The sequence below is a fragment of the Octopus sinensis genome, linkage group LG5 (assembly GCF_006345805.1).
Source record: "Octopus sinensis linkage group LG5, ASM634580v1, whole genome shotgun sequence".
NCBI lineage: Eukaryota > Metazoa > Mollusca > Cephalopoda > Octopoda > Octopodidae > Octopus > Octopus sinensis.
In genome coordinates, this window is record NC_043001.1 from 20,541,462 (window position 1) to 20,685,640 (window position 144,179).

The 144,179-nt window shown below is 38.6% G+C and overlaps 2 protein-coding genes, 3 long non-coding RNA genes and 1 other non-coding gene across 9 annotated transcripts in view; 3 read left to right on the top strand and 3 right to left on the bottom strand.

Moving 5' to 3' along the window:
- Nucleotides 1-1,935: 1,935 nt before the first annotated feature.
- On the bottom strand, nucleotides 1,936-14,655 carry LOC118763589. The gene is made up of 3 exons (XR_004999340.1): nucleotides 14,646-14,655; nucleotides 3,705-3,708; nucleotides 1,936-2,182 (listed from the first exon to the last, which is right to left on the bottom strand). It is a non-coding gene; the product is annotated as an uncharacterized LOC118763589 (long non-coding RNA).
- LOC115211871 (inhibitor of nuclear factor kappa-B kinase subunit alpha) lies at nucleotides 4,968-76,063 on the top strand. 3 transcript variants are annotated; one of them, XM_036503199.1, is made up of 21 exons: nucleotides 4,968-5,221; nucleotides 6,618-6,729; nucleotides 24,690-24,781; nucleotides 25,809-26,018; nucleotides 29,156-29,308; nucleotides 31,596-31,685; nucleotides 32,347-32,471; nucleotides 35,951-36,058; nucleotides 38,069-38,204; nucleotides 42,635-42,826; nucleotides 44,563-44,691; nucleotides 46,565-46,656; nucleotides 49,924-50,025; nucleotides 50,165-50,214; nucleotides 52,286-52,353; nucleotides 54,994-55,091; nucleotides 58,613-58,668; nucleotides 66,200-66,287; nucleotides 68,253-68,376; nucleotides 71,629-71,744; nucleotides 75,584-76,063. In XM_036503199.1, exons 2-21 carry the CDS (start codon nucleotides 6,708-6,710, stop codon nucleotides 75,636-75,638), a joined length of 2,106 nt encoding a protein of 701 aa, XP_036359092.1. In that variant the 5' UTR covers nucleotides 4,968-5,221; nucleotides 6,618-6,707; the 3' UTR covers nucleotides 75,639-76,063. The 3 variants fall into 3 exon arrangements, with proteins under 3 accessions (XP_036359092.1, XP_036359091.1, XP_036359093.1); XM_036503198.1 differs by lacking the exon at nucleotides 4,968-5,221 and adding an exon at nucleotides 6,077-6,182; XM_036503200.1 differs by lacking the exon at nucleotides 4,968-5,221 and adding an exon at nucleotides 6,497-6,519.
- Nucleotides 76,064-80,098: 4,035 nt separating this feature from the next.
- On the top strand, nucleotides 80,099-80,215 carry LOC115212477. The gene has a single exon (XR_003881750.1). It is a non-coding gene; the product is annotated as a U6atac minor spliceosomal RNA (small nuclear RNA).
- A 920-nt stretch (nucleotides 80,216-81,135) lies between these two features.
- LOC118763587 lies at nucleotides 81,136-84,000 on the top strand. Its single transcript, XR_004999337.1, has 2 exons — nucleotides 81,136-81,304; nucleotides 81,350-84,000. It is a non-coding gene; the product is annotated as an uncharacterized LOC118763587 (long non-coding RNA).
- Nucleotides 84,001-91,591: 7,591 nt separating this feature from the next.
- On the bottom strand, nucleotides 91,592-108,059 carry LOC118763588. 2 transcript variants are annotated; one of them, XR_004999339.1, is made up of 3 exons: nucleotides 107,648-108,059; nucleotides 103,996-103,998; nucleotides 91,592-91,606 (listed from the first exon to the last, which is right to left on the bottom strand). It is a non-coding gene; the product is annotated as an uncharacterized LOC118763588 (long non-coding RNA). The 2 variants fall into 2 exon arrangements; XR_004999338.1 differs by lacking the exon at nucleotides 91,592-91,606 and adding an exon at nucleotides 91,607-91,620.
- Nucleotides 108,060-110,846: 2,787 nt separating this feature from the next.
- LOC115211669 (E3 ubiquitin-protein ligase MARCHF8) overlaps nucleotides 110,847-144,179 on the bottom strand; it is an 83,409-nt gene continuing 50,076 nt past the window's right edge. Inside the window, exons 2-3 of the mRNA XM_029780308.2 lie at nucleotides 128,343-128,618; nucleotides 110,847-114,515 (exon numbers count right to left, since the gene is read on the bottom strand). Of these exons, the coding sequence (XP_029636168.1) occupies nucleotides 114,141-114,515; nucleotides 128,343-128,618 (651 nt within the window). The 3' untranslated portion in view covers nucleotides 110,847-114,140. The remainder of the gene's footprint in view (nucleotides 114,516-128,342; nucleotides 128,619-144,179) is intronic.

A 144,179-nucleotide genomic window follows, 5' to 3' on the forward strand; every position in this document is an offset into this window, starting at 1 on the left:
TCAAACCATCCAACCCATGCTAGCATGGAAAGCAGACATTAAACGATGATGATGATGATGTGTGTGTGTGTGTATACACATTAATTACAAGAAATACTTCAGAGATGGAGATTTTATATTTTTATTAATACATTGCGCAGGAGTGGCTGTGTGGTAAGTAGCTTGCTAACCAACCACATGGTTCCGGGTTCAGTCCCACTGCGTGGCATCTTGGGCAAGTGTCTTCTGCTATAGCCCTGGGCCGACCAATGCCTTGTGAGTAGATTTGGTAGACGGAAACTGAAAGAAGCCTATCGTATATATGTATATATATGTGTATGTGTGTGTGTTTGTCCCCCTAGCATTGCTTGACAACCAATGCTGGTGTGTTTACGTCCCCGTCACTTAGTGTTTCGGCAAAAGAGACCGATAGAATAAGTACTGGGCTTACAATGAATAAGTCCCAGGGTCGATTTGCTTGACTAAAGGCAGTGCTCTAGCATGGCCACAGTCAAATGACTGAAACAAGTAAAAGAGTAAAAGAGTAAGAGTATTGCTACATATGTTTCAGCATGACGTATTTTTACGAGACACCTCAGCATATCCATAAGATATTATTAAATATTATTTATAATATCCATAACCCCTATGGGAGCCCATTAATTCAACATGCATACATCTTCAGGTAATTTTTGCATTGGTTTATGTCAGATTTCCTTGGTTAAACTTCATGATATGAGTCATTCTACATCAATCAAAACGTTCTGCTTGATTAATGAAGCGTGCCTGTAAATTCTTGCAAACTACAAGATAGAACTGGTGTATGGTGGTTGCTGTATTAGGTGTGGCAGCACACCCAGTGCCACCAAATTTCAAGCAGTGATATGACAAAATATTTCCATTAAGATTTGTGATTAAGTTAATGAGTAAGGTCAATATTTATAATGAATTGGCCATTTTCAGTGGGTGTGCAGTGCATACCTAGCACACCCACTGTGCTTTATAGACCTGCTCAAGGGAGTGTCCTCTTTATAAAGTTAATTGATATTCCTACTGTGAAGAGAGTAAAATATGAAGAAAGCATATTAAAACAAGAGCACTCAAAGAAACATAACCTATCCTCTCAATGATTAGCCAGAGATGATTTTAAAATGAGAATATCTGAAATAAACTTGACTGCTCTCACAAACAAGAATACTAGAAATGAACCTGACCACTCTCAACAATTAAGAAAAGAAAAACCGGAAAAATAATACAGAATCCTTGTCTGGTCCCAGATCAATCCCAAAATCTAATCAGTTCATGCCACTCATGTGGTCAAACATTCCTGAAAGTTTCATCTAAATCCATTCAACGGTTCTTGAGATATCTTGCCTATGGACAAGCAAATATGACTGAAAACAATACCTCAGTCTTTGCTAAGGTGTAGGTAATAACCCAGCATAACACACCACTTCTTCTAAACCAACAGAATCATCAGTCAATTGCAATCATATTTCAGTTTCCCAACTCTTCATACTTTTGTCTGATTGTTACATATATAGTTTGTTAAATACATTCAGAGGCACTGAAGTTTGAAAAGTTGTTTCGTGTATTTATAGTATTCCCTTTTTTTCAAGTGTTGTAGACCCTATTTCATCATCATCATCATCAACATCGTTTAGCGTCCGCTTTCCATGCTGGCATGGGTTGGACGGTGCAACTGGGGTCTGGGAAGCCAGTAGGCTGCACCAGGCCCAGTCTGATCTGGCAATGTTTCTACGGCTGGATGCCCTTCCTAACGCCAACCACTCCATGAGTGTAGTGGGTGCTTTTTACGTGCCACCTGCACAGGTGCCAGACAAGTCTGGCAAACGGCCATGGTCGGATGGTGCTTTTTACGTGCCACTGGCACGAAAGCCAGTCAGGGCGGCACTGCCAACGGCCACGTTCGGATGGTTCTCTTAATATAAAAATATTAAATCTACTCAAACGATCTGTATTTGAAAGGCTGGCTTTTCTCAGCCACAACAGACTTGGAAACTAAATTCTTATTTATCTTATCCCAACCTCTTTTGCGTGTGGTCCCCTTTTGTTTGTTGCATACATTAATGACATAGATGCCAACTTAAAGAATGCCACAGTGATGAAATATGCAGATGACATCAAGCTGTACCTTGAGATAAAAAGGACAGTTCCTGAACACTATAGATCTTTCCTGCAACTGAACCTGGATACAATGCAACAATGGATCACAGACTGGCAACTTAAGCTAGTTGTGGACAAGTGTACCACCACGCGTTTTGGAAGGAAAAACCCAGCATGCACATATTCTCTCCACAACAATAATATCAAGAAGTCTTCCTGTGAACATGACCTGGGCATTATTGTCAGCAGCGGTTTACACTGGACAAAGCACATCTCTAAAGTTGTCAAGAAGGCTGAGGGTGTCTTGACATCACTCAGCAAAACCTTTGTCAGCCACTCTCCAGTTATCTATTTTAGGCTGTGTATATGGCTATGGTGCAGCCACACTTGGAATTTGCATCACCAGTCAGGAATCCCTATCTTGCTCAGGACATTGACCTCCTGGAAACTGTTTAGAGATGTGCAACCAAGCAAATACCCTCCATCAAGCATCTACCATACTCTGAACACCTTGCTTCCCTGGGCATAGATACATTGAAGCTCTGACATCTGGTAACTGACTAGGTAAACACCCACAAAATTATTAACCCTCATGTCAACAACCACATTGAACACCTTTTTGAGCTTCATGTGTCTAACACACATGGGCATGCCTATAAAGTCAGAAAACAGCACAACTCCCATGACTTTTGGAAACATTTGTTCACATTCAGAGTTGCTGAAACATGGAACAAACTATTTGCATCAGTTGTTAGTTGCTGAGACATTGCATCCTTTAAAACCGCCATGCTTCCTGAAATTCGCCAACACTACACCTGATATCTTCCCCTCCATACGCATGCACATATGTATATCATGACTCATACACTGTTCACTTCCCTGACTTTTGAACATAATTCTATGTACTGTACATACACCTTTGATGAGTTGTAGTCCACTTGAGCATAATACATAATAATTTTCTTTTTATTATTAAAATTATTATTATGATAATGCTGAATTGTGATGTAGACATAAAGCCAAATATGTTGGGAGCTGCAGAATGCATCAGGACCAGAAGGATTTAGCATAACTGTCATACTTCCATTGGAAAAGTGTATAATTTTATAATAAGTAATATGAGTTCTTTCATTAACTTTTAATGAAAATTGTATTCATCATCATCATCCTCATCGCTTAACAACCACCTTCCATGCTGGCATAGGTGGGATGGTTTGACAGGAGCCGGCCAGGCAGAAGCCTGCACCATACTTCAGTGACTGTTTTGGCAGGATTTTTACAGCTGGATGCCCTGGATGCACTAACCACTCAGCAGAGTGGACTTAGTGCTTTTTACATGGCACAAGCACAGGCAAGGTCAGTTTTGGCAAGGTTTTTACAGCTGGATGCCCTTCCAAAGACCAACCACTTTACAGTGTGGGCTGGGTGCTTTTAAGTGGTACCTGCACTGACAGGGTCACCAAACACTTGCAAGACAAAAAAAATCTATGAGAGGGGAGGGGCATTGGAGGAAGTGATCTTGTGTCAGATGATGAAAGGTTATAGTGAAACAGAGAGACAGAAACAATTATCTTGCTGTAGAGGAGATACAAGGTTACTCAGCTGGTGGAGAGAGAGAGAGAGAGTAAGAATGAAGACAGAAACAGGTGCACTGCTACAAAGAAAATACATAGTTACCCAAGCTGAGGGAAGTGCAAGGGAAGGAGCGAGAGAGAAAGAGACAGCAGGATAGAGATGGTGACAAAGTGCCGGGCATGCTTAAAAGGGACAGGGATCAGAATATAAATGGGATGGTTCAGTAAAGGAAGAGAGAGATATAAATGGGGCAAGTGCCAGGGCATACCCTTGAGGTTCGAACGTCATAATATAAGCGGCAGGATATTGTGAGGAACCGTGATTAGAGAATGGGGGTCGCAAAAACCTGGGTATATATAGAGTTGGGGAGCTACCAGATAGCAATGATCCAGAGGAACTGGGCCGTGAGAACAGGATTGGGGAGTGAGGGGTAGGCATAGTGTATGAAGGAGGAAATGTGATGAAGAGAAGAGATGTAGCTATGTAAATTGGTTTGTTGGGGGTAAGGTGTGTGGAAAGTTTTCTTGTTACGTGTGGGTGGAATACACATGACGTGGTGGTGGTGGGGGGACTAGCGGAGAGCAATGATACAGTGGGACAGGGCCAAGGGGGCAGGATTGGGGAGTGCGAGGTAAGCATAGGGCATGAAGTGGAAATGCGAGGAAGTGAAGAGATGTAGTTTGGTTTGTTGTGGCAGAGTGTGTGAGAAGTTTTCTTGCTAAGTGTGGGTGGGACACACAGGCTTCAAGAACTCAGTTCGTGGGAGGGTCTTCTCAAGAACCTCACATCGCCAGATATCTCGGTCCATTGTCATTTCCTCCGTGAGGCCCAACATCCTGAGATCGGTCCTTACCACTTCATCCCACGTCTCCCTGGGTCTCCCTCTCCCGCAGGTGATCGACACTTCTTTATGCCGCTGTCCTCATTCCTACGCATCACATGTCCAAACCAACGTAGTCTTCTCTTTTGCCTGTCACATTTAATTCCGCTTATGCCCAACTTTTCTCTCAATACAATTGCACTTTGGAGTACATGCGCACTGAGCACTTCGTTTCTGTCCAGTCTGTGCACGTCTTCCGTATTCAGCAGAGCCTGTGTCTCCAAAAATCGATTTCATATTAAAAAAATATAAATACAATATGTTTATACATATTTACCAATTATTATTTAATTATGAAAGAATATTATTTTTACTTTCTGCCCACGGGTGACGGTGGTGAGTCACACTTTAAATTATTTAGTAAAATGAAACCAATAGCTGAAAAAAAATATTTACTGGTAACTTAAGCTCTAATAAGATATATACTTTGAAGTTTCACTAAAAGCCAGATTATGATATGAAGAAGAAAACGGATGTTTCGTTTAATGATCTAAAATAGAGAACACCATAATTTTTGTGGGTTTTTTTGGATTTCTTATTTTTTATTTTTATCTAATTTGCTTCTCTCGGTGAAGCAAAAAGAATAAACACTACGTTAGAGTTACGTACCTTGCTTACACTCTGCAAATAGTAACATTGTTAATTTCGTCTTAGCTTAAGGTAAGGTGCTTTCACTCTTGTTTTGTTTTTTTTTAAATAAGTTTTTACTTGTTTTATTTTTCGTAACACCCCTTAAAAAAATTATAACTTCTCCTTCTCAACATACTTTTGAGTCTTTTTCGATTTATTCCTTTATTTCTCAGAAATGTGTTAACTTTGAAATTTTGTCAACTCCTCTTATTAATTATTCCAAGAAAACGAGAGATCTTTTGTAAATAATTGTTTTGCTCTTCTATATATGTATGTGTGTATATATATATATATATATATATATATATATATATATATATTATATTAAATTAGAGATAAAACCACTATTAGGCAAATCATACAATGAAAAACTTAAGCCAATACATAAGATTAATTAATTTATATTATTTAAATATATATCAAAATTATTAAAAAAGATAATTAATATATATATATATATATATATATATAACGTATATGTATATTTTTCTCCGTTAAAACAAATATATGGACATACAATGTTTATATATATGGAAGATGAGAGCAAGAAGTTTTATATAAACTTCACTAAAGTGAAATAAAAAAATAGCGGCGAAGTTTCGTATATGCCAAAATAGCTAAACCAGATTTTGACATAACGTCAGTTTTATGGTTATAAAGCATTTTATAAGTGTTTTCCTTTATTTTATAAATCGGCAAGTCATCTGAAATTAGTGAATGCTCACATTATCGTCAAGCATATGAAACATTTCACAACGAACCTATGTAGAATCTTCTACGTACTTGGTTGACTTGCTAAAAATAGTAGCCAAATTTCCCTGAAATCCTGTCTTCTCGTCTTGAAACTTTAACTAATCACCTATAAAAAAACATCTAAGGCTATGTTGGCTAGTTTAGTAATAGATACATAATGCATGAACGTCTTTTTATCATGGGTCTATTCAGTTGGTGCCAACATGGATCTAAATATTTAGCAGTGAACCTCCACGCTGTAAGTTGATCTGTCAGAAATAGCAGTCAAGTCTCCCTAAAATAATATCCATCCTAGTCTTTAAAAATAGTAATACAGCTAAAATGATATAAAAATGACGGAATAGTCACGGCTAGAAAGCTTTTGATCATATATCTGGTCGATCAGGCCTACGAGAAGCTAAACAACTGAATTAGCAATCAGATTAAGCGAACTGAGACCTCAAATGTGGGAAACAAGTATAACCGATTGATCGACTCCAGTATTCGAATATTGACTTTATACCGATCCAGGAAGCGAGGAAACGCAAAGTTGGCCTCATTAAGTTTGGTTATTTACAAACAAATACCATCCCATTGTATCGGAAATTTATTTACGTTTTCCAGAGATATTGCTTTTTGTTTTATATTCGCTTTACGTAAATGTTTCAACGATCTCTTTCACCATCTCTTTCAGTATTCCGATATTCTTTTATTCCCGGATACAAAACCTCTTACTTATATAGATGTCGTAATTGTTCAGGACATCAAAGGTGGATTCAAATTAATGCCGGCTGTTGAAATGGAAGGTTAGTGTTTGACAATCCCTTATTTTCTTTAGGTATCCATCGTTAAGTAATCACCAATGTAATATACGTACATACATATATGTATATATATATAGGTATATATACGTACATACATACATACATGCATATATATGTATATATGTATATATATATATATAATATATATATATATATACACACATACACATATATATATATATATATATACACACACATACACACACATATATATATATATATATATATATATATATATATATATATATATATATATATATATATATATATATATACATATATACACACACATACATACATATACATATATATAGTAAGCACTTCAAAGCCAACGAGGAAGCCTCTGCGCGCAGTTGCTCGACATTCTAGAAATAGCAACCCGAATCTCGGTCAAACGGGAACCCACCGTATTAACTAAAGAAGTATAGGTTAGGACAATAAAATCTCTCTTGACACACACACACACGAGGGTTAACACGACTGGAACACTTTTGGTTATTGGTCGTCTCGATTAGATTAATATGGAGCCAAACAAATACTACAATTTATAAACCTCTACGTAATCGTTCCGTCCATCTGCTAAGAATAGCAGCCGAATTTCCCCGAATTCCCACCCTAGGTCAGATAAAAGACTTCGTGGTTACGGACGGAACAACTTTGTTAATAGGTCTATTCAGTGAGGCCTGACGTCGGGCTAAACTAATGGAGCAGTAATATTTTTACATTTCCTTCTTAATTTTTTTATAAAGTTATCCACTTCCATGATTTATTTATATCGACATACGCGTAATATGGCAAAAGATTTCTTTTTAAAATTCAACATCGATAATGAGACCGGAGTAATAAACCTTTCCGATAGTAATTAATATAAAAGTGAGGGGAAAAATTATAAACATATTGCTTAAGTTTACAAACATACTGTTCGAAAAAATACATCAAACAGTTCGTAAAAGACAAGTTATAAGGTTTTTGATACTAACATATATGCACCTATTTATTTACAATAGTTGTTTGTTCCACACACACACACACACATACATATATTAGTGTGTGTGAGTGTGTGCGTGTATATATATATATATATATACAAGGTATCCCCAAAAAATGTATACACATAGTGGTTCGGCAAAAGAGAACGATAGAATAAGTACTAGGCTTACAAAGAATAACATTTACAATTATTTAAGGTGTGTATACATTTTTTTGGGACACCCTGTATATATCATCATCATCATCATCATTTAACGTCCGCTTTCCATGCTAGCATGGGTTGGACGGTTCAACTGGGTTCTGGGGAGCCCGAAGGCTGCACCAGGCCAGTCAGATCTGGCAGTGTTTCTACAACTGGATGCCCTTCCTAATATATATATATATATATATATGTGTGTGTGTGTGTATGTATATATATACATGTGTGTGTGTGTATATATATTCATATATATCATCATCATCATCTTACGTCCGTCGTCCATGCTGGCATGGGTTGGATGGTTTGACCACAGCTGGCAAGCTGCTGTGCTGCACCAGGCTCCAATCTGATTTGGCCTGGTTTCTACGGCTGGATGCCCTTCCTCACACCAACCACTTTACAGAGAATGTTAAGTGCTTTTATATGGCACTACACGAGCGCTTTTTACTTGACACCAGCACGGCACTCTTATAAGCCAATCCTCTTCACCGGGGAGAGGGCCTTAACACTTCTGCTGTGAAGTACAAGTCTTCTTGAGTACAGCAAGGTGCCAGATATCTTGGTCCTTTATCGTCTCGTCTGAAAGGTTCAGATCCTGAGGTCGTCCTTCAGTACCTCATCTCAGTTCTTCCTTTGAGAGATCAACACTTCTTGATGGAGCTGTCTGCACCCATCCACATCACATGACTAAACCAGCAGTCTTCTCTCTTGCACACTGCAACTAATTCCTCTTATGCCTAACTTCTCTCTCAAAACACTAGCACTCTTTCAAACATTTACACTCATATTACACATCCAGCGGTGCATACTAACCTCATTTCTTTCTAACATTCACATGTCCTCTGCATTCAAGGCCCACGTCTCACTACCATGTAGAATTGTTGTCTGTATACATGCATCATACAATCTTCCTTTCACTCGAAGAGAGAAACCTTTCATAGCTAACAAAGGTAAAAATTCTCTGAATTTACTCCATCCTATTCTTATCCTAGCTATTTTCACTCTCCATACATCTTCCCCCATGACTAATTTTGACCACTAGGTAGCAGAAATTATCCACTTCCTCTAATGAGTCACCAGGGCATTTGAGAGAATCAATGTCCATGAGTTGCTAAAGTTTTTATGGATCTTCCACATATGAAAACTATCTTCTCAGATAACATCATCATCATCATCGTTTAATGTCCGCTTTCCATGTTAGCATGGGTTGGACGATTTGATTGAGGTCTGGCCAACCAGATGGCTGCACCAGACTCCAATCTGATCTGGCAGAGTTTCTACTGCTGGATGCCCTTCCTAATGCCAACCACTCCGAGAGTGTAGTGGGTGCTTTTTACATGCCACCGGCACGAGGGCCAGTCAGGCGGTACTGGCAACGGCCATGCTCAAATGGTGTTTTTTATGTGCCACTTGCACAGGAGCCAGTCCAGCAGCACTGGCAACGACCTTGCTCGAATGTTTTTTCACGTACCACCAGCACACAAGTGCTAGTAAGGTAATGCAGGTAACGATCACGTTCGAATAGTGTTTTTAACATGCCATCAGCACAAAGGCCAGCTTGTTGCTCTGGCAATGATCTCACTCATATGGTACTCTTAGCACTCCACTAGCAACGGATGCCAGTCACGGAGTTTGATTTCGACTTCGATTTCACTTGCCTCAACAAGTCTTTGCAAGCAAACCTTCTTATTTATCTACTGTTTACACTAGGTACACTGCTTAGTCCATAGCTTACACTGAGTACACCATATGGAGTTCCTGCTTACACATCATCATCATCATCACAAATCAAACAGGGCCACCTACCTGAGGTGTGGGGTGGGTAGGGTCATTTCAGGGGTGGGTAGGGTCATGTCAGTTTTCTTGCTTACTAGCACCTTAGTCTTTGCTGAGTTAACCTTAGGGCCCTTAGATTCCAGGTTTTGCTTCCACTTTTGGAATTTCTCTTCTAGCTCTGATATGGAATCTGCTATGAGAGCAAGAGCATCAGCATATAGTAGTTCCCAGGGGCTGCTAGTCTTAGATTCCTCTGTTATGGCCTGGGGGACAGTGATGAAAAGGAGGGGACTAAAGTCTGAGCATTGATGAACTATCTGTAACCCAGATCTTCAGTGTATTCATGGTTAACTTTCAATTTACTGACAGTGTCTTTGTACATGGTCTGTACAGCTTTCACCAGTCACTCATGTATCCTTAACTTTCTCAGAGCCCACCATATCACACAGTGGGGTATGAGTAATATGTATATATGTGCATATATGTGTGTGTGTGCGTATATATATATATATATATCATCATCATCATCGTTTAACGTCCGCTTTCCATGCTAGCATGGGTTGGACGATTTGACTGAGGACTGGCAAACCAGATGGCTGCACCAGGCTCCAATCTTGATCTGGCAGAGTTTCTACAGCTGGATGCCCTTCCTAACGCCAACCACTCCAAGAGTGTAGTGGGTGCTTTTATGTGCCACCGGGTCGAGGGCCAGTCAGGCGGTACCGGCAATGGTGTTTTTTGCCTGCCACCGGCACAAGAGCCAGTCCTGTGGCACTCGCAATGAACTCGCTTAAATGTTTTTTCACGTGCCAGTTAGTTGCTCTGGCAACGATCACGCTCGGATGGTGCTCTAGACCCCCTTCAGTCATGACTGACCATGGGATCGCACTTAGAAAGTTACTCTCCCAGGTACAAGTCCAGGCAAGATTGTTTATGGAAGACCAGCAGTTGCCCATGCATACTGGCCTCCTCTCTCCACGCCGCCAAGGGAAAGGTAAAGGCCAATACAGCTTGGCACCTCTGACGTCGCAACACATTTCTACAGCTGAGTGAACTGAAGCAATGTGAAATAAAGTGTCTTGCTCAAGAACACAACCTACATCCCGGTCCAGGATTCGAACTCACAACCTCATGGTCATAAGCTTGACACTTTAACCACTGAGTCATACACCTTCACCATATATATATATATGACACCAGCATTAGCCACGACTACAGCCATGGCTGATACTGGTGTACTGTAACTGGCACCTATGTCGATGGTATGTAAAAAGCACCCACTACACTCTTGGAGTGGTTGGCATTAAGAAGAGCATCGAAATATAGAAACCATGGCAAATCAGATTGGAACATGGTGCAGCACCCCCACTTACCAGTTCTCGGTTAAACCATCCAACCCATGCCAGCATGTAAAATGGACATTTAAGATATATATATATATATGTGGTAAGGCAATTCGTTGCTAAACCCTTTATTGCTTAGTATATATATATATATATATATATATATGATGATGATGGACTCTCCCATTGAAGCTACTGCTGACCAATCTGCACAAATGATTTGTTTATAGTGATCAAAGATCACATTACCTCAGACTCTCCATCAAATCAATGTTGCCTAACCAGGTGCATCATGTACTACACATCAGGTGTTGAGGTGATCGCAGAGCAGCGTGAGATGAAGTGTTTTGCTCAAGAACACAACATACCACCTAACCTAGGGATTGAAACCACGACCTTGTGATCGGGAGTGCAACACTCTAACCACTTGGCAGCAGAGGCAAGACCTGGAGCAGTAGGCACAAGTACGGGTGCCTCGATTGTCTCCTCTGCCGGCCACTGAAAGGTTGCAGCGAAGCTTGAAGAAGGCACTAAATCACCACGGAGATGAGGAGGAACATGATGATGAAGTATGATCACATCCATATGAATGAGGACAAGTGAGAGAAAAGAGAAGGAGCATGAGCACATCCCCATGGATGGGGACAGGGATGAGCAGCAGTGTAAGTACGAGCATAACACTTGGACTCATGCATTTGGGATCTATCTCACTCTCTCTCCCTCCCACCCTTTGTCTCCCTCAGTGATGAAATAGTCATAGATGCAGTGGAGCAATACACAGCAACATTTGCTTGCCTACATACACCCTGAAGAGTGTATATATATATAAATAATTGAAAGAATGGACGACTCCATTCTTTCATTTATTCATATAAAAAACACACAAATTTCCACACAAGAACCCGGAGTTTCTACCCTTGACAGGTCGCTTCAACCGTGTTTTCCGACGTGAATTTGCTACCCAAGTATCGGTTAAACGAATTTTCCATGCTAGGATACTTCATTCACCTACTTAAATATATATATATATATATATCATCATCATCATCGTTTAACGTCCGCTTTCCATGCTAGCATGGGTTGGACGGTTCAACTGGGGTCTGGGAAGCCAGAAGGCTGCGCCAGGCCAGTCAGATCTGGCAGTGTTTCTACAGCTGGATGCCCTTCCTAACGCCAACCACTCCGTGAGTGTAGTAGGTGCTTTTTATGTGCCACCGACACAGGTGCCAGACGAGGCTGGCGAACGGCCACGCTCAGATGTTGCTTTTTATGTGCCACTGGCACGGAGGCCAGGCGAGGCTGGCAACGGCCACGATCGGATGGTGTTTGTTACGTTCGTGGCCGTTGCCAGCCTCGCCTGGCCTCCATGCCAGTGGCACATAAAAAGCACCAGCCTCGTCTGGCATATATAAGGAGCACTCTGTCAGTTGCGACAATGAGGGTCCCAGCTGATACAATCAATGGAACAGCTTGCTCGTGAAATTAACGTGCAAGTGGCTGAGCACTCCACAAACACGTGTACCCTTAACATAGTTCTCAGGGAGATTCAGCGTAGCGTGACACAGAGTGTGGCAAAGCTGGCCCTTTGAAATACAGGTACTACTCATTTTTGCCAGCTAAGTGGACTGGAGCAACGTGAAATAAAGTGTCTTGCTCAAAAACACAACGCGCCACCGGGAATTGAACTCATGACCTTACGATCATGAGCCAAATGCCCCTAACCACTAAGCCACGCTCCTATATGTATATATGTTTGTGATATTATACTTATACATATCTATTGAGTGTGTATAACTTGTGCATATGTGGTGCTCCCGTATGAGTACAGTTCAAGGACAGAAGCAAGTAAGAGAAAAAACAAACGTGTGTGTATGTGTGTGTGTTGGAAAAAAAATTAGAGGAATAATGAAAATGTTTCAGTAAAGAAATGAAGAAATAATTAAAAATTGAAAAAAAAAATGTTGAAAAGAAGGCATTACTATTTAAATTTGGTATTTATTCTATCTTTTTACTATCTTTATACACTGTTCACTTCCCAGACATTTGTACATTACTGTATATGCTTTATATGCACTTTTGACAAGTTGTGGTGCACCTGAGCACTGTATACAATAATTTCATTATTATTTTTATTACTGGAACTTTGGTCTTTACTAAGTTAACTTTGAGACTCTGATTCCAAGTTTTGCTTCCATACCTGGAATTTCCTTTTCTAATTCTACTACAGATTCAGCCATAGAAAGTCATCAGTATATAGTAATTTCCAGAGTAACCAGTCTTAAATTCTTCTGTTATGGTCTGGAGGGCTGTGATGAATAGGAGGGGACTGACAATTGAGCCCTGGTGAACTTTTACCCTGACGCAACATTCATTGTTCTACTCATTGCTAACTCTCACCTTATTGACAGCACCCCTGTACATGGTTTGTTTAGCTCTCACCAGCCACTTAGCTACTCCTAGCTTCTTCAAAGGCTTTCTCCATGTCAACAAATGCCAAGTACATCAGTTTACTTTGGGCTAAATATTTCTCTTTCTCTTGTCTTATTAGGAAGGTAGTAGTACTTCTCCCTGACACAAAACCAAACTGCATCACATCTAGACTAATTCTCTTCCAAATTAACTGATTTAACAGTTCCTGAATTAATGCACATGTGGCTGAGCATTACTCAATCACATGTATCCTTAACAGAATTCTCATGCAGAATCAGTGTGGCACAAGGTATGACAAAGCTGTCCTTTTTGAGTTACAGGTACAATCCACCCAAGAAACTTGTGTACAGTTTTTGTCAACCCAGTCTCACTCACAAGGCATGAGCTGATTCAAGGCTATTGAATATATTTCCCAAGATACCATGCAGTAGGATTGAACCCAGGTCCTTCTGGTTACAGAGCAAACTTCTTAACCATTCAACAATACTGCACCTACTTCATCATCATTATCATTGTGAATTTGGTCAGCATTTGTGATGAAAGATCTTGTTCAATCATTACATAGTTGAGGTTCATGGCGGTGTATGTTGTTGAAGTGGACGCAATGACAATACTACTGATGATGTTGGTGGTTGTGGTGGTGGTGATAGTGGTAGGATAGTTGTGGTGGTGGTCGTCGTTGTAGTGCTGCTCCTGCTGGGCGGTTAGCATGCGTGTATATTTTTATTTTGTTTTGTGAATTTGGTCAGCATTTGTGATGAAAGATCTTATTCAATCATTACATAGTTGAAGTTCATTTTAAGCAATGAAGCTGGGCAGTTAGCATTGTACAAAGCTCACGTTGAACCTTATTTAAAGATTGCTTTACTTGAAACCGGTTAGTCTGAGGCATGTCATGTTTATGCAATGCATCTCTGCTTACTGCCAAAATTTGCCTTCAATAGCAATGATTGTATTTGAATGTGTATATATGTTTGTGCATGTATATACATATATACATGTATATATATATATATATATATATATATATATATGTTAATAAAATAGAACATATGCATATATATAAACATATATGTACGTACCTACCTCTACATGTACATATACACGCATATATGTGTACAGGACACCAAAAAGACGTCGAACACATAGAGAGACGAAACACATAGACACAAACCAAGGAACAAGACAAGCAAAAAAAAGAGAGATACAGGACAATAAGCACAACGAAAAATCCCCTTCTTCAGTTGCTAAGGTTTCATCTACTAAATATATATATATATATATATAATGTTTAAGATTCAAATCAAAGAAGTACAATAATAATGTTTAGCAGTTCAAACCCAAGTAGTGAAATGCAGAATTAGGTCAGCTGATTCTGAGAATCAAATATTGATTGCTTCACTAAAAACTGCAGGTGGTATGGGTTATTTCCCTTGTTTAAATAAAATATTAGTTATATGTAGTAGATAGAAGGATGCATTGGAGGGGCCCTTTTATCAATTTTTTTCAACAATCTAAGTATGTCATGAGGTTTTCAGACACGAGTTTTACTCACGTGTCAAATAAAGTATAAAAGTGATATTGTTTGCAAAAATTAGAAATTGGATACACAAAAAATCAATATTCAAAGTAATCGAACATAAACAATGAAACCTGTAAAATATTTCTAAATTCGATGGCTCAATTAGTTTCATGAAAATGTTGTATGAACTGTAAATAAGCAATAAATATTATGATTTGTAAAATAAGTATAAGTGATACAGGGTGTCCCAACTCAATGTGGTGTGGAGGTTTGGTTTCATTTTTTAAGAATTTTAAGCATTCAAAGTATGAGTTCATAGTATTGGGACACACTTATTAAATACATTCTGGAATCAAAAATTTATGTAGTGTCATCAAAAAATTTTAACTGGAAAATGCAGAATTATCGGAGTTATGGGCATTGAAAGTGTACATGAATCAAGGAAGTGCAATAATAAAGTTTATCAATTCAAAACTGTGAGTAGTGAAATGCAGAATTAGGTCCGCTGATCGTGAGAATCAAATATTGATCGCTTCGCTAAAAACTAACAACTGCAAGTGCTATGGGTTATTTTCCTTGAGTGTTTAAAAAATGGCTGTGTGGTAAGTAGCTTGCTTACCAACGACATGGTTCCGGGTTCAGTCCCACTGCGTAGCACCTTGAGTAAGTATCTTCTACTATAGCCTTGGGCCAACCAAAGCCTTGTGAGTGGATTTAGTAGACAGAAACTGAAAAAAGCCCGTCGTATATATGTGTGTGTGTGTATATTTGTGTGTCTGTGTTTGTCCTCCCACCATCACGATGCTGGTGTGTTTACATCCCCGTAAATTAGCAATTTCGTAAAGAGACCGATAGAATAAGTATGAGGCTTACAAAGAATAAGTTCGGGGGTCCATTTGTTCGACTAAAGGCAGTGCTGCAGCATGGCCACAGTCAAATGACTGAAACAAATAAAAAAAAATATGATGTAGATATAAAGATCTCTTCCAGGGGCCATATTATCGATTTTTTCCAGGAGTGGCTGTGTGGTAAGTAGCTTGCTAACCAACCACATGGTTCCGGGTTCAGTCCCACTGCGTGGCATCTTGGGCAAGTCTCTTCTGCTATAGCCCCGGGCCGACCAATGCCTTGTGAGTGGATTTGGTAGACGGAAACTGAAAGAAGCCTGTCGTATATATGAATATATATATATAGGTGTGTGTGTGTATATGTTTGTGTGTCTGTGTTTGTCCCCCTAGCATTGCTTGACAACCGATGCTGGTGTGTTTACGTCCCCGTTACTTAGCGGTTTGGCAAAAGAGACCGATAGAATAAGTACTGGGCTTACAAAGAATAAGTCCGGGGGTCGAGTTGCTCGACTAAAGGCGGTGCTCCAGCATGGCAGCAGTCAAATGACTGAAACAAGTAAAAGAGTAAAGAGTAATCTAAGTATGTCATGAGGTTTCCAGACATGAATTCTACTCACATATTTAGTTTCACGAAAATCAATATAACACTGTAGGATGAGTTAGCTAACACCGCCACAAACAAAAATGTGACCGCGTGTGTACCGTTGGCGATTTGTTTTCCTTTGTCTTCCCTTTAGATCTTTCCTTTTCCTATGTTTCTGATGAAGAGCTCCGCTCGAAACGTTAAACCCTCCTTCTTTCCTGAGCATCCAATAATACTATACTTGTTCCACGTCCTCGCGTTGTTGTGTTTTCATGTTTAGATTAACTATTTATATATATATATATATATATATATATATATATATATATATGTGTGTGTGTGTATCTATTAATGTTTGTTTTTATGCTATATATTGTATATATAATAAACTGAAGGATTACTCAATACATTTGATAGAATACAGCTTATTATTCTTTTACAAGAATAGTATGGACAGTAACTTCGAAGTTTCAACCTGCTAAGCTATAATCAGACTTATATCTCTGCGTACATGTAAGAATGTACAGAAAAACACTACACAGACTCACATACACACACACACACACTGCTGTATGAATATATTTTTGTGTGTATGACTTTAAAAACAAAAAATGTATGCATGTAAGCATCTACACACACACACACACACACTCCATCACTACACACATACATGAATATGCACCCACACACTCTTCATTAGCATTAGTCCACTCATTGTGTGTTTGTAGACTAAATGACATATTTCACTCTAAAAGCAGTCATCCCTGCTGGTCAGTACAATTTGTAAATTTTCTCCCACTATCTTTCTTCCTCTTATCTTCTCTTCCTGTGATTGTCTTTCTATTTTAACCTCACTCTGACGTCAACAATAATTCAACCAATCAAGAATCAGATGCATGCTCACTCATATATACACAAATAACACTAACAGACACACACACGCCTTTTATCTTTTTCTTCTTTCAGTCATTTGACTGTGGCCATGCTTGAAGAATTTTTAACCCCAGTTCTTATTTTTGTCAAGCCTGGTTCTTATTCTATTAGTCTCTTTTGCCAAACTGTTAAGTTATGAGTGTGTAAAAACACTAACACCTGTTGTCAAGTGATGGTGGGTGGCAAACACACACACACATGCATATGATGGGCTTTCAGTTTCTGTCTACCAAATCCACTCGCATGGCTTTGGTCAGCCCAGGGCTGATCAGTAAAAGACACTTACCTCAGGCTGACCAGTCAAAGACACTTGCCCAAGGTATCATGCTGTTGGACTGAACCCAGAACCATGTGGTTGGAAGCAAACTTCTTACCTATTTTTTACTACCCACAAGGGGCTAAACACAGAGAGGACAAACAAGGACAGACAAACGGATTAAGTCGATTATATCGACCCCAGTGCGTAACTGGTACTTATTTAATCAACCTCAAAAGGATGAAAGGCTAAGTCAATCTCGGCGGAATTTGAACTCAGAACGTAACGGCAGACGAAATACGGCTATGCATTTCGCCCGGCGTGCTAACGTTTATGCCAGCTCGCCACCTGGCTTTGTTGTCCCATTTTATTTAGCACACACATAGCCACACGCATGCATCTATACACATACATACACACACACACATGCACATGCGCACACACACAAATGCAAAGCAAGGTGGAAAAAAAATATAGTATTCAAATACCAATGGTAGAATAAAATTCTGTTTTATTGAAGCTGGAAAGACTGCTACTCAGAGTTCCAAGTAACTGATCATCAGACAGTTCTGAGTATTTAGAACAATGCAGTTGTTATAAGTAATTTTTATATATATTTCTGTGTACTTTTAAACTGTTGCATTGTTCTAAATACTTCCAGTTCTAACAATCAGTTACTTGAGACTCTGAGTGTAACTTTGTGAAGTTTTTACAGCTTCAATAGAATAATGTATTTTATATATGTGTGTGTATGTATATATGTATGTATGTATATATATGTATGTGTATATATATATATATATATATATATATATATATATATATATATATATAATATAGGGAGAGTTTACGAAAAAAACAAAAGACGAAGACAGGTTGTGTACAAAACAAACAGTTGTATTAGTATAACGCTCAGGAATAGAAAAAGTCTTTTACATTTTGAGCCTACGCTCTTCTACAGAAAGGGACACAGAAAAAAACAAGGAGAGAAAAAAATGTGTGTAGTGGCTAATGATCTATCATGGCGACCATATATATATATGTATGGTGGAGGCGCAATGGTTCAGTGGTTAGGGCAACGGACTCATGGTCATAGGATCACAGTTTCGATTCCCAGACCGAGCCTTGTGAGTGCTTATTGAGTGAAAACACCTAAATTTCCACGAGGCTCTTGCAGGGGGGTAGGGGTGTGTGTGGCAAATCCTACTGTATTCATGCACCACTACTTTCTCTCACTCTTTCTTCCTGTTTCTGTAGTACCTGTATTTCAAAGGGGCCTACCTTGTCACACTCTGTGTTACGCTGAATCTTACGGAGAACTACATTAAGAGTACACATATCTATGGAGTGCTCAGCCACTTGCACGTTAATTTCACGAGCAGGCTGTTCCGTTGATCGGAACAACTGGAACCTTTGTCATCATAACCGATGGAGTGCCACAACATATATATATATATATATATATATATATATATATATATATATATTATATATATATATATACCGGAGTAAACACATAAATGTGAAACAAGGTGGAAAAAAGAGTACTCAAATACCTGTGGTAGAGTAATATGCTTTATTTAAAGCAGCAGAAAATTCAACAAAACCTGTTACTCTGAGTTTCCCATTGCCGTTCAGCAAAAACTGTCCGATGAACGGCAACGGGAAACTCAGAGTAACAGGTTTTGTTGAATTTTCTGCTGCTTTAAATAAAGTATATATATATACATATACATACATGCTCATGCATGGCTCTGTGGGAAGAAGCTTGCCTCCCAACTACATTGTTCCTGGTTCAGTCCCACTGCATGGCACCTTGGGCTAGTATCTTCTATAGTCTTGGGCCAACCAAAGCCTTGTGAGTGGATTTGGTAGATTGACACTACATGTCCACATGTGTATCTTTGCATCAGTGTTTGTCCCCCTCCACTACTTTACAACTGGTGGTGTATTTATGCCCCTGTAACTTAGTGGTTCGGCAAAAGAGTCTGATAGAATAAGTACTAATAATATGAGTGAGGAGTCTAATGCAGGGCAGGTCATAAAATAAAATGAGACAACAAAGCCAAGGCAGTGTGAAATTTCTAGGACATTCATAAGGAGAAAGGTAGTCTTACAGCTGTTTCAGGGATATAAAGGATATCCAATCATCAGAGACGATATGAGAGAGTTAAATAGAAAGAAATAGTAGAGTGTAATATAAGAAGTTATTTTGGAAAGGGAGAGATATAAGAAGTATAAAGAAATATGAAGGGAAATAAAGAAGTATAAAGAGAAATATGAGAATTAAAAAATATATGTTGGATGTTAAAGTTGGTGTTCCATTATCCAAGGAATGTTCTGTGTAGAATGGGTGAAGAGGTTTCTTGTCCATGATATCATCATCATCATCATCATTGTTTAGCGTCCGCTTTCCATGCTAGCATGGGTTGGACGGTGCAACTGGGGTCTAGGAAGCCAGAAGGCTGCACCAGACCCAGTCTGATCTGGCAATGTTTCTACGGCTGGATGCCCTTCCTAACGCCAACCACTCCGTGAGTGTAGTGGGTGCTTTTTACGTGCCACTAGCACAGGTGCCAGACGAGGCTGGCATATGGCCACGATCAGATGGTGCTTTTTATGTGCCACCGGCACGGAAGCCAGTCAGGGCGGCACTGGCAACGACCACGTTCGGATGGTTCTCTTATGTGCCACCAGCACTGGTATCACAGCTACAATTTCCATTCATGTTGATGGATTTTGATTTTTGATTTTTTGATTTTCACTTGCCTCAACAGGTCTTCACAAGTAGGATTTTGTGTCCCAAGAAGGAAAGGTATGCATAAGTGGACTGAGGCCATGGGTGATGGTCTCACTTGTCCTGCCGGGTCTTCTCACGCACAGCATACTTCCAAAGGTCTCGGTCTCTAGTCATTTCCTCGGTGAGGCCTAAAGTTCGAAGGTTGTGCTTCACCACCTCATCCCAGGTTTTCCTGATTCTGCCTCTTCCACAGGTTCCCTCAACAGCTAGGGTGTGGCACTTTTTTACACAACTATCTTCATCCATTCTCGCCAAATGGCCATACCAGCGCAAACGTCTCTCTTGCACACCGCAACTGATGCTTCTTAGGTCCAACTTCTCTCTCAAGGTACTTACACTCTGTCGAGTATGAACACTGACATTACACATCCATCGGAGCATACTGGCTTCATTTCTTGCGAGCTTACGCATATCCTCAGCAGTCACAGCCCATGTTTCACTGCCATGTAGCATGGCTGTTCGTACACAAGCATCATACAGTCTATCTTTTACTCTGAGCGAGAGGCCTTTTGTCCCTAGCAGAGGTAAGAGCTCTCTGAACTTTGCCCAAGCTATTCTTACTCTAGCAGTTACACTTTCAATACACCCGCCCCCGCTACTGACTTGGTCACCTAGGTAACGGAAGCTATCAACTATTTCTAGTTTTTCTCCCTGGAAGGTGGCGGAAGTTGCTCTCTGCGCATTTTCAGTGTTTACTGCTCCTGAGCATCTGCCACATACAAAAACTATCTTCCTAGTTAGCCTTCTCTTGACGTTGCTGCACCTCTTGTGTGTCCATAGCTTACACTTGGTGCATCTTATAGAGTTTCTACTTACGCTTTTCCTACAGATCGAGCAAGGCCATCTACCTGAAGGCGTTTGTGACTTGTCTACCTTCCTACTTATTAGGACTTTGGTTTTAGCTAGGTTGACTCAAAGGCCCTTCGATTCTAATTCTTGCTTCCACACCTGAAACTTCTCCTCCAGTTCTGATAGTGACTCAGCAATTAGAGCAAGGTCATCAGCATAGAGGAGCTCCCAGGGGCATCCTGTCTTAAATCCCTCCGTTATTGCCTGGAGGACTACGATAAATAGGAGGGGGCTGAGGGCTGAACCTTGGTGGACCCCTACCTCTACACAGAATTCTTCACTGTACTCGTAGCCAACCCTCACCTTACTAGCAGCGTCCCTGTACATGGCTTGCACAGCTCTCACTAACCATTCATCTATCCCTAGTTTCCTCATTGACCACCAGATAAGTGATCGAGGGACCCTGTCGAAGGCTTTCTCCATGTCAACGAAAGCCAGGTACAGGGGCTTATCTTTAGCTAGATATTTCTCCTGCAGCTGTCTTACCAGGAATATAGCATCAGTGGTGCTTTTACCTGTCACGAATCCAAACTGCATCTCATCTAAACTAACTCTCTCTCCAATTAGTTGGGCTATGACCCTCTCCGTAACCTTCATTACCTGATCCAACAGCTTGATACCTCTGTAATTATTTGTATCTAGGGCATCACCTTTACCTTTGTAGCAGTTGACTATTATGCTGCTACACCAGTCATTGGGTATGACTCCTTCCTGTATTACCTGGTTAACTATACGGGTGACTAGGCTATAGCCGACACTACCAGATATTTTGAGCATCTCTGCAGTAATTCCTGATGGACCTGGGGCTTTCCCTGTCTTCATGCTTCTAATTGCCTTAATTACCAAGGAACTGTCAACTCGGATAGCTGGTCTCTCTGTTGGGTTGACATTCGGCAGACTCTCTTTATCCCATTCATTTTCTTCATTCAGCAACCTTTCATAGAGGCGTCTCCACACCTCTCTCTTTGCATCCTCATTTAGCGCAAGTGAACCATCATCCATGCAAACACATTTCTCTCCTACCACATCATGATTCTCTCTCACACACTGTCTTGCAACGTGAAATACCTCAAGTCTTTGGTCCTCACGGTGCAGAACATTGGCAAATTTTTTCTTATCTGCTTCACTCTGGCTAAATAAACCTGTCTCCTAGCTTCTCTTTTGGCAGTCTGATACAATTCCCTGCTACCCCCATTTTTCCAGTCCTTCCAAGCCTGTCTCTTTTCTCTAATAGCCCTGTCTACAACATTGTTATTCTAGGTCGAGAGGGGACTTTGCACCAGCCACAGATCTGGTCAGTGGCTCTCAGCAGGTTGTCCCTTAGAAACGTCCAGTTGTCTTCTACCCCCTGTGATGCTCTATCCCTTCTACTTCGTCAAAGGCTTCAAGTAATATGTCCCTAAATCTCTGTCCATTTGCAGGATCTTTAAGCTTCCAGATCCTTCTTCTCCATGTTGGTCATCTTCTGGTCGTCCTCTTAGTCCTGATCCTAAAGTCACTAACTACCAGTCTATGTTGTGGGGTACATTCTTCGCCTGGGAAGGTTTTGGCATTTATATGCAGCCATTTTTCCCTTTTCCTGGCAAGGATGTAGTCAATTTGGCTGGTATGTCGACCCGATCGGTAGGTGACTAGGTGGCTGGTAGGTTTCCTGAAGTTAGTGTTGCAAACCATGAGATCATTTGCGTCGCAGAACTCCAGGAGCCCGGTTCCCTCCTCGTTTCGGGAACCATAGCCATAGCCTCCATGTACACCATGGAAGCCCCTAGCATGTTTTCCAACATGCCCATTGAAATCATCAGCCACAAAGAGAAGGTCTCTGTCGTTCGTCATCGAGGTAGTCTGCAGTAAGGCGTCATAGAATTGGTCTTTTTGTCCATTGGGTAGCCCTGGCTGAGGGGCATAAGCCGATATAATGGTTGCTAATCCATGATGAAGCACTATTCTAATCTTAAGTATTCTGTCACTTACTCTGATTACCTCAAGTACCTTATCTACATGTACCTTATCTATATGTAAATTCCAATAGGAGTTCATATTTTGTTTTTGCAAATGGATTGTGTGAAGATATTAATTCCATGTGCTGTTCATTCAATGTAAATTGTGAATGAAATTTTGAGAATATACTGGTAGGGGAAGTAGATAGAGAGAAATCCCCGAAACAGCTGTAAGGCTACCTTTCTCCTTATAAATGCCATAGAAATCTCACACTGCCCTGGCTTTGTTGTCCCATTTTATTTAGCACACACATGTACACACACACATACATATATATTGTATTTCGGGATGGTCATTTTATTTTATTTTATTATTATTTTTTGTCAAATAAACACATGCACTATATATATATATGTATGTATGCATGTATGTATATATATGTGTATATATATATATATATATTTCCTTCACTTGTTTATTACTGTTATTTTATTATTTTAATGCCTATCCGTTGTCCGGAAATCTTTCATCACACATCTGTGACCTCTTCAGTGACACTTTTTGTTTTCGTGACTTTGTTTATCTTAATATTGAAAAATAAAAAGAATTTTAAAAATCCACATTATTTATGGGATGACCCAATACACACATACACACACACACACACATACACAGCAATCTCCTTATGTTGCATGCGCAATGTATTTCTGAAAGACTTGCAGTAATATGAAAGCCAAGACGTGTAATTCATTTCTCTATTGATTTTCATGTTATAAATTGATAATGCATTCCAACAGATATTCTTTTTAAAGAAAAACAATAACAGATTTTTTGCAACTGATTGCTAATCCTCACTTTTTTCCAAGCAAGATTATATTTCCTACTGTAAACAATGGCCTTTATATATATGTATATACTCTTTTACTTGTTTCAATCATTTGACTGTGGCCATGCTGGAGCACTGCATTTAGTCAAACAAATCAACTCCAGGACTTATTCTTTGTAAGCCTAGTACTTATTTTAGCAGACTCTTTTGCCAAACCGCTAGGTTGCGGGATTGTAAACACACCAGCATCAGTTGTCAAGTGATGATGAGGGAACAAACAGACACACACACACACACACACACACACACACACACACACACACACACACACACACACATATATACGATGGGCTTCTTTCAGTTTCTGTCTACCAAATCCACTCACAAGGCTTTGATCAGCCCAAGGCTATCGTAGAAGACACTTGCCCAAGGTGCCATGCAGTGGGACTGAACCCAGAACCATGTGGTGGGTAAGCAAGCTACTTACCACACAGCCACTCCTGCACCTATATGTGTATATAGTTAAACGATGATGATGATTTACTTAATTACTGAAGCAGTTGATTATTCATTAACCAAAGCAAGTGATTGCTATTTTTGTGTGTATATGCAGTTCATTAATTGTTAATTTATTTTCTGTTCACTTCAGGCAATCAGGAGACAGGAGATAACTGGAAGAATGTGAAAACCATAGGAAAGGGCACTTTTGGATTTGTTGAATTATGGATAAATGAAGAAACTGTATGTATAACCTTGAAAATATTCTTTAATATATTTACTTTTACATTATGTGTTATTTTGTAAGTTGATTTTCTTTCTTAGGAATCACACTTCCCACATTGAAAGACAGAGTGTCTGTGGAAGACCTATGCTTTTATTAAAATTGAAAAGGCTTAACCCTTTAGCATTCGGATTATTCCTGTAACTAAGTCGTAAAAAGCACCATCCGACCGTGGCCGTTGCCAGCTGCGTCTGGTCTCTGTGCCGATGGTACGTATAAAGCACCATCCGATCGTGGCCGTTTGCCAGCCTCGTCTGGCACGTAAAAAGCACCCACTACACTCACAGAGTGGTTGGTGTTAGGAAGGGCATCCAGCTGTAGAAACACGGCCAGATCAGACTGGGCCTGGTGCAGCCTTCTGGCTTCCCAGATCCCAGTTGAACTGTCCAACCCATGCTAGCATGGAAAGCGGATGTTAAACGATGATGATGATGATGCTGATAGTCATGGTCGAAGCCAGTGTCACATAACTGGAACCTGTGCCAGTGGAATGTAAAAAGCACTGTTCAAACGTTGGGCCTTACAGAGGCAGTGACAAGTGACCGAGACCTTTGACAATATACTGTGCTGAGATCATAGTCATGGCCGATGCCAGTGTTGCATAACTGGCACCTGTGCCAGTGGAATGTAAGTGCACCCACTACACTCTTGGAGTGGTTGGTGTTAAGAAGGGCATCCAGCCATAGAAACCATGGCAAATCAGATTGGAACCTGGTGCATCTCCCCAGCTTAACCAGTCTTCAGTCAAACCATCCAACCCTACATGTCCTTCATGTCCTGTCCTGGAGGTAATTTACAGATGTCTACAAATTTAAAGATTCCAAATTTAAAATTCCATCATTACAACTGAGAAAGTGAAATTATATAATTTTGGTAATTAAACTGTTTAAAAACTATCCTTCTCAGCCAATCCTTACCCTTTTATGCACCAGTTTCACATATTCTGATTTATTTGTATATCTTTCTATATTTTTTTTTCCTATTCAGCTTGAAGAACTTGCTCTGAAACAGATCCAAGTTGCTCAAGAATGTAAGCCGAATGTGGTGTCCATGTGGAAGAAGGAAATTGAAATCATGAAAAAGCTAGATCACAGAAATATTATTCGTGTTAGAGATACTCCTGCTGAACTGAAGTATCTAGAAAGAATGTATCCCATTTTGGCCATGGAATATTGCTCCCTAGGCAATCTTAGAAAGGTAATTAAGGAATTTTTGTTTAGGTATTTGCTTCACAAATTCTATTCATCATCATCATCATCATCATCATCTTCATTGTAATGTCCACTCTTCCATGTTTGCATTGGTCAAATGGAATTTTGTTGATGCAGATTTTCTTTGGCCAGATGCCCTTTTTTGTTGACAACCCTCATTTTTAAATAAGGTAATATTTCTCCAATACCAGACATGTTTTCACAGAAGATTGGAAATGACGGACTCTACTTGTTTGACATTAACAAACACACACACACACATATATGATAGGCTTTTTTCAGTCAACATCTAGGAAATCCACTCATAAGGCTTTGGTTGGGCGAGGGCTGTCATAGTAGACATTTACCCAAGCTACCACCACACAGTGGGACTGAACCCAAAATCATGTAGATGGGAAGTAAACTTCTTACCAAACACACACTGAAAAAAAGGCTGTTTTCAATCGCTACTTGGGTGTCTGCCTGTCAAAACCAATCCAAAAGTGAATCTCACCAGTGAGATGTGGTCCATCTTGGAAAGCAGAAATGATTCATCAAACCCATATTGACACGGAAAGCAGATATAAAATGACGGCAATGATGAATATGTATATTTTTAGTACGTTCTAATTATCTATTTTCTTACTAATCATTATTTTTGTTGATCTCTATAGTCATATCTCTCTCTCTTTCATTTTTAGATCTCCACTTTCACTTTCTTAAATTCATTTTAGCTGACTTACAAACAAGCAATACAAAGATAATGTTTAATATTTCTCCCTGTTCTCATGACTCTGCTGGAACAATACAATAAGGAGGAAGCTGAGGGTAAAGTTAGAGGAATAGAAGATGTATTTCTTAAAAACGAAATGGAAATCGTAGTTGTGATACCTGTGCCAGTGGCACGTAAAAAGCACCATCCAAACGTGGCTGATATCAGCGCCGCCTTGACTGGCTCCCATGCCGGTGGCATGTAAAAAGCACCAACCGATCGTGGCCGTTGCCAGTCTCCCCTGGCCCCTGTGCCGGTGGCATGTAAAAAGCACCCACTTCTATGTGAACAGGTACCAAAGAAAAAAAGTTTCCAGATTTGTAAAAAAAAAAAGTAATTGTTTATAGGACCTTCATAATAGATGGAGAAGGGGCAAAGGGGCTCATGGGTTACTACAGTCAGAAGCAGTGCCTTAACACATCCTCACACCTGGTTTGAATGCTTACAACAAAATAAGCTCCATTAAAGACACCCACGGACGAAGTGGTTGTGGTACACTGAATAACAGTTTAGGTCTACCACTCAAGAATGCATACTGCCCATATAATAGGCTTCTGCACAGTTTCTACCTAACCAGTTTCACTCACAAGGATTTGGTGTGCTCAAGGTTATGGTAAAAGACAATTGCCCAAAGTGTTGAGTGGTAGGATTGAATCACAAGATCGTGATGTTAACTTGTTAACAATATGGCCACAAAACATAGCTTATTTATTTTGGAAAAGAATGGAACCAGTTACAAAGCACTGTCTTTGACAATGAGTGCAGAATGTCTTCCTAACTGTAGAAGTGGATTCACGTCAAAGAGTAAAGACCTACTAGATTGTTATCCAAGATATATCGCCCGTAGACGAAGGGATACCATGATGGGCATCACGCATCAATGTCCAAGTTCTGCTCTACCACGTGGAACCTTACAGCACTGACCCTTCACACGTATTCCAATAGGCCATCATTTATATCTTCCCCCGTTCCGTTTCTGTCATGTGCTGTTAACAATGTATGGCAAGGGAGATAACTCCATATCTATAAAACTCAAAACATCTCAGAATATCAGACTCAATGGAGAAGCTTAGTTTGTTGTGTTTGAACTGAAAGTAGAAGATTTCTTGCACTTGTGTTTCTTAACAGTTAATTTTAAAACAAGCAATAAATGTTGATAAATTTTTACAAATAATTAAAACAATTTCCATATTTAATTATTTATTTTTTGGCGTTAGGAAGGGCATCCAGCTGTAGAAACATTGCCAGATAAGACTGGAGCCTGGTGCAGCCTTCTGGCTTCCCAGATCCCTGATCGAACCGTCCAACCCATGCTAGCATGGAGAACGGATGTTAAGCAATGATGATGATGATTCATTGTTGCTAAATTTCCAATAATTTGCAGAGATGAAATGAAATTTTATCACCAGCTGTGTTTCATTAAAATTTCAGAAATTCAATTGATAAAACATTAAAACTAAAGATTTTGGTAAAGGCGTGTTGCCTAACTGTTAGGGTGTTGCTCTAATGACCACAAGATTGTGGCTTTGATTCCACTCAGCTATGAGCAACCCTGTCACAAACTAACGTCCCGTTCAGGGGAAAGGTTGTGAGCTCTGTCACTTATTCACCAGAGAAACCCAGTAACTGCTTCTATGAATCCTAGAACATGAGACAGTGCTTACTTTTATTTTTTATAAACACATGAAAACTCCACAATATCACTGCTGCCTAATGTCCAATATATAATTTTAAAATTACATCCCTGGGCATGGATACATTGAAACTCCAACGTCTGGCAGCTAACTTGGCAGACACCCATAAAATTATTAACCATCTTACAAACAATAACTCTGAGCACCTTTTCAAACTCCACCTGTCTAACACCTGTGGACATGTTTACAAAGTCAGAACACAGCACAGCTCCCATGACTTTCGGAAACATTTTTTTCACACTAAGAGTTGCTGAAGCATGGAACAAACAGCCAGCATCAGTTATTAGTTGTCGGAGCACTGCATCCTTCAAAACTTCCATGCTTCCTGAGATTCGCCAACACTACACCTGATTTTCTCCCCTCCATACACATGCAAGCATGTATCTGACTCATACACTGTTCACTTCCCAGACATTTGTACATTACTGCATATGCTTTATATGCACTTTTGACAAGTTGTGGTGCACCTGAGCACTGTATACAATTATTTCATTATTATTATTATTAAATCCTGGATTCTGTGTTCGTGTACTGACAACAGTCATCTTGCTTTCAATTCACAGATTCATTTCTTTCACTTTTTGAGATAATATAGAAATTGCCTTTGCTGGTAAATTATCTTTATTGCAATTTATGTTTAATGAACACTAATTAAAATTTTATCTTTTGTGATGTAAGGATCTGAGCCGGTCATACTGCGGATTTAGTGAGGCAAATGTGTTGCATTTCACCAAAGACATCTCTGCTGCTGTTGCTTATCTTCATACAAAGCAAATTGTTCACCGTGACATAAAACCAGAAAACATTGTACTTAAGGAAATAGACAATAAGGTGAGAGTTCTATGTTATTAATGTTTTTTAAGTTTTGCAAGTGACAACATTTTTGTAGCTTGCTTAACAACCACATGGTTCTGGGTTCAGTCCCACTGCATGGCACCTTGGGCAAGTGTCTTCTGATGTAACCTTGTGCTGACCAAAGCTTTGTGAGTGGATTTGGTAGATGGAAATTGAAAGAAGCCCGTTGTGTGTGTGTGTTTGTATGTGTGTGTGTGTGTATATATATATATATATATACATATGTGTGTGTGTATGTACATATACATACACACATGTATGTGTGTCTAACTTTTTTTGAGATATTTTTGGGGGGAATAAGTGTTAAGTATCTCATATGCCATAAAATATGGTATATTTTTTTCTTTTATTTATTTCAGTCATTTGACTGGCCATGCTGAAGCACTGCCTTCAGTCGAGCAAATCGACCCCCAGGTCTAATTCTTTGTAAGCCTAATACTTATTCTATTGGTTACTTTTGCCGAACTGCTAAGTTACGGGGATGTAAACACACCAGCATCGGTTGTCAAGCGATGTTGGGGGGGACAAATACAGGCAGACAAACATACACACACACACACACACACACACATATATATATACGACAAGCTTCTTTCAGTTTCCATCTACCAAATCCACTCACAAGGCTTTGGTCAGCCTGAGGCTATAGTAGAAGACACTTTCCCAAGATGTCATGCAGTGGGATGGAACCCGGAACCATGTGGTTGGTAAGCAAGCTACTTACCACACAGCCTCTCCTGCGCCTAAAATTAAGATGCTTCCCCGGCGGGGAATTGAACCCCGGTCTCCTGCATGACAGGTGGGGATACTTACCACTATACTACCGTATATATAACTAGTAGTGATATATTGCAATAACACTACTGGTGTTATTGCAATATTTTAAGTAAAAATTTTCTTGTTCTGCACTTTGTTGTTGTTTGTTCATCCTTGAGCCATGCCTGGCTCATCGGGGCTGGTTTCATTGGCATAATAGGTTCCCCACCTGGACAGGACACCAGTCCGGTCCGTCACAGGTGAGCTGCTAGATGCAGGAGGAAAGTGTGAGAGAAAGTTGTGTGTGAAAGAATGAGCAGAAGTTCGCCATTACCTTCTGCTGGAGCCACGTAGAGCTTAGGTGTTTCACTCATAAACACACATATCACCTGGTCTGAGATTCGAACCCGCAATCCCTCGACCGCAAGTCTGCTGCTGTAACCACTAGGCCATATACCTCCACTCTGTACTTTACCAGATGTGAATGGAAGCACTCCGTCGGTTACGACGACGAGGGTTCCAGTTGATCCGATCAACGGAACAGCCTGCTCGTGAAATTAACATGTAAGTGGCTGAGCACTCCACAGACACATGTACCCTTAATGTAGTTCTTGGGGATATTCAGCGTGACACAGAGAGTGACAAGGCCGGCCCTTTGAAATACAGGTACAACAGAAACAGGAAATAAGAGTGAGAGAAAGTTGTGGTGAAAGAGTACAGCAGGGATCACCACCATCCCCTGCCGGAGCCTCGTGGAGTTTTAGGTGTTTTCACTCAATAAACACTCACAACGCCCGGTCTGGCAATCGAAACCGCGATCCTACGACCGCGAGTCCGCTGCCCTAACCACTGGGCCATTGCGCCTCCACATTTACCAGATGTAGTAAGTTCTCCTGGACTTTTCCAAGTGTAATAACTTGTCCTGTAATTTTTCAGGTTTATAATCTTCAGAATATTATTTTTCTTGCTTGCATTTTTCCATGTAATAATATTTGTAACTCTTACCAAATATGTTGAGTGCCACTTTCTTGTGTTTGCCCAATCACTTGTGTCTGTATATATATCATTGATGTAAATTTATTAGAATGTTTGTATTTTTGGAGCACTAAGAGCACCATCCGAGCGTGATCATTGCCAGAGCGGCTAACTGGCGTTCGTGCTTGTGGCATGTAAGAAGCACCATTCGAGCGTGATCGTTACCAGCATTGCCTTACTGGCACTTGTGCAGGTGACATGTAAAAAAACACGATTTTTTCATGGCCGTTGGCAGTACCGCCTGACTGGCCCTCATGCCGGTGGCACGGAAAAGCACCCACTACACTCTCAGAGTGGTTGGTGTGAGGAAGGGCATCCAGTTGTAGAAGCTCTGCCAGATCAAGATTGGGGCCTGGTGCAACCATCTGGTTTGCCAGTCCTCAGTCAAATTGTCCAACCCGTGCTAGCATGGAAAACGGACATTAAATGACGATGATGATGATGATGATGATATTTTTTACTTATTTTACAGGTTGTTTACAAATTAATCGACCTTGGATATGCTAAAGATCTTAATCACGGAAGTGTATGCAAATCATTTGTCGGGACACTTATATATGTTGTAAGTATTACTCTTTTCTTGTTATTTTTTTTTTTGTGGGGTGGGATTGTAGGAAAGCTATTGAAAAATAGAATCTATAGTATCAAAATTAAAAAGCTCTACATCTATAGTTTTGGTAAAGGTAGGTTATTACTCTAATTTGCCTTGTTTCAGAATATTAGTATCTGTTAATATTAAGAGAGCTAAGACAGTGTTCAAAGAAAACTATTTTTACTGTCCTCTTACAGTTTGGATGATGACATACAAAGTCAGAAAAGAGCACAGCTCTCATGACTTTTGGAAACATTTTTTCATACTAAGAGTTGCTGAAGTATGGAACAAACTGCCGGCATCAGTTATTAGTTGTCGGAGCACTGCATCCTTCAAAACTTCCATGCTTCCTGAGATTCGCCAACACTACACCTGATTCTCTCCCCTCCATACACACACGAGCATGTATCTGACTCATAGACTGTTCACTTCCCAGACATTTGTACATTACCGCATATGCTTTATATGCACTTTTGACAAGTTGTGATGCACCTGAGCACTGTATACAATAGTTTCATTATTATTATTATTATAAGCAATGACTTGCTGTAAGTTACAAATTTCAGTCTTTGAAAACTTTGGTTATTGCTTACATAAATTATTTCAGAGTACCAATGTGTTTATATTTCAGGCTCCAGAACTTTATCGGAAAGAACACTATACTCATACAGCTGACTACTGGTCATTAGGGACTGTTATATTTGAGATTATTACTGGTTACCAACCCTTCCTTCCGACTTACTCACCTGTTAAATGGTCAGTATTATTATGACAATACAGTAATATGTATATTTGTTTTTCTTTTTTTATGTTTTTTTTTTGTTAAGAGGGAAGGGCAGTGCCCATGGCCTTTGAAGATTTGTGGGAGACAGGTAGAAGGAAACCTAGGACTGACCCACATTCTTGCAACAGAATGGACTGTACTAAAGCATCCAAGGGCCAGGTGGTGGTGTTAACCCCACACTCCTCATTGTTTTAGCATTCATATACACGTGTGTGTTTGTGTATCTTTGTTTTGACATTGTGTGACAGTTGTGAGTGTCATTGTTACACAAATGGTGTCATTGATTTCCAATATTCTCCAAAAACATTCCTAGTCGTTGGAAAATTTAACTTCCATTGGAAACAGATGAGAGTTGATGACAGGAATAGCATCTAGTCATAGAAAATCTGCCTCAGTAAACCCTGTTCAAACATGGAAAAGTTGGCACTAAAATGATGAAGATATATATATATATATATATTTAAAGGGCTAAAAAACCACTATGTGGTTAACCATATGCTAGAAGTAGATCACTTGCGATCAAACTACTTCTAGCATATGGCTAAACACATAGTGGTTTTTTTGCCCTTTAAATATACACATGTATTAGAATTTTCTCTGATACTTCAGATTTTTGTATGCTAGGCTACTGGTTTTAAATTGATATTAATTAAATTAATATTCAATATATATATATAATCATACTTACACAATGGACTTCCTTTCGTTTAATTTCTGTCTACCAAATTCATTCACAAGGCTTTGGTTGTCCCATGAAGATAATTACCCGAACTGCTTTGCAATGGAACTGAACCCAAAACCTTATAGTTAGGAAGCAAGTTTCTTAACTACACAATTACACCTGCATTAGGAAAGCTGGGAATGCCTTTCTTGCAGCTATTTTAATGCTGAACAACACCTACAACAACCTCTACATGTTTGGTTTATGGTTATAAGATCATAGATTCAATTCATAGACTAGGCAGCACATTGTGTCCTTGAAGAAAGCACTTCATTTCATATCACTTCAATCTGTTTAGCTGTAATTTGTATCAGTCCAATGCCGGTGTAGCCCTCTCTCTCTCACCAATTATCACATCTCGGATGTTCCACTGGGTCCTGAGTGAGGGGGAGAGCAAAAAGGCATCTAGCTCTGCACACAACTACATAGACACCTAAAACAGTTAATAAAAATTTGATACATTCTACACCACAAAGTCCAGTCTTTGTTGTGGCATGATGGCTTGTATACCTCAATGACTCAGAGAGCTATGCCAGTGAAGTGCGAGCTCCTGCAGAGCCTCCCATGCTGGACAAGTCAAAGAAGAGAAGCCAGATTAATATGGACCACTTCTTCCAAGATAGGTTTGCATAGGACAAACTTCACTATGAAAAATAATGGCAAAATTACAGAAACATCAATGACAATTCCAAATCAAGACTTAAGAGAGAAAAGCTATTTCTACAGGGAAAAACGATATGTTGGGCCTAAAGCTGGAATCCTCAAAGGAGGCAGAAGAGAGGACGCCCTAAAAATTGCTGGAGGCAGGACACTAAGACAGAGCTGAAAAAGCAGGGATCCAACTGGAGAGAGGCAGAAAAGATAGCCTGGAGTTGAAAACAGTAGAGAAAAGGTGTTGATGTTCTGTAGGGAGTGAAGAGTTTAAGTAAGTGTGGCTCATGCTATAAAGCCATACATTCACTCACAAGTGATGTCTGGTTGTATTGCATTCCTAAAACCTTTAGCTTTATGCCTTTGGGAAAAAAAACAAATAGATATCAGTCTAATGTATTTTACTTATGATACTATGACAGTCATATATCAAGCTTTTACTTGCTTCAGTCATTAGACTGTGGCTATGCTGGGGCACTGCCTTGAAGAATTTCAGTTGAATGAATCAACCTCAGTGCTTTTTTTTAAGCATGGTACTTATTCTATCAGTCTCTTTTGCCAAACCACTAAGTTACAGGGATATAAACACTTCAACACCAGTTGGTAAGTGGTAGTGGGGTATGGGGACAAACACATACATACCGTAAATCTTCGGGTATAGTCCGCCCTTGAGTATAATACACAGGGGATTTTTAGGGGGCTGTTCTTCTGAAAAACCTAAACCTTGTGTATAATACGCACCCCTTCTCTAACTTGAGTCAAGGAGGTCTATATAACGTCCTTGGTTTGTAAAAATGTATATTGTAACGTCCTTTATTATTATTGTATATATAACAATGCAAACGTGTAGCTTTTTTGTGCATTTTGTTTGCAGAAAATAAAGAAATAACAGTAATAACATTTAATAAATGTTGCTTACTGCAAGTTATGGATGACTCTTTTATGACTTCATTGCTTTCAGGCTTAGCTTAAGGTATTTTCGTGCCCAACATCACAAAATGTGTCTGAATAAACATTGCCGAAGAGCAAATAGAGACTCGGACATTACTTAGAAAATATTTTTCATTTTTAACCTCGTGTATAGTACACACTAGGGATTTTGGGGAAAAACTGCGGATTATACTCGAGGATTTACAGTATATATATATATATATATATATATATATATATATATATATATGAGACTTCTTTCAGATCTATCTACCAAATCCACTTGCAAGGCCTTTGTTGGCTTGAGGTTATAGTAGAAGATACTTGCCCAAGGTTCCATGCAGTGGGACTGAACCCAGAACCATGTGCTTGGAAAGCAAATCTATCACACAGCCACACACTATTTTCCAATACATACTGTCACTTGTTTCTTTGAGTCTTACTCATCATCATTGTTGTTTAATATCAGCTTTCCATGCTGGCATGGGTTGGATGGTTTGACTGAGGCCTGGTAAACCAGAAGTCTGCACCAGGCTCCAATCTGATGAGGCAAAGTTTCTGCAGTGGGATGCCCTTCCTAACACCAACCACTCCGAGAGTGTAGTGGGTGTTTTTGACATGCCACTGGCACAAGGGCCAGTCAGGCGGTACTGGCATGACCACACTTGAAGGTGCTTTTTACATCCCACTGGCATGGGACCAATCAGCCAGCACTGGCATCGACCAAGCTTGAATGGTGTTTTTGACACACTACTGGCACGAGAGCCAGTCAGGTGGCACTGGAAATGACCACACTCAAATGGTGCTTTTTATGTGCCACCTGCATGGGTGCCATATAACTGAATATGGTTGTACAAAGGTGGCGAGCTGGCAGAAACATTAACATGCCAGGCGAAATACGTAGCCGTATTTTGTCTGTCGTTACGTTCCGAGTTCAAATTCCACCGAGGTCGACTTTGCCTTTCATCCTTTCAGGGTCGATAAATTAAGTACCAGTTATGCACTGGGGTCGATATAATCGACTTAATCCCATTGTCTGTCCTTGTTTGTCTCCTCTGTGTTTAGCCCCTTGTGGGTAGTAAAGAAATATATAACTGAATATGGTTGTGCTTTTAAAGAAACAATTTAATTTATTTCAATATTTTACAGGTATGAAGAAGTTCATAAGAAAAAAGATGATCACATATCTGTACAGTATATGCCTGATGAAAGCATTCATTTCTCATCAGAACTTCCGAAATGTATTAAACTTTGCAGGTAAGTTTGAAAATAATCTGTTACTTGGTATTATTTGTTACGCATAGCTCACTGGTTAGAGCGTCGAGCTTATGATCGTGAGGTTGTGAGCTCGAATCCCGGACCGGGCTGCATGTTGTGTTCTTGAGCAAGACACTTTATTTCATGTTGCTCCAGTTCACTCAGCTGTAGAAATGAGTTGCGACATCACAGGTGCCAAGCTGTATCGGCCTTTGCCTTTCCCTTGGATAACACTGGTGGCGTGGAGAGAAGGAGGCTGGTATGTGTGGGCGACTGCTGGTCTTCCATAAACAACCTTGCCCGGACTTGTCCCTGGGAGGGTAACTTTCTAGGTGCAATCCCATGGTCTGTGTCGTGACCAAAAGGGATCTCAGATTTGTTACTTTGATAATCTATTCAGGTAATGAATCAGCAAAATCCTTAGTACTTTGGACAAAATGTTTCTAGTATGTAGTTACAGCAGTTAATGTTCTGAGTTCCAATTACATCATAATCAGTTTTACCTTTTATCCTTCGGGGGTTAGTAAAATATTATAGTTTCAAGTGGGGAAGCCTTTTGATATTTCTTTCTGTCGGGCATCTGTGATAAAGACTAGAATTATGAAAGAAGATCAGAACCAATTGACAAATAAAAAATAAAGAGAATACCCTCCATCAGGCATTTGCCATATTCTGAATGCCTTACTTCCCTGGGTATGGACACATTGAAACTCCAACGTCTGGCATCTGACTTGGCAGACACCCATAAAATTATTAACCATCTTACAAACAATAACTCTGAGCACCTTTTCAAATTCCATTTGTCTAACACCCGTGGACATGTTTACAAAGTCAGAAAACAGCACAGCTCCATTGACTTTCGGAAACACTTTTTCACGCTAAGAATTGCTGAAGCATGGAACAGACTGCTGGCATCAGTTGTTAGTTGTCGGAGCACTGCATCCTTCAAAACTTCCATGCTTCCTGAGATTCGCCAACACTACACCTGATTCTCTCCCCTCCATACACAAGCAAGCATGTATCTGACTCATACACTGTTTGCTTTCCAGACATTTGTACATTACTGCATATGCTTTATACACAAAGTTGTGGTGCACCTGAGCACTGTATACAATAATTTCATTATTATTATTATTTTTTTTTTTTTTGTTGTTGTTGTTGTTGTTGTTGTTGTTGTTGTTGTTGTTGTTGTTGTTGTTGTTGTTGTTGTGTTGTTGTTGTTGTTGTGTTGTTGTTGTTGTTGTTGTTGTGCTGCTGCTGCTGCTGCTGCTGCTGCTGCTGCTGCAGCAGCAGCAGCAGCTTGTCTCTCAATCTCTTCCTTTCTATTTAACCCTTTAGCATTTAAACCAACCATATCTATCTAAAATATTCTACATGTTTTATGATCAAATAAGGCAGATATGGTTTGTTTTTCATACTTACTCTGCAAATATCATTCTGAAAATATCAAAATCACTTGATTGAAATCTCGATGCTATGCGATAATGCATAATTAATTCAAAACAATGTGAATAAATAAGGGTTACGTTTGAGAGAGTAATCTGAATACTAAAGGGATAAATTGTATCCATTTCAAATATCTCCATTTTCATTATTAGAAGTATTTTATGTCTTCTTGTGAATAGTTTTATACTATTAACTAGTACTATGACCCGGCAATGCACATACATGCGAGTACTGTCCAAATCTCCGATCAATCACATACAGCTAGCTGGCATTCAATTGGCGTATCAAGTTTCGAGCATTTTGATTGGGTTTTGGATGGAAAATTCACCAAAAAGTCACTTCTGTTGATTTTTTAATGACTTTGCAGGGTGACTGGGGAAATGTAAAGATGTGCACACCACTCTTGGACAGTTTTGAATGACCACAGAAAGTGTGAGCCCTCTAACTGAAAAATTGTGGATTTCTATAAAGGACACACACACACAGACATTTTGCCGTTTATATATATAGAGATTCTTTTTATATGAAATTGATGAGATCAAACTTATTTCTATTATTTTACAGTCCCCTAAAACAAAGCTTTGAAAAATGGTTGAAGACGATGCTTTTGTGGGATGCTGATGCTCGTGGCAACGACAGTAAAGAGAAATCTAGCAAACAATGGTGTTTCCAGCAATTAGAGAAAATACTAGAAGCTCAGGTATTCAGCTATGTGTGCTGTACTTCGTTAAGCACTTTATTCTCTGTAATTTTTTTGCTAATTGATCTATAACCAGTACAGAACTAAAGAACTAAATTATTCGTCTTTTATTTGTTTTTGTCATTGGACTGTTACCATGCTAGGGCACTGCTTTGATGGATCAAGCAAATCAACCTTAATACCTTTTTTTTTTAAATCTTGTAATTTTTCTAGTTGTCTCCTTTACCAAACCTCTTAGTAATGGGAACATAAACAAACCAATACTTGTTGTCAAGCAGTAAGGAGTGACAAAGACACACACACACACACACACACACATATATATATACAGGTTGTGATGGGTAAATTGTCGCCATTTTATATTTTCAATTTCATGCATGCGCATTGTTTGTTTTTGATTTTGTCAACTATACAGTATAGTAGGGTCAGTTGGGCACCGTTTGTGAGGGAAACACTCTGCCAGAAATTTGGAAACGCCATGCTGTAGTGCTTGGCATTTGCTCTGGAAGCTCCAATATGAACATTTCAGAGTGTTTGGGTGTCAGTCTGAGGACATGTACCGAGAGTAATGAAAATCAAACATCCAGTCAACATCATGGTGTTTGGAGTGATCACTAGCGATGGCGAGGTTATACCTTCATTCATCTTCCCACACAGCCTCAAACTCAATATATTGGCCTACATCAAGTACCTGGAGGAGGTAGTGCTGCCCTGGGTCAAGAGAGTGGCTGCTGGAAGACCCTATGTCTGGCAACAAGACTCTGCACCATGTCACACGAGCAGGAGAACACAGTCATGGCTGTCAGACAATTTCTGCAACCACGTCACCCCTAAAATCTGGCCACCTAACTCCCCAGACTGCAACTCCCTTGATTATTATGTGTAGGGCGTAGTTGCGTGAGCGACCAACAAAACTCCTTGTAACACCAAAGATGAACTGAAGGCAAGGATTATGGCAGCATTCACAAACTTAAATAAGGAAGCCGTCCAGAAGAGTTGCAGGAGATTCTGAAGTAGTCGGCAGGCTACTTTAGTATTTCAAGATACTTTTATGTAATTTTGCTAAATATACCTGTTAAAATGAGATGTTATTTTGATTTTTGTGTAATTTAAATGACAGTTTAATTGCCACACTCTGCACACACACGCATGCACGCACTTGATGGCTTTCCACAGTTTCCAAGTACCAAGTTCACTCACAAGACATTGGTCAGCCTAAAGCTACAGTGGAAGATGCTGATCCTAGGTGCCATGCAGTGGGACTGAACCTGTTATCTTACCGTTTTTACCAATATATATATATATATACTAGCAGTATCGCCCGGCATTGCTCGGGTTTGTAAGGGAAATAATTATATAAGCATTTTTAGAGATGTAAAGTATAATAGCCATCTCAATATGGCTAACCACAAAGGGGGAGGGGTGTTACTGTAGCTTTTTACGTTCTGAGATTTAATAATAAATTTTAGAGAGTTACTTCCATTATATATGTCACAAATGGATTAAAAATGGGAAAAATTGATGGTAAATTTTTTTTTAAATCGTAGACTCATCGTAGACGCGCGCTAATACCCAGACGGTCTCGATATGAATCACGACTATAAGATACCCGGTTTTGGTTAAACTGCACCGCAAAATGTGGGAGTAGTTAGGAATCTAAATCGTAGGAGACAGACACACAACCTCACTTTTATATATAAAGATTTCCTCTATTTACATAATATTGAGGTCTCTTTCTTTCTTTTGTTATCTTATGTTTTTACCAATATACATATATATATATATATATATATATATATATATATATATATATATATATATATAAATATATATATATAGTTACAGAGGTGTACTTGCATAGCAAGTGACTTGATCTGAGATCGTGTGCTGGAACGAAAACAGTTGCAGCGTTGAAGGTGTTTATAAGCCATTTAAGAAACACACAAAAACCGTTAGATTCACTTCAACATTTAAATTTAATTTGTCAAAATATTTTCGTCGCTTTGTGACCGCGACCTGTTAGCACGATATTTTTGTCAGTGAACAGGTCGCAGTCTCAAAGCGACGAAAATATTTTGGCAAATTAAATTTAAATGTTGAAGTGAATGTAACAGTTTTTGTGTGTTTCTTAAATGGCTTACAAACACCTTCCACGCTGCAATATATATATACACACATATATATATATGTATGTATGTATGTGTGTATATGTGTATGCATGTATGTGTGTGTGTGTGCGTGTCTGTGCTTGTGATTGTCCTCCACCACTGCTTGACAACGAATGTTGGTTTGTTTACATCCCTGTCACCTAGTGGTTTGACAAAGGAAACAGATAGAATAAGTACAATGCTTACAAAAATAAAACTGGAGTTGATTCATTAAACTACAATTCTTCAAGGCATTGCCCCAGCATGGCCACAGACCAATGGCTGGAAAAAGCAGAAGAATAAAAGAATACATTCTCTACTTTGGTCTTATGTTCAAGGCATGAGAAAGCTTGAGTTTACATGAGAAGGCCTGGTAGAAACAGCAGCCAAATCTCCCTCAAATCACACCTTACTGTCTTATGTATGTATATATATATGAGCCAATGAGGGGGACCTCTACATGGTAGCTAGACCTGGTAGAAATAGCAGCCAAATTTCCCCCAAATCACACCTTACTGTCTTATCTATGTATATATGTATGTATGAGCCTATGAGGGAGACCCCTACATGGCAGCTAGACATGGTAGAAATAGCAGCCAAATCTCCCTCAAATCACACCTTACTGTCTTATCTTTCTGCTACTTGGATATAGGTTACTTTCATTTTATTCGTTGCCCACTGTGTGTGTGCGTTTGCGTGTGGTGTAAACCAGACTAAGAAAAGCATTTGACACACACACCAGAATGTGAGTTTTCTGTAAATTTTGCTTAATTGGAGTTTAAATTTTAAAAACTGCACCTGGCATGACGCGATGCATTGTACTCTTAAAAATGCTAGGTAAATTGTAATTGAAGAAATCCTATATTGTAGATTTGTATAACTCCCAAAGGGAGGCAGATAAAATCTGCCTTTTATAATAAGAGATATACACACACACACACACACACACATATATATATATATATATATATATATATATATATATATATGATGACTGGCGTCCGTGCTAGCAGGGTGCAAAGAGCATCATATGAATGTGATCATTGACAGAGCGCCTAACCGGCTTCCGTGCCAGTGGCACTTAAAAGGCACCATTCGAGTGTGATCATTACCAGTGTCGCCTTACTGGCACTCGAGCCCCGTGCTAGTAGGGTATTAAGAGCACCATCCGAGCGTGATCATTGCCAGAGCGGCTATCTGGCCTCTGTGCTGGTGGCACATAAAAGACACCATTCGAGCGTGATCGTTACCAGCATCGCCTTACTGGCACCTGTGCTGGTGACATGTGTAAAAGATTCAAGCGAGGTCATTGCCAGTACCGCCTTACTGGCCCTGTGCCGGTGGCACATAAAAGCACCCTCTACACTCTCAGAGTGGTTGGCGTTAGGAAGGGCATCAAGCTGTAGAAACTCTGCCAAATCAAGATTGAAGCCTGGCGCAGCCATCTGGTTCGCCAGCCCTCAGTCAAATCATCCAACCCATGCTAGCATGGAAAGCGGATGTTAAACGATGATGATGATGATGATATAATTACTGGTATCTTTATATATTAATATATTTTATATGTAAAGCATAATATGTTATACATGTATGTATATTCTTGTAATTGTCATTTTAGTAAATAAATAAATAAGTTGACATAATATAATGTCTAAAAGTTGATGAATCCCCTATTGATCCCTCCCATTTTCTTATTGCTCTCTCTCTCTCTCTCTATATATATATATATATATGATATACACACACACACACCACTTTGTCAAGAAGTTTGCTTCACAGCCATATAATTCCAATTTGATCCCAGTATTTTCTGCTATAGCCTTGGGAGTAAAATTTGGTTGCTGGAAACTGCACAGGTCATTGTGTGCCTGCTTCTCTCTCTCTCTCTCTCTCTCTCATATGTGTGTGTTTGAGTATACGAGTATAAACACCATAAATATATCTATACCTGTAAAAAGTCAGCCATTCATTAAACAGAGTCCAATAAAAAATGTGCCAAACCAAACTCTGGGACTGATATAAATAATTGACTAAAATACATGAAGGTGGTCCCAGCATGGGTATGATATCCACTCACTGAAATTAGTAAAACGGTAAAAGAAAATCTTAGCCATTGATTGATTTTTTTTTTTTCTTAATTATAACAAAAATTCATTCATTCATAATTGCTTCCCAAATGTAATTTTAAGGAGAAACATAAAATATTTTGTGATAACAATGTTAACATTAAATGTGCTTCATTATCTTCAGACAGTCTTCATTTAAATATTCTATATTTTCCAGATACTGCGCATCTATCATGTCACAAAAAACAATTTGCTGTGTTATATGTTGGAACCAGATCAAAGAATTGATGCCATACAGAATATAATATCTATGGAAGCTGATGTCCCTTCGAATGAACAAATCATTATCAAAGGAGATGGTCATCTTATTGATCGGCAGCAATTTGCTAAAGATTTCCTCTCAAATAATGTAATTCATTAATGTCATTTATTTTTATTTCATTTTTTATTGTAGTAGAGTGGCTAATTGGCTTCTGTGCCGGTGGCACGTAAAAGGCACCATTCGAGCGTGATCGTTACTAGTGTCGCCTTACTGTCACCTGTGCCGGTGGCATGTGTAAAAAGATTCAAGCGAGGTCGTTGCCAGTACTGCCTGACTGGCCCCCATGCCGGTGGCATGTAAAAACCACCCACTACACTCTCGGAGTGGTTGGCGTTAGGAAAGGCATCCAGCTGTAGAAACTCTGCCGAATCAAGATTGGAGCCTGGTGCAGCCATCTGGTTTGCCAGCCCTCAGTCAAAATCGTCCAACCCATGCTAGCATGGAAAGCAGATGTTAAACGATGATGATGATGATGATGATGATGATGAATGTGTGGCAGGATGATAAAGAAGCTTGCTTCCTAGCCCAGTGGTCTTTGGGTTCGGTCCTACCAATGCATCCAAGAGAAAGGCAAAGGCTGATACAGCTTGGCACCAATAACATTGCAACTCACATCTACACCTGTTTACCAGTAGAGGCTGCTCAGTGACCATGGTGAAGGTGGACAAGGAGAACTAAGAGTACAACAGTTGCTGTTCCTCTGCACTTATTGTTTGTCATGTTCTTAGTTGAAGAAGTTTGAGAAAGTGAAAGTAAGTCCAGAGTTATCTAACCAGAAAGGTTAGTGAACTGGAGCAACATGAAATAAAGTGTCTTGCACAGGAACACATCACATTGCCCAATCCAGAAACCAAACTCACTACTTCATGATTGTGAGCTCAATGCTCTTACCACTGAGCCATGTGCCTTCACCCCTGCATGGTAGCATTCCACATGTTGAAACCAGTAAAGAAATACATCTAGTTGCTAACACCATCATCATCAACATCGTTTAACGTCCGCTTTCCATGCTAGCATGGGTTGGATGATTTGACTGAGGTCTGGCGAACCAGGCTCCAATCTGATCTGGCAGAGTTTCTACAGCTGGATGCCCTTCCTAACGCCAACCACTCAGAGAGTGTAGTGGGTGCTTTTTACATGCCACTGGCACGGGAGCCAATCAAGGTGGGGGGATGGCATCACTCGCATTCGGATGGTGCTTTTTACGTGACACTGGCATGAGAAGCCAGTTAGGTGGCTCTGGCAACAACCCACATACAAATGGTGCTGGAATGCCCTTCCTAACACCAACCACTCCGAGAGTGTAGTGGGTGCTTTTACGTGCCACCGGCACGAGAGCCTGTTAGGTGGTACTGGCAATGGCCACAATCAAATGGTGCTTTTTATGTGCCACCTGCACAGGAGCCAGTCCAGTGGCACTGGCAACGACCTCGCGAAATCAAATGAGTTACAATTAAATGAGAAAATAATATATTAAATAAATTCAATTCCATCAATAGTAGCAGATGATTGAATCAGTAGAGCATTAAACAAAATTTTTTCTTCCTGTGAAATTAGCATGATATTCTAAACTCTATGAACATTAATTATAAAATAATAATTAGAATAAACCATTGTATTCACTGATGTAATCTGCGATCCAAGCCACTCTTAACTTTATTTCTTACAATTTTGAAGATTAATGTTTGGAATCATTTTCAATTTTGAAAACTAATGTTTGGAATCATTTTCTGTTAAGGTTTATTTTTTTACTTAAAGTTAAAGTGGTTTTGCTGTTTTTAAAAATTAATTAAATGGGTTTTTTTTTTCTTTATTTCATTTAGGATGAAGTATCACTTTTTCTTCTTGATAAGAGAAATCTAAATGGAAAACCAGATTACAGTACCCATTTGAAATATCCAGAACAAGTGCAGGTCATTCTAGGAAATGCCAATAATAAATTGAACAATTATGTAAGTTTTTTTTCAGTTGGTTTGATGATGCGACGATCCATTGTTGAGATTTAAGTAACAACAACAACAAAAATATTTTAATTTTTAATCCCCCACTCCACATCAAGTGAGTCTGTGTGTATGTGTAAAAGAAAAAAACATGTTTAGTAACAAGTACAAAAAAATGTTGTTTAAAAAATGTTATTATAGGTGTAGGAGTGGCTGTGTGGTAAGTAGCTTGCTTACGAACCACATGGTTCTGGGTTCAGTCCCACTGCGTGGCCCCTTGGGCAAGTGTCTTCTACTATAGCCTTGGGCCGACCAAAGCCTTGTGAATGGATTTGGTAGACGGAAACTGAAAGAAACCCGTCGTGTATATGTGTGTGTGTGTGTCTGTATTTGTCCCCCCAACATCGCTTGACAACCGATGCTGGTGTTTTACATCCCCGTAACTTAGCAGTTCGGCAAAAGAGATCCATAGAATAAGTACTAAGCTTACAAAGAATAAGTCCTGGGGTCGATTTGCTCGCCTAAAGGCGGTGCTCCAGCATGGCCACAGTCAAATGACTGAAACAAGTAAAAGAGTAAATCTAAACCCTACTCTGCATCAAGCAAATCCGGAGGCCAGTCGAGGCGGCGCTGGCAACGGCCATGTTCGGATGGTTGTCTTACGTGCCCCCGGCACTGGTATCACAGCTACAATTTCCATTGATGTTGATCGATTTTGATTTTGATTTATTCTGATATATATGAGGTTAAAAATGAAAAATATTTTCTAAACAATGTCCAAGTCTCTATTTGCTGTCCAGCAATGTTTATTCAGATGCATTTTGTGATGTTGGGCACGAAAATACCTTAAGCTAAGCCTGAAAGCAATGAAGTCATAAAAGAATCATCCATAACTTGCAATAAGCAACATTTATTAAATGTCATTACTGTTATTACTGTTATTTCTTTATTTTCTGCAAACAAAATACACAAAAAAGCTACACGTTTGCATTATGTTATATATACAATAATAATAAAGGACATTACCATATACATTTTTACAAACCAAGGATGTTATATAGACCTCTTAGACTCAAGTTAAAGAAAAGGTGCATATTATACATAAGGTTTAGGTTTTTCAGAAGTACAGCCCCCTAAAAATCCCCTATGTATTATACTCAAGGATGGACTATACTCGAGGATTTATGGTATGGTAAATAGAGAGATGGATTGATGGTGTTAGATAGAGAGTGGGAGGTTTGTCGATCTAAAAGTCACTCCTTGTAGTAAATTATATTCTTTTATTATTACATGCAGGCAACATTGTCTTTGGGATGCAGATTTTGAAAATCAAATTCGTTTATCTGGAGGATGCACCATTTAAGAGCCTTTTGGGGTTAAACACACATACATTCACATTTATCATCATCATTCAAGATACATGTTCCATGCTAGCATGGGTGGGATGGCACCACAAGAACTGGCCAGGCTGAAGCCTGCACCAGACTTCTGCGACTGTTTCGACAGGATTTTTACAGCTGGATGCCCTTCTTAATACCAACCACTCATATATATAAATGTGTGTATGTGTGTATATATATATATATATATACACACACACACACACACACACATATGTATAAATGTGTGTGTGTGTATATATATATATAGGGAGAGTTTACGACAAAAAAAAAGACGAAGACAGGTGGTGTACAAAACAAACAGATGTATTAGTATAACACTCAGGAATAGAAAAAATCTTTTACGTTTCGAGCCTACGCTCTTCTACAGAAAGGGACATAGTAAAAACAAGGAGAGAAAAAAATGTGTGTAGTGGCTAACGATCTATCATGGCGATATATATTCACACACACTTCATTCTTGAATTTGTTGTTCTATGTTGCAGGAACCAAAGAGACTATTTGCTGAAACATTATATTTCTGTAAGAATTTAGAAGAAAAATCTCGGCGCCTTATACAGAGTATAGCAGCTTGCAGGTTTGTATTGTTATGAAAAACATATTCATCATCATCTTCATCATTTTTATAGTATTTTCGTATTTACATATGAAAACATACTATTTTATGTTTGTGCAATGGAAATAGTTCATCATCATCTTCATCATTTGACGTCCACATTTCTATGGTTACATGAGTCTGATGGAATTTGTTGTGACAGATTTTCTATGGCCAGATGCCCTTCCTGTTACCAACCCTCACCTGTTTTCAAGCAAAGTAATGTTTTCCCATGGCCAGACATATTCTCCATGGAAAAATGGAAATGAACATCATCATCATCTTCGTTTAGTGTCCGCTTTCCATGCTAGCATGGGTTGGACAGTTCAACTGGGGTCTGGGAAGCCAGGAGGCTGCACCAGGCCCAGTCTGATCTGGCAATGTTTCTACGGCTGAATGCCCTTCCTAACGCCAACCACTCCATGAGTGTAGTGGGTGCTTTTTATGTGCCACTGGCACAGGTGCCAGACAAGGCTGGCAAACGACCACGATCGGATGTTGCTTTTTATGTGTCACCGGCACGGGGGCCAGGCGAGGCTGGCAGCGGCCACAGTCGGATGGTGCTTTTTACGTGCCACCGGCACGAGGCCAAGCGGGGCGGCACTGGCAACGGCCACGTTCAGATGGTTCTCTTATGTACCACCAGCACTGGTATCACAGCTGAAATTTCCATTGATGTTGATCGATTTCGATTTTCACTTGCCTCAACAGGTCTTCACAAGTAGAGTTTTGTGTCCCAAGAAGGAAAGGTATGCATAAGTGGACTGGCTACATCCCATGTAGAACAACCTTGTTTATTCGATGATGATGCTCCCTTACAATCATCATATGATGTTTAGACAAAGGTACATGCACATACACTCTGACACACAGATACTTATATATGATGAGCTTCTTTCAGTTTCCATCTACCAAATCCACTTACTAGGCTTTAATTGAACTGGGGCTACAGTAGAAGACACTTGCCCAAGATACCATGTGAGTTTCTCAGCCACGTAGCCACACCTGTACCTATTTTATAAAATTATATATTGTGGACACATAATCATTGAGGTCTTCTTTTTCTCACCTGTGGTACCTGACTGGTCCTGTGCCGGTGGCACATAAAATGCACCATTTGAGCATGGTCATTGACAGCCCTGCCTGACTGGCTCCCATTCTGGTTGTACATAAAAAGTACCATTGAAGCATGGTCGATGCCAGTAGTCTCACCTGCCTTCATACCAGTGGCACATGAAAAGCACTCTCTACATTCTCAAAGTGGTTGGCATTAGGAAGGGCATCCAGCTGTAGAAACCTTGCCAGATCAGATTGGAGCCTTGTACAGCCTTCAACCTTGCCAGTCCTCCATCAACCTTGCCAGTCAAACCATCCAACCCATGCCAGCATAGAAAGCAGATGTTAAACGACAATAATGATGATTTCATAGTTGTATTCAGTTTGTGTCATTTGAGAGAACCTGAAAAAAACATTAAAAACCTATTACTTTAGATGAACCATTGAGAAAGAGAATATAATATATGACCTTTGTGAAGTTTGTGGCCTTAATTCATTTTTTTATCACTAGCAAACCCTTAGTATTGACTGAACAGATCAGTTAAATATGTATGAAACCAGTGCAGGAATTTCTACATATTTGCATAACCTGCTAGACATAGTAATTAAATCTACCTCAAATCAAACTCTCTTTTACTTGTTTCAGTCATTTGACTGTGGCCATGCTGGAGCACCGCCTTTTAATCGACAACTCGACCCCGGGACTTATTCTTTTGTAAGCCCGGGGACATAAACACACCAGCATCGGTTGTCAAGCGATGGTGGGGGGACAAATACAGACACACAAACACACACATATACATATACACGACGGGTTTCTTTCAGTTTCCGTCTACCAAATCCACTCACAAGGCTTTGGTCGGCCCGAGGCTATAGTAGAAGACACTTGCCCAGGGTGCCACGCAGTGGGACTGAACCCGGAACCATGTGGTTGGTAGATAAGCTACTTACCACACAGCCACTCCTGCGCCTATTTTAAAAAAAAAAAAAGGATGCATTGTATAATGTAGCCCCATATGCATTCTGCAGGTGAAGTGCTGAACACATCTCTCCTCATTTCTCTCCGATTCATTCATAACTTATTTGGGATATCACAGTTCCCTTAACCCTTTCTTTACTCTATGGTTGTATGGTTAAGAAGTTTGCTTCCCAGCGGCATGGTTTCTAGATCAGTCCTGCTGCATAGCACCTTGAGCAAGTGCCTTCTGCTATCACCATAGTCTAATCATTCTGAGTGGATTGGCTTGAGGGAAACTGGAAGAAGCCCACTGTGTTTGAGTTTGTCTTGGCATCATATGATTGTTGTGTATGGATGTCATTCATTTCCAATATACTCCAAAAAAAATTACCGTGCTTAGAAGCAGATGGAGGTTGGTACCAGGAAGGCCTTCCAGTCGTCATCATCGTCGTCATTCTTCTTCTTCGTCTTCTTCTTCTTCTTCTTATTATTATTATTACTACTACTACTACTACTTAGTGAGAAAGTATTGCATGCAATGAAAGTGACACTGGGGTAAAATATACGAAGCCGAGTATACCCATCACGACTACCCATTTGATGAGGGTAGTCCAACCCACTCAAAAGGTCCCTGAATAAGGGTTGTTTAAGGATGATGGACAAAACACCCATGTTTCCAAAGGTGTATTATTCAAACCCCAAGGAATTCCTTTCAACACATGACTATGATGCTCCCCGACTACTTCTGCTCATGATCAGAGATGCACATATCGTCAGACACCAAGGGACATGCTCAACTGGTTGAGGTCAAACAACTGTCAAGCAAATCTGTGGTATTGAGCAGAATATTTGCTGTAGCCCATCTTTTATACCAAGTCAAAACAATGTACATGATAACACTTCCAATCAGTTAAGATCAGGAGCCACAAGAGTCACTGCCTGGTACTGCATCAGGGCATTTATTATTATTACTACTACTTCTACAACTACTGGCTGAAGGCACACTGGCCAAAATGCTTTGTAGTATTTTGTCTGTCACTACAGTTCAAATTCTGCCGAGGTCAACTTTGCCTTCCAACCTTCTGGGGATCATTAAACAGTGCAGCTGATATAATCAACTAGTCCCCTCCCTGAAAATTTCAGGCCTTTTGCCTTTAGAAGAAAGGATTACTACTACTACTACTATTATATTTTTATGTTGCTGTATTAAATTTAATTTTGTTCTTTCTTTTCAGAAGATCCTTAGCAAATGATCATGAACAAATTTTAAGTGAAAAAGGACATCCCTGTGATATCAAGCCTCAAATTTACTTAAAAGCTGACATTCTTTCAAAAAGGTAAAACAATAGATCGCATTCTCTGTTTTCTATTGAAATAATATTTATGGAATTGATACCAGGTTGTTTGGTGCTTTTCAGTATTAAAATATGTTTGTGAGTGAATACGTTTTTTAATAAATCAAATTTTTTTTTCCAGATTGCAAATGAATGAAAAGAAATTTCAAAGTTTAAATCTAAAACCACCAGGTGTGTATGTAGTATTACCTTTTGTTGTTGTTGTTGTTCTTAACATTGTTGTGTGGTAAGTAGTTTGCTTCCCAACCACGTGGTTCTAGGTTCATTAGCACTGCATGGACCTTTTGCATATCATCATCATCATTTAGCATCTGCTTTCCATGCTGGCATAGGTTGGACAGTTTTACTGAGGACTGGCAAGCCAGAAGGCTGCACCAGGCTCCAATCTGATCTGGCAAGGTTTCTACAACTGGATACCCCTCCTAATGCGAACCACCCCAAGAGTGTAGTGGGTGCTTTTTATGTGCCATTGGCATGAGGGCCAGTGAGGCAGTACTGAGATTGACAACGCTCGAAAGGTGGTTTTTACATGCCACTGGCATGGGAGCCAGTCAGGTGGCACTGGCAACAGGTGGCGAGCTGGCAGAAACGTTAGCACGCCAGACAAAATGCGTAGCCATATTTCGTCTGCCATTATGTTCTGAGTTCAAATTCCGCTGAGGTCGACTTTGCCTTTCATCCTTTCAGGGTCGATAAATTAAGTACCAGTTACGCACTGGGGTTCGATGTAATCGACTTAATCCCTTTGTCTGTCCTTGTTTGTCCCCTCTATGTTTAGCCCCTTGTGGGTAGTAAAGAAATAGGCGTGACTTCTATTATAACCCTAGGCTAAACAAAGCTTTCTGCATCACCTTGGTGTGTGTTACTATCTCCTTGCCTTGATATCACAATCATAGTTGTATATGAGTGTCCCCATCATGCAGGCAGTGTTCTTTGTTTCTGGTTTTCCATGAAAACATGTCTGGTCATGAGGAAAACATTACCTTTCTTAGAAACAGTGAGGGTCGGTGACATGCATCTTATCTAAACCTGTAAATTCTTGTAATTACAATGCAATGGTTCTCTCTTCCATTTTCATGACTTGGTCCATCAGCTTATAATTATCCTTCTTGTGTTCCTTCCTCTCTCACCTGTAGCTAACAGTGGTATTGCTAGATCAATCATAGTGATAACACCTTTCTATACAATCTGACTCTGTATCTAAGGGAGTGAGTGTCTTCTACTATAGCCTCGGGCCGACCAAAGCCTTGTGAGTGGATTTGGTAGATGGAAACTGAAAGAAGCCCGTCGTAAATATATATGTGGAGGTGCAATGGCTCAGTGGTTAGGGCAGCGGACTCGCGGTCATAGGATCGCGGTTTCGATTCCCAGACCGGGCGTTGTGAGTGTTTATTAAGCGAAAACACCTAAAAGCTCCACGACGCTCTGGCAGGGGGTGGTGATCCCTGCTGTACTCTTTCACCACTCTTTCTCCCACTCTTTCTTCTGTTGGCCTGCTCGCTTAGCCAGTGGGGTGGCGTCATTCGAAGGCTAAAACAATGCGAGCGCATTGTGACCAGCGATGTGTAACAACATCTGATGATCTGGTCGGTCACGTGATGATGATACATATATATACATATATACATATATATATATATATATATATATATATATATATATATGTATGTGTGTGTATATGTTTGTGTGTTTGTGCTTGTCCGCCCAACATCGCTTGTCAACCGATGGTGGTGTGTTTACGTCCCCATAACATAGCGGTTCGGCAAAAAGAGACCGATAGAATAAGTACTAGGCTTCCATAGAATAAGTCCTGGGGTTAATTTGCTCGACTAAAGGTGGTGCTCCAGCATGGCCACAGTCAAATGACTGAAACAAGTAAAAGAGTAAAAGGGTATAGTATTTAATTACTGGATTACTAATACAGCATCAGTTATAAATAATAATGCATACAAAATCATATTCATATGTATTTAGCTCCATTGTGAAATTATAGCAGTGTCATTAAACCACAAGGATTTTCTGCAGCTTGGAATAGTCTCATCTAACTTATGCAAACACCATTCAGACAAGATGTTACTTTAATTTTTTATGATGATGATGAGTAGTTGCATAAATTTTAATTAATTACCAAAATACATGACTTATTCCTTTTTTTTTTTTTTAATCTAATTTCTTTCGTTGTTGTGATTCTTCTTTAAGTAATCAATATATTATAAGTTCTTCTCTTTTTTTATTCTTATAGAAACATATAATGATGTTATAAATGACTGGAACAAAATGATTTCAGAACTGGAAAAAATTAAAAGTTTTGTGAGTAAAATTTATTCCTGTTTCAAATCCTTTTGGTAAAATTTACTGTTAAACGCAATATATATTGCTCCCATGATGTCAAAATAACTTCTTTGTTGCTTTATCTTTTCTTAGATATTTATAATAATGAAATTATTGTATACAGTGCTCAGGTGCACCACAACTTGTCAGAGTATATGCAGTAATGTACAAATGTCTGGAAAGCGAACAATGCATGAGTCAGATACATGCTTGTGTGTGTATAATAATAATAATAATAAACATTGTGTACAGTGCTCAGGTGCACTACAACTCATCGAAAGTGTATATATAATCAGGTGTAGTTTCGACGGATTTCGGAAAGCATGAGGGCCTTAAAGGATGCAGTATGGAGGGGAGAAAATCAGGTGTAGTGTTGGTGAATCTCAGAAAGCATGGAAGTTTTGAAGGATGCAGTGCTCCGACAACTAACAACTGATGCCGGCAGTTTGTTCCATGCTTCAGCAACTCTCAGCGTGATAAAATGTTTCCTGAAGTCATGGGAGCTGTGCTGTTTTCTGACTTTGTAAACATGTCCACGGGTGTTAGATGGGTGGAGTTTGAAAAGGTGCTCAGAGTTATTGTTTGTACGATGGTTGATAATTTTATGTGTGTCTGCCAAGTCAGCTGCCAGACGTCGGAGTTTCAATGTGTCCATGCCCAGGGAAGTAAGGCGTTCAGGATATGGCAAATGCCTGATGGAGGGTATTCTTTTGGTTGCACGTCGCTGATATCTAAGGCTTCCATCAGTAGAGTTGGCCATATATCTACACCTGGACAGTCCCTTCTTATTCCTTTATTGCCCACATAGAGGGGACAAACAAGGACAGACAAAGGGATTAAGTCAGTTACATCGACCCTAGTATGCAACTGGTACTTAATTTATTGACCCTGAAAGGATGAAAGGCAAAGTTGACCTCGGAATTTGAACTCAGAACGTAACGGCAGACGAAATACCGCTAAGCATTTCGCCTGATGTGCTAACGTTTCTGCCAGCTTGCCGCTGGACAGTCCCTTCTTAATGCATGAACACACTTGGTCGTTGCCTAGAGACCCCCTCAGATGTAGAGACCCTATCTTAATCTGTGTATGCTGCAGTATTTTGTCATTAAAGAAGATGTTGGGGATCTCCAGTGCATTGTTTTACTCAGGGGCTTAAAGGGTAAAGGTTAAAGACCCCCTTTGGGGAAGGTTGTTTATGGAAGACCAGCAGTAACCCATGCATACCAGCCTCTACGCTCCATGCCACCAATGTTATCCAAGGAAAAGCAAAGGCCGATAAGGGGCTTATAATGCTGTTAAGACAGCCCTGCCCCTAGAAATTTCCTCTCCAGGATGCAAGCCTGGACAAGGATTCTTTTATGGTGGAACCAGCAGTTTCCCATGCTACAAGTTTCTCCTCTCTACACCACTGATGTATCCCAGTGGTAGGCTAGGGTTAGAATAGTTTAGCACAAATATCATCACTGATGAATTCAGACAGGAAAGACCTGACGAAAATATTACAGAACAAGTTACCCAATGCTGTAACAATTCTGCCTAATCCACCGTCATGGACAAGTAGTTTATTTTATTGACCCCGGGAGAATGAAAATAAAGTTGACCTTGGCAGGATTTGAACTGGAGACATAAAGAGTTGGAAAAAATGCTAAAGGCATTTTACTGAAAGCTCTAAACAGTTCTGCCAATCCACTGCCTTATCTGTGAAGCCTATGTGTGTTACATCTCAGGATCTATCTTTGTCCATCTTACTATCAGTAAGAAGAACCAAGTGCAAGAGTTTGTCAATCAAACAGACTAATTTCCTTGAATCGGTTGTGGTGCACAATTTAGTTGCCCCATCTCAGAAGTGGCTGTTGTCATAAGTGTTATAATTTGACTTAGAAAGTCACTAGCTATTTTGTACTAAGATATGTTTTTGCTCTGACATATATTTTCTTATTAACTCTTGTTAGTGTTATGGATAATATTCTAGAATAGATAACTAGAGATGGCCATTCATTGATAAGAGATGCAATTTTAAGTCATAAAATATTTTCTATAAGGGAAGAGAATGCCCATGGGATATGGGCATTTTCCATGCTGACATGGGTTGGATGGTTCTAGCAAATGAGAAGTCTGCACCAAGTTCTGCTCTCTGCTTTGGCATGGTATCTATGACTGGATATCATTCCTAACGCCAACCACTTTACAGAATGTATTGGGTGCTTTTTACATGGCAACAGCAGCAGTGACGTCCCCAAGTAACTCATAAGACAAGACCCCTCAACTGAGGGCAGGAGTAGTATTGAGAGACAGAAAAGGGTGTCTTGCAGTAGAGAAGAAAAAAAGCTGCCTCAGGTGGAGAAAGAGAAAGAGATGGTGAAGATGAGATAGTGAGAGGGCATGCCCCCAAGTTACAGGGAGGTGTCCACAGTCTAGTCAAAAATGCATTTTAATTAAGTTTATGAATCTGTGTTGCAAGATTCCTGGTGTGAAGTCATGTGTCGAAACAACAATACATATTAATTAATTATTGTTACAACTGCTTTACACGTCTCTTCATATATTTTTCACTCATTTCTATTGTATAGTCATAATCATTTGTTTTATATAATTTGAGAACAAAATATATTTATACAGGTCCAACCGTCTGAAGCGAAAGAGGAAATAGATGAATTTGTCTCCAGTAATATAAGCACAACTTCTTTTAACGAGAGATATGAAACTTTAAAAAATATGTAAGTTTTAAAAAAAATTTTATAATAATAATAATGTGGCTAAGTAGCTTGTTTACAAACCACATGGTTCCGGGTTCAGTCCAACTGCGTGGCACCTTGGGCAAGTGTCTTCTACTATAACCTTGGGCCAACCAAAACCTTGTGAGTGGATTTGGTAGACAGAAACTGAAAGAAGCCCATCGTATATATGTATATATATATATATATATGCGTGTGTGTGTTTGTGTGTCTGTATTTGTCCCCCTAGCATTGCTTGACAACCGATGCTGGTGTGTTTATGTCCCCGTTACTTAGCAGTTCAGCAAAAGAGACCGATAGAATAAGTACTGGGCTTACAAAAGAATAAGTCCCGGGGTCGAGTTGCTCGATTAAAGGTGGTGCTCCAGCATGGCCGCAGTCAAATGACTGAAACAAGTAAAAGAGTAATAATAATAATAATAATTGTGTTGATGAACTTACTGTATTCAGTTCTCAAGTGCAGCACAGCTATTCAGAAAAGGTAACCAAAAGTGCATGTGCAGTACATAGAATAATGCACACAAAGTAAACAGTGAATGAGTCAGTTAGAAAAAAGTGGGGAGTACATCAGGTGTACTATTTGCAAATATCGGGAAGCATGGAAGATGTAGTGTCCTGAAAGCTAACAACTGATGCAAGTAGTTTATTCCATGCTTCAGTAATTCTGAGTGCAAAAATGTTTCCAAAAGTCACGGGTGCTGTGTTGGTTTTTGATTTTGTAAGCATGTCCACAGGTGTTTGACATATGGAATTCAAAAAGGTGCCCAAGGTTGTTGTTGGAAGGATAGTGGATAACCTTGTGGGTGTCTATCAAGTCAGTTTCTAGACATCAGAGCTTTAATGAATGTGTCCATACCCAAGGAAGCAAGACATTAAGAGTATAGTAGATTCCTGATGTAGGTACTCATCTTGTTGCATGTATCTGAACAGTTTTCAGATATTCTAAGCAAGATAGGGTTTCAGACTGGTGATGCAAAGTGTGGACATACCATAGCCATATACAGCTTTAGATAATTAATTGGAGAGCAGCTGCCAAAGGTATTGCTGAGTGATGCTAAGACACCCTTGGCCTTCTTGACAATTTTAGAAATGTGATTTGTCATGAATCACAAATTGCTGTAGGCAATAATGCCCAGTTCACATTCATTAGTAGACTACTTAAGATTGGTATTGCAAAAGGATTATGTAAAAGCTGGGTTGATAAATCTTGCTTTTTGTTTGGTAGATTTAAGATTCCGATATACCGAATATATTGTTTCAGTGGTTGTATACTGTCAACATAATGTGACAGTCCCGTATGGGAATTACACCACCGTTGTTTAGCCCTAGGAAGCATTGACGCTTCCTGTTGGCTTTGACACATTTCCTGTGTCCTTACAGGAAGCGTCGATGCTTCCTAGGGCTAAACAGTGGTGGTGTAATTTCCATACGGGACAGTCACGTTATGATGACAGTATACAACCACTCTATCACTCCACTACCGCTCATGTCTCTTTGAGACATTTATAATAATAATAATGAAATTATTGTATACAGTGCTCAGGTGCACCACAACTTGTCAGAAAGTGCATATAAAGTAAATGCAGTAATGTAGAAATGTCTGGGAAGTGAACAGTGTATGAGTCAGATACATGCTTGTGTGTGTATGGAGGGGAGAAAATCAAGTGTAGTGTTGGCGAATCTCAGGAAGCATGGAAGTTTTGAAGGATGCAGTGCTCCGACAACTAACAACTGATGCCGGCAGTTTGTTCCATGCTTCAGCAACTCTCAGCGTGAAAAAATGTTTCCTGAAGTCATGGGAGCTGTGCTGTTTTCTTACTTTGTAAATATTTAGAAATTTAATATTTCTAATTGTTTCAGTGATTTCACATAAAACTATGGCACATATTTAAAGAACATTGCTAAAATCTTTTGAACTTCATGTTTGTTTTTATTGTTAACTTTTCTGCAAGTCTCCTAATACTATTGACGTTTCCTATTCGCAATATACAGAGTCCAATTTCTTTTTTTCTCTAAACACTTCCTGTCCATCTAAGTGCTGACATAGTCATTAGTATATGTTTCTAGTTAGTCTAAGCTCATCTAATTAGGCAACTTTCTAGTTTAATTTCCATAAAATCTTGTTTGTAACCCTAGAGAATACATCATACTTACAGAAAATATGCTGAAATTCTTTCTAGTTTTCCTTGTTGAATTCTAACCATATACATTCTCTCTTTTACTCTTTTACTTGTTTCAGTCATTTGACTGCGGCCATGCTGGAGCACCACCTTTAGTCGAGCAAATCGACTCCGGGACTTATTATTTGTAAGCCCAGTACTTATTCTATCGGTCTCTTTTGCCGAACCGCTAAGTGACGGGGACGTAAACATACCAGCATCGGTTGTCAAGCAATGCTAGGGGGACAAACACAGACACACAAACATATACACACACACATACATATATATATATATACATATATACGATGGGCTTCTTTCAGTTTCTGTCTACCAAATCCACTCACAGGGCATTGGTCGGCCCGGGGCTATAGCAGAAGACACTTGCCCAAGATGCCACGCAGTGGGACTGAACCCGGAACCATGTGGTTGGTTAGCAAGCTACTTACCACACAGCCACTCCTATTTCACTTCACTTTTCATTCCTATGAAGTTTGTAAAATTAATATGGTTGAGTGTAATCAACTACACTCTACATGGTAGTGCTCCAACATGGCCACAGTCTGATTGTCTCTCTCATCTTCAACAATGTTATGAACTATTGTTTGTCTTGTTGGATTCTTATAACCAATGAAGCTATTGACCACAAAATATTCTTCATCAATATCATCGTCATCAATTTATGTCCATTTTGTCGTGTTAACATGGATGTATGAAACTTGTATTAATTGCAGTCTGCAACAGAAAAAACTGACTGTCTTTTCCTATAGTGTGAATTGAATGCACTTTATCATAGCTCTGACTCTAGAGAAGTTGTTCTCTGGAGGAAACTAAAGTGTCCCCTCTAACCAGTATTAGCTTTTATTCAGAGTTTCTACTCTCCTTAATAAGTAGCTTGAAATGTTGTTCATATATGTCCTAAGCTCTCTCTCTCACACACACACACACAAGCAGTGGTGGGGGACAAACACAAACAGGCACATATATAATGTACATGACAGGCTTCTTTCAGTTTCCATCTACCAAATCCACTCATAAGACTTTAGCTGGCCCGAGACTATAGTAGAAAATATTTGCCCGAGGTGCTACCCAGTGGGACTGAATCAGGACCAACATGGCTGGGAGGCAGGCTTCTTACCACACAGCCATGCATGCACCTATCCATGCAGCGATGCCTGTGTCTATGAATGTTAAAAAAAAAAATTAGAGCACTGCTTATATTTTATTGACATGTAAAAAATAGTATAAATTCTAAAATAATCTCTGATGTACAAAGTTCATATTAACCCAGAGACATTGTATATTTTTCTCATTAAATTTTATAATTTCTCTTTCTGCCTTTAGACTTGAAGAGTTAAATGACTTGTATACGTCAATGAACTTTGCAGAAGCAACTGTAGGTAAGTATGGAAGCATCCAATGTTATAAATAAATTTCAGAATTATTTTTTATAACTAGCAGTATAGCCCGGGATTAAGTTAGGATTATTAAGCTGCTAATCAAGTGCTTTGTTTCAAACCAAACTAAGTAACACCGATGTCAGATTTGGGCAAAATCCATTGAAATTGGTAAACGTTTGGCTGAAAATGGGTTGCAGGCAATTTGATGGGGAAATGCCATAAGGAATCAGTTTATTGATTTTTCCACTCATCGATTATTTTTTTTTTTTTTGAGAACTTAAAGCATTCAAAGATCCCATGAGTCCTAAGTAACGGTGGCATAAAGTTTGAACAAAATACATCAAAATTGGTGAAAGTTATGGTTGAAAATGGGGTGTAGCCAATTTTAGTGAGAAATCCTATAAGGAATCAGTTTATCAATTTTTTCATCCTGATTGAATGGAAAACCCCATAAGGAATCAGTTTATTGATTTTTCACCCCAAATAGGACTTAACCGAACACAACATTGCTGATTCAAAACATCTATATTTATACTTTAAAGTTGATTTTCACACCCAACCCAGTTCTGCAGAATCAGTGTTGTGACGGGAATGCATGGGCTTGGTGTTTGACCAGCAGAGGTGATCTGGTTGCACATGCTGGCCCTTTGAAACTGCCACCCCATCATCTAACCCCCCTTGGCCCATGGGTTGGGAGCCCTTCCAGCAAGGAAAATAGAATGCCTAAAAGGGCTCCTGATCCTCTGTCTCAGAAGAGGTTATGTTCAGATCACAACTAAGCCTTAACCTAAGCTAACCTAGCGAAAAGGGGTGCTATCAGTCAAAGCTGCATCAAAGATATGCATTGGAGAAAGTTGCATCAAAGGTTTGCATGCTATTATATATATATATATATAAATGGAATTTGTATCTTTGTGGTACCAGTGCCGGTGGCACACAAGAAAATCATCCGAACGTGGCCGTAGCCAGTACCGCATAGGCTGGCCTCCGTGCTTTGGGGACGTAACAAACACCATCCGATCGTGGCCGTCCGCCAGCCTCATCTGGCACCTGTGTCGGTGGCACATAAAAACACCATCCGAGCGTGGCCGTCTGCCAGCCTCGTCTGGCACCTGTGTCGGTGGCACATAAAAACACCATCCGAGCGTGGCCGTTCGCCAGCCTCGTCTGGCACCTGTGTCGGTGGCACATAAAATCACCCACTACACTCTCGGAGTGGTTGGCGTTAGGAAGGGCATCCAGCTGTAGAAACACTGCCAGATCTGACTGGCCTGGTGCAGCCTTCGGGCTCCCCAGACCCCAGTTGAACCGTCCAACCCATGCTAGCATGGAAAGCGGACGCTAAATGATGATGATGATGATGATGAAACACACACACACGCACACACAATATGTCACATTCTATATATATATATTTAATAAAGAACCATGTAATTCACACTCTAGAAAATTTATTTCTGTAAAATGTTGGGAGTGGGTAAAATTTCTGAGGCTTCCACCTCACCCTTACTCTCTCTCCCTCACACACACTTTCTCTTCACATTGTTTTTTTTTTTTGTTAGACCCTGTCAAACTCTTTTTCTCCCTCACATACACTTTCTCTTTACTTTTTTTTTGTTTTGTTAGATGCTGTCAAACTCCTTGTCTCTCCCTCTCACACACACACACATACATTCACTTCCTTATGGCAAGAAGGGGATTTAACTCATGTTAGCAAACTTCAAAATTGGTAAAAGTTATGGTTGAAAATCGATTTTTACCACTGTCTGTGGGTGCCTCGGAAAAAATAAATTGACAAAAACCCAGCTAGGTTCATGACGAATGTCCTCCAAAAATTGGAGTGACGTGCATGCTAATTTGTGGACGTGCATAAATTACATTCATGTACACTCACACACACACACACACACACACACACACATCCTGCCTTTTATAGATTCTTGCTGAGACTAAGTCTGTTCTTTTGCAAAATGGTGCTAATGTATGTACTGAAATAATTGCTGTTGCATATTATTTGCTAGCTCCATTATCCTTATCACTGTAGTAATGAGCCAGTGAAGGGACTTCTATGTAATTTTTCAACCTGCTAGAAACAGTAACCAAACACCCTCAAACGATACTCTACGATCTTAAGGAGAAAAGAAACGGAATCCTTGGTGGTTGATAATCAGGATTATAGTGTCTGAAAAAAGGCTTGATGGTCATAACAGGAATGTCTTTGATCATAAGTCTACTCTATCAGGGCACCAAGCTCATCATAATTACCCTCATCACAAAGCAGAAAACCAATTCATTTGGTTTTAAGCAGCATAAAAAACAGTACAAGATTTTATTGCAAACTTGCACTATAAACCCGGCGTTGCCGGGTCATAGTGCTAGTGCATGCATATACAGCTGCGTGCATGCGCACATACACGCAAGTACTGTCCAAATCTCCGACCAATCACATACAGCTAGCTGGCATTCAATTGGCGTATCAAGTTTCGGGCATTTTGATTGGATTTTGGATAGAAAATTCACAAAAAAGTCACTTCTATTGATTTTTAATGGCTTTGCAGGGTGACTGGGGAAATGTAAAGATGTGCATGACCACCCTTGGACGGTTTTGAATGACCATAGAAAGTGCAAGCCCTCTAACTGAAAAATTGTGGATTTGTATAAAGGACACACACACAGACATTTTGCCATTTATATATATAGAGAGATAAACAACCATTTCCTCCACAAAAGCAAAATTTCACCAGCTCTTTAACACAAACTATGATTAAATCAACTATGGTTGAGCCTTGAAGAAAACAGCTGTTTTTTTTTTTTTTGTTACTCATTACTATCTTCAGATCAACTAAATAAACTAACATCTCATCATCTTATCTGTAAAACAACAAATAACAAAAACATTGGTATTTTGAACCAAAATTCTGTTGAAACAGACACTACCAGAACTATATGGAAATATATTGGGATCACAAAAATGATACTGAGTCAAGAAATGGAACTTTTAAATTGGGAAGCATACAGCACATGAACTTCTTCCATAACAAATTACTCTTTTACTCTTCTACTTGTTTCAGTCATTTGACTATGGCCATGCTGGAGCACCAGCTTTAGTTGAGAAAATCGACCCCAGGACTTATTCTTTGTAAGCCTAGTACTTATTCTATCGGTCTCTTTTGCCGAACTGCTAAGTTACGGGGGACGTAAACTCACCAGCGTTGGTTGTCCAGCGATGTTGGGGGGACAAACACAGACACACAAACATATACACACACATACATATATATACATATATAAAAATATATACGACGGGCTTCTTTCAGTTTCTGTCTACCTAATCCACTCACAAGGCTTTGGTCGGCCCGAGGCTATAGAAGAAGACACTTGCCCTATGTGCCATGCAGTGGCACTGAATCTGGAACCATGTGGTTGGTAAGCAAGCTACTTACTACACAGCCACTCCTACGCCTATGATTATCAAAATTATCAAAAATTATCAAAAATTTAAAGAACAACATCCATGAAATAATAAGGTAGTCTTTAACAGAAACTGAGCCTCTTGATACCACTTTGTGTGAATATTTATTATATATGACAGAGAAGAAGAATATAATTTAGCGTTCATTTGACAAATAGAACAAAATGCAATGGGGAAAGCATTACCTTGTTTGGTAACGATCAATCGACTAGAATCCTTTGATCACCTCTGTCTACGCCGCATCCTTCATGTCTGATGGCATCACTTTGTCTCCAACAATTCGGTGCGACACCAGTGCAGAATCACCTCCTTCCGACAAGTCATCCTAATGAGATGTCTGCATTGGCTAGGTCATGCCCTCCACCATCAACCAAGAGAATTCATCTACAAAGCAATTGCCCCAGCTCCCCTTCAGGGTTGGCAAAAGCGATGTGGTGGACAACAAAAAACCTGGCTGATGACAGTCAAGGCTGATTTGGAACCCAACCTAGCCCCCCCCCCCATATCTGTGGCGTTTGCTGCTGGAATAGGGAGTGGTTGGAGATCACGCGGTCGTTAGCCTCAAATTGCCAGGCCTGGTCGGCATTTGTGAGAGATGCAGCATTGAGGATGAATGAAGCCAGCTCTACCCACCCCGGGTGAATGTTGTCTCAAGACAAGAAGATAAGTTTGGTAATGGTTGACAACAAGAATAGAATCCAGGCAGAGAAAATCTGCCACACAAAAAGTGCTATGGTTATGTTGTTAAGAAATTTACTTTTTACCCACATGCTTATGGGATCAGTTCCACTCTGCAGCACCTTGAACAAGTGGATTTCAAAAAAAATAATAATAATAATGAAATTAATTGTATACAGTGCTCAGGTGCACCACAACTTGTCAGAAAGTGCATATAAAGTACATGCAGTAATGTAGAAATGTCTGGAAAGCGAACAATGTATGAGTCAGATACATGCTTGTGTGTGTATGGAGGGGAGAAAATCAAGTGTAGTGTTGGCGAATCTCAGGAAGTATGGAAGTTTTGAAGGATGCAGTGCTCCGACAACTAACAACTGATGCCGGCAGTTTGTTCCATACTTCAGCAACTCTTAGCGTGAAAAAATGTTTCTGAAAGTCATGGGAGCTGTGCTGTTTTCTGACTTTGTAAACATGTCCATGGGTGTTAGACAGGTGGAGTTTGAAAAGGTGCTCAGAGTTATTGTTTGTAAGATGGTTAATAATTTTATGGGTGTTTGCTAAGTCAGCTGCGAGACGTCGGAGTTTCAATGTGTCCATGCCCAGGGAAGTAAGGCATTCAGGATATGGCAAATGCCTGATGGAGGGTTAAAAAGTTCCTCCTGTGTATATGTGTGTGTGAAAATGTTTGTCTCTCCCAGTCAGTGTTTGAACAAAGATGAAACGAAAAGAATTTATTCCAGCTACAAACAGGATATCATATGTTGATTATAGGTTTAACTGTAGCAGCTTAATGTCAGTTACTAACTGCAACTATAATGGAATCAACAGTAGATTAAGTTGTGCTTCCGTCACTAATCTTGAAATCTATATATATAAAGCTGAAGTTGTCTGTCTGTGTGTGGCAGGTTTGATAGCCTTCAACTAACACTATCTCCCCCGAGACCCTGTGGCACAAGTCAACCAAAATTGAGAGTATGATAGAAGAAGGCTTGCTCTTCATTCCGTAGAAGATAAAATTCAAATCGGACCATGTTAAGACCAAAAATTATTTACATCAAAAAGGTGCTTTTTTTCTATGAAAATCCCTATTTTTTACAATTTTTTTACTGCTGTGTTGCCATTTTTCAGTGTATTTCAACCAGAAAAATGTTCACTTAAAGAGAATAACAAGCTACATAATGCAAAATTTTTACTCTTTAAAAATTCCAATTCTAAAGGGTCGAAACAAACCGGAGCAATGCCGGGCAATACTGCTAGTTGAGAAATAAAAGAGATTAGAAAGCATAGCTAAACACTTGTTCTTGTTCCTCTATCAAACTTTAGTCTCTAATCACTTTGCATCAAGTCACTTCTGCTCTCCCTAATATACCCCTACCTCCCCTCATCCTGCCGACTTAGTCATGGGGTCTTTTTCCCTTTTCCATTCTTTTTCTGTCCTGCTACTCACTGATGCTGGTGACACAAAAAATGCACCCTGTACATATTAGGTAGGGCATCCAGCCATAAAAATTATGCCAAAGCTGGCACTGAAGCTAACTGGCTAACTGGATCTGGTCAAACCATCCAACCCTGCCAGTATGGAAAATGGATGCTAGATAACGTGGTAGCAGCCACCTTCCACCGTCACCCAAATAAAGTTGTTAAAATTTGGGTTTCCTATTAGTTACCTGAAGAACTGTAAAGCAAGGAACTTAGAATAGCAGCCGAGTGAGTGTCCTTTAAATGTTTTGGTTTTTTTTTTTGTTGTTTTGCATCCAATCTTTAGATAATCTGGTTAATTTTATTGGAATAATTGTTTTTAGAATTGTGTGTACCCTTTATTGCTAAACAAACATTCACCATGAATCAGAAGAAATGGGTAATGGTTTGTGTGGACAACAGTCAATAGGAGAATTCAATGAGTTCAATTGTTATACTCTCTTTTACTCGTTTCTGTCATTTGACTGTGGCCATGCTGGAGCACCGCACTGCCTTTAGTCGAGCAAATCAACCCCAGGACTTATTCTTTTGTAAGCCCAGTACTTATTCTATCGGACTCTTTTGCCAAACCGCTAAGTTACGGTGACGCAAACACACTAGCATCGGTTGTCAAGCGATGCCGGGGGGACAAACATAGATGCACAAACATATACACACATATATATATACATATATATACATATATACGATGGGCTTCTTTCAGTTTCCATCTACCAAATCCACTCACAAGACTTTGGTCGGCCCGAGGTTATAGTAAAAGACACTTGCCCAAGGTGCCATGCAGTGGGACTGAACCCGGAACCATGTGGTTGGTAAACAAGCTACTTACCACACAGCCACTCCTACGCCTATGAGGAATATAAAATCTAACAGTTCAGGATTTATGGTGCTTTGTCCCAGAGTGAAAAAGAAAGGGAAATGAAATAGCAAGTTGAACAGGTTTTTTTTTTATTTCAAACAACAGCCAGCAAAATTATCTGCCTTCTTTGGGAATTAACTACAATATCAGTAGTAAGATTTGATTTCTTCTTGCAGGAGTGGCTATGTGGTAAGTAGCTTGCTAACCAACCACATGGTTCTGGGTTCACTCCCACTGCGTGGCACCTTGGGAAAGTGTCTTCTACTATAACCTCGGGCCGACCAAAGCCTTGTGAGTGGATTTGGTAGGTGTAAACTGAAAGAAGCCCGTCGTATATATTTATATATGTGTTTGTGTGTCTGTGTTTGTCCCCCTAGCATTGCTTGACAACCGATGCTGGTGTGTTTATGTCCCCATTACTTAGCGATTCGGCAAAAGAGACCGATAGAATAAGTACTAGGCTTACAAAAGAATAAGTCCTGGGGTTGATTTGCTCGATTAAAGGCGTTGCTCCAGCAATACCACAGTCAAATGACTGAAACAAGTAAAAGAGTAAAAGAGAGCGTAACTCTCGTCTGTTTCCAAATAAATCAATATTCCCCCTTGATCTGATATGTTTTCCCAGGAAACTGGATAGAACTGATACTGCTTGTATGACGGTGACACTTGCTTACAACCGTCACATGCTGTCAAGACAAGGAGACACAAACACACACACACGTATAGATGACAGGCTTCTTTTGGTTTCTGTCCACCAAACCCACTCACAAGGGTTTGGTTGGTCTGGAGTTATAGTAGAAAACACTTGTCCAAGGTGCCACACAGTGGGACTGAACCTGAAACCTTATGGTTGGGAAGTTAACTACTTAACCACACAGTCACACCTGCCTTTCATCCTTTCAAAATTGATATAATTGTCTGTTCCCACCCACTAATTTGTAGCCTTGTGATTTTACTTGGAATCTTTATTTTCGTTATTTTTCGGAAACCTTCCAAATTATCGTAATTTTTTCTAACACACCTTTATTTTCTTTATTTCTTAGATACCGTACAAGAAGATGTAAAAGATTTAGTAGAAAATTGTATTACAGAATGGGAAGCTTTATTTGAAGAATGCCATTCTTATCGCATGTAAGTAGATTAAAGTAACATCTCAGTTGCAGAATTCCACTTGATTGATGTGTATATAATTATTTGATTCCACTTTGACTCAGTAAAACTGAAACGACGTGTCTATAAGTGACAAAAAAATTTTTGAAAAAAAAACTCAACAACTGTAGCCATGGATACTAAATTATCTTTTTCTCTCAGCTCACAAAAATGGATAAACTTTTATGGCCTGGAGAGATGAGACGCTTGATGTTTCAACATGAAAGAACATTAAAAATACAAGGGGAAGTCAAACATTATCTGCACTTTTCCCATAATGTATCTTTATTATTGTCACACTGACTTCTGCACGTGCACACTTATAGTTGGTACTATTGTGGTGACGTGATCAAAATTTGAGCATGATCACGCCATTTTTCTTTCTGGGCTTTACAGTGAAAGCATGGTTGCTCCATTAGCAATGTGCACCAAAGCAAAACAAAGAGCAGTGATCTGATTTCTCTGGTGGGAAGGTGCTGAAATTCATTGGAGATGAAACATGGGTCCATCATTATGAGACAGAATCCAAAAGACAGTATGGAGAGGAAATATCCGGGCTCACCAGCGACGAAGAAATTCAAGCCATAGTCTTCTGCATGAAAGGTGATGCTAACCCTTTTTTGGGGCTTACACTGGAAGACTACCTGGAAAAGGGGTGTACGATTAACAGTGCAAGATACAGTGCTTTGCTGGCCAACAAACTAAAGCCAACAATTCATACCAAACGCTGAAACCTGTTGTTGAAGAAAGTTTTGTTGTTGCATGATAATGCATGCCCACACATGGCCACCCAGACCATTGAAACCATTAACCAATTGGGTTTTGAGGTGCTGGAATACCCTACCTGTAGCCCAGATCTCATCCCTTCTAACTATCATATATTTGGACTGTCTAAAGATGGTTTACAAGGTCATCGATTTCCTACAGATGAAGAGAACCATCCAAACGAAGAGAACCATCCGAACGTGAACGTTGCCAGCGCCGCCCCGACTGGCTTCCATGCTGGTGGCACGTAAAAAGCACCATCCGATCATGGCCGTTGCCAGCCTTGCCTGACCTCCGTGCCGGTGGCATGTAAAAAGCACCATCCAATCGTGGCCGTTTGCCAGCCTCGTCTGGCACGTAAAAAGCACCCACTACACTCATGGAGTGGTTGGCGTTAGGAAGGGCATCCAGCCATAGAAACATTGCCAGATCAGTCTGGGCCTGGTGCAGCCTTCTGGCTTCCCAGACCCCAGTTGCACTGTCCAACCCATGCCAGCATGGAAAGCGGACGCTAAACGATGATGATGATGAAGATTTGAAGGAAGCTGTGCATAAATGGTTGCACGACCAACTGGAAACCTTCTTCTTGGAGGGAATATGCAAGCTTGTCAACCGCTGGACCAAGTGCATCGAAAAGGAAGGAGACTATATAGAAAAATGACATACTCTTACTCTTTACTCTTTTACTTGTTTCAGTCATTTGACTGCGGCCATGCTGGAGCACCGCCTTTAATCGAGCAACTCGACCCCGGCACTTATTCTTTTGTAAGCCCAGTACTTATTCTATCGGTCTCTTTTGCCGAACTGCTAAGTGACTGGGACATAAACACACCAGCATCAGTTGTCAAGCAATGCTAGGAGGACAAACACAGACACACAAACACACACACATATATATATATATATACATATATACGACGGGCTTCTTTCAGTTTCCGTCTACCAAATCCACTCACAAGGCTTTGGTCGGCCCGAGGCTATAGTAGAAGACACTTACCCAAGGTGCCACGCAGTGGGACTGAACCCGGAACCATGCGGTTGGTAGACAAGCTACTTACCACACACTTGTTTATTCCTTGCTTTTGTGTAAATACATTGAAAAAACAAGAGTGCGTATAATTTTTGATTCTCACTTGTATTTTCCACATTTAAATTAACTTTTATTTTTATTTTTTTTTTTAGTTCTTTGAATTCCTCTTGGGTATCATTTTTGAAAACAACAAGGCAACTTCAGGAAAAAAATAAGCGCATTGAATCTTTGCGTGAGGAGGAGATATCTTATTTCTGGAAATTAATAGAAGCTGTTGTAAGTATTACATCCTATGTAGACTTAAGTCATGTACAGAGAACAAAAACGAAATACTTGATCACCTTATACCACCCATTATCCACCTCAATACTATCCAACCTCCGCAGTTGTCACCTGCTGCTAGTTTGTAGGAACAACTAAAAAAAATACTCAATCTGGTGAGGAATGAGTATCCTTTAAAGAATAACAGAGTTATATGTGAGCTACTTCAAGTTTCATGCTCTGATAGTGCTGTAATTGGATGGACTTGTATAGCATATTGTGCATGACTCAGCAATCATTCACACTCAAATGGCATGGCTTCTCTGCGAAGAAATGTGAGAAAGTTTGTTCGAACCTTTTTTTCTAGCATTTCCTGATAGAGTAACCATGCATTTGAGCCTGAACAATTGATGGATCTTGTGTAATATACTATATAAGCCCATATGATTACTACACTATCTGAGCATGAAACTTGAAGTGGCTCAGTTATAACTCCTCCTCCTCATCATCATCATCGTTTAACGTCCGCTTTCCATGCTAGCATGGGTTGGACGATTTTGACTGAGGGCTGGCGAACCAGATGGCTGCACCAGGCTCCAATCTTGATTTGGCAGAGTTTCTACAGCAGGATGCCCTTCCTAATGCCAACCACTCCAAGAGTGTAGTGGGTGCTTTTTACGTGCCACTGGCACAAGTACCCGATCCTCTGAGCTATTTTCACAGTTATTCTCCTGCGTCTGAGATTTCCTTCATTCCTAAAGTACCAACTCACTCAGCTCTTCAATGTTAGTATATAAAAATGTTTCCATATTCCAAAAGTTATTATTTAACATTATAAAAGATAAAATCTGTTGTCAGGGGTCATTTAGCTCAGTGGTTTAAAGCATTTAGCCAGAAGTACAAAGTTTGATTCTCTGTAGTGGCTTGCAGGCTACTTTTTTCCATCTCTAAGGGTATTTTACATCCTATGAGCTGTTTTCACAGCTATTCTTCTGCATATGAGATTTCCTTCATTTCTAAAATGTGTGTGTGTATTGGAGACCCCCTTCGGTCATGAATGAACATGGGATTACACCTAGAAAGTTACCCTCCCAGGCACAAGTCTGCATACCAGCCTCTCCTCTCCACATCACCAGTGTTATCCAAGGGAAAGGCAAAGGCTGATACTGATTGGCACCTGTGATGTCGCAACTCATTTCTACAGCTGAGTGAACTGGAGCAATGTGAAATAAAGTGTCTTGCTCAAGAACACAACACGCAGCCCAGTGCAGGATTCAAACTCACAACCTCGTGGACGTAAGTTCAATGCTCTAACCACTGAGCCATGCACCTTCACACATGTGTATGTGTGTGTGTGTGTGTGTGTATATATATATGTATATGTATATCATCATCATCGTTTAACGTCCGCCTTCCATGCTAGCATGGGTTGGACAGTATGTATATATATATATATATATATATATATATATATAAATAAATTTTTAAAAATTGAAGAGGCAAACTCAGAAACAAAGTTTAAGTCAATCAGCAAATTTCTAGACATGAAGTTTTTAAAATATTTTTTTAAATACTTATACTTTAAGGCATATTAATACACATCAATACAAAACTATATATAAAAGCATAACATATAAATATATAGATAAGAATATAAATTAAAAGAATGTAAAAATATGCAAGATATAAATATGGTGAGTGCAAACGAAAGAGAACAGAAATAGAAAAGAGATTGAAAATAAAATGATAAACTACCGATTATTACATTATTTACATTTGATGGATATTTGTCCTCATTTTGTTTGTTGTTAACACAATGTTTCGACTGATATACCCTCCAGCCTTCATAGCTGGAGGGTATGCCAGCCGAAATGTTTTGTTAACAACAAACAAGATTAGGAGAAATATCCGTCAAATGTAAACAATGTACATAACTCCTCATCTCTCAAATATAGAACTACCTATTATTAATTATCATTTTATTTTCAATCTCTTTTCTGTTTCTCTTCCATTTGCACTCACCATATTTATATCTTGCATATCTTTATGTTCTTTTAATTTATATTTTTATTTACGTTATGCTTTTATATATATAGATTTGTATTAGAACAGAATTTTGTCAGTGAACAGGTCGTGGTCTCAAAGCGACGAAAATATTTTGGCAAATTAAATTTAAATGTTGAAGTGAATCTAACGGTTTTTGTGTGTTTCTTAACCCTTTAGTGTTTAAACCGGCTATATCCGGCCCAAATATTCTGCTCATTTTATGCTCAAACTGGCCAGAACCAGTATCTCAAACTTACCCTGCAATGTAATTCTAAAAATAAACAATTACATCTTTCAAATCTTGAAGCTACAAGATGATACCAGATTTATTTTTTTTTTAATGTAAATGAATAAGGATTACTTATGACATATTAATTTGAACGCTAAAGGGTTAAATGGCTTATAAACACCTTCCATGCTGCATTTGTATTAATATGTATTAATGTATAAGTATTTTTTTAAATATTTAAAAAATATTACATCTATGTCTTTCCCATTTGGAAAATTTGCTGGTTGACCTGAATTTTGTTCATGAGTCTATCTCTTCAGTTAGCGTTCGTCTTGGACTCATTCTCGGCACTTCTCAGTTACAGCCCATATATCTTGAAAGAAAGGTTTGATAGTCTATATATTTCGTTTTTGGATTTGGTTTGCAAGATTCTTTATGTGAGTTCATGTGTTGAAGCATATTCTGTTGTGTTTGGGGAGAGTCATTTTCATTTTGTGCCTTATAATTTAACACACTCACCAGTAAAATTTTACCGGTGAGTGTGTTAAATTATAAGGCACAAAAAGAAAATGACTCTCCCCAGACACAACAGTATATATATATATGCCAGTGCTTTTCAAACTTTTTGCTGGAGCGGAACCCCAAGGAAACATACCACTGGTTCGAGGAACCCCTGTGCAGTAATTTAATAGTTTTATGTTCACATTCTGCACAGGAGAATTAAAAATTACTGCCGATTTTAGCAGTTTTGTAACTTCTTGCGGAACCCCTGGACTGTACTGGCGGAACCCCGGTTGAAAACCACTGATATACACACACACACGTGTATATATATATCTGTGTGTATGTGTGTGTGTATGTATATATGTATGTGTGTGTATGTATATATATATGTGTATATGTATGTATATATAAAACACTCTTTCAAAAATTATAACATGCTTCAAGCAATTTTTTTAAGTGTTTTTAATATTGTTTTTATATTTTTTTAGGCACCCAAAGATGAACAACAGAGTATGCGTTCACCAGTACAAGAATGTACTCCTTCATTTTCATCAACCACAAATTCACTGGAACTCATCAATGATAATAAATTACTTCATAATGAGTAAGTTGTTCTTTTTTAATCTATTTTTAATTTCATGTTGTACTTGTTACTAGAGATGTCTTATAGTCTTATAATTATTTCTGAGTAAATAGCAAAGTAACAGAATTGGTAATGCACCAAAATGGGTTTTAGCATTTAGTTTCTTTACATGATGGTGATGACATTCATCATCACCATCATTTAGAATCTGCTTTACCAATCTTAAATGGGTGGCATACAATTTGTTGAGGCAGGTTTTTTACAGCTGGATGTCCTTCCTGTCATCAATCCTCACTTGTTTCCATGGTAATGTTTCCCCATGGCCAGACATGTTTTTCACTGAAGACTGGAAACGAACAACCTCAGTTGAATGGCAACAATCCTTGTTTACAACCATCATCATCATCATCATCATCGTCATTTAGTGTCTCTTTTCCATGCTGGCATGGGTTGGACAGTTTGACAAGAGCTGGCTGAGCAGAAGACTGCACCAAGCTTCTGTGTCTGTTTTGGCATAGTTTTTATGGCTGGATGCCCTTCCTAACACTGACCACTCTGCAGAATGGACTGAGTGCTTTTTAAGCGGCACCAGCACAGACGAGGTCAGTTTTGGCAGGATTTTTACAGCTGGATGCCCTTCAATGTGGACCATCATCTGGTATTCAGACAGGGGCACACTCACACATCTATGGAAGATTTTTTTCAGTTTTCGTATGTTGAATCTGGTTAGAAGGCTTTGATCAGCCCAGGTCTCTAGCTAAAGACATTTGCCCAAGGTGTCACACAGTAAGACTTAAACTGAGACTACATGGTTGTAAAGCAATCTTCTTAACCATACAGCCACACCTAAGCTCATTTGACCACATTCTGTGGTAAAATCCTTATGGGGTTGATATAAATATCAATCAAGTATTAATTTAATCAATTAACCCTCAGTCTAAATTTATGACCTCGTGCTTACTTCAGAAATCATTTTGCCTATTGTGGATTCAAATCCAAGATGTTGAAAACTTTTACTGATATTATTTACCCCTACAACTATTACCGTCCTTTACACATTTCTTTTTGTTTATACTTTTCTTCACTCTTGATCCACAGTTTGCATTTCCCTTGTGCTCACCTTGAGAGTATGCCCTAGGATCCTGTCACCATCATCTTTATCTCTCTTCTGGCTACTCTCACCCACCTTCATATAATGCTGTGTAGCCATGTATCTTCTCTATGAGAAGGCACCTGTGCTCATCCTTCTCTCATACTTTAGCTTTCAACACCTGGCATTAAGCCACCTCTCCTTCTCTCAAATACATTGATTCAATTGAAGAGGTGTTTTTCCTCTTCCTTTTCTTTCTTTGTCTTGCAAGTTGACTTTTCTAGTACCAGTGTTACACAAAAAAAGCAACCAGTACACACTGTAAAATGGTTGGTACTAAGAAGGGCATCAAGCAGTAGAAACCATACCAAAGCTAACACTGGAGCCTGCCCTGTCTAACTGTCCAATCCATGCCAGTATGGAAAAGGCATGTATGATGATGACAATGATGGCGATAATGATGAAAAAGAAGAATCAATGCCCTTAACATCTATAAGTTGAAAAATTTGGATATAAGAAGGGAATTCCAGAAAACTGATGCTCTAGGGGAGGAAGCTATTGGGCAAGTGATAAATGCAGGCCTTCAGGTATGTGACATAGTGTGGGTGATGACAGGAGATGGGATGGATGAGAGTGGTATGCAAGGCAGCAAGCTGGTAGAAATGTTAGCACACCGGGCGAAATGCTTAGTGGTATTTCGTCTGTTGCTATGTTCTGAGTTCAAATTCTGCCGAGGTCGACTTTGCCTTTCATCCTTTCGGGGTCGATGTAATCGACTTAATCCGTTTGTCTGTCTTTGTTTGTCCTCTCTGTGTTTAGGCCCTTGTGAGTAGTAAAGAGATAGGTATACAGCCATTCAAACAAGCAGAGGTGGCTGTTGTATAGTGAGGAGACAATGCGGCCATGTGTTGGTGAAGAGTTTTTGCCAATCAATATGTATGTTGCAGCTGTACCATTGCAGTTGTAGCAGCATTATTCATCTCCATCATCATTTTGCATTCATTTTCCATACTGACATGGATTGGATGGTTTGACAGGATCCAACAGGTCTGAGGGCTGTATCTTGCTCTAATGTCTCAATTTTGACATGGTTTTTACAGCTGAATGCCCTTCTTAAGACCAGTCTCATTACAGAGGGTACTGGGTGTATGTTTTTACATGGCAACGACATTATAGAGGTTGATCTGTCATCAACTGGACTAAAGATCCCTCTCAAGTCCTTCATTGTCACTGCTCAAATTGAATACCAACCACTCACAGAGTGTTCTGGTAGTTCACAAAAGAAAAGAGAACCTCATAATGAATGGAACAAATTTATTATTGTGAGAGGATAGCTGTGGAGAGAATAATAGTAGGAGCAATGTTGGGATGTAGTAATGGAAAAATCAAGGGAGAAGAGAAGGGGAAGAGTAATGTCAGACATTTGTGTGTAGGAGAGTGCGGGACAAAGTGCTAATGATAATTGGGTGGATTGAGTAGGTGGACCTAGTGATGATTGGTTCACTTATCATGCCTGCATGAGATGGACAGTTTGTCAGGGTCCAAAACAGCTCTTGTGAAGATGCAGGATCTAGTAGCTTCGGTGTTGCACAGAGTTGTTAATTCATGGTTCTGATTCCTGGACCAGGTGGTACATTGAGTTCTTGACTAAAACTCTTCATTTCATGTTGCTTTAGTCCACTCAGCTGGAAATAAGTTCCAGTAATAACTAGGAAATTGACACTATGACAGACTTGCATCCCATTCAGGATTTAGTTTCATCTCAGACTTACACCATGGAAATTTGAGTTAAACTCTGGCCTTAGGAGTCCAAGGACCCATGAGAGACTTAAGACAGCTGTTATTGAAGGAACTCAGAAGAGAGTCAAAGGTGAAGTATTTTGTGGGCCTGAAGGCTTTGGAATACAGTTTTAACTATACTGTGGTTGTATGGTAAGAAGTTCACTTCCCAAAGGCAGTGAGCTGGCAGAATGGTTAGCACACCGGACGAAATGCTTAGCAGTATTTCATCTGCCGTTAGGTTCTGAGTTCAAATTCCACCGAGGTCGACTTTGCCTTTGTCCCCTCTGTGTGTAGCCCCTTGTGGGCAGTAAAGAAATAAGAAGTTTGCTTCCCAACCACATAGTTCCAAGTTCAGTGTGGCACCTTGGGCAAGAGTCTTCTTCTATAGCTTTGGGCCAACCAAGCCTTGTGAGTGGATCTGGTAGACAGAAACTTAAAGATGCCCATCATATGTATGTGTGTTTGTCAAATTTGGGGTCAAATTTGCCTTTCATCATCATCATCCTCATCATCATCCTCATTTAACGTCCTCCTTCCATACTGGCATGGATTAGACAGTTTGACAGAAACTGGCCAGGCAAAAGCCTGCACCATACTTCTGTGTCTGTCTTCACAGTTTTTATGGCTGGATGCCCTTCCTAACACCAACCACGCCACAGTGGGTTGAGTGCTTTTTACATGGCACCAGCACAGACAAGATTAGTTTTGGCATGTGTGATTTCTGTAATCTACTGAATTCATTAATTGTAAGTAACCGATCCTCTGAGCTATTTTCACAGTTGTTCTCCTATTTTCACAGTTGTTCTCTAGGAATTTGCTGATTGCTTTGTTTCTGAGTTTGCCTGTTCAATTATATAAATATATATATATATATATATACACACACACACACATACACATGCTGGCCTTGTGCCAAAATTTGAAATGTTTAATGATTTCTCAAACAATATCATAATTAATCATTAATTTTTTTTCCTTTTTTTTTTAGCTTTGAAATGTTGGTTGCTGATTTTCCTGATTTTCCTGATCTATCACTCAATTAAACAAAAACGAGCCGTGTTTCCACCAGGATTCAAACCATGATCACATCATTCATTGTACTTCTTGCATAGTCTGTATAAAAAAATACATCTGCCTAGCCAATATACAGCAAATTAATGTGTGTGAGAGGAATAATTTTTCCAGTATTTCTCTAATAATTTTCAAAACGATTGAGGTAGATACATTTTATCCCTCATTTCGCAAAGCTCAATCCACTTGGCTTATTTTTCGTACTATACTGTGCAATAGATTATTGATAATAAATTGTCATATGCATAATGAACAGCGGGAGCGAAAATGATGACTTGCATATCTCTTCTTAATGCATTCCGGTAGATTTGAACATGAATATGCTAATCACTGTGACAAAACACAGCTGTAACTAGTATATTCATTAAGAATAAATATGCAAGTCATTGAGATGATTACTCCTTTACTATTTTACTTGTTTCAGTCATTTGACTGTGGCCATGCTAGAGCACCGCCTTTAGTCGAGCAATTTGACCCCAGGACTTATTCTTTGCAAGCCTAGTACTTATTCAATCGGTTTCTTTTGCCGAACCGCTAAGTTATGGGGACGTAAACACACTAGCATCGGTTGTCAAGCGATGCCGGGGGGACAAACATAGATGCACAAACATATACACACATATATATATATACATATATATATACAAATATACAATGGGCTTCTTTCAGTTTCCATCTACCAAATCCCCTCACAGGGCTTTGGTCGACCTGAGGCTAGCAGAAGACACTTGCCCAAGATACCACGCAGTGGGACTGAACCCAGAACTATGTGGTTGGTAAGCAAGCTACTTACCACACAGCCACTCCTGTCAATTAAATCTGAGACTTTGATAATCTCTTTTATCTGTCACTTGATTCAGTCATCTGAATGCAGCCATACTGGAGCACTGCCTTGAAAGATTTAGTTGAACAAATCAACCCAAGTTATTTATTCTGTCAGCCCCCTTTTGCCAAACGGCTAAGTTTCAGGGATGTAAACACACCAACACTGGTTGTCAAGTAGTGGTGGGGGACAAACACAAATATACTTTCAGAAACATTTTTTGCATACTCTCTTTACTTGTTTCAGTCATTTGACTGTGGCCATGCTGGAGCACTGCCTTTAGTTGAGCAAATCGACCCCAGGACTTATTCTTTGCGAGCCTAGTACTTATTCTATATATATATATATATAGATAGATAGATAGATAGATAGATAGATATATACGACAGGCTTCTTTCAGTTTCCGTCTACCAAATCCACTCACAAGGCTTTGGTCGGCCCGAGGCTACAGTAGTAGACACTTGCCCAAGGTGCTACGCAGTGGGACTGAACCTGGAACCATGTGGTTGGTAAGCAAGCTACTTACCATATAGCTACTCCTATGCATGTCCAGAATTGCTGAAGCATGGAATAAACTACTCGCATCAGTTGTTAGCTGTCAGGACCTTACATCCTTCAAAACTTCCTGAAATCCACCAACAGTACACCTGATGTCCCCTCTTCTTTTGTTTTAAACAACTCATTCACTATTCACCTCCTGTGCTTTATTCTATTTGCTACTCTTGCACTTTTGGCTACTTTTTCTAATGAGTTGTAGTGCACCTGAGCCCTGTATATAATAAGTTCACTATTATATTATCTGACACGCTCAACACATATTGTAGACCTACATCCACAGTTACCATCTCTTTTACTTGTTTCAATCATTTGACTGTGGCCATGCTGGAGCACTGCCTTTAGTTGAGCAAATCGACCCCAGGACTTATTCTTTGTAAGCCTAGTACTTATTCTATAGGTCTGTTTTGCTAAACCGCTAAGCTACAGGGACGTAGACACACCAGTTGTCAAGCAATGTTGGGGGGACAAACACAAACATATATATACACACATACATATATATATACATATATACGATGGGCTTCTTTCAGTTTCCGTCTACCAAATCCGCTCACAAGGCTTTGGTCGGCCCGAGGCTATAGTAGAAGACACTTGCCCAAGGTGCCATGCAGTGGGACTGAACCCGGAACCATGTGGTTGGTAAGCAAGCTGCTGCCACACAGCCACTCCTACGCCTATAATTATGAATAATTTCCTAATCTTATCAAGATGATTATATCTTGGAATGTCTTTGATCACACAGCCACTCCTGCGCCTATCTACCAAAATTCATTGGTCAGTCCAATGATGTAATAGAAGACATTTGCCCAAAGTGTTGCATTGGCAGTGGGACTGAACCTGAAACCACGAAGTTGCAAAGCAAACTCCTTAATCACACATTCTTGCCTGTGCTGTGTATAAAGTTTTGGGGAATAATCTAAGATTACCAAAATATATGTGAAATGGGAGAAGGGACTAATTGGATCATCAAAACAAAATTAACTAGTTTTATTTTAAATCAAGTGTAAGACAATTTCTTCAGATGTGTGTGCTTTTGTAATATTTTGTAGTTTTATTTTTTACTAAGACTCCTTACATGGTCGCTCGATCTGCTAGAAATAGCAGCCAAATCTCCTTCACACTACACCCTGCCAGCTTTAAAAAAACAAATAGATGGGACGGTCGTAGCTCATATAGTGTTATTGTTTTGGTTTTTGTATAGAAAAGAGGCTATAGATTGGATTACTTGACCATACATGGCTACTCAATTAGCCAGAAATAGCAGCCAAATCTTCTTCAAACTGTATCCTATTATTTTCAAAATAAAAATAGTAAAAATAGATGTGATGGTCATGGCCACCATGTTTTTTTATAGGGTAATTGGACTGACCATTTACATAGCCACTCGCTCTGCTAGAAATAGCAGCTAAATAGACTTCAAACTACACCTACCGTCTTTAAAAAACATAGATGGGGTGATTTCCATTAATAATATCTTTTTATATGGAAAAGAAATTACAGATTGGACTGACCACTGCATAGTCGCTTGATCTGCTAGACATAGCAGTCAAATCGCCTTCAAACCACACCCCAGCATTTTTAACTCTTTACATTCAGATTCTCTGTCAAATGTAAAGCTTATTTATTACCTCTGCCTTAGTGAAGGTGGAGGTATTGTTTTCAGTCATGTTTGTTTGTTTGTCTATGGACAAGATATCTCAAGAACCGCTGGGTGGATTCCGATGAAACTTTCAGGAATGTCTGACCTCGTGACTGGCACAAACTGATTAGATTTTGGGATCAATCTAGTACCGGACAAGGATTCTGGATTATTTTTCCTGTTTTTTTACTTAATTTTTGAGAGTGGTCAGGTTCATTTTTGGTATTCTTGTTTGTGAGAGCAGTTGAGTTTATTTCAGATATTCTCATTTTAATAATCATCTCTGGCTAATCGTTGAGAAGATGCTGGTGTTGTCTTGGCAGAAGTCTGTGCTCTCTGAGTACTCTTGTTTCTTATTGATTTTAATTAACCATGCATTATCTCTTATCTTCAAGATGTCTTTGTTTATCTTTTTTTATCTTTTACTTGTTTCAGATTGTGGCCATGCCTTGAATTTTTAGTCAAATGAATCAACCCCAGCACTTTTTTCTAAAAGCCTGGTGCTTATTCTATCAGTTTCTCTTGGCAAACTGCTAAGTTACGAGAACATAAACACCAGTTGTCAAGTGATGGTGGGGAACAAACACAAATACACACGCACACATATATATGATAGGCTTCTTTCAGTTTTTGTCTACCAAATCCACTCACAAGGCCCTGCTCAGCCCAAGGCTATAGTAAAAGAAACACTTGCCCAAGGAGCCACACAGTGGGACTGAGCCCAGAACCATGTGGTTGGGAAGCAAGCTTCTTACCACACAGCCACACCTACACTTATGTGCTTGTTTATTTTTGAAACTATGAGGGTGACCTGCTGTGCTTGAGGAGACCTATTGAGTCAAGTACATCAACATCAAATAAAAATCAAATGGAAATTGTAGTTGTGATACCTGTGCCGGTGGCACGTAAAAAGCACCATCCGAACGTGGCCGATGCCAGCGCCGCCTTGACTGGCTTCCGTGCCGGTGGCACGTAAAAAGTACCAACCGATCGTGGACATTGCCAGCCTCCCCTGGCACATAAAAAGCACCCACTACACTCACGGAGTGGTTGGTGTTAGGAAGGGCATCCAGCTGTAGAAGCACTGCCAGATCAGATTAGAGCCTGGTGCAGCCTCCTGGCTTCCCAGACCCCAGTCGAACCTTCCAGCCCATGCTAGTAATGATGATCATCATCATCATTGGATATATGTGAGAGGCTGGATCTGTCCAGGTTGAAAAAATTAGATGGGAAAGTCAGTTTGTAATATTTTCGGTCATTTGTATGCCTAGTAAAGGCCAACATAGAACTCAACAGCAACAACTGGATTTGGGGAACTAAAAATTTTTTTGATGTTTTTGTTTTTACTTCAAAGGCATGTGAAGTCACAGGATATTAGAAATATTTTCTGTCTGTTCCATATGAAAATATCTGAGTTGCGAAAATGGAATGGCGGTTAGCACATCCCTTCACAAGGACAGAAGAGATCAATCAATCTTTCTAACACATATGGGCATTGCTCTCTACTTTAGAACACCCTATTTTTTTTTCAAGGTAGTGCTCCAGCATGGCCACAGTCAAATAACTGAAACAAGTAAAAGAATAAAAAGGACTGATCAGTTTAACTATTGAGATAACATCAGAATTTCTTCCCTCGCACCTCTGAACTTTGGAATTCCTTTCCACAGTCTTGTTTTCCTCTCCAATATGACCTCCAGTCTTTTTTAAGTCTAATGTACATCATCACCTATTGACTTCTGTCAAATGTCCATTTTATTCTTGTAGCACTTACGTTTTCAGTGGTCTAAGGACCTTGTAACAAGTGAATGCTTTAAAAAAAATAGAAATAAAAGTTTCTATTATCTTATTTTGTGTCTGCCAGACAAAAGAAGTGAACATAAATAAGTAAAATTGTAATGTCCAAATATGCTTGATGCAGGTTCAAACTGGGGAACAAGCTACTCACTGTGTTTTATCACGGAGAATATATCTCCCCCTCTGTAACAACTGAGTAGATATGCTTGCATTTGTTAGTATTTTATTTTATGAATGTTTGGGAGGTATAATAATAATAATAATAATGAAATTATTGTATACAGTGCTCAGCTGCACCACAACTTGTCAAAGGTGCGTATAAAACATATGCAGTAATGTACAAATGTCTGAGAAGTGAACAGTGTATGAGTCAGATACATGCCTGTGTGTGTATGGAGGGGAGAAAATCAGGTGTAGTGTTGGTGAATCTCAGGAAGCATGGAAGTTTTGAAGGAAGCAGTGCTCCGACAACTAACAACTGATGCCGGCAGTCTGTTCCATGCTTCAGCAACTCTTAGTGTGAAAAACGTTTCCGAAAGTCATGGGAGCTATGCTGTTTTCTGACTTTGTAAACATGTCCACGGGTGTTAGACAGGTGGAGTTTGAAAAGGTGCTCAGAGTTATTGTTTGTAAGATGGTTAATAATTTTATGGGTGTCTGCCAAGTCAGCTGCCAGATGTCGGAGTTTCAATGTATCCATGCCCAGGGAAATAAGGCGTTCAGAATATGGCAAATACCTGATGGAGTATTCTCTTGGTTGCACGTTGCTGAACGGCTTCCAGTTTCCAGAGGGAGAATCACTGGTTCATAGGTATTTAAAAACGGTGAGCATGATGACAAAGGAGTATTTGTGTATCTGTAGCATTTAGGTGGAACAAATGCTACAGAGTTTTATAGTTCAGAGGCACTAATTTCTTGTTTTTTCTCATTGGTGCTTACCTCATCTGTTGATATATATATATTGGTGATCAATATCCGCACACATTAATGTAGCAATCTGGCTGAATCGTTGAGCATACTGGCTGAAATGCCAGAATATTCAGTGCTACATTATGCAACATGTCTTGTTGCTTTTTTTAGTATAGTAAGGTGTGGTTTGGGGGAGAATTTAGCTGCCATGTCTAACAGAATGAGAGACCACAAATAGGTATCCTTGTTAACTTGACAGATGTCTTATCATAGAAGTTCTTTCCACCTCACCAAATAATCAAAACTTTCAAACGGTGATGACAATCTCGTATTACAAACTAATCTACCTTCAATTTCTTATCTGATGATTAATTTTTTTTTTAATCATTAATATTATATACTACATGAACCTATCATTTAATTTTTTTTTTTTTCCTCTGTAAATATCTCCTTTTGCTTTAATTATTCTCCTCCACAATTTATTTGGTTCATTTTCATTGCTTGCATTGTAGCAATATGTTCGTTCATTTCTCCTCATCTAGGACAATGCTGCTGCTACTATTACTACTACTACTACTACTGCACACAACCCTTGGTCCATAGATGTCTTACCTCCACTCACTGCTTTTCTTCTGCTACTACAGCAAACTTCATTCTGCAGCATTGACTGCTCTCAAACTAATGTCACCCAAACAGCTTTACCTAACTCATCTCTCCTCTTCTCACCCACACTGTCCAGCCCCCAGATCCCTCACTAACCATTATACCCTTCCTCCTCAGAACTTTGCTCTCCTGGAATTGTCCCCTTGCATATGTTTTTCTGCAGCTGTCAAGAGGAAAAAATTATTAACTGCTCAACCTCACTAATCTGAAAGAGCCTGTGAGGGCTACGGGCACGTTTCCTTTCCTCTAGACTAATCCAATGGAAAAAGGTTTCTTTACATATTTATACTATCTTTATTTTTGTAAGTAGTATGTGATCCTTTTAATTATTAACTGTCAATCATGAATTTCTAATGTTATTTCCAATATTTTTTACTATCATTTGGTATCACTATTAATCCAGACATCTCCCCTTTTCTTTTTTTTATGAGGTGGTGCTACCATTCTTACTAACTAAATTATCTGAGAAACCTCATTCTTTTTTTTCTTGTATTATACTTCCTGTATCAGCTTGATGCAGAATTAGGGCCAATATCTGTTGATGAATATTTCCAATGGAATTTAACTTTGTATTTTATTAATTTTATTCACCTCTGTGTATTAATGATTCTGTTGACTTGGTGTCTCACCAGTTTTATTGATCTTGATGTATTACTAATCTTACTGAACTCTGTATATTTACCAGTTTTAAAATTTTCACTAAAATATGGAATGAAGGGCCAAGTCAGTCGTTGCAAGATTTCAGTTTATGAAAAAAAAAACAAAGCATTTAACCAAATAATGTATTATTTCTACCAACTCTTGATGCCGATCAGTTAACCCTTTTGGTACTAAACCTGCAATGATGGCCCTCTGATTCTGTGATACAAAATTTATTTTGAGGGGTTGATATTTCAATTAAAACCTTGCATCATAATTTTATATAAAAATCTTTTATTATATTCAGAATAGTAGTTTAGAAATGGAAAAGTTAGTTATTTTACTAAATCCTTCCAAATCCCTTGATTATTTTCAAAATTAACTGAAACACGTGGTCAGTGTAATCCATTTTACTTTCCTATAACTGTTTCCTAAACATCAGATAAAGAGAAAGGCCCCAAAACATTAGACTCTAAATGCCTCACTACTGCAACTGAATGTATTAAACTTTTCCATTTCATCAGAAATATAGTCAAAAAAGTGTCATGGAAAGTGTAAAGTTCTTTACAGATGATGGTAAATGCTGGAGGTAACACAATGAAGGCATTAATTGGTCGGTCAGGGAGGTTTCTATTTTTTTTTTGTGTGTAAAATATATGTTGTTCTGATGAGATGCCTTCAGAGAAGAAGAGGTGGGATTATGGAACTAGATTGGGATAGTTCAGAGCCATGTTGAAGATGATAACTTGGATTACTATAGATTTGCATTTAAGAATGCAAGACTTATCAAACAAGATAGCTGGGAGAATTAAAAGCAAAACCTAAGGTAATGGATGTGAAGTATGTAGCAAAGTTATTTTACTGCAAAAATGTCTGTGTTCAGCAGAGATTGAAAGAGAAATTGCTCAAAGTGGTAACAGAACAGAATCCACAACCACAGTTACTGTAAGTTGAAAGGTTTTAGTTGTATCTTTACTTTGCTGCAAAGATTTTATATAAAAGAGTCATCTTGTGTTGCTATTTTTTAATAGTTACAAAAGTAAATAAATGAGATGCAATATTTAAAACAACAAAGAAATATGCTACTTTGGAAACCTTTCTTATATTTTTTCTTTCTTTAAATTGAAAAAATAATTGTGAAAATATGTCTATATTCTGGCTGAGTGAAGCTTATTTACAACAATTTGGAAGTAAATCAAACATTTTCTTTCAAACTATTTTTTTATATTTAAATTAAATGGCAAAACAATTTTCAATTATCTTTGTTGATTCAAAATACATTTTTTTTATTCAAATAAATTTTAAAATCCTATCTTGAATTTTGATTTGTATTTCACTGAACAATGTTTTATTTAAAAAAAAAAAACTTGATCTAAGTTACATTACCTTGTTTAGAAGATGATAATTCATTCAAAAAGTGGCAGCAACGTATATTTTTAGTAGCCTGACTAAGGAATTGGTAAAGGATAGTGATATGACATCTTAGTCACAATATCATCTCTTAGACTCGTGGTTTAAAATGTTGCTGCCTTTGATAAATGATCAGATAAAAGCAAAGTGGTACAAATACATCAGGCGGTGAGCTGGCAGAAACGTTAGCACGCCGGGCGAAATGCTTAGCGGTATTTCGTTTTGTCTTTATGTTCTGAGTTCAAATTCTGCCAAGGTTGACTTTGCCTTTCATCCTTTCGGGATCTATTAAATAAGTACCAGTTACGCACTGGGGTCAATACAATCGACTTAATCCGTTTGTATGTCCTTGTTTGTCCTCTCTGTGTTTAGCCCCTTGTGGGTAGTAAAGAAATAGGTATTTCGTCTGCCGCTACGTTCTGAGTTCAAATTCCGCTGAGGTTGACTTTGCCTTTCATCCTTTCGGGGTCAATTAGATAAGTACCAGTTATGCACTGGGGTCGATATAATCGACTTAATCCGTTTGTCCTCTCTGTGTTTAGCCCCTTGTGGATAGTAAAGATATAGGTACAAATACATCCAGCATTGAAAATATCAAGCTATGTAGGTATAATGTTAGCTACTCATTTTGTTGAACAGGTAGTACAGAAAAGTTTTTCATCAATGGCAGGCACGATCTACTAAAGAGGTAGAGAAAATGCAGTGGAAGAAGTGATTACAATGATAAACTAGTGAACATTGTCATGAAAGCTAAGGAGATCAACAGTAAAATTAGTACAAGACAGAGCTGGGAGTTGGTAACATGTAATTTGACATTCTTGATTTAATGTCCATGTTCCAAGCTGGCATGGATTGGACAGTTTGACAGGATCCTTGGGGTACAAAAACTGCATTGTGTTCCATGCTTTAGTGCGGTTTCTACAGCTGGGTACCCTTCCTAACACCAACCACTTTACAGCATGTACAGGGTACTTATTCATGCCAGCAGTAATAGTGAGATCACCATGCAACAAGAAAGGCTATGGAATTTGAGGTGGAAAGGGTGGCCTTGTTAGAGAGAAGTTGCATGGCTACTTGCATATAGAAGAGAGGGTGAAAATGATAAATAGGAGCCGCAATTTTAGGATGCTCCTCAACATACAAGGTGGGTATCCCCTTCATCTTACCCCCTTGTAGCTAAAAGAAATCATTGTTGTTATCACCTCCGCTTTAGCGAAGGCGGAGATATAGTTTTCAGTCATGTTTGTTTGTTTGTCTATGGACAAGATATCTCAAAAACCACTGGATGGATTCGGATGAAACTTTCAGGGATGTTTGGTCTTGTGACTGGCATGAACTGATTAGATTTGGGGATTGATTCTGTACCAGACAAGGATTCTGAATTATTTTTCCTGTATTTTACTTAATTTTTCAGAGTGGTCGGGTTCATTTTTAGTATTATCATTTGTGAGAACAATCAAGTTTATTTCAGATATTCTCGTTTTAAAAATCATCTCTGGCTAATCATTGAGAGGACGCTGGTGCTGCCTTGGCTCTTATTATTATTATTATTATTATTATTTAAGGTGGTGAGCTGGCAGACTTGTTAGCATGCCTGGTGGCGAAATGCTTAGTGGTATTTTTCTCTTCTCTACATTCTGAATTCAAATTCTGCTGAGGTCAACTTTGCCTTTTCATCCTTTCAGGGTCAATAAAATAAGTACCAGTTGAAGACTGGGGTCAATGTAATTGATGCACCTCCTCCCCTCATAATGTCTGCCCTTGTGGCAAAATTTGAAACCATTATTATTATTATTGTGTGAGAGAGCAGTGCATGCCATCAAAGTGACACTGGGGTAAAATATACGAAGCCTAATATACCCATCATGACTACCCGTCTAATAAGGGTACACCAGGCACATGCATCACAACTGTATGTGCGCGATGTGGTGATCGCATATCAAGATAAACAGCACATGAGCTTGCAGGTGGGGCCCAGTTAGAATTTTCTTCTGGTCGAGTAACCCATCCCACTCAAAAGGTCCCTGAATAAGGGTTGTTTAAGGATGTTGAACAAAACACCCATGTTTCCAAAGGTGAATTATTCAAACCCCAAAGAATCCCTCTCAACACATGGCTATGATGCTCCCCCACTACTTCTGCTCGTGATCAGAGATGCACATATCGCCAGCCACCAAGGGACATGCTCAACTGGTTACGGTCAAACAACCGACAAGCAAATCTGTGGTATTTAGCAGAATATTTGCTGTAGCCCATCTTTTATACCAAGACAAAACAATGTACAGGATAACACTTCCAATCAATTAAGATCAGAAGCCAGGAGAGCCACTGTCTGGTACTGCATCAGGGCCCTTTATTATTATTATTATTATTATTATTATTATTATTAAGGTGGTGAGTTGGCAGAATCATTAGGAAATCAGTGAAAATGCTTAGCAGTGTTTCATTGATCTTTACATTCTGAGTTCAAATTCTGCTATGGTCAACTTTCCCTTTCATCATCTTGGGGTCAATAACATACATACCAGTCAAGCACTGGGGTCAAATGTAATCAACAAGAAACCTCACCGCCAAATTTCAGGCCTTGCGCCTATAGTAGAAAAGATTATTATTATTAGCATTCTCATGTCCGGAAGACTGCAACAGAAGATTTACATGTGCGGCATTTCTGGGAAATATATTGTTAATGCCTGCCAGACTTGTTTAACCCATTAGCATTTAAACTGGTTGTATCCACCCAAAATATTCCTCCTGTTTTATTTTCAAACTGGCCAGATCCAGCCACTCATACCTACCCTACAATGTTAATCTAAAAATTTACAGTCATATAATCAAAATCTCAGGGCTACAAAATAATGCAGAATAAATTCAAAACAATGTGAACTAGAAAAGCACTCGGAGAGCGCAGACCTCCGCCAAGCAGCTCATTTCCACCCATATACATGCATACTGAAAATCGCCCAATTTCCCAAACCAACGCCAGCAAAAATATAACCTCCTTGGCAGGATTTTAAAAAAATAACGCAGCCATATGATTTTTTTAAAAAAAAAACCCTTTAAAAACAGGAATCATCTGAAGCAGTTATGATACATCAAAGACAACAGTAAGCTAGTTTCACAGCGGCGGTGGAAGGAGCAAAGCCTGAGATTTTTGAGTCGATCCCAATAGTCAAGGCTTGTCGTGTCATCCTCTGCAGACCTCCGCCAAGCAGCTCATTCTAAGATAGATACGCTAGTAAAATTACTAATAGAGAAACGAAAATAAACTTTGGAAACAGCAACGCCACAATACGTTAAGTGGAAACGATGAACGTGTTTTCAAGGGAGATAATCAAAGAACGTAACCTAATACTTCATGTAAAGTAAATATAACAAATGAAAAATCCTTCAAGAATCCATAAAAATTCGCATATCACTACCAAAATTTCATCATCTGTTCCTTGTGTCATTACCAACTTTTCCTGTAAGTTTCATCAAATTTTGCACACAAACGGACAAACCAACACCGATGAAAACATAACCTCTTTCCTTGCAGAGGTAATAAATAAGCATTACATTTATGCACAGGGACAATAGACACCACAGACACTCAGAAAACAGATTCCATCACACTCCAGGGAGAGAAACTAGAAGTAGTTGATAGTTTCCGCTACCTGGGTGACCAAGTTAGTAGTGGAGGTGGATGCACAGAGAGTATTACCACTAGAATACGAATAGCCTGGGCAAAGTTCAGAAAGCACCTACCCCTACTGGCGACAAAGGGTCTCTCCCTCAGAGCGAAAGGTAGATTGTATGATGCATGTGTGCGAACTGCCATGCTTCACGGTAGTGAAACATGGGCTGTGACTACAGAGGACATGTGTAGACTTGAAAGAAATGAAGCTAGCATGATCCGCTGGATGTGTAATGTCAGTGTGCACGCACGACAGAGTGTAAGCACCCTGAGAGAAATGTTGGATATAAGAAGCATCAGATGTGGTGTGCAAGAGCGACGCTTGTGATGGTATGGTCATGTGCTGCGGATGGATGAGGAGAGATGTGTGAAGAAGTGCCACTCCCAAACAGTTGAAGGTATCAGGGGGAGAGGTAGACCCAGGAAGACATGGGATGAGGTAGTCAAGCATGACCTCAGAGCGTTGGGCCTCACTGAGGCAATGGCGAAGGACCGAGATCTCTGGAGATATGCTGTGACTGCAAAGACCCGGGCTGCTTCCTGCATCAGTTCCGCATAGCCCCTGCCCATTCAAAGTACCCCGGATCCCAGAACGTCCCGCTGTGCTTGAGGAGACCTGTTGAGTCAAGTACATGAACATGAACGTCGAAATAAATATCAATGAAAATAGTAGTTGTGATGCCTGTGCCGGTGGCACATAAAAAGCACTATCCGAACGTGGCCAATGCCAGCGCCGCCCCGACTGGCTCCTGTGCCGGTGGCACATAAAAAGACCATCCGAACGTTGCCAGCACCGCCTTGGCTGGCTTCCATGCCGCTGGCACGTTAAATGCTCCAACCGGTCGTGACCGATGCTGGTGGCACGTGCAGGTGGCACGTAAAAAGCATCCACTACACTCGCGGAGTGGTTGGCGTTAGGAAGGGTATCCAGCCGTAGAAACTCTGCCAGATGCTGGTGACCGTGCAGGTGGCACGTAAAAAGCATCCACTACACTCGCGGAGTGGTTGGCGTTAGGAAGGGCATCCAGCCGTAGAAACTCTGCCAGATCAGACTGGATCCTGGAGCAGCCCCTGGCTTCCCAGACCCCGGTCGAACTGTCCAACCCGTGCTAGCGCGGAAAACGGACGTTGAACGATGATGATGATGATGATGACTTAAAAGAATAATCTGAATGTTAAAGGGTTAAATGCAGTTGGAATTCTTTAAAATAAAACAATTTCCCTAGGCCAGAATGTGAAAAAGGGTGAGGGACGTAATTGTCTTTACTAAACAATAGATTAATTAAACTTAGAGCACAGGCATGGCCATGTGGTTCAGGAGTTCATTTCACAATTGTGTGGTTTGACATTTTGTTCCATTGTTTGGTACTTTGGACAAGCATCTCCTACTACGGCACCAGGCTAAGCAATGCCTTGAGTGAATTTGGCTGACAGAAACTGAAGAAGCCTGTTTTATATATATATTAAGTTGTCTGGAAAGCTTGTGCCAATTTATAGTAGCTTACCTTTCGATTTATTTTAGAACATGGTTGAGTCCATAAAATAGGATTTGACTGCACCTCCATTTAGAGCACAGTTTAAGCTATCTTTTCATGGAAGAAGGTTTATGTTCCTATAACCTGTGTTAATTCTGTAACCCTTTAAAATGGAAGATAAGAAAGTTCATTTTCGGCACTTGATGCTTTGGGAACCAGACAAAAATTGCTGCAGCTCGGCTGGGATATGTTACCCGACCCTCCTGGATTTCCACTTATTCAGGTCTCTGTAGAATAGTCTTAATAATAAAAATTTCAATTCCTTGGATGACATAAAAAGATACCTTGATGAATTCTTTGCTAAGGAAATCACCTCAGTTCGGGGAAGAGGGTATTTTAAAGTTAAAGGAAAGATGGAGACGCATTGTGCAAAAAATGGTTCATATTTGGTTGATTAAAAATATAATGGCAAGTATTTATTGACCTTTTTCTTTCCTTTAAAAATCAGCACAAACTTTCCAGACAACCCAATATATTATATGTTGGTATGTATGTATGCACATGTGTGTGTGTGTCTTTTGTGTTTGTCCCTACACACCTTGACAAAGTGTTGGTTTCTTTGCATACCAGACTTAAAAAGAGAATGAGTGCCTGGGCCAAACCTTTGTGGCAGTGCCCCACCATGGCCATAGATTAAAACAAGCCAAGTAAAAGAAATAAAAGAAAAAAATATCACTTCAAATCATAACAGATCTGCAAATCATAAAAATTACTGTGAGTTTTTTTCTTCTTTTTTCAGGAATTATAAAGTAACAATTGTGATAACGAGTGAGGAATGCATTAATCAGGAATTTTAATTGCTTTGTTTAGATGAGTCCATCCTTAAACAAACCTTCATCCTACAATTGCTTAAACTACGTAAGAGATTCAAATTCCTGTCAAGAACCCCCAAGTGATTTTATTGATGAACCTCATAGAAATAGCAGCCAAATTTCCCTCATATCATACTTTACCAGCTTAAAGAAAGAAACACTATGTTAGATAATCCAATCTAATTCTAAATTGACTGGTCACTTCTTCCTGTGCATTATTCTATGTCTTGTTCATGCAATTGTGGCTACTTTTTCTGATGAGTTGTGCACCTGAGCACTGTATATAATAAGTTCATTATTATTATTATGAATCCATAGTGAGGATTGCCCCGCTGACCTCCTTTAACCGGGAGGGCAAGGCAATTTTCCTTTGCCTAGTGGCTGTAGCGAAAGAGGTGGTATGGTGGACCTGTTTGAAAGGGCTAAGGTCAGACACTTTCCTCTTTGGACAAGGCCTCATCAACTTTTTCAAGTTCCATTTGAAAAGGAAGATGAGAGTAGAGAGGGAAGTGCTGATTCATAGCAAATTCATTGAAAGATGGGTGAATGTCGGAAGAATGGCCAGTATGAACGGACCAATTCTGAGGATACACCTGTAAAAAAAAAAGGTAATATAAAAGGAGAAAGGGGCTCTCTACCCCACTTTTGACCAGGCTCCCGTGGCTTTTATGGGTTTTTTCCACGAGTAACCTTTCGAAGCGCCTCCCCCTATTGGGAGTTTTAATTGTTAAATATTTTCCCTGTTATCTCTGAATTTTTACATGGATTTTTTCAAACGGACAAAACCCTTTTGTAACTTTCGTCCTGTTTTTGACCCTACATGTTTTAATTGATTTTTGTTAGCCCTTGTGGCCAATAAATGAATTAATTATTATTATTATTATTATTATTATCTGAAGAAAAGAAAATCAGATGAATAGAACAATTTTGATCATAGATCTGTTTAATTAAGATTAAATAGATCTATGATCTTGGGGATTAAATGACATCTTAAAAGAGCTTCACAACAAAGAATCATTCATATACGTAGACTGGTGTTCTCTTTCATTAGAAAAGGAAACTTTTAGTTGGTCTCAGCTTGCAATTGCAGTCAGTTGCTTTATATTACTAAATGTACTACGCACACACACGTGTGCGTGTGCTCAGTAGTTAGAGCATTGGGCTTATGATATAATCGTGAGGTTGTGAGTTTGATTCCCAAACCAGGCTGTGTTGTGTTCTTGAGCAAGACATTTTATTTCCTGTCGCTCCAGTTCACTCAGTTGTAGAAATGAGTTGCAACATCACTGGTGCCAAACTGTATCGGCCCCTTTGCCTTTCCCTTGAACAACATTTGTAACATGAATGGGGGGGGACTAGTATGCATGAGCAACTACTGGTCTTCCACAAACGACCTTGCCCAGATTTGTGCCTCAGAGAGAAACTTTCTAGGTGCAATTCCATGATCATTCATGACCAAAAGGGGTCTTTACTCTCTCTCTCTCTCTCTCTCTCTCTCTCTATATATATATATATATATATATAAGACTTTTTCTATTCCTGAGCGTTATACTAATACATCTGTTTGTTTTGTACACCACCTGTCTTCGTCTTTTGTTTTTTTCGTAAACTCTCCCTATATATATATATATATATATATATATCTGTGTGTGTGTGTGTGTGTATTGTTTTCATGTTTTAGATTGGCTTGAAAAATTGTTAAGAACTAATGATAGCCTTAATACACAAATAATCTTTATTCACCAATGCAGTGTTGACTCATTTGCATTGTTTGATATCTATGTATGTGTATGTGTATATATATATATATATATATCCCGTGGCTGGCTCTTGTGCTGGTGGCACACAATAAGCACCATGCATGAATGGGTTGTTGATAATGCTGCCTGACTGGCTCCTGTGCTGGTGGCATGTAAAAAGCACCCACTACACTCTCGGAATGGTTGTCATTAGGAAGGGCATCCAGCTGTAAAAACACTACCAGATCAGATTGGAACTTAGCACAGCCTCCTGGCTTACCAGTCCTCAGTGAAATCGTCCAACCCATGCCAGCATAGAAAACGGACGTTAAACGATAATGATAATGATACATATATTGTATCTGTAAAAGACTGTCTTCGATTATGCTCCATAGTTCATCAGTCAATTGCTTTGTGAATAATATGAATCTTGTTTGTATAACAGATAATATCTTCAGTTTCTTTCCACAAATTAGATAGTGTTTGTTGAAAGTGTTACACACACACAGACCATTGAAGTATATGTGATGTTATAGACTACATAGAAAGCAGTGGATTAATAGAATCGGTAGAGCGCAGACAAAATGCTGGATACATTTACACTGAGTTCAAATCCTTCCAATGTCAACTTTATCTTTCATCCTTTTGAAATCAATAAAATAATTATCATTTGAGTACTGAGGTTGATCTAATCAGTCAGGCTCATACCCAACATTTGAGTTTCTGTGCCTATGTAAGAAATCTATCTCTTATTATAAAAGGCAGATTTTATCTGCCTCCCTTTGGGAGTTATACAAATCTACAATATAGGATTTCTTCAATTACAATTTACCTAGCATTTTTAAGAGTACAATGCATCGCGTCATGCCAGGTCCAGTTTTTAAAATTTAAACTCCAATTAAGCAAAATTTACAGAAAACTCACATTCTGGTGTGTGTGTCAAATGCTTTTCTTAGTCTGGTTTACATCACACGCAAACGCACACACACAGTGGGCAACGAATAAAATGAAAGTAAATAGCGACAGAGTGATTTGAGGAAGACTAAACTGAAAGTATTCTGTCTATGACGCTGATAGATACATGAGTAAAATGTATGGGAAGCTAAGAGCTAAGAGTGAGTGAAAATAGCGAGAGAGAGAGTGATTTGAGGAAGACTTTCATTAAATAACCGTAGTGGCTTGTGTTAGTAATAAAGTAAACATACACTCATACATACATACATACATACATACATACATACATACAAACATACATACATACATACACACACACACACATACACACACACATACATACACACACACATACATACATACACACATACATACATACATACATATACATACATACATACATACACACACACACATACACACACACACAGTATTGAAGCTTGAGAACAATCAGATACATTTGCAACACATCTGTTGAAAATATTATTGTTCACACACATACATATACATATATACATACAGACAGACAGACGGATAGACACACACACACACACACACATGATCCAGCATGGCCACAACCTCAAGGCTGAAACATATAAAAGAATAACAGAATATAAATGTGTGCAAAGTACAAGAAATATTAATGCAGTATATGGGGATTGGACAATAAGCGTAAGGCAGTGTCAATGGTGGTTCCAGAAATCCCGAGCCATAAACTACAGCCTAGAAGACGAGCCTCATCCTGAAAGATCTGTAGAACTCGACAAGGACATCCTGAAAACCCTGGTGGAACAAAATCTCATCGTAACTGTTGAGGAACTAGCAGAGAAGCTTGGATTTGGTCATTCAACCATTCATTGAGACCTGTGTGCTATCGGAAAAGTCAGCAAATTGGGTCAATGGGTTCCTCACGAACTTTCCGAGTCTAATTGCATGCAGCGAGTGAATGTATGCTTTTCTTTGCTGTCACATCTCACCACTACTGCGCTGTGTATATCTATATGTATAAAACTGTAGTTGTGTGAGTGTCTGTCCCCTTCGATTTAGATTCCTAACTACTCCCACATTTTGCGGTGCAGTTTAACCAAATTCGGGTAGCTTATAGTCGTGATTCATATCGAGCCCGTCTGAATATTAGCGCGTGTCTACGATGAGTCTACGATTTTAAAAATAATTTAACATCATTTTTTATTCCATTTTAATGCATAATTTTTCGTGTGTCGATGGCAGCGGAGTTGGCGTCCACGCTCACACCTGCACCTGTGGGGAAGGGAGTGTAAGGAAATCAACGTCGTAATGCGTTGTCAAGGAGACCAGTGTTCTTTTAGAACAACGACTTCATGGCTTGAAGACACCAAAACAGAAATGGCTAAGAAAGCGTCTACATGAGTCTACGATTTAAAAAAAATTTACCATCGTTTTTTTTCCATTTTAATGCATTTTTTCGCTATTATATAAGGGAAGTAACTCTCTAAAAATGTCTACGATGAGTCAACGATTTTAAAAAAAATTTACCATCATATTTTTTCCATTTTTAATGCATTTTTTGCTATTTTTTTGCTATAACTCTCTAAAAATGCTTATATAGTTATTTCCCTTACAAACCCGAGCAACGCCGGGCGATACTGCTAGTATATATATAAACAGCGAAATGTCTGTCTGTGTGTGTATGTGTGTTCTTTATACAAATCCACAATTTTTCAGTTAGAGGGCTCGCACTTTCTATGGTCATTCAAAACCGTCCAAGGGTGGTCGTGCACATCTCTACCTTTCCCCAGTCACCCCGCAAAGCCATTAAAAAATCAATAGAAGTGACTTTTTTGTGAATTTTCTATCCAAAACCCAATCAAAGTGCCCAAAACTTGATACACCAATTGAATGCCAGCTAGCTGTATGTGATTGGTCAGGGATCTGGACTGTACTCACGTGTATATGTGCACGCACACAGCTGGGTATGCATGCACTAGCACTATGACCCGGCAACACCAGGTCATAGTGCTAGACAATGTTAAATGCAATTACAAGTTACATATATATGCAACAAGGTTCAAACTGTCTCAAGGTTCAAATAAAGAGGAAAAAATAATGATTTTAAGAAAAAAAAACCTTGAAAATATTAGTTTTTAATGATTGCATATATTACAAATTTAAACAAATATTAAAGTCTTACAGAATTAATAGTTTTTATCAAATATTTACTACTGATTAAAGAAGGCTTAGATGATAAAGAAACATAACAAAAATTAAAAAAAAGAAAGATAAAATTCAATTCATTGAATAAATCTTATATTCCAAAGTGTAACAAAATTTATTCAAACTCTCCTGTCCTTCACAACCAACATGAAACAGGTCTGGCCAAAGTATGTATATAAGTATATATATATACAGCAACATAAAAGATTCTGAAAACTCAGCAAAATAATATATAAAAAAAAAACATGGAGAAAATGAGACAGTGGTGTCTTGTTATCTGTTATTAAGAGTTAGTGAATAAAAGAATTGAATATTTAAATATTATATTTAGGTTCACATACCATTTTCTTTTTTCAGCAATAGGTAAGCATTTACTGTTGTTGTTGTTGTTGTTGTTGATGATGATGGTGGTGGTGGTGGTGTGATGATAATTATGATCATGATACTGATTGTGATGATAGGGCAAGAGGAGAAGGAAGAGGATGTGGAGGTGGACACCATTTCATTTTTTCAATGTGGTGGTGTTTGTTGATTAGTCTATCACAATATTTATGAATAATTTACAAGCTTTGATGAAATGATTTTTTCCAAGATAACTTAACCATCACAGAATCAAGACTGTCTAACCATCAAAACCAAACAATCATTATTATATCTCCTTCTTAAATTTGTTTACATTAATAAGCATATTTTCATTTTGAATTTTTTTTCTTTTTTAAGGGAAAAAAAAAGTTCAACTTTCAAATTTTCAAACAAATAGTTTATCCACAGACGCATATAAATGTTTATCAAAATATCAAAATGTACCAATATCTAGATTCAAAATAATTACTTTAAAAACAACATTATAAACAAAAGGAAACCCTTAACATCTATTCTTAAATATATTTCAAGATACATCAGTAAAGGATTAACCCTTTCATTACCAACCCAGCCAAAACCGCCTCTGGCTCTGCAGTACAAATGTCTTGTTTTCTTAAGTTTTTAATTAAAATCTTCCACCAAACCTTAATCACAATTTATGTTCCTAACACTAGCTTAATGGTAGCAAAGTTATTTTACTAAATTCTTTGTTATATTTACAATAATTGAAAGAAACACAGAGCATCTCAAAATAAGTACGGTAAAGAAAGGGTTAAATCATTTAAGACAAGTTTGATATATAATAAATTCTAAAGCAAACATCTAGGTAAAATAAGAATATCATACCTGGCAATATGGTAATAATTATTACATGGAAGAACATTTAGTATCAAAACTTGCCTGCAAACGATAAATTATTTTCATTAGTTGTCCTATTATGGTATTCAGAAATATATTACTCTGCATTTATAGATATGTTGCGTGTGCAACTATCTGCATATGTATTCATAATATATAAACCTAAATATGAAAAAGAATTATACGCACACACACATTAAATAACAGTTTGATTCAGTTCCGTGAGCATAGAACACTTCCACATCATCAAATGTTCCAACTCTCACTTTGAATATCCGATGGTGTGGATATGTAATACACCCATGAAACTTTGAGTCAAACTGTTATTAAATTTATATAACTCTAAGTAAATGTTGGAGTCAGATCCATGGGAGCACAGCACACACACGCCCAAAGGAATAAGCAATTATGTTATAAACTAGGTAACAAAGTTCATAACTTCAGAAAACAGCACAGCTCCCATGACTTTTGGAAACATTTTTTCACGCTAAGAGTTGCTGAAGCATGGAACAGACTGCCGGCATCAGTTGTTAGTTGTCAGAGCACTGCATCCTTCAAAACTTCCATGCTTCCAGAGATTCGCCAACATTACACCTGATTTTCTCCCCTCCATACACACACAATCATGTATCTGACTCATACACTGTTGACTTCCCAGACATTTGTACATTACTGCATATACTTTATATGCACTTTTGACAAGTTGTGGTGCACCTGAGCACTGTATACAATAATTTCATTATATATTATTATTATTATAACATAATTGTCTATTCCTTTGTCATTCTAATTTCCCTGTACTCAACTGAAGTTTCACCAATACTACACTTGATATCCACCCCTTCCATACGTATGCACACATGCAAATCGTGACTCATACACTGTTCACTTTTCTGACTTTAGTACATAGTTCTATGTTCTGTACATGCACCTTTGTTGAGTTGTAGTGCACCTGAGCACTATACACAATAATTTCATTATTATTATTATATGACACTTGTGCTGGTGGCACATGAAAAAGAACATTCGAACGAGGTCGTTGCCAGTACCGCTGGACTGGCTCCTGTGCAGGTGGCACGTAAAAACACCATTTGAGCGTGGCCATTGCCACTACCGCCTGACTAGCCCTCATGCCGGTGGCACGTAAAAGCACCCACTACACTCTCGAGTGGTTGGTATTAGGAAGGGCATCCAGCTGTTGAAACTCTGCCAGATCAGATTAGAGCCTGGTGCCGCCATCTGGTTTGCCAGTCCTCAATCAAACCATCCAACCCATGCTAGCATGGAAAGCAGACATTAAATGATGATGATGATGATTATTATTATATTCTGAAGCATTTGTATATTGTGTTTTAACACCAGGTTATTATTGCTATGCCAAAGTGAACTATTAATACATACACACACATAAGTCTGATGAGTCGCTTATACTGCTAAGCACTTTGAAAGTGTGAAACCAATGGTCGCTCTATGACTGGTCATAACTTTTAATTTCCTAAAAATTCATACATGCATTTACATATATAAATACATATATCTATATCTATATATATATATATATAGAAAGACTCCACCGGTTACGACGACGAGGGTCCCAGCTGATACGATCAACGGAACAGCTTGCTCGTGAAATTAACGTGCAAATGGCTGAGCATTCCACAGACACGTGTACCCATAACGTAGTTCTCGGGGATAATCAGCGTGACACAGAGAGTGACAAGGCTGACCCTTTGAAATACAAGTACAACTCATTTTTGCCAGCTGAGTGGACTGGAGCAACGTGAAATAAAGTGTCTTGCTCAAGGACACAAGGCGTCGCCGGGAATCGAACTCACAACCTTACGATCATGAGCCGAATGCCCTAACCACTAAGCCATGCGCCCTCACTATATATATATATATATATACGCCCACGTGTATGTATATGTGAAGTGAGTGCAAGAGAAATGGTAAAATTTTCATGAGTAAATCAGTCAAAGAATAACTTAATGTGTCTTAATGGATAAAACATTTAAAAATAGAAGACTGCACTTATCTATTTAGTTTCTTCATTAAAATTATTAAAAAGAGGAGAGAGAGAATTAGAAAATTATAGTAGTTTATTTGGAGAATGAGTATGACAGGTGCTCTGTAGTGAAATCAGTAACACGGTCAGCTTGAGTCTCGTTAGTGGACCTGTTAGTTTGTCTCAAATTGGTGCTTATAATATCTAATACAGGAAAGAAATTGTTTCTTATTTTACACTTACAATTCCTGCATTTTGGAAAATTTAATTTACTGTTCATTTAGAATGCATAAATCTAATTACTACTAACCAATACTACAATACTAAAATTTTCTTTCAAAAAAAAAAATCTACCAAACTCTACATACCATAATTGGTGCTATTTTAGTTTTATATTACATTAATTTCAGCTACAAATTGGTGCTTGATGTCTTAACAAGAAAAAATATTTTACTGTTTACCTAGAAGTGTTTTATTTGAAATGTTAGAAAATTTCTGAATATAAATATATTTCAAAGAGCTAGATATGATGTAATACTTATAAGGTATCTTTTCAGAGTTATATCAATTAAAAAGCTCTATAAAGTCATTCATATCAAATATCAGTTTAAAGACAAAAATAAAATAAAAATATAATGATTAACTTCATATGTTTAAATGTTTAATCTCTCTCTATATATAAAGCTGAAGTTGTCTGTGTATGGCAGGTTTGGTAGCCTTCAACTAACACTATCTCCTCCGAGACCCTATGGCACAAGTTGACCAAAATTGAGAGTATGATAGAAGAAGGCCTGCTCTTCCTTCCATAGAAGAAAAAATTCAAATCGGACCATGTTAACACCAAAAATTATTTACATCAAAAAGCTGCTTTTTTTCCTATGAAAATCCCTATTTTTTACGATTTTTTGACTGCTGTGTCGCCATTCTTTGGTGTATTTCAACCAGAAGAATGTTCACTTAAAGAGAATAACAAGCTACATAATGCAAAATTTTTACTTTTCAAAAGTTCCAATACTAAAGGGTCGAAAAGAAAACAAGCCCGAGCAACCCTGGGCTATACTGCTAGTTTATTTAAAAAAATTTATTAATGCTTTTATAATTAAATGCTTTGTGTGTGTGTGTGTGTGTGAATGAGAGAGAGAGAGAGAGAGATACAGAAAGACAGAGCGTGTGTAGTTAATGAATACAAGGGACATAACCTCAACAAAATGAGTTTGTCAACTACTGGAAGCTCTATCTAGCAAAAACGTCGACAAAGAAATACTGGATAATAAGTCATTTTACATATGTTTAGATGTAGTAAAATTATTGTGCTGGTGACAGGAATAAATGACAGGACAAAGATAAAATTATGAAATGATAAAATAAAATGTACATGGCATAGCATTAACATCTTCATGTAACCATAGTCACAAGATAATTCACATAATTACTCTCTGTTGTTAATAACTTACTTAGCAATTTATATTGTCCCTTATTTGAAGCATAAACAGTTTTAATATCACAAGTGGAGGAGGGGATGTCAATGCTGAGAAGTTATAGACACTAATTAAAGTAAACAAACAATTAGAACATGAAATCGTCTTGACTGGAAAACACATTGTTCTTAAGACTTTTTATTTGCTAGAGTTAGACATGAATGAAATCAAGTGTTGAAAAGTTGTCATTATAGAAAATATTTTGCAGAAAAGAGATTAAACATTGAGATAAATACATTATTTACATTCGACGGATATTTGTCCTCATATTCTTTGTTGTTAACACAACGTTTCGGCTGATGTACTCTCCAGGCTTCATCAGGTATCTTGGGCAAATTTCAAACCTGGGTTCTCATTCCGAAGGTATTTTTCTATGTTATTATTATTATTATTCAGGTCACTGCCTGGAATTGAACTCCAAGATTCTGAGTTCGATTCCAGGCAGTGACCTGAATAATAATAATAATAATAATAATAATGACAACAACAACATCAAAAAATACCTTCAGAATGAGAACCCAGGTTCGAAACTTCCCCAAGACACCTGAGGAAGGCTGGAGGGTATATCAGCCGAAATGTTGTGTTAACAACAAACAAGATGAGGACAAATATCCGTCAAATGTAAACAATGTACATGATTCCTCATCTTTTAAATACAGAACTGTATTAAGATAAATCTATAAAGGATTTCAATGTAACTCTATGATTATTTAATGAATGATGTGAGATTTTTTTCTTCCTTTTTTTTATTTGTTCTTTTTGTCTTGCAAGTTACTCAACAACCTCAATAGTACAAGGGACGGGGCATGAGAAAAAAAGCACCCTGTGCACACTGTAAAGTAGTTGGCATTAGGGGGAGTATCTAGCTGTAGAAACCCCACCAAAGCAGACACTGGAGCTTGGCACAGCCCCATAGTTAGCTGGATCTTGTCAAATCATCCAACCCATGGGGTGGTGGCGATCCCTGCTGTACTTTTTCGCCACAACTTTCTCTCACTCTTTCTTCTGTTGGCTTGCTCGCTTAGCCAGCGGGGCGGCGTCATTTGAAGGCTAAAACAATGTGAAGTGCATTGTGACCAGCGATGTGTAGCAACATCTGATAGCCTGGTCGGTGACAGCAGCGACTTGTTTCACTCATGAAAAGCAGATGTTAAATGATAACGGTGTGGAGGAACAGGATACTTGAGAGACGAAAATATTCCAAAATGACTAACCTAAAGAAAACTTGATTAATGAAACAGATTAACATGTTAGATATTAACAAACTGAAAAAAACTGAGCTGATCCACATTTTAAGACTTTTCATAAATATCTTGGTTTGGCAGTATCATGGTCTTCCAAATGCAGTCATCAACAACAGCTTGAACTTTTTAATAGTAAATAAAAATCTCCCTGCAGTGATGTAGAGACACTGCAAAAATGACTGCAGAACTACACAGCCTGAGAAAGTTAACTGGTGGAACACACTTTAAGAATCACAGCAAACTGAAACTTCTGCTTAAGAAATGGCTTTAATACATCCAAGAGAAAAAACATTCCATACTATGAAAAAAGACCAGCTCGGTAATTATGTAAAAAGTAGAGAGTACATCTGAAAGATATACCCCATCAAATTAAAAAAAAAGCACCCACTATACTCACGGAGTGGTTGGTGTTAAGAAGGGCATTCAGCTGTAGAAACACTGCCAGATCAGGCTGGAGCCTGGTGCAGCTTCCTGGCTTCCCAGACCCCGGTTGAACCGTCCAACCCATGCTAGCATGGAAAACGGACGCTAAACGAAGAAGAAGACAATCAAAAGATCATGGGTGGGACTATTCTAAACATTAGATGATAGAATTGAGAGAGAAAAGACCTGTGAATCTGCTACATAATAGAAATACAGAATTATCAGTCCCTCAACTTTCATTTGTTCTAATGTGGACAACCAAATTAAGAGAATTTCTAAAGTCAATAGAATCCTCTGCAATCTTCCAACAAAAACTTTCCAGGGGCATTCTTTTCATCTTTTACTTGTTTCAGTTATTTGACTGCAGCCATGCACCTTGAAGTGTTTTAGTTGAACAAATCAACTTTAGTAATTTTTTTTTTTTTTGGTGTGGTACTTATTCTATCAGTTTCTTTTGCCAAACAGCTAAGTTACAGGGGACATAATTAAACCAACACTTATTTCTTTATTGCCCAGAAAGGGCTAAACATAGAGAGGACAAACAAAGGGATTAAGTCGATTACATCGACCCCAGTCTATCCAAAAAGCACTTGTGCCGGTACCACATACAGAGCACCCATACTGGAGCCATGTACAGAGCACATATGCTGGTACTATGTGAAAACACTGGTGCCGGTGTCACATAAAAAGCACCTGTGCCAACACCACATAACGAGCATTCGTACTGGCACCATGTATATTACCCCTAAGCTGGTGCCAAGTAAACATGTTCCCGTGCTGGCACCACATACAAACTATCCATACCTATTTCTTTATTACCCACAAGGGGCTAAACACAGAGAGGACAAACAAGGACAGGCAAAGGAATTTAGTCGATTACATCGACCCCAGTGCGTAACTGGTACTTAATTTATCGACCCCGAAAGGATAAAAGGCAAAGTCGATCTCGACGGAATTTGAACTCAGAATGTAATGGCAGACGAAACACTGCTAAGCATTTAGCCCGGCATGCTAACGTTTCTGCCAGCTCACCACCTAATTTAACCAACACTAGTTATCACGTGTAGTGGGGAGGACAAACGCGCACACACACTGACATATATGCATACATACAATGGGCTTCCACCCTATTTCCATTTACTAAATTCACTCACAAGCCATTGGTCCGCTCAGGACTACAGTAGAAGCCACTTGCCCAAGGTACTGTGTAGTAGGATTGAACATAAGACCATGTGGTTACAAAGCAAGCTTCTTAACCACACAGCCATGCCTAGATTCTAGTTAAAAAAAGAAAGTTTTTTTTTTTCTCTAAGCACGTTTTGACTGGCCGAATACTAAATAATAAAATAACTAGAACAAACCCAACGTTAACTTATTTGATATCAAGTGACCTAACACCTTATCTTTACAGAACCTTACACCTTCCCGTCATAATTTTATGCATCTTTTATTTTTTTTTACCTTCTACAATGGCCCAGTGGTTAGGGCAGCAGACTCGCGGTTGGAGGATCGCGGTTTCAATTCCCAGACCGGGCGTTTGTGAGTGTTTATTGAGCGAAAACACCTAAAAGCTCCACGAGGCTCCAACATGGGGTGGTGGCGATCCCTGCTGTACTCTTTCGCCACAACTTTCTCTCACTCTTTCTTCTGTTGGCCTGCTCGCTTAGCCAGCGGGGTGGCGTCATTTGAAGGCTAAAACAATGCGAAGTGCATTGTGACCAGCGATGTGTAGCAACATCTGATAGCCTGGTTGGTGACTTGTTTCACTCATTAGGCTGTAGCCACCCTGGGGTGTCACCTTGAGGAAGTTTAGTTGAACAAATTGACCATAGTGCTTTTTTTAATCTGGTACTTGTTGTACCAGTCTCTATTGCCAAACTGCTAAGTCATGGGGACTTAAAAACACATCAACACCAGTTGGTGTGTGTGGGGGGAACATAGGTACAATGACACACACACAGAGGCACAAAGACATACATACACACAGAGAGGCACAGACACACACACACACAGAGGCACAAAGACATACATACACACAGAGGCACAAAGACACACACACACACAGGCACAAAGACATACATACACACAGAGAGGCACAAAGACACACCACACAGAGAAGCACAAAGGCATACATACACACACACACAGAGGTACAAAGACACACACACACACACACACACAGAGGCACAAAGACAAACACACACACACGACAGGTTATTTTCAGTGTCCGTTTACAAAATCCACTCACAAGGCTTTGCTTGGCCCAATGCTATAATAGAAGACACTTGTCCAAGTTTCCATACAGTGGAACTGAACCCACTATTTTCAAACTGGATGGAAACACCAAGACAAGGTACTTCAAACATCGCCATAAAAAAGGGTTAACTGTAAAAGTACCCCATAGTTACCATGTTCTATTTGTGATGTTACAAATTCAATAAACTGAAAATATACTAATTTGTTGACTATCTTTTGGTTCTAATTAAATATTACTTTCAAATATTCAATATAAATAAAAACAGAATTGAGAGGATAGGCACTACTAATTAGGTGGGTTGGGCGAGATTCCAGACAATGAAAATATAACTTTTTGAAATTACAACACAGACACACCAACATTCTTTATGGTGTTGTATTTCTTGACATATGACTAACTTGCTTGTCAACATTCAAATTCTGAGAAATGAAATAAAAAAATTAAAAAAAGCTGATATGTTGGTGTAAAACAAATTAAAAAGAAATATTTTCAGTGTTTACATTTATGACTTATAGTTAATAGTAGATTGACACTATTTTCTCTTTTCTTTTCCCAATACATTTTTGTGAGATTTATTTAATACTAGCAGCTAAGCCCGGTTTCACCCAGTCTGTTTGGATGATGTGGCTGTGATCTCTCTCTCTCTTTTACTCTTTTACTTGTTTCAGTCATTTGACTGCGGCCACGCTGGAGCACCGCCTTTAATCGAGCAACTCGACCCCGGGACTTATTCTTTTGTAAGCCCGGTACTTATTCTATCGGTATCTTTTGTCGAACTACTAAGTAACGGGGACGTAAACACACCAGCATCGGTTGTGAAGCAATGCTAGGGGGACAAACACAGACACACAAACATACATGCACACATATATATATATACATATATACAACGGGCTTCTTTCAGTTTCCGTCTACCAAATCCACTCACCCAAGGTGCCATGCAGTGGGACTGAACCCGGAACCATGTGGTTGGTTAGCAAGTTACTTACCACACAGCCACTCCTGTGCCTAAGATCGTTTTCGGTTAGGCATAATCTATAACAGCGTTTGTCAACCTTACCATTTCGGGTCCCCTGTTTCAATTGGAGCCTCCAGCTATATGAAAATCTCCTAACCCCGCCCCGTTAGAAAACAGCTTCTGAGCAACTGGTTGTTTTAATGGCAGAAGAAAGAATGAAATTCCATTAGAAAAAGTTTTAATCAATTTTCTCAGTAAGTATGGGGGTTAAGAAAAAAATACAAACTGCATTCCAATCTATGCACCCATCTCCACATGTGTGCTATTTTTCATGTGAATCCACCCAGCCGTTTTGCTGTGAACCTCAAGACAAGAAAGAATACAATTATTGCCCATGTCCAATTTATATTATAGATATAACTAAGTGCAAACACAGCTGTGAAGCTAAGAAGTTCACTTCACAACCATGTGGTTCTGGGTTCAATCCTACTGCTTGGCACCTTGAGTGTCTTTAACTGTAGCTTTGGGTTAGCAATGACTTCTAAATGAAATTTTGTATATAGAAAGATACAGAATAAACAGCTTATTGTATATGCATATAATTTTTCTTATAGAGACTGAAACTTTGTCTAGTACAGGGCTGGCGAACCTGAGGCCCGTGGGCCGCATGCAGCCTGCAGACTTTTATTTTGCAACCCACTTGATGCTTTCTTGAAGTATTGTGTTTAATTTCAAAATAAAATTGCTTGTGCAATATCTTTATTTTAGATTACACCTTAAAAATGCAACAATTGTTTCAATTGCATTAACATATATATATATATATATTATTAGGAGCAGGCACTTCTGTGTGGTAAGAAGGTTGTTAACCAACCACATGGTACTGGGTTCAGTCCCACTGTGTGGCACCTTGAACAAGTGTCTTCTGCTTGATGTATGTATGTATGTGTATGTACCTCCACCACCATCGCTTGACAACCAATGTTGGTGTGTTTATGTCCCCATAACTTAGCAGTTATTCAAAAGAAATTAAAAATTTATAAGTGGCAACAAAGCAATAGCCTACAATTTTATAATTTCAAACAAACGAAATTTATGAAAAATTTTTGATTCTGTAATTTGATTATTTGATCATTGGAGCATAAAGAATACAAACGGCCCTCAAAAAGCTTTCTGTGATTAAAGTGGTCCACATTGTAATTCGAGTTGACCAGGCCTGGTCTAGTAGCCCAAGTTTCAGTGGCACGAAATTCAAGTTGTGAAACAAACTCTCAGCTTCAGTTCCAGTAGAAGAACCATATCCTTTGCATCACTGAGCACTCCTTTCTCATTTGTCCAACATAAATCAATGTGTGTGTGTGTGTGTGTGTGTATAATCAAATGGAAATTGTAGTTGTGATACCTGTGCCGGTGACATGTAAAATGCACCATCTGTACGTGGCCGATGCCAGTATCGCCTTGACTGGCTTCCGTGCCGGTGGTACATAAAAAGCACCAACCGATCGTGGCCGTTGCCAACCTCCCCTGGCACATAAAAAGCACCATCTATACGTGGCCGATGCCAGCGCCGCCTTGACTGGCTTCTGTGCGGGTGGCACATAAAAAGCACCAACTGTTCATGGCCGTTGCCAGCCTACTCTGGCACCTAAAAAGCACCATCCATACGTGGCCGATGCCAGCGCCGCCTTGACTGGCTTCCGTGCCAGTGGCACATAAAAAGCACCAACCGTTCATGGTTATTGCTAGCCTACCCTGACACCTAAAAAGCACCATCCATATGTGGCCGATGCCAGTGCCGCCATGACAGGTTTCCGTGCTGGTAGCATGTAAAAAGCACCCACTACACTCTTGGAGTGGTTGGCGTTAGGAAGGGCATCCAGCTGTAGAAACACTGCCAGATCAGATTGGAGTCTGGTGCAGCCTCATGGCTTGCCAGACCCCAGTCAAACTGTCCAACCAATGCTAGCATGGAGAACGGACGTTAAACGATGATGATGATGATATATATATATGTACAACAACAAATGATATGTATGAAGAAAATTATATCTTTATTTTAGATCACACCTTAAAAATGCAACAATTGTTTCAATTGCATTAACATATATATATATATATAGGCACTTCTGTGTGGTAAGTATGTTGTTTACCAACCACATGGTACTAGGTTCAGTTCCACTGTGTGGCACCTTGAAGAAGTGTCTTCTGCTTGATATATGTATGTATGTATGTGCCTCCACCACCATCGCTTGACAACTGATGTTGGTGTGTTTATGTCCCCATAACTTAACAGTTCGACCAAAAAGACCGATAGAATAAGTACTAGGCTTACAAAGAATAAGTCCTAGGGTTGATTTCTTTGTCTAAAGGCGGTGCTCCAGTACGGCCACAGTCAAATGACTGAAACAAATAAAAGAATATGATGATGATGAAATAACTTATTTGGTATTACTTAAGTTTTATGATCATTGAGATGATGATTATAAGCTACACTGTGCCTTATCCAAAGAACCCAACTGGATGTTGGGAAAACTCCAGGATGACAGTCGACTGGATCAGTCAAAATGAACACGTGTGTGTGTGTGTGCACTTGTGAGCCATACACAGAAATACATCAGGAAGAAAAGCGATAAAGGAAAAAAAAAAACACCTTGTGATATTTGTTCCATCCAAGTTTCACAGACAATTCCTTGTCCTCAGAAACAGAATGAACCAATGATTGGCCTATTAAGAAATCTATAACCAACAAAGCTATTGTTCACAAGATGTATGAAAGAAAGAAAAAAAAAAAGGAAAAATAAAAGAAAACTAAATATGAACATGAAATTACAACTATAAAACCATAAATAAGAGAAAAACAAACAATATTTCTATAATAAGAACATTTGTTCTTATCTGTTGGTCATGTGCTGTCTGCTTTCTCTAGCATATCATTCACTGTTCAGTATGTCAGTAGCAGTGTTTGTCTGTTTTTCTTCTTTTAATAGTATTGTATGCTCCAAGTGTCATCTTTTCTTTTCTCTTTAGCAGATTCTTCCGCATATATACACAAACTATCTCTCTCTCTATCTATCTATCTCACACTTTACATTCATATTCCTTTCTTTGTCTTACTTCTTATTCTTGTTTTAAGAATGGAGAATTTTTGAACACACACACACAAGCATATTACAGTCTGTAAGTAATCAGGAAGAATCTAACTCAAAAGACATTCATAAACGGCATCAAATCTTCTACATATATGACAAGGACAGAATCATGCCAACAAAGAAGCCTCAACATGGTCATTGGATCTGCTAGAAACAGTAACCAATTATCCCCCAAATCTTATAACTACAGTGGTGGGGGAGAAACACATACATCATCGTCATCATCATTTAACATCCACCTTCTACGCTAGCATGGGTGGGACAGTTTCACAAGAGAAGGCCAGGCAGGAGCCTACACCAAACTTCTGTGACTGTTTTGGCAGGATTTTTACAGTTGGATGCCCTTCCTAACCACCAACCACCCAACAGAGTGGACTTAGTGCTTTTTACGTGGCACAAGCACAGGCGAAGTCAGTTTTGGCAATGATTTTACAGCTAGATGTCCTTCCAAATGCCAACCACTTTACAGTGTGGCCTGGGTGCTTTTAAGTGGCACCTGCACTGACAGGGTCACCAAGTATTTGCAAGACAAAAAAGAAACTTTCGAGAGGAGGTGATCTTGTGTCAGATGATGAAAGGTTATAGTAAGACAGAAACAGGTGTCTTACTGTAAAGGAAGTACAAGGTTATCTGTCTGGAGAGAGAGAGAGATCAAGAATGAAGACAGAGACAGGTGCACTACAGCAAAGAAAATACATGGTTACCCAACTTGAGGAAATGCAGGAGAAGGAGAGATAGAGTAGGAGATATATAGATAGATAAATATATACGACAGGCTTCTTTTAGTTTCCATCTACAAAATCCATTCACAAAGCTTTGGTCAGCCTGAGTCTATAATAGAAAACACCTGCCCAAGGTGCCACACAGTGGGATTGAACCTGGAATCAAATAGTTGGAAGCAAACTTTTTACCACAAAGCCATGCCTGCACTTATAATATACAAATGTGACTGCGAAGACCTGACAAATAAAGTGAGTTCATGGCTGTATGCTACACCAGTTTCACATAACCAGCCCCGACTCCATAGGGCGACCTGCTGTGCTTGAGGAGACCTATTGAGTCAAGTACATCAACATCAAAATGAAAATCGAATGGAAATTGTAGTTCTGATACCCTTGCCGGTGGTACATAAAAAGCACCAACCAATCGTGGCCATTGCCAGCCTCCTCTGGTCCCTGTGCTGGTGGCACGTAAAAAGCATTCACAGTTTTGAATTAACCGTGCTTTGAGATTTTGATAATGTGATTGTTTATTTTTAAAATGGCATTGTGGAGTAAGTGTAAGAAACCAAATCTGGCCATTTTGAACGTAAAACCAGCAAGATCATTTGGGCCTGATATGGCTAGTTTAAATGCTAAAGGGTTAAATGCCAAAAAGTCTTTGAGTATATAAATAAAAACAGATGTAAAAATTTGTGTTAAAAACTAGCTGAGACATTATTAAAACTGAGTTAAAAGTGAAATGCCAAAGGGGAAATCACTAGATGTGAAATGTCAGAGGTGAAATGTCAAAGGTGAAATGTCAGCGGAAGCCTTTTGATTGATAATGATAAACATTAGGGACTGCTACAATCCCAAAATCTGGTTTTAAGATAACATTTGTTTACGTTTACATTAATTTGTTTACATTTATAATTTTGGACTTTTTAAAATTTGATTTTTCATATTTTAATTAAACTGACATTTATATTGTTACTGTGTGAATTTATGTTTATATTTTCCTTATTTCTGTTGGTGCACTGTGGCCATGCTAGGGCACTGCCCCGAAGGGTTTAATCAAACAAATCAACCCCAGTCCTTTTTTTTACCTTTTTAAGCCAGGTATTTATTCTATTAGTCTCTTTCACTAAATCACTAAGTTACAGGACATAAACAAACCAACACTAGTTTCCAAGCAAGGGAAGGGAGGAAAAAAGACACACACGTCTGGCTTCCACAGTTTCCATCTGCCAAATCCACTCACAAGGCAGTGGTTGACCCAGGGCTCTAATAGAAAGCACCCAAGTTGCTCCACAATGGGAGTGATCACAAAATCACATGATTACAAAGCATGCTTTTTAACCACATACCCATGCCTGTACTTATCTATATAAAATGTGTCTGGTGAAGTTTGATCCTTGTTTCAGTTGTTCAGTTAAAATCTTGGGTGATGTCACTTTGTTTGGATCATAATCTCCCCAATTACCCACCTTCCAAATATATATTTGGTTTCATAATATACAAATGCTGTGACTGCGAAGACCCGACAAATAAAGTGAGTTCATGGCTGTATCCTACACCAGTTTCGCATAACCAGCCCCGACCCCGTAGGGCGACCTGCTGTGCTTGAGGAGACCTATTGAGTCAAGTACATCAACATCAAAATGAAAATCAAATGGAAATTGTAGTTCTGATATCCTTGCCAGTGGCACATAAAAATCACCAACCGATTGTGGCCATTGCCAGCCTCCTCTGGCCCCTGTGCCAGTGGCACGTAAAAAGCACCCACTACACTCGCGGAGTGGTTGGCGTTAGGAAGGGCATCCAGCTGTAGAAACACTGCCAGATCAGACTGGAGCCTGGTGCAGCCTCCTGGCTTCCCAGACCCTGGTAGAACCGTCCAACCCATGCTAGCATGGAAAACGGTCGTTAAACGATGATGAAAGGTATATTATATCTTTTATGGTAAAGGTAATGTTAGCATGTTTCAGTGTAGTGAGCATTGAAACTCTAATTGGAAATGAATATGTGGTGAGGAAAAGACAATTTTAGTTGTTAATTAATATTATTATTTTGATGATTTTGGTAAGTATAGCAAAGCAACTCTAAAGACATTTTACTCTTATTAGACCTTCTCAGTAGAGCAAAGACTTCATCATACTTGCCAAAGTAGTGGTGAGGAAAAAAACCAATATTAGTTGCTCAGAAATATTATTTTGATATTTTCAGCAAGTATGGGAGATAACTTTAAAGTATTTCAGTCTTATTAGACCTCTTCTGTAGAGCAGAGACTTCACCAAACTTGTCGAATTAATGATGAGAATATGATACATGAGCAAGAGTGAAAAATTAACATATTTAAAAATGGGATCATTAAGTGCCCTTATCAATAATAAACAAACACTATTTTCTGTTTCTTTGTCAATATTTTTCTTAAACCTGTTTTATGTATAAAGACAAACAAGACAAGTGATAATCATAACATAAAAGAAAGCATAGTATTGCATTTTCTTCTCTTATCTATTGGTCATGTGATATGTTATTAAGACTTAGTAGCTACCGTTGCTCCGTAGCATCACCTGTCGGTAATTTCCTCATCTTTCAATCTCTCTTGGTTGCAGGCACCAATCCTTTCTTTTTTTCTCTTCCAGTAACAACCTCCCCCTCTCTCTCTCTCACTCACTCTGTTTCATTGTTACTTTTCACTCCTTTCAGCTTCTTCTCAATCTCTCCTCTTTTTTCTCTCTCTCTCTCTCTCATTTCCATTTCTTCTTTCTTAATGCCTTTCCTCTTTCCCAGTTTTGCAGAACCACACACACACACACATACACCATCAATATATGATTTTATACAATGGAAATATCTTTACTATTTGAAATCATTGTTCATTTAATGAGTAGAAAGAAATTAGCAATATTTTTGTAACTCAACTAATTCTCTTTTATTGCAGGTAAATTTGAATATGTTGAATACAAATTACATTAGATGTTTGTGTGTGTGTGTGCATGCGCATGTATGCTGTAAATAGTTTTAATGTTATATTTCTGCTAATCATTTAAAATTTTGGCTTATGATGTCTCATTTTGAGATGTTCTCTTTAAAACTGGATTTAGAAAAAGGTGGGGGGAAAAACTTTTCTTGCTTGTTTCAAATATTCGTTCTCATAATGTCAAAAATAGTATTGTTTAGGAAAAAAAAATATTAATTACTTTTTAAGAAACAAGTTAAAAGTAAAAAAACATAACACTGTTTCCAAAGTTCGTATGGAAGATTTTTCTTTTAATAAAAACTTTTTACATTACATAAACACACCATCACTATCACCACCACCACCACCACCACCACCATCATCACAATCACTACCACCACCACCACAAAAAAAAATAGCCATTCTTAATTATGTTAATGTACCTAGTTTAAATATAAAGTATGCCTTAAATTGTGTTCATAATCCATTTTGTATAAGTAAACATCAGAAATGTTGTGAAAGTTATTTTGAGTTATAGTATACAGCAACAACTGGACTGTTGTAAATTGCCCTCAACCAGTTTCCTATCTATCTATTTCTATCTATCTATATATATATATATATATATACCATATTTACCAGTGTATAAGATGCACCCCTATTTTACAAGTATATTTTATGGAAAGAAAAAAAAACCAAATTTAGTATGTTTCAGCATACACTCATTGAAAGATATTTTAACCCTTTAGTATTTAAACCGGCCATATCCAGCCAAAATATTTAATCTGTTTTATGTTCAAACTGACCAGATCCAGGCTCTCACACCTACCCTACAATGCTATTCTACATTAGGTAATTACACCATCAAGATCTTGAAGATATGAGATAATGCATGATTAATTCAAATCAATGTGAATCAATAAGCATTATGTTTGATAGAATAATCAGAACACTAAAGGGTTAAAGTGGTTTTGTAGAAGAAAATGTATGATTCTGTGCTTGTACATACAATGTAGTGACAGTATACTGGAATAAAGTATATAAACTATAAATTTATCATAAATAAACATAAATAAACTACGTTATACAAGTACCGTATTGAAACTTCAGATCTTCCTTTGATCAAGAGGATATTGCCATACAGAACGTAAAACTCATATTTCTGGCTTAATGTTTTGTGTTACCACTGTCATCCACCGGGGTGGTGCACAGCCCCACTGTAGCTTAATTGCCATTCACTCATTGCAAATAGCTGACAGGCAGATATGAAGCTTTGGTATACCTTTCATCTTTCTAGAATTTTTTTCATTTAGATAATAAATTATACTTAAAGATAGCACAGATATTAAAAAAGACATAGATTAGGTATGAGTTACAGATGCTGAGGAAGGAGGTACAGAGAGATCATGTCACCCATCCATGCAACTGCCAACAAATCATGATCATTTGGCTTGTTTTTAATGTTTTATTACTAGTAACAATTGTTGTGGTTGTGACTTGTGGCCTTATGCTCATCTGGATCCCTAGCTTACGGCACTTGGACTCCCATCTGTAATGTGATCACATTTTTTGATACATTTAACAACAACAAAAAAAAGGGTGCATCATCTACACCAGCAAATACAGTATATGGTTCATTTGCAAATTTTCAATGTTATACTTTCATAAAAATGTTACAATTTGAATGACCGAACACGGTCATAATGCTACATCTGTTTTTGTAACATCTTTTTCCAATATTGATGTTATTCTAATTTTATCTTCTTGTCTTCTGACATAAATATAAAACAACTATGGATAGTAAATGGCATTTCTATGGTATCTTAAGATTAAAAGTTGGAAAGAAAATCATTTAGACAAACTTTACCAGTAGAGGTAAAGTGAATTATACAAAGAGTTTTATAATAACTTATTACTATTTGTACTTTATTATTCATTATTAAGAGATTAAACTAATTATTGGAATTAGTAGGGTCTTATGTTTAAGATATGTTTAAGACATAAATTCCAATATTTTAAAAGACTGGCACTAATTTCAGTCAACTAAGAGAAAGATTAATTTTAATGAGTATCATTTAAAAATCTCCAAGCATTTGTGCTATCATTTGGACATTATTATCAAAACAAAAAAAACATTTTTACAGAGATCAAGTAAAATAAATCCTAATAGTATGAAAATACACAAGATCTTCAAGATAAGAAACAACTTAAAATATTAAATTAATTGTTAACAAAAACTAAATCCAAAACAGTCAGTAAAAGGCAATGTTATTTTCAAAATTTTACCTGAATACACCAAATTATATAAACTATGGAAAAAAAACCCAACAGACATCAAATCATCCATAGTCAACAATATTTCATATGTACAAGCAAATAGACATAACTATCATCAAAACATCACAGATACATAAGAACATTGAAAATAAACAATTCATTCTTTGTCAATATACAGAAATACTCATAGGTTTGAAAAGTAAAGGCCCGTACATACATACAGACACACACATATTCACAGGTGCAGGCACACGTGCACACACACATACATACATGCATACACAATAAAAAAAATTGCATGTTACTGCAGCACTATATTTGGAATGTACATTGTTTTGAGTGATCACGTTAAAAACCTTGTTGGGACCAATTTTTGAGAACTGTAAGAAAAGAAAATTTCAAAGATATACAATTTCACAAACCTATAAAAAAATCTGTACAATGAAAAGAAAGTCTCAGGCTAGCTGTACATCTCCACATAGACTGGAAGATGAGTCTTTCTTACAACTTTCACACAATTTGCTCTCTGATGGATGTTCATAAATATTTTCAATGTAGATTACTCTGTTGTATGCTCTCCATCTATGACATAAATTTACATACATTTTGCATTGAACATACATAAAAACAAGACCTCCAGTGAAACCAATAGCTACAACAATGATTTTTGTCCAAAATGGCCACTCGAGTACTCCCCGTCTCATTTCTTCAGTGGTCCGATCAATCAGCACATAGAGAGACCATACTACACATGTTATTGCAACAATATGGAATGTCACTGAACAGATTATCTTTCTTTTCTCAACTGAAGTCATCTGTAGTCTCTCCCACTGAAAAAGAGAAGAAAAAAATGAAAAATAGACAGAAGTAAAAAAATAAAAAAAAAACAAAAAAAAACAATCTCAAATCTAATTTTAATATTTCAACTACAGCTGTTGCTTAATCCTGATCAATAAGATCTACAATCAAAGGCATTCCAGCTATTATGATCTTGACTTTAACTCAAATATAATAAGACTATATTATTCAATGTGTCTTTCATTTGAAAGATTTGACTTCTATTTCTAGCTTGTGGTGCAACTGTCAACATCAATGGAAAAGAAAACTCAAGAGTCACTAAAGAAAATAGGATGAAAAAATTGTGAAATAATGTTTCTAAATTACATCTGCGATATTCGAAATATAATTCTAAAGACTATACAATATTGAAAATGCTAAATCTAAACAGTGGCTGTTATCAATCAGTATGAGTAATCATCAAAAAGAAGGTATCTTGAAAGAAATCCAGGCAACTGTTGAGGGGGCCAGACATTGAATACAGCTGAAAAGAGGTGACAAAATTTGACTCCCATCTCTTCACTAAGATGTAAAGGTAGCTCAAAGATCGGTCGTTTTAACACCATTGTCAATATCCAGAACAGATCACAGAAGGTTCTCGACTCACTTACAGAAAACGGCTTCCAGGCTAGATTCCAAAAGTGGCAGGAACATTGGTACCGGTGTATTGCTGTGCAAAGTGACTATTTCAAAAGTAAATAAGTTGTTTTTTATTAAACATAACTAGTCCGGTAACTTTTTGATATTACATCATATATATATAGGGAGAGTTTACGAAAAAATCAAAAGATGAAGGCAGGTGGTGTACAAAACAAACAGATGTATTAGTATAACGCTCAGTAATAGAAAAAGTCTTTTACGTTTCAAGCCTATGCTCTTCTATAGAAAGGGACACAGAAAAAAGGAGAGAAACAAGGAGAGAAAAAAATGTGTGTAGTGGCTACCGATCTATCATGGTGACTGTGGACTACTATATATATATATATATATATATATATATATATATATAAAATTCAAAGAGAGTTAGAGGTTGTGAATCCAACCAACTAAGGGATAGTATCTATCCAATATACTGCTGGTAGAATACCTAATTAATACACAAGTGTTGGTTATTGCATGGCAATTACCCCATTGAGTATAATAATTAGGCAAGGGTAATAAGTGGTTTTACCCTTAATTTATATGGCAAGAAGAACATGGAGGGAATCCAGAGGTAGTATTCATCAGCTGTTAGACATTATATTATGTCTATTCATTTATTTTAAACAGTTCAGATAATATACGAATATATGTGTAAAGTATTAATAATTTCTAGAATAGAGAAAGAAGAGCAGTTTCTTACAGCTGTTTCAGCCAAGAGGTCACAATACCCCATGTTTTATTTCCATCTTTTCAGTGTATTGTAAATCTGTAGATAAAATTAGGGTACTTGGGTATGCCTCTAAGCTTCGTCAGAGAGTTTTATAAGATAGTCCAAGAAGTTCATAGGGTTAATTTGGACTATCATATAAAATTCTCTGACGAAGCATAGAGGCATACTCAAGTACCCTAATTTTATCTGCAGATTACTACAATACACTGAAAAGATAGAAATAACACATGGGGTATTGTGACTTCTTGGCTGAAACAGCTGTAAGAAACTGTTCTTCTTTCTCTATTCTAGAAATTACTAATACTTTACACATGAATTTATATATTATCTGAACTGTTTAAAATAAATAAATAGACATAATTTAATGTCTAACAGCTGATGAGTACTAACTCTGGATTTCCTCCATTATCTTAATCAAAATCAAATCAAATCAGATATCAGAAAGCAGAACCAAAATCGAAGTCGATCAACATCAATGGAAATTGCAGCTGTGATACCAGTGCCGGTGACAAGTAAGCGAACCATCCGTCCGTGGCCGTTTGCCAGCTCCGTCTGGCACCTGTGCGGGTGGCACGTAAAAAGCACCCACTACACTCACGGAGTGGTTGGCGTTAGGAAGGGCATCCAGCCATAGAAACACTGCCAGATCAGACTGGACCGATGCAGCCTTCTGGCTTCCCAGACCCCAGTTGAACCGTCCAACCCATGCTAGCATGGAAAGCGGACGCTAAATGATGATGATGATATATATATATATATATATATATGATTATACTAAGCAATAAAGGCAGGCCTCAGTAAAAGGGCCTTCCAATTGCTGTTTTTACTGAGATCTCCCTTTTTAGTAGAAGAAATAGCTATAACCCTTTGACTGCTATTTCTAAATTCGGTATGTGGTAAGGCAATTCGTTGCTAAACCCTTTATTGCTTAGTATTACTTAAATTTTCCTCGAATGAGGCTTTTACATGCCGAAGACTACTTGGTGTAATTGATAATTATTCCAAATTAATTAATTTCACCCTTCATTATATATGATTATATATATATATGTATATATACACACACATGCAATCATATACACATACTTATGTATATATGCACATACATACTGGCACTCCATCAATTACGACAAGCTTACCAGCTGATCTGATAAACGTAACAGCCCGCTCAGGAAATTAAGATAAGATCAATGTGCAAGTAGCTGACCACTCCACAGATACATGCACCCTTAACAAACTTCTCAGGGTAATTTAGCATGACTAACAATGTGACAAGGCTAGCCCTTGGAATTACAAGTACAATTCATTTTTGCCAGCTGAGTGGACTGGAGCAATGTGAAATAAAGTGTCTTGCTCAAGGACACAATGTGTCACTGGGAATTGAACTCACAACCTTGTGATTGTAAGCCACACACACACACACATACATACATGTGGATCATCACTGGTGACAAGAGTTGGGTCTATGGATACAAGCATATGAAGCAGCAGAGGTCTCAATGGAAAACTCTTCATCTCCTGCAACACACACACACACACACGTGTTTGGGTGTGTGTGTGTACAGAAGGGCGGTCACTGACTCAGAGACAAAAGAATCTGTTGGATGGGATGATTAGCTTTTAGACACAATCAACAAGTTAATTAAGATAGATTAAAATGATGTGTTGCTCTCTGATAAAGATGGATATCATAGTCCCGGCTTCTGCCAAGAAGAAAAAAATTAAGCAAAAACCGTTTGAGATTTGAAGACATATAGATGAGGTAGTACCACATTCAATCAAAAACAAATAAATAAAAATTAGCTATTTGAGTAAGGGTATAAGAGTACTGGGAGATGCTTCTTCAAAGAATCTCATAGCATTCCTACATCTTTCTCCAATAATAAATTTATTTATTTATTGATTTACTTTTGCTGAATGTGATTTTACCTCATCTATATTTCATGGAATTTTAAATGGTCTTTGTCTAATTCCTCATCTAAGAAGTCAGTATTACAATGATTATCTTTCTTAATTACACTATAATGTTTCATTTTAATCAATATTAATTAACTCGTTGATTACAGTTATATATCGGCCAATAGCTGATTGTCTCATCTAAAAGATTCTTTTATTTTTGAAACGTTTGATAAAGAAACATGTGGTTTGCATTCAAAATACAAACCAACAAGGATGGTTGCCTTCCAAGCAGTCTATCTGGGTTCGACTCCTGGCTGACGCAGTTATTATTATTCTAATGGCGGTGCCCCAGCATGGCCACAGCTCGTGAGCTGAAACTAGATGAAAATGAAAAAAAAATACCAAAATAATAAAACAAAAATACATCATATACCTAATCGTCCCACCACACAAACCAATAAGAAAGCCTCTGTGATCCCCCCACTTGCAAGAAAAATGAAGTAATTCTTCCTCAAATCTGGTTTCTTAAAAAAAAAAGAGTAAGTTGCAGTCTTAGGTATGCTATGCCTGAATAAAAGATTGGATTGTCATGACTGCTATGAGTAGATAAAAGGTCTGTTTAATCAAGTCTTACTTGGTATTGAACAGCATTTGTTTCACTAGACAATGTATATCACTGCAATACCTTAATATAATTCTTAAAACCTAGATTGAAGAAGAGTTCAATGGGCACAACAGATCCCGGTACCAAAACAATACAGGTAATACTAGCATCACTACTGCCTCCATCAGCATCTAAAACAAGCCACAATAACCCATGTAACTAACCAAGTTAATGACTATAATTCTTCTCAAATATCACTCTCTGTTCTGTTCACACACACAGATACCTAGCACAACCACTAAACAACACAATCCCTCAACTTTTCTCAAACCATCTGCTCTTCGTTACAACATGGACATTGTTGAGCTAAACAAAAGCAGTTTCTGAAACTTCAAAATGTCCTGATGGAACCTGTGCAACTCGGCAGCACAACAATCCAAAAAGCATACCTTACGAGACAACATAAGCAGGTATAGGCGCAGGTGTAACTGCAAGGCACCTTTACCAAGTATCTTCAACTATAGGCTCAAGACAATCAAAGTCTGAGTGTATTTCATCATCATCGTTTAATGTCCACTTTCCATGGGTTGGACGGTTTGACTGTGGGCTGGCGAACCAGATGGCTGCACCAGACTCCAGTCATGATCTGGCAGAGTTTCTACAGCTGGATGCCCTTCCTAACGCCAACCACTCCGAGAGTGTAGTGGGTGCTTTTATGTGCCACCGGCACGGGGGCCAGTCAGACGGCACTGGCAACACTTCGCTCGAATTTTTTTTTTTTACACATGCCAACGACACAGGTGCCAGTAAGGCAGTGCTGGTAACAATCCCGCTCGAATGGTGCCTCCTACATGCCACCGGCATGGAAGCCAGTTAGCTGCTCTGGCAACGACCACGTTCAAATGGTGCTCTTAGCACCCTACTAGCATGGGGCACAAGTGCCAGTAAGGCGAAGTCGAAAATTGAAAGAAGCCCATTGTATGTATGTGTGTGTGTGTGTTTGTTTCCTAGTCTTGACATAGTATTATAGTTGTAAAATAGTCTTTTGTACTCTAGGCACAAGGCCCAAAATTTGGGGGAAGGGGGCCAGTGAAATAGATCGACTGGGGTCGATCTAATTGTAAAACCCAACACAATTTAAAAACCCAACAAAAACTCCAAAATCTACACTGAAAACTGGAACACATATATTATATATAATTTAATTTAAATTTGGACCTGAACTTTGAATTATTCCTTACATCAGAAACCAGAAAAGCAACAGAGAAATCCAACAAGCTGCAAACTAATAAAATTTTGAGCACACACTTAAGAAACTTTCACCCTGAAGGAATCACTGCACTCACTAAACATCTTCAACTATTCATATATACATATACACACACATTATCTATACATACATACATATATATATCACCCTGACCGACCAGGCTATCAGATGTTGCTATACATCGCTGGTCACAATGCGCTTCTCATTGTTTTAGCCTTCAAAGGACGCCACCCCGCTGGCTAAGCGGGCAGGCCAACAGAAGAAAGAGTGAGAGAAAGTTGTGACGAAAGAGTACAGCAGGGATCGCCACCAGCCCCTGCCAGAGCCTCGTGGAGCTTTAGGTGTTTAGCTCAACAAACACTCACAACGCCCGGTCTGGGAATCGAAACCGCGATCCTACGACCGCAAGTCTGCTGCCCTAACCACTGAGAGAGAGAGAGAGAGAGAGATGAAATTTACAGAAAAACAAAAAGACGAAGACAGGTGTATTAGCTTGACACTCGGAAAAGTGAGAGAGTCTTTTACATTTTGAGCCTACACTCTTCAACAGAAAGGAATAAGAGAAAATAAACAGAGAGAGAATAAAAAAGAAACTTGTGGATTTAGTGGTCAAGCATGGCAACTGGTTGGGGGAAAAAAAATGGTTTAACAGGAGGGGTTAAACTGGGTAAAACCATTCAAATTTAAAAACCCAACAAAAACACCTTTGAAGTAGTAACACAAAGACATGCCACCTTTGTGAAATGTATACACAACTTTATATACAGATGACATCAATAAATCCCCCAGTCACTCAGCAGATACTGTTACACAACTATTCCGATGACACATTAATCAAATCAACTTGGTTCCAAAACAAAAGACTTAGATAAAGCAGAATCTGCCATGTTCATTCAGTATGAAACACTGACAAGATCAAAGAACATCAAATACAATAATCGCACCCAAAATGTAAACAAGACACACAAAAAACAAAAATATTAGGAATACTGTTCCCAAACACAATTGGAGCATTTATGGACATCGTGTTTGGCCATAAGTGTTCATACCACAATAAAATGATGGTTATGATGATGAATTGACAATGAACAAGAAGATTGCTGTACAAACATTATATATTTCTTAACTACCCACAAGTGGCTAAATACAGAGGGGACAAAAACAAGGACAAACGGATTAAGCCGATTACATCGACCCCAGTGCATAACTGGTACTTAATTTATCGACCCCGAAAGGATGAAAGGCCAAGTCGACCTCGGCGGAATTTGAACTCAGAACGTAGCGGCAGACGAAATACTGCTAAGCATTAAGCCCGGCGTGCTAACGTTTCTGCCAGCTCACCGCCGCCTTCAGACATTATATGCTTTTCTACTCTAGGCACAAAGCCTGAAATTTTGGGGGAGGGGGCCAGTCAATTAGATCAACCCAAATACGCAACTGGTACTTAATTTATCGACCCGAAAAGGATGAAAGGCAAAGTTGACCACAGCGGAATTTGAACTCAGAGTGTAAAGACAGACGAAATACAGCTAAGCATTTTGCTCGGCATGCTAACATTTCTGCCAGCTCACCGCCTTGTACAACCAATATATCATGACTTATGCTAGTCCTCACTCTCTCCACAATAAACTACAAACATATAAACCTGTGCAGGTGACAACAGACCATATCCACAGACCAAAGAATAAAATACTACGAACGTGAAAGGGACACAATCCTTACAAGCTCCAACCCCAATAGCCCCTACCATTACAGGCTCAATCATATTCAGAGCCATATTAACATCCCATAATACTACGACACCATCTTTCTTAAGAGCAATATCTCTCCAACTGAGTGCAGGCAAACTTAAAAAAACACGCAAGCAATCCAAAAATAACAGCGGAACAGTAACCTCATTAACTGCAAGCACGAATAAACTCAGAGGTAAAGCGTCACGCTCTGACTGAGATGATCTTACCCATCTCCATTGAGGTCAGTCTTTTTTTGTACAGGTGTACAGAAGCAGACTATATAATGGAGGGAATGAAACACACCCAACCCACACTACCATATTACATTCTATACAATTACCAACTAGACTACATTTAATGGTTTAGCAAACAAATTTATGAGTCATAAGTCTTTTCGACCAATATTGACCTAGGACTGAATATTAAAGCCATGAACATGTTTTACGTATGATAAATGAAAGAAAAAGAAAAAAGCAGTTAAGAACCAACAATGGAGATAACTATGATTGTACTCTGATACCAAAGCTCAAAAATATTTTTTCTTAAATTACATATGATTGGCATTATACATAATATGAAAATGTTGAGCCAAAGTGACAGGCTACTGTAGGAGTGAAAACTATTGTCCACACTGAAACAGAGTCCATTATGTGCTAAAATAATGAATTGCTAAAATCAGTTACATGACAGACAACACATCATCTTCATCATCATCATCATTTAACGTCTGCTTTCCACGCTGGCATGGGTTGGACGGTTTGACTGAAGGTTGGCAAGCCAGAAGGCTGTATCAGGCTCCAATCTGATATGGCAAGGTTTCTACAGCTGGATGTCCTTCCTAATGCCGACCACGCTGAGAGTGTAGTGGGTGCTTTTTATGTGCCACCGGCATGAGGGTCAGTCAGGCGATACTGGCATCGACCAGGCTTGAATGGTGCATTTTAAGTGCCACCAGAATGGGAGTCAGTCAGGTGGCACTGGCAACGACCACGCTCAAATGGTGCTTTTTACATGCTACCAGCGTGAGTGCCAAGAAGGGCAGTACTGGCATTGGCCACAACAATGATTTCACTTGACTCAACAGGTCTTCTCAAGCACAGTTCATTGCCCAATGATTGAAGAGTACTCTTAAATGGGCCAGTTATGCTACACTATCATAGGCCATGGTTATGGTCTCACTTGGCTTGCCAGGTCTTCTCAAGTACTGCATATCTCCGAAGGTCTCAGTCACTCATCGTTGACTCCTTGAGACCCAATTTTCAAAGGTTGTGCTTCACCCCCTCATCTCATGTCATCCTGGGTTTACCTCTTCCACAGGTTCCCTCTACTGCTAGGATGTGACACTTTTGCACACAGCTGTCCTCATCCATTCGCAACACATGACCAGACCAGCACAGTCGTCTCTCTTGCACACCACATCTGATGCTTCTTACATCCAATTTTTCTCTCAGGGTGCTAACACTGTCGTGTATGCACACTGACGTTATACATCCAATGGAGCATACTAGCTTCATTCCTTGCAAGCTTACACATGTCCTCAGCAGTCACAGCCCATGTTTCACTTCAATGTAGCATAGCTGTTCACATACATGTGTCATTCAGTCTATCTTTTAATCTAAGTGAGAGGCCCTTTGTTACCAGCAGAGGTAGGAGCTCTCTGAACTTTAACCAGGCTATTCTTATTCAAGCAGCTACACTCTCTGAGCATTCACCCCCGCTACAGACTTGGTCACCTAGGAAACGGAAGCTATCAACTACTTCTAGTTTTTCTCCCTGTAATGTGATGCAAGCTGTTTTCTGCACATTTTCAGTGTTTATTTCCCCTAAGCATTTTCCACACACAAAGACTATCTTCTCAGTTAGCCTTCCTTTGATATTGCTGCACCTCTTATGTGTCCACAGCTTACACTGGGTACATCTTATGGAGTTTCTACCTTCGCCTTTTCTACAGATCGAGCAGGGCCATCTACCTGAAGGGATTTGTGATTTGTCTACCTTCCTACTTACTAAGATTTTGGTTTTTGCTAGATTGTATTTAGATCTTGTATTCATTTATGTCCCTCTTTATTCTGAGTTTGAATCCTACCAAGGTAGACTCAGCCCTTCATCCTTTCAAGATCAATAAAATAAGTACCAGCCATGTAAAGGGATCCATATAATCAATTCACCCAAAAGTGTATCTTTAAGCCTATGCTCAAATTAAATTTGTATCTCAGGAGGGTAACTATGCCAATAATAAACACATGCACTAGTTGACTGAACATATGTTTGATTTGAAACCATTTAATGACCACTCTACTGCAATCAATGTATTTTTTTGTGTGATGGGATTTTTTCGAAGACCTGTTGGAGCAAGTGAAATCGAAATCAAAATCAAATTCTATGACTGGCATCTGTGCTAGAGGAGTGCTAAGAGCACCATCCAAGAGTGATCATTGCTGGAGCAGCCAACTGGCTTCCGTACCGGTGGCACGTAAAGAGCACCATTCGAGCGTGATCGTTACCAGTGCCGCTGGATTGGCTCCTATGCAGGTGGCACGTACAAAGCACCATTTGAGTGTGGCCATTGCCAGTACCGCCTGACTGGCCCTCATGCCGGTAGCATGCAAAAGCACTCACTACACTCTCGGAGTGGTTGGCGCAAGGAAGGGCATCCAGCTGTAGAAACTCTGCCAGATCAGATTGGAGCCTCGTGCAGCTATCTGGTTCGCCAGTCCTCAGTCAAATCGTCCAACACATGCTAGCATGGAAAGGGGACATTAAATGATGATGATGATGATGATGATGATGAACTTAATATTTTATTGTTTGTACAACTGAATAAAAAGACTATTTTAATTGTATAAAAGACATGATTTAAAAAAATGTTTTTGTTTAAAACTTGTTTTTGATTATTTTTGTACCATGTTTTTAAAGATTTGTTTTTTAGATTCTCATAATAGAAAAAATAAATTATCCCACATTTATCTAATATAATCTATTTTAAGTACAGTAGAATTTTAATTTTAAGTACTTCTTAGTTTGCTTTAGAGGTGACGAATTAGGCAAATTCAACTGTAGAAATCTTGTTCTGTACTTTTCCAGCAGTAATAACTTAAGAATATTAACATGTGCCCACATTTTTCCTTATAATCCACATCTTTTCCAGGCAATGCAATAAAAATATTTGAATTATTTTTCATTGTTGATGATTGAATTGAAATAAAAATTTAATGCTATGTTTCTTTAATTTTCACATATTTTTTCTTAAATTCTAAAAAGAACAGAAAGTTATCTGGACAGGGTTTAATTGCATTGGCTAATATAAAAATGATTTTAAAAATGCAAAAATAGCCAATCTATCCACCATAAGGCAGGAGGAGCCACCTGCCCTTGTTAGAGCAAAGTTGGTTTGTGAGTTGAAATTCATGCAAAATAAAAATGAAGCTTGCAATTCAGCTACTGTTCTTGTCTGAAAATAAAATATCTGAATCCTGCTACACTGAAAATCCAATCATACTGTCTGAAAGCAAACACCTTGTCAATTTACTCTAAGAAATAATAATCTAAATTCTGAATTAAAGTTTGAAAGCAAACAAAAACTTATTAAAACTTCAGAAGTTCTTACAACTTTGGTCACTGTAATGCTTTACTTTCATTTATTTAATAAAAATTCCCCCCTCTGGGTGTGTGGTAAGTAACCAACCACATGGTTCCGGGTTCAGTCCCACTGCGTGGCACCTTGGGCAAGTGTCTTCTACTATAGCCTCGGGCCGACCAAAGCCTTGTGAATGGATTTGGTAGACGGAAACTGAAAGAAGCCCATCGTATATATGTATATATATATATATATATGTGTGTGCGTGTGTGTTTGTGTGTCTGTGTTTGTCCCCCTAGCATTGCTTGACAACCGATGCTGGTGTGTTTATGTCCCCGTCAATTAGCGGTTCGGCAAAAGAGACCGATAGAATAAGTACTGGGCTTACAAAGAATAAGTCCCGGGGTTGAGTTGCTCGACTAAAGGCGGTGCTCCAGCATGGCCGCAGTCAAACGACTGAAACAAGTAAGAGTATAATGATTTTGCTTTCATTTTGCGATAGACAGCTATCATGCAGAAAATGCCAGTTTCCACATCCTGTTTTCTGATTAGGCAAAAATGATTAAACTTTAAACCTCAGTAACATTTTTCTGCAATAAGTATGTGTGTGTGTGTGTGTGTGTGTGTATGAGAGTTTATTTATTATGGACAGCAGAAAAGAGTCCACTTGTCATCAATTGTTGTCAACTTACCACCTCTCTCCTTAAAGCTACTTATTCGTCACATTAACCTTTGTTTCCTCTCATGAGCATTTTAAAAGTTACTTATGTGCATGTGTGCGTATGCGTGTGTGTGTGTTTACAAAAGTATGCATGCAGCATCACATGTATATCCTTGAAGTCAATTTCCAGTGTTATTCTCCCCTTTTTGACCTCACATATTTGAAATCTTGACTTTTTTTCTACAGAACCAAATTTCAAATTTTGTTTTTCAAAATGTAGCTTAGGAGGTGACCAATCTAAAAATGTATAAACATCATCAAATTTGGTAAAAAAAAACAAAAAAAAAACTGAATTAGTGACAAAACCTAGAAGTGGTTGCAAGTAAGTAAATGTCGACTTTAAGAATATCATTCATACACTGCCGTGTATGAAGGATATTTATTACAATATAGTGTATTCTATGAATATGAGGTAGATCTTTGCAAGATACTGAAATACTGGATTGAATCAAACATTTTGCAATATTGGTTTCCAATTTTGGCAGAATGAGCTCAGTGATACTGATTTTATGGAGTACCGTAAAGATAAAAGGCAAAGAACCAATTTTCAAAATTTTAACCCAAAATGTAGCTTATGATGTGACTAATCTAAAAATGCAAACATCATCAAATTTTGTTAAAAACTGAGTTAGTGACAAAGCCTAGAAGTGGTTGTGAGTGAGTAAATGTTAACCTTAAGAATATTATTCACACGCTACTCTTGGAGCACTAAGAGTACCATATGAGTGAGATCGTTGCTTGAGCAACAAACTGGCCTTGAGCGTGATCGTTACTGTGTCGCCTTACTAGCACTTGTGCTGGTGGCACGTGAAACATTCGAGCGAGGACATCGCCAGTGCCGCTGGACTGGCTCCTGTGCAGGTGGCACGTAAAATGCACCATTTGGACGTGGCCGTTGCCAGTACCACCAAACTGGTCCTCGTGCCGGTGGCATGTAAAAGCACCCACTACACTCTTGGAGTGGTTGACGTTAGGAAGGGCATCCAGCTGTAGAAACATTGCCAAATCAGATTGGAGTCTGGTTTGCCAGACCTCAGTCAAATCATTCAACCCATGCCAGCATGGAAAGCGGATGTTAAATGATGATGATGACTACCATGTGTAAATGATATTTTTTGAAAAGATTAGCATCATGACACTCATCTTGATGAGTTCTATCATATGAGGTAAAAAATAGTTTTTAGGTTCTGAATTCAATTTTAGGCGTTACCACATTTTACGGGTCACTTGGCCCCAGTAGTTTTTATCAAAAAAATTCTTTTGATATAATTGGTATCATCAGATTCCTCTAGTGGAGATCTATCAGAGGAGTTGAATTTAAATATAGTTTTGTTTTGAAATAAGAATAATATTTAGAGTCAAGGTTGATTTCAGGCAATTCTAGACATTAATCTCTATTTTTTGCGCTAGTTTTTACCTCAGTACTTTTTTTCTACTGAATATTTTTGCATATAAGTAACATGGATGGATTCCTCTCATTGAGATCTATCATATAAGTTAAAATAAAATATAGATTTCTTTAAAACAAATATTTGGAATCTGTTTTTGACATATTTTACAGAAACTTTTATTCTACTGAAGCAATTTTCAAATTTTGTAGCTGGAAATATAGCTTAGGATGTGACCAATCTAAAAATGTAAACATCATCAAATTTGGTTAAAAACTGAGTTAGTGACAAATCCTAGAAGTGGTCACGAGTGGGTAAAAGTTGACCTTACGAATATTATTCACACATGGTAGTGTGTGAATGATATATATATATATATATATATTTTAATATTTTATCCTTTTATTTGTATTAATCATCAGATTGCAGCCATGCTGGAGCACTGCCTTTTAGTCGAATGAATCAACCCCAGTACTTATTTTTTTGAGCCTGTATTTACTCAATCAGTCTCTTTTGCCAGACTGCTAACTTATGGGGATGTAAACAAACTGACATTGGTTGTCATGCAGTGATGGGGGATGAATGCAACACAAACACAAAGGCACACATACATAGATACACACACACACACACACACACACATATGTATATGTATGTATGTATGTGTATATATATATGTGTGTGTGTGTGTGTGTATCTTTGTGTTGTGTTTGTCATACCCCTCAATGCTTGACAACTGGTGCTTCTGTGTTTACATCCTCATAACTCAGTGGTTTGACAAAAAGAGACCAATAGAATAAGCACTAGGCTTAAGAAATAAGACCTGGTGGCGATTTGTTTGACTAAAACCCTTCAAAGCAGTGTTCCAGCATGGCCACAGTCAAATGACTGAAACAAGTAAAAGAGTAAAAAGAGATACACACACACACACACACACACACACAGCAGTTTCTTATTTCTTTACAGCCCACAAGGGGCTAAACATAGAGGGGACAAACGAGGGGATTAAGTCGATTACATCAACCCCAGTGCATAACTGGTACTTAATTTATCAACCCCGAAGGGATGAAAGGCAAAGTCGACCTCGGCGGAATTTGAACTCAGAACATAATGGCAGATGAAATACCGCTAAGCATTTCACCTGGCACGCTAACATTTCTGGCGATCAAATCCATGTGATTAGGAAGGAAATTTCTTACCTCACAGCCACACCTGAGCCTATATATATAGTATTTAAAAAACAAAGTTTTTCTCACCTCTTGGAATGGCTTTACTTTCGTTGTCATGATGAATTCAAATTTACATAGTTCACATGATTTAGTATCTGCACTTTTAATCCATTTTTGTAGACAAGCTTGGTGCACCCATCGCAAACTGCCAGAACATATGCATGGCGCTACAAGTGGAGCTTCTGTTTCTCCTTCGCAGTGACAAATGCGACATATATCCATATTACTTGAGTATTTTGAAACATGGGAATCACAATGTTCTGGAGGGATGATAGGTGTTGAACTGACATGTTGTACTGATTCCTGCAAAGTAAATGTCAATAATAAAGAATGATATTTCATACTGAATGATGTTATTTTTGTGTTTTTGTTAATTAACAGAATAATTAAACAGAAATCATAAACTAACAAGTATACAAATGTGACATTTGATATTCAATAATTATTATTTATTGTCACCGAGTGGGTTTCACAATGGCTATGGTGATGAGAAAAGTTCATATAGGGAGTGACTGAAGAAAGATTGTGCATGACAATACAGCTGCTCAAATGACATTGCTTTAAAAACACTAGAACAATCACTAGGTCTGCTAGAAATAGCAGTTAAATCGCCTTCAAATTATGCCTACCTTGAAAAAGAAGATATTTTCAAAGGTGGTCCTAGATAAATGAAAACAAAAAAAAAAAACTGTGGTCATAGCTGGGACTCCTTTCATCAGAGATCTGCTTGATCAAGGTTGACCTGGAGCTAAGCAACAATAACATAAATGTAAACCCGATTAATTCATTTTAATTATCTATCTAGCTACATACTACTAAAATTTTGCGATTGCTTGCTTGCATGCATGCTTTTCTGTAGTTTAAAACAGCCAAACCAGTGCATAATAGAAAAATACTCTAAAAGTAAGGTACCCTTGAAACGTAAATACAAATGGAATAAAACAAGTTTTACATAAATTGGAACAGGGGAACAGATAATACTGCGAAAAATTGTTTCCATTAATTTTATGTTTACATTATATAACAATTCCTTTTGCATTTTTGTTGAAGTGAGCCCATATGCCATAAATAAATGCTGTTATTGGAGTTTGAGTTTATCCTGGAAGTTCTGTTTCTATTAGATGCTGTAAATAATCAATAAAACCTTAAACATGAACTTGTAAACCAGACCTGAGATGACACGAACGGATTGAAATATTTAACTGAATCATCATAAAATTAACTTTCATTTCAATGCAATGTTGCAATCAGCTTCAGTGTTTTATAACTTGAATTGTCAGTGACCCAACGGGTCACGGGAAGTCTAGTACCTGGATCTTTTCGGTTTGAACGGCAGTTTTTTCTAGCGGTGTCATATGAAATTGTCACCCATAATTATGACCCTAGTATCGATCTATTGCATTTCTATCTATTTTAGGGTTAGGGTTAGGGGTGAGGGGAAGGGTATCTTTTTTTCTTCAGAAATGTAAATAAACCCAATCTGTTTCTTAAACAAGGGACATTTTCATACAGCACAGAATGTTTTCACCTCAATAGACGTCATTGATTGGTTGAAATTACAGAAATTGAAGAAAAAAAAACAACAAATATCTTACAAACTATAGAATTTTCTCAATAAAGCCAAGAGAAAAAGATGTTTTATAAACACATTCTACCAGTATACGAAGTTTTAAAGTGTTTAGTTACGTGGAAATTATTTTAAAAAACTGCCGTTCAAACTGAAAAGATCCTAGTACCTTTATAATAATGTTCACTGGTTGAGTTTCGTCTAGTCTTCATATTAACATTGCAGGAGAAGATAATTTATTAAACTAGTCCAACCCATGTCAACATGGAACATGGACATTAAATGATGTTGATGATGATGATAATGATAGTGATGATCATGATGATATTACCCTCATTTTCAGAAACAAAATTTTTTTCTATATTTACATACATGCTGTATTCGATTGGCTTCATTTCTAGTAGTTATCAGATGTTGCCAGCAGAGATAATAGAATGTTTTCTGGCTTATTTTTATTCCAGGTACAATGTTTTCAGAACACCTATCCACTACTGCTAATTAGGGTATCTAGATTAAGGTATCTATCAACTACTCCTTCAAAGCTGCCTGGGCATTTGAGAGAGTTTATTTTTTTTGTGTGCTCTTTATATAATTGTCCCTGCACACCTGAAGTCTACCTTCTTTGCCTATGTGTGATCACTCTACACCTCTTGTGTCCTCATAATTTACGCCACCTGGAATATCTACCTATACCTTTGCTATATGTGTCAAACACAGCCATTTCACTGCTAGTGGTAGGGTTCAGTCTTCTCTCTTATGAATACTTTAGTCCCTGCTAAGTTTTCTCTGAGGCTTCTCAATTCCAGGTTTTGCTTCCATGTCTGGAAATTTTCTCTAAATCATTGATGGAGGCATTGCTGTGTGGTTAAGAAGCTTACTTTACAACCATATGGTTTTGGGTTCAGTCCCAGTGTGTGGCACCTTGGACAATTATCTTCTACTATAGCCCTGGACCAACCAATGCCTTGTGAGTGAATTTAGTAAAAGGAAACTGAAATAAGCCCATCGTATATGTGTGTATGTGTCCCCTTTTCACTGCTTAGCAAACGGAGTTGGTTTGTTTACATCCCTGTAAATTAGCAGTTTTGGCAAAAGAAACCAATAAATAAGTAGCAGACTTTGAAAATATGTATTGGGGTTGACTTGTTTGACTAAACACATCAAAGTGGTTCCCCAGTATGGCTGCAATCCAATGAGTGAAACAAGTAAAAGATGAAGGATCTACTGAAAAATTCAGCCATAAGAACTCAATCACCAGTACATAGGAATTCCCACGGGCAGCCTATTATGGCTTGGAGGACAATAATGAACAGAAGAAGACTGGGGGAAGAGTTCTAAAGGACATCTATGAAAATGCTTAATTTATTGCTGAAACACAGCTTGCCAACTATTTTTCTTCACAGAACTTGTAAGCTTCCAGTCCATTCGTCTATCCCCAGTTTTCCCAGTACCAACCAAATCCTGAGCATTGAACTTGTCAAATTTCTTCCCTAGGTCAACAAACGCTAGGTATAGGAGCATGCAGAGTGTACTTTAGTAGCACACATGTTCATTATATGTGAGTGTGTGTGCTGTCTGACGTATGTGTTAAGGAAGCAATTTTTTATTCTCAAATGCTGGATAATGCTAATAATATAGCATGAACAAGATAAACTACCCATATTTTGCAGAAAAATGTGTCAGTGACCAGCCATGAGTGTTTGTGCACATGAATGAGGGATTGGCAATAAATTGGCACGTTAAACAAAAGTGCTTCGTCGTATTTAGCCTGAGATGAGGTTATAGACCTTTATGCCAAGATGAGCTTAACCATTTGATACCTAGAGATTGATAAAATAAGTTGCAGACAAAATACTGGGATTATTGTAATCAGCTAAAATCCTAATGAGTGGTACCATGGCATATATGCAATTTAAAAAACATGAGAACCAATAAAAAATGAGAGAGAGAGAGAGAGAGAGAGAGAGAGAAAGAGAGAGCAGTTATATGTATGTAGATAAGTAGGTAGGTAGGGTGACCAATTCATGACATTGGTCATACATATTAAGACAGAGGCATTTCATTTTACTGCCTTTTTGCATTTACTGTTGTTGAACTTGAAAAAAGTTTCATCTGAGAAGTTCTGTAAGAAATAAAACTAATTTTCCAACATATTTTAACAGAGTTATTTCTTCCTGTAATTAACACTTTCAATTTGAAATACAATATCTCGATTTAATTTCAGTTTAAATACCTATCTTGATGAGAAACAGGTGGAGAGACAGACAGACACACACATAAAGTTGCAGGCAGATAGACAGAGAAATAGACATATATAGAGAAAAACAGACATTTAGCCAGCCAGAGCCAGCCAGCTTGACAGACAGACGGACAGATACTTTATACAAGTGCAATAAATGGAACAAAGTATGTAATTAAATATACAGATATAATTAAATACTAGCAGTCGACAATACAAAAATAAACACATAAAAAGATAAATGGTTGCACTCAAAAAATTAAAGCACCGAAAGTTGAACCAAAAAGATAATGTTCTTAGCAGAAACAGGCTTCCAGGAAATTCCTGCTTAGAGAAAATATGAAACAAGTGGAGCTACATTCAGCGTGCATCCTCTCCTACTCCGTTCTTAATCAGAAGAATATTTGATCTAATATTAAATCAAGACACGAACGCAGTCAGTATATTGATATATTTTTCACTACTATAACCATCAGGATCTGAAACAAGGTGGAATAAGTTATGGCACGTAAAAAGCACCCACTACACTCACGGAGTGGTTGGCGTTAGGAAGGGCATCCAGCTGTAGAAACACTGCCAGATCAGACTGGAGCCTGGTGCAGCCTCCTGGCTTCCCAGACCCTGGTTGAACCGTCCAACCCATGCTAGCATGGAAAACGGACGTTAAACGACGATGATGATGATGTTATACATGTAAAAAGCAACCATGCAGGTGCCACATACAGAGTACCCATGCTGGTGCTATGCAAAAGACACTTGTGTCAGTACCATGTGAAAAGCACCCAGTACATTCTGTAACATGGTTGGCATTAGGAAGGGCACCCCCAGCCAAAACAGATGACAGGAGCCTGGTGCAGCCCATCAGCTCACCACCTCTTGACAAACCATTCAACCCATGCCAGCATAGAAAACAGACATTAAATGATGATTATGATGATGATAGAGGAAGAGGAGAAGGAGGAGGAGAAGAAGAAGAAGAAGAAGAATTGAATGATTTTCTAAACAATCGACTGTGGTAGCATGTTTGAAAATGTCAACCAAAGCCTTGTGAGTGGATTTGGTAGACGGAAACTGAAAGAAGCCCATCATATATATGTGTGTGTATATATATATATATGTATGTATGTATGTGTGTGTGTTTGTGTGTCTGTGTTTGTTTCCCCAACATCGCTTGACAACCGACACTGGTGTGTTTACGTCCCAGTAACTTAGTGGTTCGGCAAATGAGACCGATAGAATAAGTACTAGGCTTCCAAAGAATAAGTCCTGGAGTCGATTTGCTCAACTAAAGGCAGTGCTCCAGCATGGCCGCAGTCAAATGACTGAAACAAGTAATAGAGTAAAAGAGTATGCGTGTGTGTCTGTAAATATATATATTTATATACTGTGCACATGTGTGTGTGTATATGTGTGCGTTTACATCCCCATAACTTAGTGGTTCAGTGAAAGAGATTGACAGAATAAGTGCCAGGCTTTAAAAAATAAGTACTCTGTGTGTGTGTATGTGTATGTATGTGTGTGTGTGTGTGTGCATGTATATGTCTCTGTGTTTGTTCCTCTTCGCCACTTGACAACCAATGTTGGTTTATTTACATCCCCATAACTTAGAGATTCAGCAAAAGAAACTAACATTATAAGCACCAGACTTAAAATTAAGCACTGGAGTCGCTATGTGTGACTAAACCATTCAAGGCAGTGCTCCAGCATGAGCCACAATCCAACATCTGAAACAAGTAAAAGATGAAATATCTGAAACTTATACATTCAAATGTTGAAATAATTTATTACAGGAAATCAAAAAACTCGTCACAGAAAAAAAACAAAAAAAAACGACCAACATAACACAAATCAGATCTCATTCTATAAATAAACTCTTTAAGAGAAGACAGACACAGAAAACCATTTCTGACTAATTCCTGTTAAATGAAAAGGTGTAGCCATGTTTAAGAAAAACAGCCACAGATTTTTAACTCCTTCTTCGCTGACATAGGAACAAAACAGAGATAAGGTTCAACAGTCTAAGAATTTTAGTCAACTGAGAAATATTCAAACTATTTCTATTCAGACTGTTACTGATAGGCTGAAGTTTAAAAATTCTGCAATTGAGCACCTTTTTGAATTTCATATATATATATATATGTGTGTGTGTGTGCCTGCATGCGCATGAGTATGTGTGTGTGTGTGATCATCATAGGCACAGGAGTGGCTGTGTGGTAAGAAGTTTGGTTCCAAACCACATGGCTCTGGGTTCAGTCCCACTGCATAGCACCTTGGGTAAGTATGTTCTACTATAGCCTCGGGTCAACTAAAGCCTTGTGAGTGGATTTAGAAGACAGCAACTGAAAGCCACGCCTATGCACACGTGTGTGTGTGTGTGTGTGTATGTACATGTGTACGTGCACATGTCTTTGTGTCTGTTTGTCCCCCATCATTGCTTGACAACCAGTGCTGGTGCGTTTACATCCCCATAACTTAGTGGTTCAGCGAAAGAGATCGACAGAATAAATGCCAAGCTTTAAAAAAATAAGTACTGGGGGGCAATTTGTTTGACTAAAATTTTTCTAGGCAGTGCCCCAGCATGGCCACAGTTTAATGCCTGAAACAAGTAAATATATATATATATATATATATGTACGTACAGACAGACAGATAGATAGATACACACACACGGCAGCGAGCTGGCAGAACCGTTAGCACGCCAGGCGATATGCATAGTGGTATTTTGTCCGCCGTTGCGTTCTGAGTTCAAATCCCGCTGAGGTCGACTTTGCCTTTTATCCTTTCGGGGTCGATAAATTAAGTACCAGTTACGCACTGGGGTCGATGTAATCGACTTAATCCCTTTGTCCCTCCTTGTTTGTCCCCTCTATGTTTAGCCCCTTGTGAGTAGTAAAAAAATAGGTATTTCGTCTGCCACTGCGCTCTGAGTTCAAATTCCGCCAAGGTCGACTTTACCTTTCATCCTTTCGGGGTCGATAAAATTAAGTACCAGTTACGCACTGGGGTCGATGTAATCGAACTTAATCCGTTTGTTCCTCCTTGTTTGTTCCCCTCTGTGTTTAGCCCCTTGTGGGTAGTAAAGAAACAAATAGATACACACACATACACACATATAATATGCTGTTGTGTTTTCTTTTATTGTTTGCAGATTTCTTTAAAGTGTTGTAAAAGGCATCCCAGAAATATGACATAATCACCATTCAGAGGATGGTAAAACTACTTCTGTAATAATGCTGCACTGCCACTTGTTAAGTTCAATTTCAATGAGCAGCTATTCATAAGATTGATCAATAAATACTGAGAGATTTTTGCCTTATTCTATCTATACTTGTAATGCTTCATTACATAAAGCCTTGCACCCACCACCCTTTGTGTAGTCTAAATTCAGGTCAGCAGTAGCCATCAATATGGTATCCTGAATATAATCATAATAATACTAATGATGATGATGATGATAGTGATGATGATGGTGATGATGATGATTCTAAATAATTACTATTTTTAATAATCGCAATTAGAATAATACTGATGACTATTGATAAATTATAATAATGATGGTTAAATAATATTAATATCAATGCGAACAAAGGTTCTTCTATGTAGTTGCTCAACCTGCTAGACATAACAGCCAAATCTTCTTCATGTTACATTCTACATCTTAGATAAAAAGACACATTAAACAATGTTATGGTGGATCTAATGGGTCTGAAAACATGAATATATAAAAGAGATGGGATGGTCTTAGCTGGAATGCCTTTTGATCATAAGTCTGTTTGATCAGGGCGGCCCTGGGGATAACCAAAAGATGTTACTGATAGTGGATTATGATATGCATCATACATTATTTGATATTTCAGTCTATACAAAACATAATTTCAAGATTAAGATCTTCAACAAAGATGCCATCTCTTTAATATTTTATGTTTAGTAATAGAAGCTTTTATTGATGTTTGGGGATTTCTTTATCTCTCCTTTCAATGGATGGTGACTCACAGAATGCTTTCAGTATCAACAAGGAAAACCACGTAAATGCAAGGGATATGCGTAGAGAAAGAAGGATTGATGTAGAAGAGATAAAGGAAGAAAGAAAGAAACAAGAAGGAGAAAGAAGAAATTAAAGAAATTAAGAAGTAAAAGGGAAAGGAGGAGGAATCTTAAATGGAATAAAAACAAATCTTAGAATGGAGAGAAAAATAGAAGTGAAGAAAAAAAAATTGGAGAATTGGAGAAACAACCTCTTCGTGTTATGTAATCTGAAAGACTGACCAGGGAAGTGGGACAATAAGACAAAAATGGTTCAGAAGCAGTGAACTAAAAGTAGAAACAGGAGGTGAGATTTAGTTGCATAATTACAAAGCTTAACCACAAAGAGCCATTGAAGTAAAGCAATTAAATTAGATTTATGTAAACTGCAGACTATAAAATCTGCATAAAGAAAACAACTCTTTTATTTCAAGTTACCTAGTTCTCACAAAGTTGGAATATATCAAATCATGATCAAGTCTGTATCTACATCTATTGAGTAATATACTGGCTGACACTCCCACATCAAAACAAGAAATAACTGGTATAGGTGTGTTCTAAATCTGGTTTGTTGGCATGGAGTTTATGTACAATTTAGCCTCACTCTGGTTTTTCTATTATTACCACAATAGCTTCTGTACCTTGGAGGTTTTGTCTTCTCCCACCATCAGGCTGGCACAGCCAATTCACTTATATCTCATCTCATCAATCTCTTAATCCAGCCCCATCCCGTCCCTCAATCTCAACACTAACCACCTCTACTTCTTTCCTCCCCAATATTATTACCCAAAAGAATTTCCTGGCAGAATCGTTAGCACGGCGGGCGAAATGCTTGGCGATATTTCGTCTGCCACTACATTCTGAGTTCAAATTCCGCAGAGGTCAACTTTGCCTTTCATCCTTTCGGGGTTGATTAAATAAGTACTAGTTATGCACTGGGGTCGATACAATCGACTTAATCCGATTGTCTGTCCTTGTTTGTCCTCTCTTTGTTTAGCCCCTTATGGGTAGTAAAGAAATAGGTATTTTGTCTGCCACTACATTGAGTTCAAATTCCGCCGAGGTCGACTTTGCCTTTCATCCTTTCGGGGTCGATTAAATAAGTACCAGTTACGCACTGAGGTCGATGTAATCAACTTAATCTGTCTGTCTGTCCTTGTTTGTCCCCTCTGTGTTTAGCCCCTTGTGGGTAGTAAAGAAATAGGTATTTTGTCTGCCACTACATTGAGTTCAAATTCCGCCGAGGTCGACTTTGCCTTTCATCCTTTCGGGGTCAATTAAATAAGTACCAGTTACGCACTGGGGTCGATGTAATCAACTTAATCCGTTTGTCTGTCCTTATTTATCCTCTCTGCGTTCAGCCCTTTGTTGGTAGTAAAGAAATAGGTATTTCATCTGGCACTATGTTTTGAGTTCAAATTCTGCCGAGGTTGACTTTGCCTTTCATCCTTTTGCGGTCGATAAATTAAGTACCAGTTACGCACTGGGTTCGATGTAATCGACTTAATCCATTTCTGACCTTGTTTGTCCCCTCTATCTTTAGTCCCTTGTGGACAATAAAGAAATAAGAATTTCCCATTTCTATTCATGTTTTTCCTGCTGTTGTTGAGAGGATCATCAATCACATCAATCTTGGAAGGCCTGTGAGACAGGTGAGACTGATGCAGCTGTGGACAGAGTCATAAGCTTGAAGTTGTCTATTACACTTCTACCACCATCACTCTGTTCGAGTTCTTCCTCAGCCATGTCACCACTAGTCAGCAAACAACTTGGAATACTTCCAACCTGCTGCTGTCACAATAGACAACCACCAAGACTGTAGCAAACAAGCCTGGCATGTAACATTTAAGCTCATAAATTGAGCCATCTAGGGATCTTTTCGGTTTGAACGGCAGTTTTTAAAAATAATTTCCACGTAACTAAACTCTTTTAAACTTCGTATACTGGTAGAATGTGTTTATAAAACATCTTTTTCTCTTGGCTTTATTGAGAAAATTCTATAGTTTGTAAGATATTTGTTGTTTTTTTCTTTCTTCAATTTCTTCAATTTCAACCAATCAATGACGTCTATTGAGGTGAAAACATTCTGTGCCGTATGAATATGTCCCTTGTTTAAGAAACAGATTCTGAAGAAAAAAAGATACCCTTCCCCCCACCCCTAACCCTAAAACAGATTGAAATGCAATAGATCGATACTAGGGTCATAATTATGGGTGACAATTTCATATGACACCTCTAGAAAAAACTGCCGTTCAAACTGAAAAGATCCCCATCTAGTCCAAATGATTTGCTCATTGCTCAGATACCCAAAATGTCTACTACTGAAATTGGTTTTTCATAGCACTCTGCATCGTCAACCAAGAATCACAACAGACCATTTAAGTAGCCACCAAAATCCACCATTTTCTGTTGTTGCAACTTGAGAACAGTCTGGTCAAGTAGTCATAAACCAACACACATCTACTTGGAACTAGATACCACATACCTCCTCTGTCAAAGATATGAGGGTTGGTTACCATGCTGCATCTCTGCTACTTGTAGTCAGTCACTGAATGTGTTCGTTCCCTTGTTTTCCATAGTGGAAGCCCCGGGATGAATAATGCATTCTTCATGCTTCAGGTCAAAGAATTAATGAAGAGTCATTCTTGTCACAGGACAATCACAAACAATGCTTTTCTAACTCCTCTAATTTGCTGTCCCCTTTTGCTACATTTTTACTGAAAACGACAGATTCTGTCTGAAACACACCTTATGTTATAATAATAATAATAATAATAATGAAATTATTGTATACAGTGCTCAGGTGCCCCACAACTTGTTGGAGTATATGCAGTAATGTACAAATGTCTGGAAAGCGAACAATGCATGAGTCAGATACATGCTTGTGTGTGTATGGAGGGGAGAAAATCAGGTGTAGTGTTGGCGAATCTCAGAAAGCATGGAAGTTTTGAAGGATGCAGTGCTCCGACAACTAACAACTGATGCCGGCAGTTTGTTCCAAGCTTCAGCAACTCTCAGCATGAAAAAATGTTTCCTGAAGTCATGGGAGCTGTGCTGTTTTCAGACTTTGTAAATATGTCCACGGGTGTTAGATGGGTGGAGTTATTAATAAGTGAACTGATCAATCCCTGCTTAACCCTTTAGTGTTTAAACTGGCCATATCCGGCCCAGATATTCTACATGTTTTATATTCAAACTGACCAGATCAGGCCTCTCATACCTAACCTACAATGTCATTCTAAAAATAAACAATCACATCATTGAAACCTCAAAGCTATAAGATAATGCATGACTAATTAAAAACAATTTCAGTGAAAAAGTATTACATTTAACGGAGCAATCTGAACACTAAAGGGTTAATTAATTCATTAGTCTGATCCCTGAAATCTTTCCATGCTGAGAAAGAAAAGCTTCATTTCTAATACTTGAGAAACTAAATGTTTGGATTTGTTTCCCACAATCGCCAATAATAACAAATGAATATAATTAGTCAATTTCTCAGCACATGTTTATTTCTAACGAGCTTTTCAATGCTTAATTCCTTAAATACATTGAGACTAACTCACCTAGTGTAACAACAATTCTCTTAGAAATATTTCCCCTGCCCCATCCTAAAACAACACTGAAAGTCACAGATATATATTTTTATGAAAACATATGAATATAAGAACTATGTCACGCTATAGACAAACAGACATTTAGGCTGGTATGTTATTTATTTGATAAAAGCATATGGCAGTCAGCATTCAAATAATCACTTTCTCTCAATATCCATTGTTTTCTAAACCTTTATTTCATGTTGAATTTGTAAATAATTTATTTTGAATTCTATCAAATGATGTATGCATAGAAACCATCAATATTCTAAATTATCTTTCGTGTCCAAAATACGTCTTGTGGCACTGGATGGAATAAAATGCTGAAGAGAATAAGCACTGCATTTATGAGTGAGGAAGAATATCTTTACTATAGCATAAGCCCCACTGCCTCTTATGGGGATGGAAGCACTCCGTCGGTTACGAAGACGAGGGTTCCGGTTGATCCGAATCAATGGAACAGCCTGCTCGTGAAATTAACGTGTAAGTGGCTGAGCACTCCACAGACACGTGTACCCTTAACGTAGTTCTCGGGGATATTCAGCGTGACACAGAGAGTGACAAGGCCGGCCCTTTGAAATACAGGTACAACAGAAACAGGAAGTAAGAGTGAGAGAAAGTTGTGGTGAAAGTGTACAACAGGGATCACCACCATCCCCTGCTGGAGCCTCGTGGAGCTTTAGGTGTTTTCGCTCAATAAACACTCACAACGCCCGGTCTGGGAATCGAAACCGCGATCCTATGACCGCGAGTCCGCTGCCCTAACCACTGGGCCATTGCGCCTCCACACTGCCTCTTATAAGATGACTGGGTCAATCTATCAGGCTACCATTTATACATTAGACAGAATAAAGGGTTGATCTCTTCAAGTATATAAATACTTTTATGTTTTAAAGATTGAAATAATTTTTTATAGAATTTTAAGTAACGCTATTTACTCTTTTACTTGTTTCAGTCATTTGACTGCGGCCATGCTGGAGCACCGCCTTAAGTCGAGCAAATCGACCCCAGGACTTATTCTTTGTAAGCCTAGTACTTATTCTATTGGTATCTTTTACCGAACCGCTAAGTTACGGGGACGTAAACACACCAACATCGGTTGTCAAGCGATGTTGAGGGGGACAAACACAGACACACACACATGTGTGTGTGTGTGTGTGTATATATATATTACATATATACGATGGGCTTCTTTCAGTTTCCATCAACCAAAATCCACTCACAAGGCTTTGGTTGGCTTGAGGTTATAGTAGAAGACACTAGCCCAAAGTGCCACACAGTGGGAATGAACCCGGAACCATGTGGTTGGTAAACAAGCTACTTACCACACAGCCACTCCTGCACCTACAATACTGTTATTCTTTATGTATTTCATAAAAATTATTGTCTCTAGTGCCACATAAAAAGCATCAGTGCTAGTGTTGCATAAAAAAGCACTCATGTTGGAGTCATGTAAAAAGCACCAAAGCTGGTGCCATAAATAAAGCAATGGTGTTGGTGCCACATAAAAAGAACCCAGCACACCTCCAGTTGTAGAAACCATGATAAAATAGACAATTGGAGCCTGGTGCAGCTCTTCAGCTTACTAACTCCTGTTTAACTGCGCATCCCATGCCAACATAGAAAACAGACATTAAACGATGGTGATTTAGTGTAAAAACATCAATAGACTTTGTAATGGGTTTAACGATTATAAACTAACGAGGGCTATCATCTCCATAATAATGAAGCGCAAAATAATGTTGTTGTTTTTTACAGCGTTTATGGATTTCTAGAGTTACATAAACTTAACTGACAGATTGTTGTGGCGATTTGATATGGATTGGTTTATGATATCTTCTCAAGTTGTTAAATTTATAGAAAAGAGAATGAATGATATATGTTCTCAGTGAATGAGATTCTCATTGACAGTAGCAAATTAAAACAAATTTAAGATGAAACTTTCTTAAACATTCTTGCTGATCATATTACATCATCGTCATCGTTTAACGTCCGCTTTCCATGCTAGCATGGGTTGGACGATTTCGACTGAGAGCTGGCGAACCAGATGGCTGCACCAGGCTCCAATCTTGATCTGGCAGAGTTTCTACAGCCGGATGCCCTTCCTAACGCCAACCACTCCGAGAGTGTAGCGGGTGCTTTTTATGTGCAAGTACTGGCAACGACCTCGCTCGAATCCTTTTACACATGCCACCAGCACAGGTGCCAGTAAGGCAATGTTGGTAACGATCACGCTCGAATGGTGCCCTTTTACATGCCACAGGCACGGAAGCCAGTTGGCTGCTCTGGCAATGATCATGCTCGGATGGTTCTCTTGGCACCCTACTAGCACGGGTACAAGTGCCAGTAAGGCGACGCTGGTAACATTGTGTAATAATGTTAGCATATCTTTTCTTCTACACGGAACCCCAAACAAGAAAAGATATCATTTCTACAACCAAAACAAAGATATTTCATCTGAGATCTTAGTCACTAAGAAATGAGGCTTATATAGAACAAGCCAGTAAAACAATCTCTCTAGTACTTAGGAAAAGACACCTGATCTGGATCAGTTTAATATACTAAGCTTTTACTAGTGTGTCCTCTTTTGCAAACACTCACATCAAGCCACCTGTTTGATGCTAACACCATCTCTTGACATACTGCCTACAACTGCAGCATCCATTGAAAGTATTTCTAATTAGACTAGGGGCAAATTTCAATTTTTTTGTCTATTGAATAAGATTTGACAGTTAGTCCTTGGTAATTTGAGTTTGCCGAGTACAAATCTTTATTTTATTTTGCTCTATCAGGTCCTGATTTTGGGTTATAACTTTTGATGAAATTCATAAAAGCAAGTCTCTCAATAGCTTTTGTTAAAGCTTTTTCAAATGCCGACAAAAAGGCACCCGACACATTCTGCTCTGTGCATGCCTACCCATATACACATGTACATTTGACTGACTTTGAATAGAAATAAGGAAGGTGAATTTAATTGAATGGATGTCAGAGAAGAATGGTTCAGCCGAATTTAACTTAATTCCATTATGTCAAAAATTACCTCTTGACACAATTTTTTTTTCCATACAGGTGTGGTAAAAGCCTACTAGCCATGAGACCAATTGCTACTTTTGCTGTCTAGAGTTCAGGCAACACTAAGAAAAATAAACATTGTATCAAGTACCCAAATTTCGATACTGTGATACGACCTGTGCTACATTCAAATGAAATCCCCATTCCAATATTTAAGGGTCTACCACTTCAAGAACCAGTTGAAGAGGTTCAGACTCTGATGGGTCTGATATTTATTTTGACCCTAGCTTATTTGGAAGTCAAATGATTTGCAAAAGTTTAACCAGGACAAGATGAATGATCTTGTAAGGGATCTAAATTTGCCCAAAAAAGCTGTGGAAATTGTAGCTTCAAAACTTAGATAGAAAAACTTGCTTACTTCAAACACATACATTATATTTTACAAAAAAAGAGAACAACTTCTTAAATATTTAAGAACAGAGGATAGTTTAGTATATAGCTGCATCATACCTGGTTTGTTATTGGAGATGGGGATTGAGTCTTATGATGCAAATGATTGGCGTTTGTTTTTATACAGTTAAAAAAAAAAGTAAGTGTTGTTGCATAATGGCAATCTATACAGCTCAATACTGATTGGGCACTCAAGAAAATTAAAAGAAAAGTATGAACCTCTAGCTGAACAATAATTCTGTGCTGATGAAGGAAAATAACCCGGAAATCACAATACACAGATATTGTTTTGAGCTGAGTAGGGGTGCTAGATTCCGTTGTTGGAAAATATAAGGACACAGATCGTATTGTATAGCCAGCTGGAGATGATGTCTCCTGGGGCTAAATTACAGCAACATTCGTCCTAAACCAGGACTGCCATGTTATGTTGGCAAATAATCTTTACTCTAAACTACTGTTGCTAAATATCTCTCATTGTGAGATTTACAGATAGTAATTTTAATAGGTGCAGGAGTAGCTGTGTGGTAAGTAGCTTGCTTACCAACCTCACAGTTCCATGTTCAGCACCTTGGGCAAGTGTCTTCTATTATAGCCTCGGGCCAACCAAAGCCTTGTGAGTGGATTTGGTAGACGGAAACTGAAAAAAGCCTGTCATGTGTGTGTGTGTTTGTGTGTCTATGTATGTTTGTGTGTCTGTCCCCCCAACATCGCTTGACAACCGATGCTGGTGTGTTTATGACCCCCGTAACTTAGCGGTTCAGCAAAAGAGACCGATAGAATAAGTACTAGGCTTACAAAGAATAAGTCCTGGGGTCAATTTGCTCGATTAAAGGTGGTGCTCCAGCATGGTCACAGCCAAATGACTGAAACAAGTAAAAGAAAGAATATAGAAAAAGTTTTAAATCTTATCAAATATAGGGAACATGAGTGGATCATATGAGTTGACTTTAAAATGGTTAAATTTCTGCTAGGACCAC

Bases quoted from the DNA above. Each gene is read 5' to 3' on its own strand.
- LOC115211871 (XM_036503198.1), top strand. From the start codon at position 6,102: ATGCATGAACGTCTTTTTATCATGGGTCTATTCAGTTGGTGCCAACAT. The intron at 32,472-35,950 runs GTCAGTATTATT...AATATTTTACAG, and splicing joins ACTTACTCACCTGTTAAATG to GTATGAAGAAGTTCATAAGA. The intron at 66,288-68,252 runs GTAAGTAGATTA...TTTTTTTTTTAG, and splicing joins GAATGCCATTCTTATCGCAT to TTCTTTGAATTCCTCTTGGG.